Raw genomic sequence first — 144,179 nt, forward strand, 5'->3', positions numbered from 1 at the left:
GAAATCTTGTGATATGCTGGCCCCTGCCAGGTCGATTTGACTTGAGAGTTTGCATCCAGATAAGTGATGAAATTGTTATTGTAAAACTGTCACGTATGCCAATTTGATGTTTTCCAGATGTTTGGCTAAATGTGTATTCCTGGAAAAAGTAGAGAAAACAATGTTGTGGATGCCAAGATGTATTATGTAAATGACCCCAATACACACCAATGCTTTGTATCAGTATAAAAACCGTTCCGTAAAGACTGAAGTAGGGAGACTTCTGGAATTTTTGATGAAGATGATTCTGTGCGCTTTTTGAAATATAAAAGTTCCCTCCTGTGAGGGCTGTTTTGAGAGAGAATTTCTCTGAGTTCTGTTTTGATTATTTTAGCTCAGTGATCAGACCGCCCGCTCCTAAAATTCCATCCAACATCGCAGGCAGCTTTGGAATGCTTTGAACAGCCGCCCACGTTTTGCGAATCACTCGATAAGCCTGGTAACCACCAACTCCAAAAAGCAGAAATCCTGTTATCAAAAGTCCGCGACCGAAATCGTAGTCAGGCACACAATATTCCACTGTTGCCAAAAATTCATTGTGTATCCAGAGAAGAACATCTGTCTGGACAAGAGGGTTCTCCTTTATCCTAAATAAATTTGATCAATTACATTGAGAGACCAGCTGACCAAATCCATAATTCACAAGTTTGGAGGATATGCAAAGCGAGGCTCTAAGAAAAATACAGACAAAAAGCAGAAGCAGGGATCAGCAGGGAGGGAGAGAAAGTGCGTGTCTTCCACCGAGAACAATTTAGAAGCTGTCGGTGGAGCTTCTAAATTGGTCCACCCAGGGTCCGTGCGACCACTCCAGGACTGCAGGAAGGTCAAACTTGACACCCATACATGGGCTTTTTTGCAGTTGGGGGAGTATATTAATTTTTGGATTGCATTCTGTATGCTACCTCATATCAGGGCAAACACAATAGCTATGCATAGACTTACTATAGTCAGAGTTTGTTCATTTTAGTGTGTAAAGTGTTAATAAGCCTTCGAGATCCCTTTATTGAGTAAAGGAAATATCATAGGATGGATTTATTACACACATCTTTTTGTTTGCCTATTCTTTCTTTATTGAAAAATCTTGTAAGCTGTGAAACAGTCCTGCAAATGATAAACTAATGTAAAGTGATCTATAATTGTCCACCCCACCACTGTCTATACTTGCATATCCTTAAAAGGTCAGAGGGACGCTGGACAAGTCGTCAGCCCATCACAAGGGCAACAAGTAGGCACACAGAAAAAAAACAATAAAACATACTCTTTCACACACACACAGACACAGATGCCTAGGTCATGTTTAGTTACTGGTGAAACTAAAGAAATGAAAGAATTGAAGACAAATGTAATTTTGTAATTTTTAAATGTAGTTTGGTAGTTTTGGTGGTCTGTGTGAGGAACCCATAGGGAGAACAGGCAAACAGCAATCAGGAAAGCCTAAATTGAACAAATTAAAGTAATAATAAAAAGTTGAGAGGAATACTATTTTTCTTTTAAAAACAATTTTAGGTTATAACAAAGTTGCTTACAAATTATTAGTACTGTTTCATCACAGCAGAAACCTGTTTAATCATTCCTTCTGTTCACCTTGAGGAAACACGTCAGACAGGTTGAATAACAACAAAGCAGCCAAGACAGGGCAGGTCAGAGCGAGAGACTAAGAGAAAAGACGAATGAAGGAGACATTTCGTATTTCTCTACCAATAACTTTGGGGGAAAATGGAAGGTAAGTTATGAATTTTCTTAATTAATAAATACCTGGGATTTACTTTTTACATGTAGTATAAAAAACCCAACTGCATAAAAATAGGTTTTAATGACAAGCTGTTTCTGCAGCCTGATCCTTTTGGATTATGATTAAGCAATACATTTTAGACATTTGAAACATTAAGATTTGTTTATCAAGTTTTTACCAATTCTTTTTACTACTATGCCTGTCTTAAACAATTTTGACCATGCCACACCTAACAATTTAGTAGAAAAATAATATGTTACTGATTTTAAATAAAACGTTTTAAGTTTAGTTATTATTGGTCACTTTTATTATTGTGGAAATTAAATACATCTTCAGAGTGGTAAATGGCTAAAATCACCACCTTCTGTTTTAGCTAACTTTAGCAAATTACTTACCAATATGAGTCAGTGGGGAGTTTCAGTGCAATGTAAGCAAATACTAACAGTCTACAATTTCACAAACGTTCTCTGTTTAGTTTGGTGATGTTTTGTACAAATGGGCAACATCCATGTTTTTGGAGTTACATTGGTCGGTCAGTCCACTCCAGCCATGAATTCAGTAAACCTGTAGTTAATGCATCAAACTCTTGGTTGTCAAATTGATATATGGAGTATGCCTGACTAGCTTCTCAGCTTCCACCACTTTTATGGATGCATTACTTTCCAACAAGCTCACAGTGAAATGGCAGTTTTCTGCTACAGGAAGATAACCTGTCACCAATAACAACCTCACAAATCCTCGCTTGAAAAAATTCAGACCCCTACTTATCCTTTATGTAAGCGTGTTTTTGTGCAAGCAGGGAGAAGCTAGAATTGTTTTAATGATTTATTGTCCTTTTTTTTTTTTTCTTTATTGCCAGCCACATTCAGGATTGTCCTGCTGGGGGAAAATGGAAATGGGAAGAGCAGTCTGGCTAACACAATTTTTGGAGAAACCATGTTCAAAGTCAAAACTTTTAATGACGTGAAGTCTTTTGCTACTGAAGCGAAAACCAAACTTGTCTATGGAAGAAACTTTACTTTGGTTGATACTCCTGGTTTGTTTGACTCAGGCAGGTCTCTGGGGGCTGTGAACCCTGAGTTACTAAGATGTATCATAGAATGCGCTCCTGGGCCTCACATTTTTTTGATTATTCTGAAAGTGGAGAAATACACCGAGCAGGAGGAAGATGTCATCACTAAAATACGTCAGTATTTCTCTGATGATGCCCTGAAGTACGCCGCAGTGGTCTTCACTCATGGTGACCAGCTCCCTGAAGGAATGAAAATAGAGCAGTATGCTGCTCAAAGTGAGAGCCTGTGGGAACTGGTACAGAAATGTGGAGGTCGCTGCCATGTTTTTGATAACAGATACTGGAAGAACAACAAGGAGGAGGAATACAGAAGCAACACGTTCCAGTTGGCAGAGCTGCTGAACACCATTGACAAGATAATAATGGCAAACAGAGGAGGACACTACAGTAATACAGTACTTAAAAACATAGAGAGAGAAATACAAGAGGAGGTAAAGCTTTTAAAACTGTCATCAGAAAACATGTCAGAGGATGAGATCAGGCAGCAGGTAAAACGTATCGTCCTACAAAAGCAGTCTCAGAACAATTTTCAGTTTTGGTCACAACGAATCGTTCGCTGCGTGCACCCCGTGGGTTTTGCACCTCCTTGGAAACCTTGGAAAAAGGTTTCAGTTGGTGTTGGATTACTTGCTGTGTTGATCTTCTTTAGATTATACTGGAAATCAAATGCAGTGCAAGTACCCCTTCATACCATTGAATCAGTTGGGGAAGCAGGTGAAAATGCTTTACAACAGGCAGCTGAGCATGCAATACCAAACACTTTTGAGGCCATTTGTAACCATCTTAATGCATTATTTGAAAAAATATACAATCCTTTCTCCCCATTTGAATAATCATCAAGTGTAGTCACACATTTGAGAATCTTTCGCTCATTTTCATGGACCTTAAAAAACAAGAAAAAGTTTAACTCATTTGCCAGTTGCCACCTGTGTAACATATTAAGTTTAAATTCCTATAGACAATATTATCAACCTATATAACCGAAATTTGAGGTACTTTCCTTTCTGTTTGGCACACACATGAACTAAATATGTACAGATTAAACGTCGGCGGGATTCCCTTTGATGAGTGGGTATATCACGACAGCTGAACCTTTAAGCTGCATTCAGGGACAATTCATATACTGGATTGTCTATATATTAAAATAGCTTAAAAGGGATATAAACATTTTATATTCACAAATATCAGGGCAGTCTTATTAAAAAAATCCTTAAATAACAAACTTGATCTTTTTCAGTTGGTTTTATTAATGTATCCTTTATCCAGACATTGGCTATACATGATCATCCATAATTAATTGAAAAATTAATCAAAACAAATCTCTTGTCAGTTCTTTACTAGCCACACTTTAAATGTATAAAAAGTATTGTACATAACGAACAATAAACAATTGAACAAAATAGAAAAATACTTGTTTCTCTTGGTCAAAGTGTACAGAATGTACCAATTAAAACTGAGTCACGTAGGGTACTCAACAGTGATTTTAGTCTAGTTTACACCCCTATCATTAGATATTTGAAATTAAATTAAAGACTAATAAGATAAACTATTAAAACTGGTGTTCACATACTTGTATATTTGTTTGTATGCATTTGTATCCCAAAATAAATTTAATTGATGCTTTTCTGTTTTCTGTTTATGCTTTTAAATCATCTCAGTTCTCTGAAATATTTTTTCAGTTTGATTCTACTCTGTCTTGATAAGCAAATAGCCTTCCGATGCACAGCTTCATTACTGCCAAAATCAATGTCAAAAAATGTCAGTATATACCTTTGTCATATGAAGCGTAACATTGCTAATTAATCTTAATGCTTTCAAACATTCATTTCTTGTTTGAAGAACCTCAATGAGAACAGTTGTTTGAAATGATACAACAGTTGACAGCATATTTTTCAGTTTAATTCCAGTTTACTTCATCAAAAGTCTAATATTCTCTGTGTGTAGTTAGAGCAGAAACTTGTGCCATCAGAAATTGAATTGTTCAGACTGAATCTGTATGTGTGTAATTTGAAATTAAATGCAGTGATTTGAAAATAAATTTCACTTAGGTGAGAAAAGATTTTAATAGTTTGAAATGAACTCATTGTTTTGAATAAATATTTCTTGTATTGAGAATTCAATTTAAATGTTTTCCCTTTCAGTTTGTTGGGAGTATGATTATTGATTGGATAATCTTGATCAATAATTATAATTACAAATCATAATCTGACAAAATCAATTTCTTAACCATAAATCCTCATTTACGAATCAAGACCAGAGAGGTTTCTGGTGTTGTAATTGTGGCTAGACGCCTCTGACAATTACAACCGTTAAATACTCCGTAATAGTTAATAACTATTGCCGGAGATGTCACTGTTTAATTGACCGTTTCTGCCGAAACGTGTGGAACTTGAACCTTATTTTGACTGACACATCACTTTTTGCACACAATGAAACACCAAACGCTCTCTCTTTATCTATGTGAATATTTATTAATTTTCACCTACTCAACATGCAAAATTCTACAAACACAGGGGTAAACAACATCTAAATAAGCAAAATCAACAAACGGTAGTGGGTATGTATCGAGTCAACCAGCAGTTTATGGCACAACAGATGAAGGGAGAGGATATGAAGAGGGGGGTGTGGTGATGACTGGTGGGGGTTTGGAGCGCAGCTTAGAGTGTCTTTTATGATCTTCTGATCATAAAACTTCCCCCCTTTACTCCTGAAACAAAGGATTGATAACTTTTGGCGGCAAGCTAGCACAGTGAGATTGAAGACAAAGGTAAAATGGAGAATTTTACCATGAGGTCGTTTTAACAGTCCAGTTTTGCAACGCACCTGCGTTCAGATAGTAAACACAGACAGCTCTGGGGAACACGGCGGATCCCGATATTACATAACACATCAAAGTTTCAACAAGCAAGGTTACATGCACATATTATTCAGAACACATGAGATCCTAACCAGCGATTCTGATCGCTTCTACAACCTCTGACCCTGCCCAGGCCTCGTAATAAAGAAATAAAAAAAAGAAATGGGTTTTACTTGTGTCGTCTTCTTCCTGAGCGAGGGAATTCGAGCGAGGAAACGTGGGGTTGAGTTAATTGTGCGTCCACAATTAACTTCAGGGGAACGGTCAGTCTTTGTCCTTCGGTCTTCTTGACAAAAAGGAAAAATATGATCTGACCATCAAAGTCGACTTGAAAATGAAACACGGTAGCGGTTCGTCTCTCCGAAACTCCGTGTCTCCAGTTACGTGTTAACTCACGTCTTCGATCGGCAAAAGTGAAATCTCTGGCCTTCTTAGTCCAAAAACTTCAGTTATGAATAGTTCGTTGTCCAACGAGAGAGAATGAATGAAACTCTTCACAGAATTCTTCTCTTAAAGTGACGCGCTTCGATCACCAGATCTGATTTCCAGCGGAAGGCAGTTTTTCAAACATGAGCGCCTCCTATATAGCATCCTGTGACGTCAGACTGGGGACGCCCAGTCATATCAGTCGCAATGCTTGATGGGATATGTAGGAGCGGGCTGTCCTGGGTACAAAATGGCCGATGCCATTGGAGGGGCACAGTGACGTCCAACAACGGGCAGATAATCCAATACTCAGCAAACAAGTGGTCCAACATTCCCCCATAGGTTCAAAGGGTGAGATGAATCGCAGTCTTTGAAGCTACTGGGACCATTCTGTCCTTTGCTGAGCAATCAGTGATCCGTGGCGAAGCAGAACAAAACAAAATTGTCTCTGTGTTACTCAAAACCTACGACTGGGCAGGATAGAGGTTAGCCTGGGCAGGACTAACTCTGACTAAACTCATCCCTTTCTACATTGTTCAATGAGACAAATACAGGACAATACATTCACCTCATCATTACATTCTTTGGTCATCAGCTTTGGTAATCCTGAGACAAAGTGAAACAATAACAGATATCGTACATATATATGTATATATAAGAATAAAAGGAACAAACAAAATCATGGTTCATAGCTTATTCATCCAACTTCTATTAGGCACTGGACCCTGGCTGTGTCGTTGGCAAAGGCGGTGCTATGAACCATGAGGGAATGAATGTGAGGGCATCAATCCTGACCTGTAAACGCTTAACCTGCTAGTATGCGGTGTGTAATCTAAAACGAATGGTTAAAACAGGTTTAGGCTTAAACCATTGGCTCTTCCGGATGATGATGGGTTTTAATAGGACTCCTGTCTCTAAACTATCTAGATGTGGAAAGAGGGAGAAAAGAATAAACGAATTGCAGTATTTAGGCTATAAGCCAGGTGTGTTTGTGGAGGTTGCAAGGTGTCTCCTGTGGTGGACTTAGGATTTCTCTACTAAGTTCAGCAGAACTAGGCCAATGTGTATCTGTGCCTCGGTGGGACTGTCTATAGATGAACCAACCTCCTTTACCACGATTTTGCATGAAATCTCGGGCAGCATGGGTGTGTCCATTACATCATTCTTAAACACTTTTGTGAGGTCTGCTGTGCATACAGTGTTATGGAAAATTATCGTGTCAACTTACAGTTTAAGACTGTGTCCTAGAAGGTAGTTATATGTTTAACTGTTTCTGTTGAAGAAAGTTGTTAGTGATTAGTGCATGTTAGTGTGAGTTAATGAAACATGCACCTATTTAACTAGTCCTACGCACTGGCCTCTCCTTTCCCGGACATTGAGACAAGCTCTGTTCTTGGGGAGGAGAGTTCGATGTAGGACTTCATCTGGTTCAGCTAAAGAGCAGCAGCTGGGATGAAGGTGTCAACCTTTTCTGACAAGCATCCAACCCACTTGATGAAGCTGCATGTCGCAGTTAGAAGGAATTTGTTACCTCCTGTTAATTTTGGAGCTGGTTCGACCCAGTTGGTCTGAAGGTGGAACCAAGGTAATGTAACCCCCCTTCGCTGAAGCGGAGGTTTACTGGTTGGCTGGGATGGCTGAAACTGGCGGCAGGTTAAACATCCTTTGATGTAGACCTGGGTGTCGTGAGACCTTGGAGGCCAGTGCGCCATCTGCTGGAGGGTGTGGAGTGTGGCTTTGTAGCTCCTATGGCACCTAACAGGAGAGTAATGGGCGTCGGATAACGTGACCCCCCTTTGGTCTGTTGGAACAATATCCACAGCATGGGAGAGCTGTTTGATGCCAATCTGCACACTGGCTGTCTTGAGGAGAGGGCGGAGCCCGTCTACTAAAAGGAGTGTGTGGCTGTGTTGTGCCTCAGTTACAAAGGGGTCTTTTTGGCACAAATGGTCATACAGCTCTCTAATGGTTGATGGATGTCCCAGCCAGAATGCTAGTAGCACTTCTGGTGTGAACCTGGTTTCCAGGTGTACATCTTCCACCCCTTTGGGGTTGTAAGTGTCCACACCTGGGTTCTTTAAAGAGCCAAGCAATGCATGACCGCCTCTGGCAGGAGTTTCCTGGATGGCTGGGTGCAGCTGTGTCTCGGAGGTGCACATGACCGGCTCTGATGAGGGCCTGAGAGGTCCTTCGGGCTCCTCTAAGCTGCTGACCTGATTGGTCACAACGAATCGTTCGCTGCGTGCACCCCGTGGGTTTTGCACCTCCGCCTGGACCCAGAGTTGGTCCTGGTGGCCGTCAATGAGTGGGGCAAGCCTGTCCAGCAGGTCCTGGCCACCAAGACAAAGGTCTTTGTTTAATGTGCACCTATAGATGGGGTGCACCAGAGCCGTGTCTTCGGGTGTAATGTCCAGCTCCACCCAATTAGTGATGCATGATCGGTTTTGGGTGCAGCTGGTGATACTTACATCACGAAATTCAGCCTGAAGTGGTTTACTGAGGGAGAGCATGGCTCTACTCGCCTCCTCAAACGAGACCGAGAACCACAGGCTGATCTCTGATCCTGTTTTAAAATGGAACCTCAGTTTGACCTGTCCTCCTATACTAGTGAGATAGTGTAGGTAACCTATATGTTCATTATGGTTCAGTTTGCCTAAGAACCTTGGAGCAATGATTTGTGGTGTTTCTCCTGGAGAAGTCCCAAGGGGTTCTTGGAGTTTCCCAGGTTTGTCTCCCCATCCGATCAGGTAGACTCTGATGGCTGTGGAGACTGGGTCCACGCCTAGTCATGCTGACGGAAAGTTTGGGTCTGGTTTAACTAGGTCCGCTTCCTGTTTCAAGGGTTGTGGGGGCATGGTGGCCTGACGCACCGCTTCCATCACCATCTTACGCAAGGCCTCCTCCATCTCTTTCCCCATAATCCCTTCTGCGTGTGGGTTCCACCCTCTTCCATCAGGTTTACCTTTAGGCTTCACGTGATGGTCAGGTCGTCTGTTCGACCGGAAGTGGTCCGGCAATTTGACTGTGGTTGGTATTCAGTACCACCCCCCCAGTCCAGCTGACCAAACCTATGTTGTTCCCTGAACCTGTTCTTCGCATAGGTTCTGGTTGAAGGCCTTTCCTGACCTTCTAATGCATGGCTGGTTCTTTCAGTCTGGACCTGTAAAACCCTAGCCTCGCTCTCCGATCCCTTGGTCGGGCGAGCACGTGTTTCCCACGCCATCTGAGCATATTTGCGGATCTCTTGCATGCTCATGGCCTTGGTCCTGCAATACATAGTAACTTCGTATCGCACACTTTCATGAAGGTTGTGGAGGAACAGGGATTTAAAAGCATGTTCCTCCTCAATGCCTGGCGCATTGCGTCCTTGGAAGTAAACGGCTCTCAAGCGCCGGTAATACTCCCTGGGTGCTTCGCTTTTCTTTTGCTGGATCGCGAAAGCACCAAGTGTGGCTGAGGCCCGGTCCGTGTACACAGAATATTCCTCCCTTAAAGCTTCGCAAAGGGTTGAATAACGGTCTCGGACTGCGGGTGTCAGGCTCTCCATGAAAACATGGACGCTCCTGGACGTTGTCTTCCAGATGAGCTTCAGTTTCTCCCGTGCTGATGGGCAGTACAAATCTAGAAGACAGCGTTCCACTTCCCTAAGGTAATCATCAATGTTTGATTCTGCCTTATTAGGGTCGAAACGCTCTATGTCTTTAGCAAGGGACTCAAGCTGGCTGGTGCGCAATCCACTTTCAGGGACTGGTCCTGGCCCATCTGAGTCATCATCGGAGAGTTCACTCCGGTTGCACTCAGAGGGTATTGGTGCATCACGCCTCATCCTCGGAGGAGGCAGTGGAGGCTGCTCCTGGTATAACTGTGGGCCCTGTGCTTCCCGGACTCGGGTCCTGGGCAGCGGTTGAGGGCGGTAGGAGCTACCTGAATCCCAGGGGCGGCACTCCTGTCGCCGTGGCGGAGGTGAGGGATCGTAGAGGACCGTACTGCGAGTCACGTTTGACGGCTGCTCGCATCTGAACCGTGAACTATTTACACCTGCTGGGTCCCCAGCTAGGTACCGTTCATGGCTGCTGATTGCAGTGGGGCGGGGCACCGCACTACTGAACCTATTCTGACTACTTATCCCCGTTCTTATCTCGGTGGATGTCTAGGGAACCCCATGAGCCTGGAAAGGTAATCTCTGGAGAGCAGCTTCTACATCCTCCAGATCTGACCTGCAGGTTCTCTCAGGGTTTCGCAGGTGTGGCTCACCTCCAAAAGTTTCAACCTGTGAGGTGGGTTTCGGTTCGTCCCCCCATTCTTCCAGGGGGGGCGGGGTGGCATGGCTACCCTCTATTGCTTCTAATCTATTTCCCACTTCTGTTATTTCCCCTCAAAGGACATCCACCGTCTGCAACGTATCATTCAGCTCGAACTGCAGTTTAACGCGCTGGTCAACTTCCAACATTAACCTTCGCTGATACAACAGAGTGAGCTGTCCTAACACATCTGAGACCCGTCTGTCCTTCGGTGGGTTTCTAATGACTTGGAGCAACTCCTGAATCCTGGCTTCACATTGCTCAATGCCATAATCATTGAGGCCTTTACGCTCCTCGGGGGACAGCAGAATCAATGACCCTATCACCTCTTGTGCCTGCATTCCTATGGGGTCCTCCACCATACACACATCTCCAGCTGCAGTCTGGGATGTTCCCTCCATCTTTGGCCCAAAATGCACAATGCAAACACACAAACTGTTTATTTGTGAACCACCACTAAAGAAATTAGCAGCAATTCAACAGGCTAAGCTATTCAGTGATTAAGGATTGCTAAACTTAATTAGCTGCACACAACAGGCTAAGCTGTTCAGTGATTAGGGATTGCTAAACTTAATTAGCTGCACACAACAGGCTAAGCTGTTCAGTGATTAGGGATTGCTAAACTTAATTAGCTGCACACAACAGGCTAAGCTGTTCAGTGATTAAGGATTGCTAAACTTAATTAGCTGCACACAACAGGCTAAGCTGTTCAGTGATTAAGGATTGCTAAACTTAATTAGCTGCACACAACAGGCTAAGCTGTTCAGTGATTAAGGATTGCTAAACTTAATTAGCTGCACACAACAGGCTAAGCTATTCAGCTAGCTGTCTGATTCATACCTGTCTCTTCCAGGTGTATGGGTTTGCTTAAAATGGGCACACAGGTTTGACCGTTCAAACTGTGGCTTACCCAAGTCTATGCTTTAATGGGGTTAATCAAGCAAACATGCAAAAAAAAAAAGGAAAAAGGGAAATAATTTTTTTGAAATAACCCAGAAACCAAGTTCAAAATAAAATTTTAAAAATGGGAAACGAAACTAAACATTCAATGCTGTTCTTAGCTTCAAATAAATGTTAGTGTTCTCTAATATGAATCACCTACCTTCCTGTTAAACAACTAAGTTAGTTTTATGAGTCAGGTCAAAACATGCTTCACACACTAAAAAAACCCAGCAAGAATGCTTAAAATTTTTCAAAAGTGGTAATGAATGATCTGTAACTTCAACTTTCAACTTTAAGTTATGCCCTTTTGATCATAGGTGATGGAATAATCTGCCTGTGTTAATGAATTGAGTGATAAAAAAAAATAAAAAATATCAACGTAGGAAATGCAATTCGCACTAGTGACCACCAGATGGTACTGAGTGCAGGTCTGCGGTTTGGGAAATCCAGCTGCAATCTGTAATCTATTAAATGGCCACCAGATGTAGGTGTTGTTCTCTAACTGACTGGGAGAATGTTGGTCACAACTGTAATTACGCTCAGTGGACACTGGGGCAGGTCTGCTGCTTATCAGCGCTGGTTTTTACAGCTGCAGCAGCAGTCTGGCGACTGGAAATTAACTTTAACATTTCCACAAGTTAAACCAACTTTCACCTTGCATCCACAACAAACACCTCTGAAAGCTAATGTTATCCTTTGCGGTAGAACTGAGCACAACCTAATCGAAATCCCCTAATTCACAAACGTTCTGTGCGAAACTCAAGTCTCCCAATTACGTCTAGTTAACGGGGATCACAACTGTTCATTCTGTGCAACAGTGATTTGATGTCTGTCTTTTTAAGGCCCGTCAAAGGGACGCCATATGTTGGGAGTATGATTATTGATTGAATAATCTTGATCAATAATTATAATTACATATCATAATCTGACAAAATCAATTTCTTAACCATAAATCCTCATTTACGAATCGAGACCAGAGAGGTTTCTGGTGGTGTAATTGTGGCTCAACGCCTCTGACAATTACAACCGTTAAATACTCCGTAATAGTTAATAACTATTGCCGGAGATGTCACTGTTTAATTGACCGTTTCTGCCGAAACGTGTGGAACTTGAACCTTATTTTGACTGACACATCACTTTTTGCACACAATGAAACACCAAACGCTCTCTCTTTATCTATGTGAATATTTATTAATTTTCACCTACTCAACATGCAAAATTCTACATACACAGGGGTAAACACATCTAAATAAGCAAAATCAACAAACGGTAGTGGGTATGTATGGAGTCAACCAGCAGTTTATGGCACAACAGAGGAAAGGAGAAGATATGAAAAGGGGGGTGTGGTGATGACTGGTGGGGGGTTGGAGCGCAGCTTAGAGTGTCTTTTATGATCTTCTGATCATAAAACTTCCCCCCTTTACTCCTGAAACAAAGGATTGATAACTTTTGGCGGCAAGCTAGCACAGTGAGATTGAAGACAAAGGTAAAATGGAGAATTTTACCATGAGGTCGTTTTAACAGTCCAGTCTTGCAACGCACCTGCGTTCAGATAGTAAACACAAACAGCTCTGGGGGACACGGCGGATCCCGATATCAACATAACACATCAAAGTTTCAAACAAGCAAGGTTACATGCACATATTATTCAGAACACATGAGATCCTAACCAGCGATTCTGATCGCTTCTACAACCTCTGACCCTGCCCAGGCCTCGTAATAAAGAAATAAAAAAAAGAAATGGGTTTTACTTGTGTCGTCTTCTTCCTGAGCGAGGGAATTCGAGCGAGGAAACGTGGGGTTGAGTTAATTGTGCGTCCACAATTAACTTCAGGGGAACGGTCAGTCTTTGTCCTTCGGTCTTCTTGACAAAAAGGAAAAATATGATCTGACCATCAAAGTCGACTTGAAAATGAAACACGGTAGCGGTTCGTCTCTCCGAAACTCCGTGTCTCCAGTTACGTGTTAACTCACGTCTTCGATCGGCAAAAGTGAAATCTCTGGCCTTCCTAGTCCAAAAACTTCAGTTATGAATAGTTCGTTGTCCAACGAGAGAGAATGAATGAAACTCTTCACAGAATTCTTCTCTTAAAGTGACGCGCTTCGATCCCTGGATGTGTTTCCAGCGGAAGGCAGTTTTTCAAACATGAGCGCCTCCTATATAGCATCCTGTGACGTCAGACTGGGGACGCCCAGTCATATCAGTCGCAATGCTTGATGGGATATGTAGGAGCGGGCTGTCCTGGGTACAAAATGGCCGATGCCATTGGAGGGGCACAGTGACGTCCAACAACGGGCAGATAATCCAATACTCAGCAAACAAGTGGTCCAACAAGTTCTATAATTCAATTTCAAAATTCAGTTTTTTTGTGTCTTACAAATGTAAACAAATGATGGTCTAACTGTAACAACTATGCTACCTGTAGCTGTTAGCTAAAGATGCCAAATTAGTACAAATTAGTATATTGTGCGGTCGGTCTGCATGTCCCCTTCGATATGTGTGAATGTATATTCCACTGCTCCAGGTCCAAATGCTGTAAAGAAAGTTTTAAGCTGATGTGAAACGTAAATCAGTGAATCGGTGTTCAATTATTCTGTTGCTTTCTCAAGGACCCAGATGTGTGTCACAAAAAATTAGAATTTTGAAACTGAATTATAGAACTGACAGTGAAAGTAGCCAAACTGAGTTTTCAGTACATTTAATACATTTTCAAAACAAATGACTTCAGTTTCATTTTAGTGAAATTCATTTTCAAACCAATGCATTTCATTTCAAATTATGCAAATACATATTTATTCTGCGCAACTCATATTCAGTTTCTGATGGCACAATTTCCTGCCATATGTGTGTGAATGTTTGAATGAATGGTCATAAAAGTTCTTTAAAAATCCAGTAGTTTTAACTCCAGTCTTTTTAAACATTACTTTTAACCATACTTTTTGGATTCAGTTTCTGCTGTCCACAAATCATCATCCAGTAGCAGCCTCTATTAAATGTAACATAAAAAATATTGAATCTATACATTTTTTTAATTTATTGTAATTCACATCGTATTTTTTTATTTAGAAAAGACAATATTTGACATCAATGTCTCTTATCTTGAATTTACAAGTTGCATTAAAAATCATATTGTTCCTCTACTGACTGGTCTTTAGCAACTAGTTAAAACAGATTAGAAAGTTCAAATAGCCAAAGCACAGATTGCAGACTGATTGCAGACAGATTGCATGGGATTTAGCTCCCCATTAGGCTGTTAGAACACATCAGACAACCAGTATGCTAAACTGGTAAAACTTGTAATTGATGTTTTTTTAATAGAAGTGATTAAAAAAAAAGCAAAAATCAGGAAAAGAAAGCAGGAATCAGAGCAGCGTTACTTATACAATTGTTTTTTATTTTTGTTTTACATTTTCCGCTGGTTAAAAGAGGCCCTGAATGTTTTATCTTCAATTCAGGGCCAAGACAAAGATACATGAGACAGCCACTCATGTATACTCACTTTATCCAGGAAAACATGGGCAAACAGTCTCTACAAGACGCAGCACCACTGGGCAGCCCAGGTCATGTTGAAACTACCTGGTCAGTCACTCTGCGTTCAGATCATTCTTTACTTTTGTTTTGGACAATATGGTGTTTTCCAGGTCAGGACATAGTAAGTACTTCAAAAATCGAATCAGACCATCCCAGAACGCACTCTTCATGATCAGCTTTAATATTTGTTTTTGTTTGTAGACAAAGACTCTGGAAACACTGGCCACGGTCCTCAAATATTGTTCAAGGTTTTTCTGCAGACATACAGAATACAAGCAAAGCCCACTGAAGAACAAATATGAATTAAAAAGTAACTTAGAAAACAAAATAGTTAAACTTTGAGCACATTAGTTCCACTTAAGTCTTATCTGAAGACAAACACCTACTATGATGTCTCTGCGTCAGGTACACAGAACCAATTAGTTTGTTGTAAGGGTAAATTCTATCCCGTTAAATCATGATTTAAAACAAATAGCAAAATGAAATTGAACAACTGTTTTATAGGGGGTTGCATAAGTGTGATCTATCTTGACCAAGAGGAAGATTTTGATGGTCATTTTCATGACTGCATGACAGATTCTCGACCTTTTAAAGGACCTCTCTGTTTTACAAAAGATCTGATAGCCTGCCACTTTGAAGGCCCGTCCACAATTTTGAAAATGAAACCAACATGAGCTATCTTTAACTTGGTATTTGTTCACACCAAAGGCGTGGACACAAAAGTCTGTTTCTTTGTATAATTGCTCATCTTATTATCCTTGTCATCAACATGCCACTCAGGTTAAACTTTTCTCCACCATTAAAAGATATGGCCTAATTTTCTCACGTCACATATTCCTTTGTTAATTTGTCATCCGTTTGAACAAGATCCTGGGTTTTATCCTGAACCTTCAAGTTGCAGATAGAAGTTATTTTCACTTCAAAATCTTGAATTTGAAGCATGTTCAGAACATGCATCATCCAACAGCCATTGTATTGCTTATAAGAAGTATATCATTTACTAACAAAGTTACAAAAACATATCCTAATTTGAATTTTAGATTCCTGCAGCTCGGTATTTGGACACACCTTAAACTAATCCAGTCTGTAGTTTTGAGAAAATTGCTTCCCTTACAAAAAGTAAACATGCTACCAACAAAACAAATACATCTTTTCTAAATGTCCAACCCATTTCAAGTTGTTCTACCTTACACAAAGAAAATGCTTGCCACCCTTAAACTGCCTGAATGGGTGGAACTCTTATTCCCATATAATATATTCTTTTATGAAAATAAACATACTTGTTGTGTTTCTTTTATCATGGTGCTATGTTACAAGCACAAACTTCAGCGTATTTTATCAGGACTGTTTGATAGAGTAACATAAAGTAGCATTTAATTGTGAAGTGGAAGGAAAATGAAAATATTTAAAAATGTTTCTTGCAAATACAAATCTGAAAGTAAAGGGGGATGAATTTTTGTATTCAGTCCCCTTTACTCCAAACTCCATGAATAAAACTTAGTGTGAACGACTGCTTTCTGAAGTCATCTAAATGATAATTAGTGGTGTTGCATATCTTCCTCTGAATATAAACACAGCTTTTCTATAAAGGCTCCCAAAATGTCTGCCTTGCTATACTTAATTTTGGTGTGACTTAGCAAGAATCCAAACCTAATTCTGAGAGAGAATCTAGATGGAGCTCAAAATTAGACTTAAACTGGAAGATCACCACCAAAGATAAATTGTCAAAATACCAGTGGAAACATGCAAAAAGCTGGTCAGTTATTATAAGAAGGGTTTGATTGCTGTAATGCTCATTAAGAACAATATTTGACTGTATTTGAATTAAAACTTTTTTAAAGCTAAATTTCCTAGCCTTTTGAATATATATATATATATATATATATATATATATATATATATATATATATATATATATTCAATATATATATATATATATATATATATATATATCTATATTCAATATATATATATATATATACATATATTGAATTATTGATTATTGCTACATAATTGCATACGTGTTCATTCACTGTTTTGATGCCGACATTGAGAATCTACATACAGTGTAAATAGTCATAAGCATAAAGAAAACTATTGATTGAGAAAGGCGTTCGAAAACGTTTGACCAGTAGTGTATATATGAATTTGGTTGTACGGATTTATACAACCCCAAATCCAATGAAGTTGGGACGTTGTGTAAAACGTTAATAAAATCAGAATGCAATTATTTGACAATCCTGTTCCATGTTCCAGAAAACCTAGGACAAGGGCATATTTACCACTTTGCATCTTTCCTTTTAACAACACTCAATAGGCGTTTTGGAACTGAGGACAAAATTGTTGAAGCTTTGTTGGTGGAATTATTTCCCATTCCCGCTTTTTGTTACGACTGCAAAGAATTTGAAAATTAATCACAATATTTCACCGTCAGATTTCTAAGAAGGCAAATGAATAATAAAAGAGATTTCTGGTATTAAACCGCTCTTTAGTCCGTCCATGCAAATATAACCACAAAAAAAAAGTGTGAAGGGGGCATCATCATGTACACATTATGCTCCGGTATGTTTATAGTTGTTCTTGATAAGTATTTTATTTATGGAATTGTGGTAAACTGTGTAGTGCTTTGCAATCTCCAAATGTTTCATTTTAATCATATCAATAGTTCATTTATTTTGAAAAAGAGAATCTGTCGAACTTGACAGCATCAATCAGAGATGGTCATTGTCAGCTGTCACTGTGAAGACGCGGTCATTGTGTGACTCTGCTTACGCGGTCGTAAAAATTGAGCTTTCCGCAGACATGTCCGGAGGACGTCTTGAGTCCGCAGAGACAAGTACGCGCCACTATGTTTTATGCGTAAAGCCGTGGCCTCGTGGCAATGACAACGGATAAGAAAAAATATCGGTGCTGCATATTTGCAAAATGAAGAGGTGGAAGAAAGGCGGAACGAAATTTGATGGCGGTCCATTCTGGTGATGAGACAAGTTGGGCGCTGGAGAGGATGAGTAACCTGACAAATTATTTAATTACCCCTAAGCGGTGCGCCACTGTGGTGATCCTCTTCACTTTGTAACAACTTGGAAACTACCGGCTCTTCGATAATCTCACAGTGAGTCTTCTAACAGCTTGTAAGTTACAGAAAATGTTTAATTTCAAGACAGTACAGCTTTATAGATACATAATTTCATGTAGCCTACACATAAGGTGATAGAAATTTATATCAAAAGGAAATAAGTTTCCGTTTTTTTGCAAATAAATGTGGCCATTGAGTGATTGAAATATTATTAATAATTCAGAAATTCCTTTTAAACTGTGGCAAATAAGTCCTCGTTTAAAAGATTTAATCTTTCTTAGATTTAACCAAATTGCGCATCGAGCGTCTTGGTGATATTGGGCTATACGAATAAAATTGAAGACAGATTTCAAGCCCTTGTATTTTAAAATAAAAGATGAAAAGCGAATTTGCACAAAGAGATGCACGGATGGTTAAGCCTGTATACAGTAGCCAATAGAGCTAAGACAGGCCAATACCTGCTGACGCCCAGACTAACCAGTAGTGGTCGGGAATCACGCATGCGCCTCGTTAATATGCAGCGGGAGTATTGATTGTTTTAATCTTCATGTTTAGTGAGGGTAAAGCCCTCAGATAAACACCTTTATATTAAAAATGGTGGAAATTCATGAACAATTAAAATATCCGTTTTTTCTTCTTAGTGACCAAATTTCTCCCGCCCTGACCAAGAAAAAACACTTCAGAAGCAATATTCAGAAAAAACATGGGATCATGCGAGTCAATAAGTGAATCTTCTTCCCAGTTCCTTTCAGATGGTAAGTTGCTTTCATTTCTTCTTTCATTTTTTTTTAGTACATGTACCAAAAACCTATAAGGACAATGGGTTGTTATTTTTGTGAAAATAATAAAATAGACTGGCAGTCGTTTTCTATTTTCTTATATTTAACAGAAAGTTGTTTTTTTTTATTTTATTTTTTTGTCTTGTGGAGTCTTATTACCTTTATGCAGAAGCCAATGACACTTACTTTTTCTAAAGACCGGTTTTGTGAATCTGATTAAAACGTTCTTTTCTACTGGTCAGGTAAGTTGCTGGCAGGAGAAAAAACATGGTCTTTTGGTGAATCACTAAAGTGCAATGAAGTGTAGATCAGGTTTCTAAAAGGTAAGTTTAAGAAAGTAAATAACAAAACATCTTGCTGAATCCAGTGGCAGTACATCAGAGCTAATAATAAGCAATAATTGTAACATGTTGCTAAAAGAAAATTGATAAAAATGTGATTAAAGTCTAGTTAATTGCAAATAATTTGTTCCAAAGTGTATACTTCATCAGATTACTGTACATTTCTTATATGTAGAGAAATTAGCAGCTTCTCTTTATTTATTCATTTACTTCCAAGGAACTTTACAGTATTTCTCAGTGCAATGGGTGTTCAAATAATCAATTGAACTTTGAGTCCCAAAACATCAAGCCAGCAAACAATTATTTCTTTGCTCAACAACTAGAAAACCCTTATCTCATTTTACATAACAAAAATAACCAAAAAACCCACCAGTCTCTGCTTTCCTGGCCGTCCTGTAGTACATATTTACAGGTCTGCAAGCACATGGGTTTTATTCCCATTATTGAGACTCATACATGTACAGCTGCACCCCTTCATGTGTCCTGACAACAGTTGTACCTTTCGCTTCATCGCTTCCTGTCTATCTCAGTATACACTTGGGATATTCTGAATTACTACGGCTGTAATTCTCATTGCTCTCCTGATCCACGGAAACCATTATGCTGGGATGCGGATGTTTGGGCTAGCGTTTCTCACACTATGCTGCTGAGGCTAGTGTTCAGCTTTTTCCATATCCATGTTGTATTTTTGTTGCTTTCTTTTCTAAAATCTGTGCACTCTGTTCAACAATTGTTAAAAGTATTCTACTTCCAACAGTACACAATACATTGAAAAGAGGTGCATAGTGGTCAACTAAGAACTTGAATGTCAAATGTTGAGCAGCAAGCTGTGCTCAAGTCCTTCCCACCTGGCCATCATTCTGAAGCACATATAATCTTTAGATGAGCAAGTCATATCACAAGGACAGACAGGACAGACAGAAAGCTACAGCGACCAATAGGGTCGGAGTTTCACGGTGAACCTTGATGGACAGGGTTGAAAAACTTAACGAGGACTCAGAAATGTTAAACAGGATCAACATTTTCTATAAGATTCAGTACTGTGCAATGGTTTCCATGTACTTTGAATTCTGTACGCATTTTCCACATTGATAAAATTATAGGCTTGTACATCATGCAATGATCACAGAACATTCATTAAGTGACGACAGTTGCTATGCATATAATGCTCACTAGGTACCCATCTGTCCTTGACATAAACTTTAATGTTTTTCTCTGCAATGGGCTCAGACATAGATGAGCTTCAAGCTGCAGTTTCCCCTTTGACAATTATAAACAAAGGGGTAAAATGACAAGAATGAACCAGATGCACTTCTTTGGCAGTGTGAATGCACCAATGATACGGAGAAACTTGAAGAAAAATCCATCTTTAGATTTGTCTAACACACAACATACATCTGTGTTTTACTGAATAACTTACAGAATTGTTTTTTTTTTTCTCATAGAGTTCACAAGAAGAATTGTCATCTTGGGAAAAACTGGAGCTGGGAAGAGCAGCCTTGCAAACACTTTATTTGGTCAAAAAATGTGTGAAACAAATAATTCTCCTACTTCTGGAACAAGTCAATGTCAAGCAGAGTCAGGCACTGTTAATGGGAAAAGTATAAAACTCGTTGACACTCCTGGATTTTTTGATACTGGGAGGGATGAGAAGGAAATAAGGGCTGAAATAGTGAGGTGTATTAATGAATGTCCTCCTGGTCCTCATGTTTTCCTCATTGTGCTTAAAGTGGAGAAATACACAGAGCAGGAGGAAGAGATAATAAAGAAGATCACTGAGTATTTCACAAAAGGAGCTCTGGAATTTGCAACAGTGCTCTTCACACATGGTGACCAGCTGCATGAAAGATCAACAATTAAGGATTTTGTCAGTAAAAATAACAATTTGAGTGTTCTGGTCAAGAAGTGTGGCAATCACTGCAACGTGATTGATAATAAATACTGGAAAAATGACTTGGATATATACAGGAGCAACAAGTATCAGGTAAAAAAGTTGCTTACCACAATAGACAAGATCATTGAGGTAAACAATGGAGGTTACTATACCCAAGAGATGCTACCAAAAGTAAACAGACAAACCGAACTAAACAGGGAGAAGTTGATTAATGAAGTTTCAGGAGTCAGTACACGAGCCCTGTTCAGAACGCCACTGATTGAAGAACCAATGTTAGTGCTCGTAATAGAATTAACAAGAGCTCTGGCAGCTTTAGCAGCTGGTAGAGCAGGTTCACATGGAATATAAGAGGTAAAATAATCAACTCTATTTGCAAAACAAACAGTAATTTCAAGAAAAAAAATAATAATTTGGGTTTAAGATGATCACACCTGTCTCATGTATTACTTTAAATTCAGCTGTCCAACATAAAAAATTATTGCATTTATAAAATTACTGCAGCAAATAGAGCACAGATTACTGACGGACAGTTTGTATTCAAATGTTTCTGACTTAGGATTTTCTTCTAAAAGCTTGCTATATATGTGTTCAGACAAATTTCTCAGCCAGATTTCCTTTTTACATTACAATCTAGTAGCTTCTAATGAAATAATCTCTTACTGAATTGTATACATACATATGTAAAGTTTCTTTAATGGTAATACCCATTACATCTGTGAAGGGAGCCAAAGATTAGGGTGATGGCAAGGAGGCCTTCCAAGCACAAAGGTCAACATTTATAAGAAATGTTTGATTGCCAGGATGCCAATAAATGCTTGTAAATGTTTCAATATCTTTAATGAGTGCATGTGTTTGTTGAGATGAACTGTGTGTATTGTATTTGTTACAGTGCTATAACTGATTGTGCATTTTGCTTTAGCTTTCAAGAGATTTACCTTGAAAAATAAAAATTCTGTTGTCATGTCCATAATGATTTCAACAACAAGCATCTGATATAAATTAGGGTAGGAGCTCTCTTGGGTAAACCTATTGTAGATGTCATGTTTCTCAGGAACATGTTCACCCAAGTTGACATGCAACTTTATTTCCTTAATGTATGTTCTTAACTAATATAAGACTATGTGAAAACCCAATTCACTTCTCCAGCTGAGTTATCAGAATGTCACAATTAATTGTATCAAATTGTGTCCAACAGAAATAAAATAGGTAGATGACACAGCATCTTCTATAGAGCTGGCAGCTGTAGGACATTTGGATCACTCTGGGTTTAGGTCATAATTAAGCAGCATAATGTGACTTTTGAGAAAACCACAAAAAGCTTTGAGTCAACAGTGGTTTTCAAGTGCAAAAGGAGCACCGATTGTACAGTGTTCAGAAACCTAAAATAAGGCAGGTATGCTCACCATTAAGCACAATCTCAGTTCAACGAGCCTTGCATTGAGTGATCACAGATACATTTTAATGGTGACCACAGTGTAATATAAAACTTATCAGCAGAAAGAAAAAAATGTCAAAAGTAGTCAAAGCATAAAGCATTAGCAAAGCTTGACAGCACTGTGGTCATATAATCTTGATTCTGAGCATCCCTCTTACTGTTAACCTGGCAGTCATTAAATGATGAGAATCTGCGAGCACCTGTGCCTCTAGGTCACCTCCGCCCCAAGGAGAAAACAACTCACCAGAATAAGGAAATGCAGACAAACACAAGCTCATCCACCCTAAGAATATGATAGTACTGCCCCATACCAGATGCAAACAGGAGGCCCAATGACCCTATTAAGACAGGACTGCTAAAAGTAAAGCAAATATTACCCAAAAATCCTTCAGACATCTGTTAGAATGCTTCAGATGAAGAAGGATTTTTCAACACCACTATAAGTGCAAAGAAACAGCTAAATCAACTAAAGAATAAGTTCGAGTTTTTGAATGTTCCAGTCTGACTTTGTAATAAAATTTGGAAGAGAATCTGTAGTCACCTGGAGAGGGCTGTGGATGAGAGATGTCCTCACAATCCTAGAGATTTGTGGAACCTTTGCAAAGCAGTTTGGACAAACGTTGCCAAGTCAAGTAGTGGGATGCTCACAGACCACTAAGAAAGACTGAATGCTGAAATAGAAACACAGGGTGGTTCAACAAAATGTAAGTTTATAGCTGTACACACTTATTAAACCTGGCATCCTAAAATTGGAGTGTAGAGTTTTTATATCCACTGTGCTTCACACAACTGCTCATTATGTCATGATGATTACTTGTAGTTTAGGTTTAGGCTAAATTTAGAGTTTTTTGAGTTTCTCATGTGGCGTTTCCTGTTTTATTCTGGTTAGTGAGGCCCTTTCTGTCATGTGTGCCCCTTACTTGTTTTCAGGTGAATTGAGTAATGTGGGAGTAAATTAGTCATACCAGTGTAAACTAATAATAATAATATTGAACCACAGACCTTTTAAGGAGGTTCAAAGGCTCAGTGAGTAGAGCAGCGCAGATTAATTAGATCAGCAACATTCACAAAGAAACTGTGTTGCTCTAGGTAAAAGGTAGGTATGATTTGTATTCCAGTTCTGCATCAAGCACCTCCTTCAATATTGAGGTGGCCTTGCAAAATTTTGCTGCTGATTAGGCAAACAGTTAAGCTCAAAATTATTCATATTCCTGGCAGATTTAAATTGGAAGCAATATTTCAAATTTACCTGCATGTTGCTTCTGCCTGGTAGCAATATTAACCTTTTGAAGTGGCCCAAATCCCAACTTAATTTTGAGGGAAAGGTGTGACTGTTTTCCCTGGTAGATTTACTTATGTTATAAAGTTTGTTGAAAATGTTTGCCTCCATTGTAGACAATACCTTTTTATCGTAGTTGCACACCCTGCCTTAATTATTTCATGCACTTGCTGCAGAGAAACAAGTCCGACAGGTGGAAAACAAAAGCAAAAGGTAAGACAGAGCAAGAGGACAGACTCGCAGGCGAGACGTCTTGACGTTTTCTTCACATAATTCCCTTTGCGACAACATGGAAGGTAAGTTATAACTATTTATGCTAGCTCAGGTAAGAAATTCTTGATCAAGTTAAAGGAATTTATAATTAAATATATATATAAATATATATATAATATACATATAAATATATATATAAATAAAAGTTTCTGAGTCCAACAGATATTGTTTAAAATGTCTTTGCATTTCAAAGAGATTTCGCTCAGCTTACTTACAGCTTACTTGAATGCATGTCCTCTTGTCTATCCCATCTAGATAAGAATCTAAAAGAAATATGCCCATATGTAGCATCATATTTATACCCTAGGGTAGCAGGGATTAGAAAATAACAGTTCTCACATAGATCACAAAAATGCTTCAGCTAAATTTATTTTATATAGATTGTTTGGGATGCCAATAAGTTTGAAACTGGTGCCTTTTTTGTTTTGTTTTTTGACACACTGTCTTTCTACCACTGAATTGATGTACTCAAAGATTGTATTCTTAAATTTCTTTTTTGTGTGTGTCATTATAATTAGGATGAATTTATTTCAAGAAATTTTCATCAATAAAAGTCATATTTATTACAGAATTTTGATGATTGGATTTTTCAGAGAACACCTTTTTCCAAAACGGGAACCTTTACAAGTGAGAAGCAGTCACGTTTGTATAGAAAACTAATTGGTATTGATTTAAAGTTCTCTGTTACATTTAGCCAGTTTTCCTAACTGCTTGAATACAAACCCAACAGTTGTTTTGCTGAGAATATAACTGAAAAAGACAAACATATCCATGGGACATGTATACCAAGGTGTTTGTAAATACACTTATTAACTGTTGTGCTCATCTAGGTCCAGCCACATTCAGGATTGTCTTGCTGGGGAAAAGTGGAAATGGGAAGAGCAGCCTGGCCAACACCATTTTTGGAGAAACCATGTTCAAACTTAAAAATGCTAAGTTTGTTTCCGAGGCAAAAACCAAGTGTGTCAATGGAAAGAATCTCACTTTGATTGATACTCCTGGTTTGTTTGACACAGAGAGGTCTCTGGACACCATAAAGCCAGGGTGGGAGAGATGCATCATAGAGTGCGCTCCTGGACCTCATGTCTTTCTGATTGTTCTGAAAGTGGAAAAATACACAGAGCAGGAGAAGACTGTTGTCACTAAAATATGTGACTATTTCTCAGATGATGCCCTGAAATACACAGCAGTGGTCTTCACTCATGGTGACCAGCTCCCTGAAGGGATGAAAATAGAAGAGTATGTTGGTCAAAGTGATGGTCTGAGAGAACTGGTGGAGAAGTGTGGAGGTCGCTGCCATGTTTTTGATAACAGATACTGGAAGAACATCCAGGAAGAGAATTACAGAAGCAACAAGTTCCAGTTGGCAGAGATGCTCAACAACATTGACAAGATAATAATGACAAACAGAGGAGGACACTACAGTAATACTGAACTTAATGAGGCGGAGAGAAAAATACAAGAAGGGGCACAGCTTATCAGAATGTCTTCAGAAAACATGTCAGATGATGAGATCCGACAGCAGGCAAAAAGAAAAATATTTAATAAGGAAATGATTGGTACTGCCCAGTTTTGGATAAAAGGTTTCCTTACTTTAGCCTTCCCAATATTAATTACAGTGCCGGTTTTCCGATTTGGTAAGACATTGACTGAAATACCTCTTTCCTGCCCTGGAATATTAAGTCCATCTCATGATCCTTCATGGGTAGTTGCACCAATACTGGAAGCAGTTAAAGATGTAACTGAGAGAGCTGTAAGCTTTCCTTTGCCAGTCAGTGACATAGTGCAGGTAGTTGAGGAGGGAGGACCAGTTGCATTTGAGGAAATCTTTAATCGATTTTGTGCTCCGTTTGAAAGACTATATAACCCTTTCAGTCCATTCGAATAAACCCTGTAGAAGAATCATTCCACTGCCCTTCATCGCTCTTGTCGTTCTGGCTCGAGGCAGTTGCACTGTGTGAAAATGTAATGTTGATTCCCTTTATATGTAAACCGAACAGCAGATTATTTTTATTGATATTGTTGGGGAAAGGGGATGAAAGGCTGGAATGTTTCCTTGCCATAAATTTTTCTTGTAGATTTTAAGGAATTCAAAGGTAAATCCTTGTACATATGAGTTTCAACATGTGGAGATAGATTTTTAACAGTTAGCTGTATAATGCCCTCTGTGTCTCTGTTTTGTATACATATATTGTTTTGTAAATGTTATAGCTGAATAAAACACAGTGTTGATCATGGATCCTTTTCATTTACACATTTGAATCACACTTTATCCTCAGAAATAAACTCACAAATTGTATTTGTTCTATTACCAAAAATACATTTGTGTCACAATGTGTGCTAAATACAGAGTTAAAAAAAAGTCTAGTTTATTTTCTTTAAATTCAGTTAACATGCCATAAAATGATAAAATCTGGTATCTTTTTTTTCATTATACATAGCTAAAATAGGCTTATACAATTCTACAAATGTTTTTGAAGAAATCAACTAAATTAAAAATAGAAACGAAAAACATCTAAAATAATCAATAACTTTAGATGGACAGATATTTTGTAAGGTTTTGTCACGGAGTGACATTTTTGGACTCTGTTTGTGGCTTTGTGTTTGTTTACCTTTTGCTTAGATTTTTCTATTTTGGTTTTTGTATCATGTTTTCTGTTCTCCCGCTTCCGCCTCCTAGTGTTTACTTCTTAAGTTCTTTTATGGTTGTTTTCTTATTACATTGTTTGGTTTATTATTATTATTGTAATTATTATAGTTCTTGATCTTCCCTGGATTCTCTAGTTTTATTTCTCTTTAGTATCTTTGTGGTTAATTGTGTTTTATTATTTGTTCCTTTGCACTCTTCTTGTTTACTAGTTTATTTTCTGTTTCCTTTCCAGTTAATTCAGTCAGTGTGGTTAGGTTTCTTTACTTTTGTATTCAGGTTTTCTTTATGGGTTCTTTGTTTGTTCTCAGGTTGTTATTATTGTTCCTATGTTCCCTCTAGTTTCTCTGTTTACTTTAGTCATGATTATTCTCGTTTTCTTATTCCCCATTTGATTATTTATCTTTGTCTATAGGTTTGCTTGGTCTGTGTTTCTGTTTATTGTTTATTAGTTACTTTGCCCATCCTCAGCCTTTGTATTTGTTTCACATGTTCCTTCTGCCTCCCTGCCTCCTTGTCACACCTGTCCCCTGTTTTCTCTGATTACCTACCCTTTGTTATCCCTCAGTATATTAGTTGGTTTTTTGTCAGTGTTTGTTGCTGGTTCCTTGTGTTTGTCATACCCTGTTCTCAACCCATGTATTTGTGCTGAGTTGTTCCATGTTCCTGCAGAACCTCTTGTAAGTTTTTTTGGATGTGGACGTTTGTTTGTATCTGCAGTGCCTTGTTTGGTTTCTTTGAAAACCTCTGGAAATAAAGCAGAAAACCTTTTACAACATGTTGCTGCCCAGCTCTTGTCTGCACTTTGGTCCGCCCTCAAACCACAATATGACAGGTTTTTGCAGTCAGGATCTTAAGCCTGACCTTTTAGGCACCCTGACAGACTACAAGAAGACAAGCTTTAAAATTGACTCGATGCAATCTGCTGGGTTTCCTTGAATAGAAAAGCTTTTAACCAATTTGAATAATAAACTGAATCCGACTGCACTGCTTGATATTTAGGATTTTTAGAATGTATGTACCCTACTTGAAATCTGTATGATTCGATTGAATTGACTTTGTGCAATGCCTTGGGACCACATGTGTTGTGAATTGGCGCTATATAAATAAACCTGAATTGAACTGAATTGTTGTTACTTTTAGTCACGTCTCTTCATAGGCTTTTTTAAGTTTTCTTTAGCCGACTAGCAATATTTATATTAACCGTCATGTTTCAGACAGACTTGTGCTTATTAATTTCAACACTCTGTCCTAAGAAATAAATAATTGCAACTGCAACTCTCACTCAAACATCACAGTAAATTGTTTTATATGTATAAATATGTAGCCTTGTTGATATCGGCGTTGAAACAACACTTGACAGAGAATGAATCTATGGTTTAAGATTAGAGTTGGTTGGATGGACCAGTTTGACAATAATCTTGTGAGCCTCATTACTAGCTATTAAAGGTTTAGTAATTAAACACCATCCGGATTATTTTTTTTAAATAAATTACATGACAACTTGCTTCTCTAAAAACAGTGGTCCAATGATAATCAAACCTTTTAAAACAAATTAGTATGACCTCAATACTAAGTATTCCAGTTACCACTATTTATTTCTATAAATACAACAGAACACTGACTTTTTCAGTTAGTTGTATTATATAAAATATCTTAAGAATAAAACATTCTTATCAACCGGTACTGCTTGCATGGTTGAGGCATGCAATACAGTGATAGATTTCATTTTTACTCAAAAGTAGAAATGATTCTAACACTGGGATCGGTGTTATTCCCAGATCAGAGTTCTGACAACAGAGCTCAATTAAATATTGTGTCCCCTTATTGGTTCGCTGTCATCATTCAGTTTATACTTAAGGGCTTTTCCATACAGCAATTAGTGGTTTGTGTTTGAAGTAAAGATCAATAGAATTGAACATCTTTTTTTTGACGGTTCAATCTCATTAGTTTCAAAACATAGTTCATTTGTCTGCATTCGCATTGCAAATTTATAACTAATATTTCCTCTGAGTACCTCTTAAGGCGGCCAAAGTACCATCAGTGCACCTGCACCATGGTTTGAGAAGCTGTGGTACATGAAATGAATTAACACAAAGATTTTTTCAGTGAGCCATGTTTTCTGCAAACTAACTCTAACTCTTAATAGAACGTTAGCAGTTAAATCGACATTTCTCGGACTAACTTTGAGTCATCTTTGCTCCTGATAACCGTCTAAACGTCTACCAGTCGGTTGATTACAGGAAATGTTTTTGAACATTTGGCACATGGTAACGCCTTAATCACAATTGTTTCATAGTTTTAGTGTTTAACTCAATATGTACGTATTTGAAGCTGGGCCTCTCTGTTGTCAACATGGGCATATTTTTTGTCACACAGAGAACAGATGCCACCCTATAACGCTATAAAGGTGTGTCACTTTTGTCCTGCCCTTCTTACGCAAGACAAGAACATTAAGTGTTTTGTATGCTTCATAGTTTTCAATTCAATTCAGTTTATTTTGAGGTTTAACTTGTATAATTGCTTTATTGAAAGGATTTAAATCTTTTCATTGTAAATGATCTTTTCTAAAATAAAGAAAACAAACACCACCCTTACAAGGTATGCAAAGGTGTGGCTGTTGTCCTCCCATTCCATTCCACAGCCATATTTTTGTTAAATGTTTTATTGAATGGCTAATGCTACAGAAGAAAAAAATTCTGAACATTAAAAAACTATTAGATTACATTTTAATGAGTACATAGATCAATTGCAATTGGAACTCTTGTATTTATTAAACATACTGTACATACTTTCCAATAAAATCAATTAAATTAACTTAAAATAGTTCTCCCAATAACAAAATGTCACTTTCAGTTATTCAATTTGCTTTATTAGTTGGTTGCAGATCATAATTTAATATTTTAATATTTACGATTACAGCAAATCAACTTCTCCAATCTGTGCGCAGAGATGTCAGTTTGAGATGGTGGCGGTCTACAAAATAAAGTATTTCTATGTATGGCCAATGCACTTATTTAGTGTTTTTTGAATTTTCATTTAGATTTGTTCTCTAGTGGCTTTAAACTGCTAAGACATGTATTGAGAACAGTGTATAGGTTTCCAGATAACTTGGGGAAAAAGTAAATTCTATTGAACAAATCTGTGAAGGTTAACAGGATGGACCGAAAATTTCAGGTTGGATTTTTCAACTACCAACTATATATCCTGACGTTACTTGCAAAACTGAAACATGTCTGCAACGTCAAAGAATGACTGTTGATAGGTCCAGTTGAACCAGTTAGCCCCCACCAGTACTGGACATGAAACCTGATCCAAGGTACTCCCTCTATTATACCATAAAAAGTGAGTTTTTTATTTATTTATTTATTTTTTTGGTAAAAGCAGCACCTATCATGGGTTGTTGATCATTACTGTCAAATACAGGTCCTTCTCAAAATATTAGCATATTGTGATAAAGTTAATTATTTTCCATAATGTCATGATGAAAATTTAACATTCATATATTTTAGATTCATTGCACACTGACTGAAATATTTCAGGTCTTTTATTGTCTTAATACGGATGATTTTGGCATACAGCTCATGAAAACCCAAAATTCCTATCTCACAAAATTAGCATATCATTAAAAGGGTCTCTAAACGAGCTATGAACCTAATCATCTAAATCAACGAGTTAACTCTAAACACCTGCAAAAGATTCCTGGGGCCTTTAAAACTCCCATCCTGGTTCATCACTCAAAACCCCAATCATGGGTAAGACTGCCGACCTGACTGCTGTCCAGAAGGCCACTACTGACACCCTCAAGCAAGAGGGTAAGATACAGAAAGAAATTTCTGTACAAATAGGCTGTTCCCAGAGTGCTGTATCAAGGCACCTCAGTGGGAAGTCTGTGGGAAGGAAAAAGTGTGGCAGAAAACGCTGCACAACGAGAAGAGGTGACCGGACCCTGAGGAAGATTGTGGAGAAGGGCCGATTCCAGACCTTGGGGGACCTGCAGAAGCAGTGGACTGAGTCTGGAGTAGAAACATCCAGAGCCACCGTGCACAGGTGTGAGCAGGAAATGGGCTACAGGTGCCGCATTCCCCAGACCTGGGCTACAGAGAAGCAGCACTGGACTGTTGCTCAGTGGTCCAAAGTACTTTTTTCAGATGAAAGCAAATTCTGCATGTCATTCGGAAATCAAGGTGCCAGAGTCTGGAGGAAGACTGGGAAGAAGGAAATGCCAAAATGCCAGAAGTCCAGTGTCAAGTACCCACAGTCAGTGATGGTCTGGGGTGCCGTGTCAGCTGCTGGTGTTGGTCCACTGTGTTTTATCAAGGGCAGGGTCAATGCAGCTAGCTATCAGGAGATTTTGGAGCACTTCATGCTTCCATCTGCTGAAAAGCTTTATGGAGATGAAGATTTCATTTTTCAACACGACCTGGCACCTGCTCACAGTGCTAAATCCACTGGTAAATGGTTTACTGACCATGGTATCACTGTGCTCAATTGGCCTGCCAACTCTCCTGACCTGAACCCCATAGAGAATCTGTGGGATATTGTGAAGAGAACGTTGAGAGACTCAAGACCCAACACTCTGGATGAGCTAAAGGCCGCTATCGAAGCATCCTGGGCCTCCATAAGACCTCAGCAGTGCCACAGGCTGATTGCCTCCATGCCACGCCGCATTGAAGCAGTAATTTCTGCCAAAGGATTCCCGACCAAGTATTGAGTGCATAACTGTACATGATTATTTGATGGTTGACGTTTTTTGTATTAAAAACACTTTTCTTTTATTGGTCGGATAAAATATGCTAATTTTGTGAGATAGGAATTTTGGGTTTTCATGAGCTGTATGCCAAAATCATCCGTATTAAGACAATAAAATACCTGAAATATTTCAGTTAGTGTGCAATGAATCTAAAATATATGAATGTTAAATTTTCATCATGACATTATGGAAAATAATTAACTTTATCACAATATGCTAATATTTTGAGAAGGACCTGTAAAAGCTTGAGCCTCTTGCAGTTGCAGCGCTCCTTTTGACCAAGTTGTTTTTCTCAAGGAAAAACTCCATCAGGGTATCGATATGACATTAATGATAAAGGTTATTTTAATACTACTCAGTCAATTTGGTCATAAAATTGACCCCTGTGTCATAAGGGGGGTTTCTTAGACTCTGTTATACACAACCACGAGGACAAAGACAGCGTTTTAACAGTTTATTTAGAAACACGGATAAAGGTCAGACTGGAACCAGGGCTGCAGCTGGTGGACAAATGTGGGGTCTCTCTGAAGGAGAAAGACAGAAGCTGGTAAACATTCTGGGTAAAAACGGAGACCAGAAAGGTTCCACAACTTCCTTCAGCGAAGGATGATCACGCCAAGTGAGAAAACGAGCTGACGCCTCCCTAGGGGTTTCCACTCCATAAGTAGCCCAGCTGATTGCTCTCAGATGAGCAACACCTCTGCAGCAGCACCTGCCAGTCACGCCCTGCACAGAGAGAACACAGCACACAAACACAGCCTGCATGCATGCAGCCTGTACAGAAACCAACGTGGATATGACACCCTGGCAATCATTTTATATAGTGATGTCAAAATGAGGCTTTTTGAAGCAAATAATCATTTTTAAACATTGTGTCATAAAGTGGTTCACTACCCGAAGGTTCATTCAATTCCCTTGGGTGACATCTACTGGCAGTAGTGATTGTTGCACCAAATGAAGCCCTGCGACTATGATGCACCTCTTGTGTAAATAATAGCACTTATGTACAGGTCCTTCTCAAAATATTAGCATATTGTGATAAAGTTCATTATTTTCCATAATGTCATGATGAAAATTTAACATTCATATATTTTAGATTTATTGCACACTAACTGAAATATTTCAGGTCTTTTATTGTCTTAATACTGATGATTTTGGCATACAGCTCATGAAAACCCAAAATTCCTATCTCACAAAATTAGCATATCATTAAAAGGGTCTCTAAACGAGCTATGAACCTAATCATCTGAATCAACGAGTTAACTCTAAACACCTGCAAAAGATTCCTGAGGCCTTTAAAACTCCCAGCCTGGTTCATCACTCAAAACCCCAATCATGGGTAAGACTGCCGACCTGACTGCTGCCCAGAAGGCCACTATTGACGCCCTCAAGCAAGAGGGTAAGACACAGAAAGAAATTTCTGAACAAATAGGCTGTTCCCAGAGTGCTGTATCAAGGCACCTCAGTGGGAAGTCTGTGGGAAGGAAAAAGTGTGGCAGAAAACGCTGCACAACGAGAAGAGGTGACCGGACCCTGAGGAAGATTGTGGAGAAGGGCCGATTCCAGACCTTGGGGGACCTGCGGAAGCAGTGGACTGAGTCTGGAGTAGAAACATCCAGAGCCACCGTGTACAGGCGTGTGCAGGAAATGAGCTACAGGTGCCGCATTCCCCAGGTCAAGCCACTTTTGAACCAGAAACAGCGGCAGAAGCGCCTGACCTGGGCTACAGAGAAGCAGCACTGGACTGTTGCTCAGTGGTCCAAAGTACTTTTTTCGGATGAAAGCAAATTCTGCATGTCATTTGGAAATCAAGGTGCCAGAGACTGGAGGAAGACTGGGGAGAAGGAAATGCCAAAATGCCAGAAGTCCAGTGTCAAGTACCCACAGTCAGTGATGGTCTGGGGTGCCGTGTCAGCTGCTGGTGTTGGTCCACTGTGTTTTATCAAGGGCAGGGTCTATGCAGCTAGCTATCAGGAGATTTTGGAGCACTTCATGCTTCCATCTGCTGAAAAGCTTTATGGAGATGAAGATTTCATTTTTCAGCACGACCTGGCACCTGCTCACAGTGCCAAAACCACTGGTAAATGGTTTACTGACCATGGTATCACTGTGCTCAATTGGCCTGCCAACTCTCCTGACCTGAACCCCATAGAGAATCTGTGGGATATTGTGAAGAGAACGTTGAGAGACTCAAGATCCAACACTCTGGATGAGCTAAAGGCCGCTATCGAAACATACTGGGCCTCCATAAGACCTCAGCAGTGCCACAGGCTGATTCCCTCCATGCTACGCCACATTGAAGCAGTCATTTCTGCCAAAGGATTCCCGACCAAGTATTGAGTGCATAACTGTACATGATTATTTGAAGGTTGACGTTTTTTGTATTAAAAACAATTTTCTTTTATTGGTCGGATGAAATATGCTAATTTTGTGAGATAGAAATTTCGGGTTTTCATGAGTTGTATGCCAAAATCATCCATATTAAGACAATAAAAGACCTGGAATATTTCAGTTAGTGTGCAATGAATCTAAAATATATGACTGTTAAATTTTCATCATGACATTATGGAAAATAATGAACTTTATCACAATATGCTAATATTTTGAGAAGGACCTGTATGTATGTATATATGCGTGTTGTACATATGTGTTTTTAGTAACTCATTAAAGATTCTGAGTAATAAACTCGTTAAAAAACAATGTTAACTGTAGGGGATTACAGATTAAAAATAGCCATTAGGATAATTCTGGCTTCTTAAACTTGAATTGTCATTTCATTGTCAGGAAAAGAGCTGCAAAAATCTCTGCAGACCCCACACACCCTGCACATAAACTGTTTGTATTCAAGAGTTTTACCTTCAGGCCACCGCTACAGAGCGATGTTTACTAAAACCAGTCGCCATAGAGACAGTTTCTTCCCCCAGGCTGTTTCTCTGATTAACTTTTAATAGAGTACCCAAGTCACAATTCCACCTTTTATATGTGTATATTGTATATATGTATTTAAGGACATAAAGATATATGCAGAATATATCTTATAACACAAAATCAAACAAAAAAAAAGAAACCCAGAGAGCAAAGTGTATCGGAGTCAAATTCCTTGTTTGTTGTATGTACGAACTTGGCAATAAAGCTGATTCTGATATTTTCTCTGGGAGTGTGCTTGGTGTACTGAGTGTTTTTGGACATTGTGCTTGGTGTAATAAAGAGGGTACTTGTGTTACTTCAGGTGTTTTTATTCAAGAAAAGTAATTTCTGCACAGTAGAAGACCTCAAACGGTTTCTTTTTTTGAGACAATTTCTCCAGCTTTGGAAAATACTCTTTCACAGCGAACAGAGGAGGCTGGTGTGACAAGGAACTGTTTGGCTGGGTGGTTTAGGTTTGGATAAAGAGAAAGGCTGGGAGTCCTTCACTATGAAGTCCACAAGAGCTTCATCAAGTTCTTGCTTCCTGGATCCTACAAAAAATAAAGAAGAAAATAATAAAGACAAGTAACTTCATTTTAACTTACAAATATTTAACTGTCATTCTTTCTAATTCTGCATGTATATCTATGTTATGATGACCTTGATTGGTGGCACGAGGCTGAGTGTTCTGGTGTTTGGCTCTATAATGCCTCAGCATTGATGACGTATTATTATTATCATTATTATTATATGTCAGCAGCTGCGGGCAAAGCAAACACTGCACCTGTAAAACCAAGATTACCACACCTCTTGCATAACATGATACCATGACTATAACACTACTGCATAGTATAGGCTATAGGCTTTCTAATAAACACTTTGAATGTACATTACCTTATTAGGTGGCACCAAATCGAAATATTCCCACACTTGGGAACAGTTCCTAGATGGTTGCTCCATGACAGAATAATCCACCAAAACTCAGAATATCCAAAAACGAGAGCCTGTTCGTAACGTATAATACGTATAGAACAGGGATGTGAACCGGGGATTGAGCCATCTTAAATACACTGAATCGCGGCAAATGTTTCAATGTCTCAACCAGTCAACTCAAAGCAGTCAGCTGACTCGGTCTGAATGAAGCAGTGAAGTGGTTCACATGTGATCGGGGACGTCACATGAAGGAAGCTCCAGCTCACTGCTTCACCATAGCTACCCTGTCGAGTTTGAAGCCTCGGTGTTAGAGGTAACATCACTAATTTTATATGATTTGTTATTTTGTTTCTCAATACTTAACTAAAGTACTTAGCTAAAAATACTTAACTAAAAATATAACTAAAGTTATATTTTTGTTATATTTTTAGTGACCAATTTGGTCACATGCTGTGTGTCATAGACTTGTTGTAAAAAGGCCAACCAACCAGCCAAACCAGAAAAAAAGGCAGTCAATTAAGAGTATAATAGAACATCTACCAGCGAGGACAAGGCACAGTCGAGAATGAGAACAGCTAAGAACTCTTCAGTTGGCTTTTTCTGACATCTTTTTCTAACATGGACGGTCAGTTGAGCTTATTGTACTTCTCTAACAGCTCTGGACATCATAATTTACTTTTGTTTTATAAAGCATGTATCTGTTTGTTGGTTATGGGTCAACTTTCTTGGTCCTGTTCAATGATATTTGTCAGCATTTCTTATGATAATGTGCTAAACTTTAACATCTTGGTCTTTAAGGGTTTCATTAGGTCATTGTTTTCAAGCAAAAAAAAAACTTTACAGGCAATTATGTTTTAACTAACTCAATAATCAATTGGTTCACAAGTAAATATTGTAAACAGTAAATCAGTCCTTTTTGCAAATTAACATACGTGGGTACAAAAATGGGCAAAATTGGTCTTTTTTGGGATTTTGATTTTTTTACTTTTTTTTTAAAAAGGTTGTGGCATTTAAGGGGTTCAGAATATTGATGAATATTTTTAATGCATACTGAATCATGGACTGAAGTTGTCAATGCCATTTATGAAAAAAAAAAATGCTACACGGCAATCTTCAGGGGAGCATTACTTGAGGCCTAGAGGCCCGCATAGACCAATTTATTTATATGTGACTTTGCATAGAAAAAATTTTTTATCAGAATCAGTGTTGCTTCTAATTTTTGGCATTCGTATTTAACAAGTTTAAAAATAGTTAATAAATTCATAAATAATTTCTATGTTTGGTGGGTACATAAAATTGTACTAAGTAGTGACTTTTACCTTATACAACACCAAAATAAAATAATATTGATGCTAAATATTTCTACGGCATTCTTAAAATAACAATTTTCTTTGTACTGAAGGGACACAGGTGGAACACAATAAGAAGTTGCCCCCAACAGTTTTAGCATATTTTCTCCAGGATTGTTAGAAGAGAAATAACATTAACATTTGATGAAATAATATAAAAAGTGTGATAGGTATGTTGTTTTTGTTGTCATTACGTTCTTGTTCAATCAACTCACAGGATCACAAGTTTCTGCGTCTGAAACTGAGAGGTTTGCTGAGCAGTGAGTTAAAACAATTTAAATGTACTTCACTTGTACTAATCTTGTCTTCTAGAGCCTGACTCAAAGAGGATTGTCCTACTGGGGAAAACTGGATGTGGGAAAAGCAGCTTGGCTAATACCATATTTGGCGAGGAAGTCTTCAAGATAAGCCATTCACCTGTTTCTGAAACAAGTCTATCTCGGGGAGAAACCAGGCCTGTTGATGGCAGAAACCTCACTCTGATTGACAGCCACAGTGTTTTTGATACATGTGGCTCTGAAGTCATGCTTAAGAAAGAGGTAGTGAGATGCATCACAGAGTGCGCTCCTGGACCTCATGGGTTTCTTATTGTTCTTCAAGTTGAGAAATTCACAGAGCACGAAAAAGACATAATCAAACAAATATGTCAATGCTTCTCTGAAGATGCTCTGAAATTTGCTGCAATTATCTTCACCCATGGAGACCAGCTCCCAGATGGAAAGAGAATAGAGGACTTTGTTCTTCACAATGAAGAACTAAGCAACCTGGTGAAAAAGTGCGGAGGCAGGTGCCATGTTGTTGACAATAAATACTGGAACCGTAATGCAGAAGACCCTTACAGAAACAACCAGTTCCACGTGGGAGAGATACTGAGGACAATTGATATGATAGGTGAAGCAAATGATGGAATGTATTACACCAACGAGATGCTACAAGCAGTAAAAAACCACATACAGATAGAGGAGGAAAATATTAGGCAGTCAACTGATCAATCACCAGATGAAACCAGAGGCAGAGCTAAAAGTAATGTACTTAATAAGTTAATGTTGCTGGTAGTGGCGGCTGCAACGGGTGCCGTGTTAGGGGCCTTCCTTGGTGTGGCAGAACATGTTGAATCCATTGCTAGTAGTTTTGGGGTTCCACCACAACGTTCAGCAGACCAAAGCACGCCATCAGTTTCTACAGCCGCTCTAAGTGGGGGTCTGAAGGGAGGTTTGATGGGATACCGTGCTGCTGCAGGATCAAGAACTGTAGGGGATGCATTTCAGGAAGCCAAGAAAGCTGTTTGGGATAAGTTAACCATTTTGGGCTCAAGTATGAAGAGTGATAAAGAGAAGAAAGAGTCAAAGTAAAGGAAAACCAGGAACAAAGTGATTTTTGTCTGAACATTGACAGCACTGTTAATTACGCATGTTTACTATATTACTAAAAACAACAGGAATGTCTGGATTACGATGATATTTGCTTCTTGACAGCTTCTGTTTATCCACTATGAGGTCCACATTGGCAAACTGTTGTAACACAAAACTAGAATGCCTCTAGGGGGAGCTAACGCTTATCTTCGGTTAGTAATGAATAGCCTGGGTGTACAGAGAACTATCGAAGCTGTTGCGTTGTATTGTTTTTAAGTGTTTATGTGTTGCAGAAATAAAGCCACACTAAAGAAAATAATCTGTTTTGTATAAACATAAAAAAGCCAAACCTCTGAATATGATACTAAACTGGTATATTACTAGATATCTAAACAAAATCGTTTTTAAATAAAACTGGGTATATTGTGAGTTTTGGTGAATAATAGAAACAAATATTAAATGTTTACAGCTGCCCTTGGATATTTTTATTGAATTGTGTTGATACTGTAATTTCTCATGCAGAATTTCTATAATTTACTGTGATTTGCTTAAGATCTTACATTGATTTGACAAAAAGTATAGAATGTGTTTAGACAGTTATACTAAATTATTTTCCATAATATCTGAAATTGTTTTTCAAGGACTTTGAATGTTTTGTTTGAATTGTTGTTTTTTTGTGTGTTGTTTTGCTCAATAATAAAATATACACCTTAAACTCACAGTTTGTATCTTAAATTTTTGGCCTGCCAAAGAAAGTTCTCGAACAAGATGGAGAAGGTAATGAGCAGCAGAGATCTCACGAGAGTTGTGCGTAAGTAATATGGTGGTATACTGGTAAACAAATATGACAAAACTCAGGTAAATAAGCCAATAAATTCAAGCCAAAAACAAAAAATAAAATACTAACCACTGTCTCATATATTTTCAATAAAACAAACTGGATGAGGAAACCTCAGCAGGGCTGCGCTGAATTCGTGGCAGTGGCAGGCAGAATTGGCAGCTCCGATTGCAGCTCTAGATGCCACCAGAACCGCCACAGTATGCCGGAGCTGCCACAGCATTTTTGGAGGGTGCCAGGGGATTCCACGTTTTTGTGGAAGCTAATGCTGATTAAATGGGTTGTCAATATAGCTACAATTGTCTGTGGAGCTCTCACAAGAAGTAATGCCAAGGTGGCTGGTTTTGTGTAAACCAATGCTGATTATCGGCAAATGGGATGTCATTATTGTTATAGCCTGTTACTTTTAAATGATGATGTCTTTATTGGTTTTTATTTAATAAACAGCGTCAGACCCATAACTTCAGGTGGCTGTATTTACTTGAATTGGAAAATAAATAGCACTATGTGTATGATTGATGTGCTGAAAGGATGACGAAGGCTTGTTGCACAAACAGTCTGTTTATTATAGAGCAAGAGCGGCTATTCTGAAATGTGACTCACAGACAATTAATAAATAAATGCTTAAAACACACTGCCACTCTGTGGAAGTCCCTGGCCAAAAGGGTGCCACGAGGGTGCCAGAGGATGCCACGGATTGCCACGAGGGTCAATGTTGTACAACAGTGGCGGATGCTGGTCTTTCAAGGAGGGAAAGCTCAATTTCAAGATCGCTGATTCGCTGATTTGCTCATTTCGCTGTCAATCAAAAAGGGATTCAGCCTCAGACAGATCATCCAATCATAATGCAGAAGCTGAGCGTCCAGGCCAGCCGAGGCCAGCCCACTGCCCCATAGACCCCCAGAGATGTTGAGCGTCCGATGGGCAGGACAAAGCCCAGAATTTATCCAATGACTCGCCTCGTTTCGCTGCAGCCAAGGCTGCCCCAAAGCCTCCCAGAGACACTGAACGTCCGATGGGCGGGACAAAGCCCAGCATTTTAGCTTTGCTATTGAACTCACTGTTTAAAGCACTGTGAAACTGCGGGAATGAGTGAGAGGAAAGCCGCGTCGTTACCAGTAATAAGAAGTTGATTCTGAACAAATGTTGAGCGCGTTGTAGCACATATTTAGTCAATGACATGTACACACTACAGTATATATTTGTTCACTTATTTTTTGAACTTTTAGGGGAAGCCAAGCTTCCCTTCCAGTCTTAGAGCAATCGCCACTGCTATAGATACAGGGGTTGGACAATGAAACTGAAACACCTGGTTTTAGACCACAATAATTTATTAGTATGGTGTAGGGCCTCCTTTTGCGGCCAATACAGCATCAATTCGTCTTGGGAATGACATATACAAGTCCTGCACAGTGGTCAGAGGGATTTTAAGCCATTCTTCTTGCAGGATAGTGGCCAGGTCACTACGTGATACTGGTGGAGGAAAACATTTCCTGACTCACTCCTCCAAAACACCCCAAAGTGGCTCAATAATATTTAGATCTAGTGACTGTCCAGGCCATGGGAGATGTTCAACTTCACTTTCATATTCATCAAACCAATCTTTCACCGGTCTTGCTGTGTGTATTGGTGCATTGTCATCCTGATACACGGCACCGCCTTCAGGATACAATGTTTGAACCATTGGATGCACATGGTCCTCAAGAATGGTTCGGTAGTCCTTGGCAGTTCATCACCAGGCAATCCGTCTGGCCCTTTTCTGGGCCTCACAGAGGAAACAAGTGAGACACCGCCTCAATGAAACTGTAATTTGCTCATTATGTGCAACAAAGACTATGTACGTCAGTTAGAATCGGCTCTAATCTAATGAAGCTCCTCACATCGTCTCACCGTCAGCCAGACTATCTGACAGCTTGCTGACTTTATCATCACATGGTGCTCTTTACTTTATCAGTGTTATACTGAATTCCTTTGCATAATTTAGTTTTTTTCCACATGGAAATACAGTGATTATACAGTCCTGGGTTTTTTTTCTGGAATAGTGTCACCCCTGTTTAATTCTATAACAAATTATATTTTATTTTTGTTAAAATATAAACAATTACTATATTTGCCCTTGTTGTTTCATAACTGACCCTAACCCTTCACTCTTTGTGTTCATAGAAGCCTGCAACAGATACTTCGACACCATCAAAGACATCTTAGTAGACGGAAGACACCATAATGATGAGGATCAGAGAACCCAAGGTCTCAACACTAAATGGGATAGGGTGAGATAACTAACTTCCGGATTATTGGCATTATTTTTTTTTTTAAGATTCTTAGAATGCCAAACAATCTTTGATTTCCTTCCGTGTCATGTTTTCTGTTTAGCTTTTAATTGCTCCATTTTGACTGATGTGGAGTAACGATACCTTCAACGGGTGCCTGCATGCCTGATGAGCAAGGAAGAGACCGACACTGAACGCAGGGAAACATGGAAAGTTTATCCACCTGAATGGAGGGCAACTAAACTTTGACAGTTTAGATAGGTGCTAGCACAAACTTGTGGGGCTACAAATCATCAAAAAATCTTGGTGTGTTTTTATGTTTAATATTTCATTCATATGTGCAGTAATGCAGATGCAATATATCTGATGTACAACAAAAGTTTATAAACTGTTCATTTCATAATACTGATATTTCAGAAATACCCATAGAAATGGTAATTTTGGTAATGTGTTCATTAGCCCAGCTAGTGAATTGTCCAACATGACAATGGTACAGAAAAGTGATGTAGAAAGCTGACTGGGTGATCTTGAAATGTCTGATAATGTAAGATCTTAAAGACACTTAAGATGGTTAATACTTTCACATGAGGATCTACCTGCCAACTTTGGTTAAATAAAAATAATTTTAATTTTAAAAATCCATAAATATCCGGCGGGCATCCATCATGTGAGGTCGTGAATCTGTGAACATAATACGCCAAAGATGCGGAGTTCTAAAGTTGAAACTGTCGCGGATCAAATGCACGTATTTTCTGTATACCTCTCAGATGGGTTTCCAGGTATGCAGATAGACAGCGGACATCTGTCACGTATGGTTAAGAATCCTTGAACATGATACGCCGAAGATGCAGAGATATCTAAAGTAGGAACTGTGGGGATACCAGTCAGATGGGTATCCGCAAGTTAGGATATTTTAGTGGTCCGTATCAAAGAGTATCCCAAAAACAGAATCCCTGACGTATGCATTTGGATCTTCCTGTATATTATCCGTATATATTCCATATACGGACATATCGCCAGCTCGGATAGTATCGTATCTTAATGCTTTTTGTGCAGTGTCATCCCTTTCAATTTTGTCCTAATACCACCGCCTTATTGGGCTGGTATTCACAGGACAGCCCTTAACAGACTGAAATATTATTTAATAAAATGTTAAAGTATTAATATTGAATATTAAATAATACATTCATATTAATAATTACAACACTGTTCCTGATACAGGTCCTGGTTCTGTCTGGGGAAGGGGGTCAGAGGGGTCTGCATGTTTTGGGCGGGCTGGCTGGCCGGGGTTGATCTTGGGATGGACTGGTCTGAGCTTCTGGGTGGGTTTTGGTTTTGGCTCTGTGGGCTCTCTACCTTTTGTGCGTGTTAGAGTTAGAAAGCTGATAAATACAGACAAGTGTAAAAATAAGACACAAGTGAACTAAGTAAGTTTGACTTGCAAGGGTGAGACTGTCCTCTGCCAAACAGCGACTTCCTTCTCACAAAGAGAAAATCCTTGCACCAGCCTTTTATTTACAACTCACATTCCAACAAGCAAAAAGCGGGAATTGGTTCAGCCAATTCTTACAGAGCTTTCAACATAAAAGTAGTCATTCCCATATATGGTATGAGCATGTCATGTCCAGAGAGTGATCCACTCCAGACCGCATTCCTTAACTTTCCACAAACCCTTTTACACAATAAAACCAACCACAGGAATCCTCTTAACTAGAGTAGAACCTCAAACACAAACATGGTTAAACTAAGCAATGATAACTTATATACATTTTTCTAACAATTCCCTCCTATTTATTATTGATTAGTTTAAGAACACATCCATGTATACACTTCCAAAAGGCTTTATGCATACACTTCATTAAACATTAAACTATTAAGTTTAGTGACTTCCCCTCCATAGCGTCATCAAAGTCCTGGTCCACGTCCAGTAGTTGGTAATCCTGGGACAACATTGTATCAACAATTCCTCCAACCATACTTAATATCATTGCTCTGATAAAGGGAACAACACAGAGTAAAAAGGCAAACAACAATAACACAGCGATGACAGGGGTCATGATTTTCAAAAACAATTGCCACCACGGTCCAGAAGTAAGCCACGAAGAAAGGCTTCCTCGGCTGGGATGAACATCCTGCTTCATACCCCTTTTAATTTCATTTAATTGGCGTATAGCATCGCTCACTCTATGTCCATCTCCCCCGTCGGTCTCATCAGAGATGTAGGTGCAGCAGGTCTTGTTCAGGAGAGCGCAAACTCCCCCAACTGAAGCCGTCAGCAGGTCCAACACCATCCTGTTCTGCAACACCACGGTTCGAAGAGCTGTGACTTCTGTGGAGTCTCAGTCGATAATCTATGGTTTCTAATCTTTTAACTTTGTTCTCTCTCTTTTCTCTTCCTATAAGCTACACCTGGCCTGGCACTGTGTCTACCTGTGACACCTTTCTGGAGAGGGGAATTGTCCGAGCTTCTGCTGGCAACAACTTAATGCTCAACCTCTACCGATGATCCACATGGCCCTGTCTTTCAGTGTTTAACCCTTTCTCTCTCCTAGACATCGCAATTGACTGAGCTTTTACTGTGACTAACTCTATGTGCTTTCTTTCAGACTCTAACCTTGAAAACTGGCTCAAAGTTTATCTGTTCTTTCTTTCTAGATGAAACAACTAAAGGAGCTACATCCATTAACATTTATTTTTCCTTCCCATAGAAAGGACTCCTGGATCAGTGCTTCTGTGTTCTTTGTGCATCTCTGCTCTGTTCTCTCAAACCCCCAGTCGGTCGTGCCAGATGGCCGCTCACACTGAGCCTGGTTCTGCTGGAGGTTTCTTCCTGTTAAAAGGGAGTTTTTCCTCTCCACTGTCGCTACATGCATGCTCAGTATGAGGGATTGCTGCAAAGTCAACACCAGTGACTGTCCACTGTCTCTACATGCTCATCCAGGAGGAAGGAATGATACAAGTCACTGACTGGATGCAATCTGCTGGGTTTCCTTAGACAGAAAAACATTTTATCCAATTTGAATAAATAACTGAATCTGACTGTACTGTTCAATGGTTAGGATTAATTGGAATGTATGTACCTGACTTTTGTGAAGTGCCTTGAGATGACATGTGTTGTGAATTTGCGCTATATAAATAAACTGAATTGAATTGAATTAATCTAAGCATGTTCTTTCCTACTCCCAACCATGGGAATAATCTTAGCAAAATCTTATTTCCTGTTGATCTATGCTTGAATTCCTCAGGAACATCTGATCCCCACACACTGTCATGTGGCTTCACACGGATGAGTTCCCTCTGTAGGAAAGGTTGAACTGAAATGACATAAGTGTGATCAGTGACATAAATAGGTGTATAAATACCACTCCAACTTGGAGGCAACTGCAAATAAATGGCAGTTCCACACATCCAGTGAAATCCATCTATTGCATAAGTGCCCTTTAGATTATGGACCTTTCCCTCTGGTCCAGCTTGTTGGGAAGGATAATAGTAAGTTGTATTACACATGCGCATTGGAATAGTCCCCACTGGGATGGAACCGGTGCCCACGATACAATGAGAAAATGGGAATCTACAAGTATCTCCACATAGTTGGACACAGGAGTTGTAACATTAAACTGTTTAAACTCTGTAACATCACAGTTGTAAAATGTTACATTACCCATTACCACGTGGAAACTGGTACTGACACCAGAAACACTATTTCTGATAAAACACTCATCTCTTGGCGCTGGTACTGGTCTTGCTGTCAACGTGAGCTGGCTGGAAGAGATAGGAAGGTCAGTGCCTACATAACAACCACAAATGTTTGTGAACTTGATTAAAATTTTTGTATATTGGTACCAGCTGTTTGTCTCAAACAAGTAATTTATATCTTGTAAAACATTCCATGGAAATCTTCATGTATCCACCTCTTTAATTCTGGAAATTATGAGATTGTGGAAATGTCTGGCATATTATTAACACAATCAGGACACACATGATAAATAAAACTAAATGTTTCAACAACATCTTTCCTTTAGATTTACCTGTCAGTCTCTCTCTCATCCCTAAAGGCTTAGGAAAGATCATTGGTTTCTTCACTGACATTGAGACGAAGTAGTCAGGTTTTATCCTTTCCTAGTCTGTGGATGGAATGACAAACAGGCTCACCTGTTTGCAGTGGGCTTTGTGTATGGTAGATAGGTCTCTCTTGAATTTTCACAGCAGTAGGAGTTGTCAATAACACTTGGAATGGATCCTCATCAATTTAGAAGGCTTAATAAAATTGATGAACACAAAAATGAAGAGCATGTTATGTCTTATAATCTTAGTTTGTCTTACCCAGTTTTATAAACCCACCTGTACAGTTTCATTCATCTCTTCCCTTTTTAATTACACTTTGTATTTATTTCAAGTAACTTATGTTTATTTCAATTAACTCAAGTTTTCTCCATTTCAGTCCAGTCCAGTAATTCTGTTAAGGTACCTTTCATCTTCTGTTAAATTTTAAATCTAATTTGATCATTCTAAACCTGACTGGAAAAAGTCCAAACATCTGTTAAAATCCTTTTGTTTCACCATAAAGAACCAGCCCAATATTATTACGACACTGTTGAGGACCAGACTTGCTCTTGTAGTCTTCAACCATTATCATGTACATATGCCCTCATTTTTACATAACATAAAAAAGACATTTCACATAAACAAACAGACAAAATGGACAGACATTAGCCACAAAAAATGTAATTACTCTGTTTGTAAAAGAATTCTGAAAAATTGACAGATCTATAGCTTTCTTATGTTTATCAGTATTTCAGAACAGGAAGAACCTTTGCTATCTTTATATGATTTTTTGGAAAAACTCTGGAAACCTTATAGAGGTAAAGGTTTGGCAATGATCATTAGAACATCAGACCTTTATTAGCGCTTTTAAAGTCCCTCAAAGACGCTCTTTAATTAAATCAATCATTCCCATTCACACACATGCACACACTGACAACTTTTCCCCCATGGCTGTCATGAATATCTGCTTAATGGTATTTTAGGATTATGTGTTTTTATAATGTAAAGCACTTTGAATTGCCCTGCCTGCAATGTGCTGTACAAATATACAAATACATTTTACTTAGTTATTTCTCTATCAGAGCAATTTCATTTACAAACATTCCAATATAACTTCCTTTTTATATTTTTAAAATGCACATTGTTTTCTCATAACTCCTTTTGTTTCCACTAGGTCTGTTTTGAATGCTTCAATTCTTTTTTATCCACCAAAGGATCAATAAGGTGGGGTTTGTGGGGTCCACCTTGAAGGTGTTGTCTGTTGGGTCCGTCCAGTCTGGAGAAGTGTCAGCTTATCATTGTCAGGTCAGCGAGGTTCATAAGTCAGTCAGTTGGTCTTGGGTCGTTTGGTCATTTGGTCTGTACACATAATGTCTCATGGATCCAACCAATGATTAGTCAACAAAACTTCCAAACATTGTGATGTTATTTCTCCAGCTTCCACCTATTGAAGAAAAATTTATTGTTAATAAATGGACTGCATTTCTCAGGAACACTGCATTCCTCCTGGATGAGCATCACCTGTTGAAAAACTTTATTATTGTGTTAGTCAGTTGTTTCACATATTCAATCAGATCATTAAACATTCCAGTAGGTGAAGTTATTAGTATCTCATGTAGACTGACATATACTGTTGCACTTGGAGAGGATCTCAGATTATCCATGTATGCTGCTGCAATGCCTATCATTTCTTCATCTCATCAACTTCCCACTTTTCCTTCTTTAACAACATTCTGTTCTCCCTCATCCAGTCATTGTTGATTGGGGTGCCCATTTGGACAGTTTCTAGCCCAATGACCATGTCGTCCACAAACCCAGCATACATAATCTCTTCTATCATCTCTCCCTCTTACTTGCCTCTGTAAATTCCTCTGATTCTACGCCTCCCCCTACTTACTGGTCCTGCATAAAATATTTCATCTTCTGCATAGAAGTTATCAGTAGGGGGTTGATTTTTCTTTCCACTGACCTGCCAACTGGTAACCGAGCAGGTGGGTAGATCAATATTATGTTTTGTGACCAAGTTACAAATCTCAGGTAAAGCATTTGCCTGGAGGGCATTTTTGAACTGCATTATCATTGAGGCCATCCAGTTTAATTGCCTGTTTTCTCCACCTAGTATTTCTGCTACTGGGTAGCTGGTTATTAAATTAGGGGATCTCTCTCTCATAGCTTGTGAACTCGAAAAAAACTGGTGTTGAATAGGGTGATGCCTCTTCAGTTATTTGTCCCACTGGCGCTGAGGGATCAGGACCTCTCACAGCTGCAGCAGCAGGCTGGGGCTGTGGCTGCCTGCCCTTCCCCCTTACTACACAAGTGTCATTATCTTCTTCTCTGGCAACTGCTATATAAACCTCCTTGCTCTTTTTATTGTTCCCTGCCTTTCTTTTATAAGCTTCAGCAAGCCAATTTTTTGCCCTTATTAATTCTTGGCAGGGTTTTTTCCTTTTTCTAAGTTTGTTTTTCTGTTGCAATCTCTGTACCAAATGGGTACACGCAGGAACTGAAAGATGTCCTTTAAATTATAATCTTTCTGCCATTTAGCGAAATTTTTTTACCGTATCTGAATCTTTTGAGTGCATAAACTTTACATCTCCTTCTAACGGAGGCTGCTTCCGGACGCAGTTCCCCATTTTAAGAGTTTTTTTTTAAAATCTATTAAAAACTATTGTTAAGAACTGAGTTCTACTTCTATTAATTTATATTAGCGCTATTTATTTGATTCTCTTTGCTTTATTATATATGTTTTTATCCTATTTACTCTAGTTTATTATTATTCAGACTCCACTCTTTTTTTTATATATATATATATAACAGAGGTGCATTTATTATACATATCTTGTACCATCAAATCAAACAGAATTCCTCAACTGGCCCCCAACATCTCCCGGAAAACAGGCTTCTAGATCAAACACTTAGTTTTGATCTGGTTTTCCGCTTTGAGTCCTACTCTCGGAGAGTGCAGGGGTTTTAGACTGAGATTTGATGGCACCTAATATCCAAATTAGAATTCCTTACAACACCTCTCAGCTGTCAACATCTTTATGTTAACACCAGCAAGGTTTCGGGTTGTCTCACTGAGAGTACCGTATGATTCTGCAGACACACACACACATGCACCAACACACAATCACTTATAGGCCTAAATCACCTAGACTAGGTTTTCCATTTTTTTATGCACTATTTCTTTTTAAACTCAGGATTTTTCCATGGAGTCGGTTGCTTTTGAATCTCCTTAGGGGAGGCGGCAGATTTCTAGCGATCGAGCTCGAAGGAACAGAAAATGTTAGTTAGAAAGCAAAGGGGTTGCTTGAAGCGGGGCTGTGTGTGGAGTGTTGCTGTGTGGGTGTGGCTTTGTCGGCTTTTGGGATGAAGCTCACCTGTGGGGGTGTGCCCCTGTGCTGTGGGGAGGGGATTCATGGTGTTGAGGTTCGGGGGCATGTGTTTGATATCTGTGTCCTGGTTGGGGGTTGCCCTGTGGGGAAATTTATGTTGGGGTTCATTGGTGGTGGGGGGCTCATGGGGTTGGGATCGGATTCATCAGGGGATTGAGACTGTTTAATCCTGCGGCGGCTCTGTTTGGCCGGGGCCAGGGTTGCTCGGGTTCAGGCACCAGCCCGGGTTCAGGTACTTTGGCGGTCTGCCTGTCTCCACCCCCGGAGGGAAGGGGACCACCTCCTGGTTCCGGGGGCTGGTTGCCCCATGGGGTATCGGCACCTGGACCTAGGAGCATAGACTATGTATGGGGAACGTGAATGAGTGTACTATTGTTGTTTGTCTTTATGTTGGGTGTGTGGGTGTAAGTGTTTTTATATGTACGCACGAGGGTGAGATTGTGACTGTGTGTGCCTTTTTTTGTGTCAGGTTGGGTTTTGGACTGCTCCCCTCCTGTATCAGTTCAGGCCCCCCATCATACGTAGTACTGGCGATGGTCCTCCTGGGGTTCCTGTGTTCTGGGGGGCCTTTGGATGTCAATGGCTCGGATCTCCTCCGTATCTGTTCAAGGTCCAGGGGGACAGGTCTGTGGCTCCTCACACTCGCAATTACATATTTTTAATGGAGAAACCTTGTATACACAAGCACGCTCACACTCAGACCCACAGGTGTTTAGATTCAGGTGTTAACAGATACACAAACAACAACTCTGAGCGCTACTCCGCCAGACAGAACACGGTAAAAAAAAAAAAAAAAAAGAATCTCTGGCTTATCTAATGTCCTACTTGTTTTACAGCCTTTTAATATCCAAGATCTAACATAATAATAATAATTCGGCTGGGAGTTTATTGCAACCTCTAGGAGCTGCCACCGAAAAGGCTCAGTCAGCCCAGTGCTTATATTAAGACCTGTGCTCTTCAAACAGGTGCTGATTTAAGGCCTTCAAGACTCGGTCATGCACACCAACAGTTAAAAGATCACACAAATACGATGGAGCTAAACTATTTAGAACTTTAAAAACAAGCATTCAAACTTTAAAATCAATCCTAAACCTAATGGGGAGCCAGTGAAGGGATTTAAGTATTGATGTGATGTGATCCTGTTTCCTAGTGCTTGTTGTAAGCTGGGCAGCAGCATTCTAGATGGTTTGGAGGGGACTCAATAAAAATGGATTTATGCCAAAATACAAGGAGCTACAGTAGCCCAGACGCGAAGATATAAAAGCGTGGACAACCTCTTCAATGATATTACAATTTAAAAACTCCTTGGCTTTGGCTAGGTGCCATAAGAAAAAAGTTTATCCTAACCACATTGTTTGTTTGTCGAGTTTGAAGTCGGTGTCAAAGACCACACCAAGATTTCTAACAGTAGGAGTGTAGCGGAGAGAAAAATCGAGGCCAGCTGCTGTTCTGTTTCCGAATACATTTGTTTTTTTCCTCATTTAAATGTAAAAAAAATTGAGCCAGCCACTGCTTAATATCTGACATACAGACAGACAGTGAAGTAGTTGCTTCATCTCTGTCAGAATGTACGGGCAGATATATTTGTATGTCATCAGCATAGCACTGAAAGGACAGGTTGCGTTTGGCAATTATTGATCCAAGTGGTAGCATGTAAAGAGAAAAAGACAATAGACCAAGGATGAATCAATGTGGGACACCACAAGAGGGGGAGTAGAAGACATGTCACCAATTATTACAGAGAAAGATCTCTGTTAACTATGAAGCAAACCATTTAAGTGCTGTACCTTGAATTCCAACATTTTGACTTAAACATGACAAAAGGACTGATTGATCCACTGTATCAAACGCTGTCGTGAGGTTAAGGAGCACAAAGATAGTTGGTCATCCCGCATCAACAGATTGTGCAAAATTGTTGTGGACTTCTAAGAGTACAGTTTCAGAGCTGTGATGGGATATAAAACCAGACTGAAACTTTTAAAAAATAAAATTTGTTTCTAAAAAGAGAAAGGGGAGGTGAGATACAGGTCTACAATTTGAGAGTGCAGAAGGGTCCAAACCCGGCTTTTTGAGTAGAGGTCTGACCACCGCATGTTTAAAAGCAGCAGGGACAGCTCCTAAAGAAAGACACCTATTAATAAAAAAGAGAAGAGTTGTCCCAACTGTGTTAAAAACAGATTTAAGCACTCTGGACAGTTGGTAGGTTTTAAAGATCCCACAATTTTGCACAAATCTGCTCATGACGGCAGTTTAAACTAATCGAACAGAACAAATGTAGCTGAGTTGATCATCCAGTCATTACCTCTAAACACATTCATTCTTTTGCTAGTGACTTGCCTTACAGCGAGCACTTCACCTACAAAACACTAAGAAAATGATCAGTCCTTGCTCAAGTGCATGGATTTAATGGAGGGGTAATTGTCTCGAATAAAACCCTGGGAGCAATAACAGTAGAGAGCTGCTCAGATTTTGCCTCTTCAACAGCTCTCTGATAATCCTTGCGGCAATTTCTCAACAATTCCAGTGACACGAGTAGTTTGTCCTTCTTCCATTTGAGTTCAGCTTGCCTGCAACTTTGCCTGTAGGTGCATGTGGTCACATTCACCCATGGCTCCAAGTTTGGAGGATTTCTACAACAAAGGGGCAATACTGTTCAGGATCCTAGAGCAGATTGAGTGGAAGGATGAAAGAATAAAATCAGGACATTGAGGAGAAACCAAGTCCTTTAACACATAAAATTCAGAGTTCCAAAAAGCAGCAGAAAATTTATAAGCAGTGGATGAAGTGATGATGCGAAGTTTGCAAGATTGAGCAAGAGTTTTTTCTGAGATATGGGGGGCTTGAAATTTAAAAATAACAGGGTGATGGTCTGAGATGGAAGTCTCCTTGACAAAGTCTTTCTACTTTAAAGGCAATGAATGACTGCACATAAACCTTTGGATTTCTGCCTTCCAGACAACAAGTTAGGGAGGCAGCAAAGAGGAACCATCTTATTTATTTTGTGTTTAAAAAATGTTTTAATGTTTTTCTTTCTATTCTTTGTGGACAAACATATAAATAATAAAAAAGGATGGCTTTTTCTGTTGACATTTTCTCAACAGAAACCGGAGATGAAAAACAATAAATAAGTTATTTGATTTATAATTTTCTTTTTTTTGTTTTTGGTTTACAAATACCGGATGAGGAAAATTTGACATTTGGGTTAATTTTTGTTTCACATTTAATAAAAAAATACATTATTTTCATATTTTAGACAGACTCCTATAGGTATAAGCATTATATATTCTGACTCTGCACACCTTGACCTCTCTCAAACAGGAAATGCCAGATGAATAGAGCCGGTTTGTTTAAATAGGTTAAATGCAGAGAAGCGTTTGTCAGTTCGCTTTTTCCAGAACACAAATCAGACAGGCAGCTACTACAGGCTGTAGAGAAAACAACTTTTGGAACATGTTTATCACTATTAGCACACACTCATTCACACCAAAATATATACATACAGGCTATATTAAACCTCAGTAATATTTTATTTGACCCTCTTGTGCCTCTGTAGTTTACAAAATCCTTCACTTTTGAGTTTGCTCATTTCTTTAGATAACAGCAGATAGAATAAATCAAAGGGGTTTATTTTTATTCCCTCTTGTTTCGTCAGTGCTGAATGTGTTAATGCAAATCATATGAAAACAGTTTGTTTTGAACATTACTTTTATTTTACTTTAGGTTACAGTCAAGTCCTAATTTACAGAATGAAAAAATGCAGTGATTTTGCATGGAAATGGTTTCAGTTTCAGAGGAAGGTTATAACTAAGATGACAGTTGAGAGTTAAAGTGAGATGTTTAATTAGATATTCAATATTCCTTTGGGATTAAAAAAGATTTAAAATGTTTGAATTTTTTTTCTATTTATTTATTTAATTTTCAATTTACTGTGTTAATATTGTTCAGGAAATTAACATAATGTGCACATAACTATTCTGTTCACACAGTGTTATATTCTGAAGGATCTGTATTTCTGGACATAATGCACTGATGTTCTGCGTCTTACATTTACCCTTTTAACACAAACTAAAGGTTTACACAATCTGTACATCCCTTTAAAAGGGGAAAGCCAAGATGTACGGATACACAGCGCCTCCTAGAGTCTCAATATATGATGGTCACAGAATTAGGGGCCTGCTTATAGATTGAAAAAGGTTCGAAAGAAACATAAATATCAAAATGAGAGATATTTCCTTTACACTGTTGCACAAAAATTATTCTACTAATCAATACATGATGAAATATATGAAAACAATAGACCCCGACTGTAAATTTTGCAAAGAGCATCCAAAAACAATCACTCATTAATTTTGGAATTGTCATATAACAAGGACATTGTGAAAGGAATGTTACAACTTTGTAATTTGTAATATTGATACTAAATTTTCACTAAGGTATGAGCATATTATTTTAGCTTTCATGGAAAGAATACAATTGTAAACAGAAGACTGACAATTAATCTAATTATAATATTTGACAAATTTCATATTCACAGATGTAAATTTTCATCATCTTGACATTTTTTTCCAGTTTTGGTTGAAGAAATCAAACGATATGTATCTACTATTTCTAATAGTACAAACAAAAAAAGCTGTAAATACAAATGAATGACATATGTCATTGAATATATCTATTTTATCATAATGTCCTTCATTGTTTTTTCTTTGTACTAAATGTATTTATTGTAGAAGCCTATCCCATGGCATACTTTGTAACACATTCTGTGTCCTGTTCTTTATATTTAACAAAATATTTTTCAATAAAAAAAAGATTGATAAAGCTATTTTCTTCAGCCAAAAATTGTTTATAAAAATTAAACCAAATGTTAAATTATCCTACTTCATTTTTCCCCAAAAAAAGAAATACGGGTTGTATTTGTAGTTTGCATTTTATATTTTAAAAAGATAAAATCAAATAACTACTTGTTTGTTTTTTAAGAGAAAAGTAAAATTACCATTTTTTTTCACATTCTTAGACAGACAACTAATTCCGTGACCGTCATACAGTATTATTGTGACGGTGAGCAGCAATGTTTCTTGTATACAATATTGTGTATTCAATATTTAATAAATTTCTTTAACTGTATTTACTGCTAATTCCCTGTGTTCTTCCAATTGTCTTTACCCATGACTCCATTTATGGATTAATTTGTTTTGATTTCTTTTTCTGTGTGAATTACTTTGGCTGTTACCAACATCTGATTTAGATTTCATGCCAATAGCCCGATCAGAAATTTTGAAACTGAGAAAAACATTGACCTGCACAATATATATTTTATCTGCTGTATAAAAATGCCTTGTTGGTGGCAGAGGAGAATGGGTGGACTGGTTTAAGATATAAGGAAGGCAACAATAGCTCAGATAACCATTTGTTACAGGCAAGGTATGCAGAATATCATGCAGAACGACTAAAGTAAAAGCAAATGGGTGACAGCGTTGGAAGACCACAACGCTGCTCAATACCGCTCAAAACCTACTTACACATTATGGGTTTCCAAAGTACATCAAATACACTAAATAGTGCAACTGTTCTTCTAAAAAGTATTCAATAATTGAGTTTAATAATAAATAAAAAATATGTTGACGAATTCCCTAGTGAAGCATCACCGACTTGGGATGTTTCAGAACACTTGGTACCAACTAAGCAAAAGTTAAATTATAATGTTGTTGAGGATGTCCATCACCTTAGGACTACAGTTCCATCTATGTTCTAATGGCTACCTCCAGCAGAATAAAGCAACATGTCACAAAGCATCAAATCATCTCAAACTGGTTTCTTCAACATGACAATGAGTTCCTCAGTTAACCCAAAAGAAAACTTGTGGGATGTGATGGAACAGGAGATTTGATTCATGGATGTGCAATAGACAAATCTGCTGCAACTGTATGATGCAGTCATTTTAATATGGACCAAAATAGTTTCTGATACCTTGTTGAATTTACGACACATAGAATAGAGGCCGTTGTAAAGACTTAAGGGGGTCTAACTTCGCGCTAGCAAGGTATACTTGATAAGGTGTTTCATGTATAAAGGAAATTTTATAAATCCCAGATACTAAAACTAAATAAACACTGTACTTCAAACAAAGAATATATGGTCAAACTGTAGAGTGAGATATTCTTATAGTTTTCTGTAAAGGCTTTGGATCACTATTTTTTGGTGCTGGTGATTATCTCCAGAGGCAGGGTACATGCTGGACAATTTGCCAGTATATCACAGCAACAGAGAGACACACAGGATGAATAGCAATGCACACACACACTCATACCTAAGTGCAATTTGAAGTAACTAGTTTGTCTAACAATCATGTCTTAGGACTGTAGTAGGAAGTCGGAGAACCCTGAGAGACCCCACAGATACACAGGGAGAACTTGCAGACTCCATGCAGAAAGACTCTAGGCCGGGATTGGAACCCAGGATCTTTTTAACTGCACAACAACATTGCTAGCAACTGCACAACTGTGCACCCCACAAAACAATTTAATGTTATAAATTACTTTTTGGGGAAAAAACAAATCATCAGGAGGCCAAAAGTCGGACTGAAAAAGCCAATCTTTTTTCTCACATATTTTTTTAGATTATTAAAATAAAGTAATAGTCTTTGGGGTACAACAGTAAGGTGCATTGTTATACACGTGGGTGCAATTCCCTGCCACACAGTTTCACTTCAAAGTTGATTTGCTTATTTGCTTTATCGACACTAGGGGGCACAACTTTGGAACTTAATAATTGAGAGTTTGCTGATACCCTTATATGGCTTGCAAATTGTTGAGAATAAATACTGGACCTCTAATGGGATAGAACACCACAGTAGCAATCAGCTCCAAATGGCAGAGCAACTGAAGATAGTTAATAAGTGAGGCCAGTAATGGAGGTGCAACGCCAATGCTACATTTTGTGAAACATGACATACAGATGGAGTAAAATGGAAGATCTTACCTAATATGCATACATTTATGGGTAAATCAACAGATGCATTGGTGGGAGCTTCTTCAATGTTGCAGGGCTTGTTAAATGACATATTACAGTATGTGCTGTCCTCACAACACGTGATTATGTGAAGCTAGACAGACAGCGAACAAACTGAAAGGTTTCTACACAAGGCTTGCTTTCCTTGATTTGACTGAAGATCCTTGAATGTTTTCCTTTTTTGTAACTGAAATATAGAGCATGAGAAACTAAATTACTGACTGATACCAATGCATTAATGACACTTAAACAAACCATATTTAAATGACTAGCATAGCTTAAACACGAGTACACCACATTAGCACCACATTTTCTCTTCTTCACTCAAAATTATTATAATTGATACTCAAGTGTTCTCTGAACAAAATAGTCACAAAGACGAATATTTCCCATGGCGGACGTGCGTAGGGCGTATTTAATTGCAACCAGAAATGCTATTCAATCAAACAAAAACAAATTTCAACCAACAAAAAGATTCTTCAATCAAAGAAAAAAATATTTCCACCCAAAAAATGCTATTCAATCAAACAAAAAATAATTTAAATAAAAAAAAATATGGGATCAAAACTTTTAAAAATGCAATGCAATTATTTATTTTTTTAAAGTTTTCTCTGCAAAATATGTCAGAAATCTTTGGTTAAAAGTCTTACATTTATGTTTTGGAAACTCCTTTTTTTTGGTTGAGGGTCCCATTTTTTGGTTGAACTCAACAAATTTTGAGTGCTGAGAACATGAGCATCTGGGACAGGGCCTAAAGAGGACAATGTAAGATGTCTCCCTATTGGTTGGTGCTGACTGAAGCAACAGCGTTTGATTGGACTGCAGGTCAAGGCTTCAGTGAGTATAGATACCAGAAAAGACCAGGCTATAAATACAGTGAGTGCTAAGTAATCTGTACAAAATCACAGTGTTCAACAGCTAAAGTGTCTTTCATTTTTTAAAGAAGAATATCCTTATACAACTCATGAGGACAGAGTTGTTATTTGCTTCTCTGAAGCTGTTAATATATGTTGTACACCACGGTCCTGCCGGTTAGCATAGCGTGCTGACTAAAGTTAGCATCAGGTAGAGTACATAAAGTAGACTTGTGTGTAATGTTTGTCTGACTTTATGTTTATTCTATTAATTAGCTGCAATGAGCATGTCAGAATGCTGAATTTAGCTGGAGGCAACATGTTATAAGTTCCGTGATGCATCCATGTCTGCTAACTAGCTAGCAGCGATGCTAAAGCTGGAAAACACTGCATTGCTGTGTGTCATTGGGACCACGTTAATAAAACCAAAAGTGGCAGATTACGGGCTGAGGTAGGATTTTGACACGATCATTGTTTATGTGTCTTGTATTTAGCTTTGTTATTTCAGTGCTTTTTGCTGTGTGATCATATAGCAATGGTGTATAACTAAACATACTGTGAACAAATCATTGTTTTGAATAAATTTCAATGATGTACTCATAAAGTATGCTTAGAATTATGTGTATTTGAAACTGCTATAACTTGACCTACTTTCATGTCAACACATTTTTTTATTGCAGGAATCCATGGGGCAACATGCCCTGGTTTGTTTTTGGCTGTTCTGTTTCCGGGGTTTGAAGAGAGGCCTTTTGCAGGTCCTGGTATCTGGCTTGATTGCTGCCTGCTTATTAAGAACTGCCAAACATGCATGTGTGGCAGTTCTTAATAAGCAGGCAGCTTATTAGGAACTGCCACAGCAGGCAATACGTTTTTGTTTGAACGAATATATTTTTGGTTGGAACTACTTCTTATTTGATTGAATAGCATTGTTTGATGGAATAATAAAAAGACAAATTTCCCTCCATACTCTTGTCCTCAGTCAGGGCTGGATTCAAATTGCAGAAGTCCCTTGGGACAGTGTTGAAAGAGATCCCCCCATCATCATAACTGGAACGACGTTGGAAATAGTGTCCACAATACCGAAATTAACCAATTTTATTGTAAAAACTGCATTTCTCATCCAGCAGAATATGTTTAGACACTAAACATTGTGGAGTACCTCACTGGCCTATGTAGGTAGATGGCAGCTTCACCTCACCTGCCTCAGAGCACATCTACAATTCAGATTCCTCCACAGATTGTTGAGATGTCAGAAGGTGGGGTAGAGGCGAGGCAAGTTACTATGGTTTATATAACTGCACCTTACCAATAATATAAACCTGTTAAGGTGGAAAAAAACGTAAATCATATCAGCTGGCGTCTTATTGGTTACCCCTGTCATAACCCTACATTTTAATTCCGAAGCTGCTCACAGATTATGCCCAGAATGCCTATTGGGACAGGATCAAATAATTTATCAATTTATTTTGGCTATACTGCCAGGAAGCACGAGAACCACTCTTGCGACTTCCCGTTTTTCTTTTTTTCTTTTTTTTTAAGAAAAACGAAACTTAATGTTCGCGCGCTTTTCTCTGTAACTCTGCGCAGGTGAAGTCCTTTCAACATGGCAGAGAAGCCGCCACTGCGTGCAGTGGACTTAGACCACAATCAGTTATGCTGTTCGGTGTGTTTGAGCCTATTCAGAGAGCCTGTCACCGTCCCTTGCGGACACAGCTACTGCAGGAGCTGCATTGAGGTCTGCTGGCAGCAGGAAGAGGCGGCGAAGGGTCGGTACAGCTGCCCGCAGTGCAGGGAGGTCTTCCAGTCTCGTCCTATTCTAGGGAAGAACAACATTCTGGCTGAGGTGATGCATTTACACTCATTACAGTTGTTATTTTATGTGACATAAAACAGTTAGTTGCTACGGTTTATTCAGAGCTCAGGTATGTAACGCTAGACCGTCACGTGGCTAAACAGCTGAAACGCGTTTTTACTTGACCATGCCGCCCTAATCAATACGGAGCCCGCGAGGGGACATGGGGGAATTGGTTTTCTTTTGCGTCCCCACGCAATATTTTTGCGTTTGCTCGCAAAAGTTAATTACCTTGAAAAAGCTGTGCATTTTGGAGCAGCAGCAGCACACATGACAAACTGCTCACAAAACAAACAGCACTGATATGGCACTGGTATGGTTTATTTGTCATATGCAGGTTAACATGCAGTCAACAATGCGATTAAATGCTTAGGATAAGAAGAACCGTTCAAATCACTATAAAAGCAAAAGCACGAATGGCGTGCAAAACAAAGTTCTAATTCAGCAGCAATAAGCAAATGAAGTGTCACAAATGTGGTTTAGTCCAGCATTATTGTCCAGAGTTCAGTAGTTTGACACCTTGTGAATAATAACTGTCTTTAAGTCTGATTGAAGATCATTTTATTTAATGCCTATTTCAAAATAAATCTCAAAAACGGGTGTAGTGCTTGTTCCAGTTTTTACAGTTATCTGGTTTGGAAACTATCCCACAAAGTATTGCGAGATAACGCAAAGACTCTTGCGTGAAAACGCATAAGTATTACGAGCGAACGCAAAAGTATTGCGTGGGGACGCAAAAGAAAAAAACAAAAACGTCCCCCATGTCTCTTCGCGGACTCCGTAGTAAATCAGGGCTTGCAGTGAGGAACTATTGTCCACTGCTGAGACCTCCTAAAAAGAAAAGAAAAGAAAAACATAATATTGATGGTAGGTTTATTTAACCTTACTGTAAACATCAATATAAAAAGAAAATAGTTCATTTAACATGTTTGTAATGTCCCCCTACATGTTTATATTAACATAGATTATGTTTGGGTAATTTTGATTCCAATCCAAAAAATTGGAGGTTAAAGTGATTAGATGTGTCAAATAATTGTTTCTTTGCAACTGAGAGAATGATTTGTGGATGAAGGAGCCCCAGAGAGGAGTCAGGGTATGAGAGTTGTCCTTTATATTTAATCAGAATATGAATAGGTACTAATTTTCCCCCTATGAAAAAAATAAATAAAATCCTTCTCATGTATTTTTCTTTATTTTGTTCGTTGGTTTTTTTCTAATGGGTATTCAAAGTTTACTTTAAAACATAATTTTGTTAAAATATAAGCAGTGCAATTTAATTGTTGCCATGATCTTTGTGAGAAAAAAAAACAACCCACAATTGGCTTTGTTTGGGTAATGCTTGTAGTGCACATAAACAAATTGATGTACGTTTCACAAACAACTGTCACTTCACTCAAAATCACAAAGAAACTGGTCATGTCTAAATAAAAAAAAACGTACATAAAAGCAAAACATTTGGTCTTGCTTTTTTCTGTATACTTTAAGAACCTACAATATTTTGTCTATCGATTGTATTTTCGGCGTTGTTACATGTCCTGTTTCTATAAAACCAAATTCAGTTTTGACTGAATGAGAAAACACATTAAAAACGTGAAGTAAGATGAATTCAATGTTGTATTAGTTTTGTTTGCTTTTGGATGAAACGGATACAGTTAAAACAGCTATTAGTAAAAAGTGAATTTTTGTTTTTAGTTTTGTGGGGTTTCTTTTTTTTTCTCCCAATATTGATATAGGTTGTGGAGAAGCTGAAGGGGACAAGCACCAAGCAGACCTCTCTCTCTGCTGGTCTAAACAGTGCTGGTCCAGAAGACGTTGCTTGTGATTTCTGCTGTGGGACTGAAAGAAACAAGGCCTCCATGTCATGTCTAACGTGCTTGGCATCATACTGCGATTCTCACCTGGTGCCTCATTATAGAGTTCCTGTGCTAAAGACGCACCAATTGGTCTCGGTCACAGTCTCACTGAAGACAAAAATGTGCAAGGCACACAACAAGCTGATGGAGGTCTACTGTCAGACTGACAAGAGCTGTATCTGCTATCTGTGCGGTATAGATGAACACCGGGGACACCATATTGTTTCAGCTATAGCAGAAAGAGCCACAGAGCAGGTAGGAACAGAAACACTGCAGTGTGCATGAAATATGAAGCTGTAAACTGTTTACAAAGGTACAAAGAAGCCTAAATCTTTACATAGGCCAATGTTGCTTAATTTTAAACTGAATTTTAACTTTCATTGTTTAGAAACAACTGATTGAGAATCAAACCATAAACCAGAAAAGACTCCATGATAGCGAACATGAGCTGAAGCAGTTGGGGAAAGCACTCAAGGATTTTAAGGTATGAAAATCAAGACAATTTGAACAATTAAGTGTTGTCAAATTTGTGTTATAGTTAATGCAGTAACCATATTGACCTGCAATAATCATTAAAACTTGCTTTTACCAGAAAATTGATAACAAATAGCAGCAAGGCCAAGATACTGAAATAATAAAAAAAATATACGGTGTATATATAAGCATGTCTATTTTTTTCTTTACATTTAATTTCTTAGGTTGTCATAGTGAACAATCTTTACAAAAAATGTATATAAAAAATCTTTTTACTCCCATCTCATTACCAGGAGTTGCAATCCCAGTATCAACGCACGTAAAACCACAATGTACGATACATGCTGTTTCTGGAAAATCTAACGTCCTTTAGACTGATCGGCCATTCACAATCTAAAAGTACAACCTTTTTGCCAATCGGTGAATTCATCATGCAGAAGTGCTAAGTAGTCGAGCTAACAACAACTCTCTTTTGAGTGACATTTGTTAACTAAGAAAGAAGAATCAAAATCATATATATTTAGTGTCATTGAGGTGTGTAAAAATGAAGCCAGAGGAAGCACTTTATCTGCAATAAGCTTCTATAAAGCAAACTCAATATTTTTGGAGATTTGTCAATCATTCATTCAGGTGGCCACTCTAACAGGGGTTTAGACTTCAGTAGCTAACAGGCTGAAACTCTTGCTGAAAGATTTCCCTGTTTTATCATTTTAGGATGCCAAATTACCAAATTCACCTGGGTAATTATTGCATGTTAATTTAGAAATAATAAAGAAATCATGTTTTAACTGCAGAACTGTATGACAGTCTCAAACATTGTGACTTTTCCTCTGTGTTCAAAACCTGGGAGACAACAGATACAGTACAGACCAAAAGTTTGGACACACCTTCTCATTCAAAGAGTTTTCTTTATTTTCATGACTATGAATATTGTAGCTTCACACTGAAGGCATCAAAACTATGAATTAAAACATGTGGAATTATATACTGAACAAAAAAATGTGAAACAACTGAAAATATGTCTTATATTCTAGGTTCTTCAAAGTAGCCACCTTTTGCTTTGATTCCTGCTCCGCACACTCTTGGTATTCTGTTGATGAGCTTCAAGAGGTCGTCACCTGAAATGGTTTTCCAACAGTTTTGAAGGAGTTCCCAGAGATGCTTAGCACTTGTTGGCCCTTTTGCCTTCACTCTGCGGTCCAGCTCACCCCAAACCATCTCGATTGAGTTCAGGTCCGGTGACTGTGGAGGCCAGGTCATCTGGCGCAGCACCCCATCACTCTCCTTCTTGGTCAAATAGCCCTTACACAGCCTGGAGGTGTGTTTGGGGTCATTGTCCTGTTGAAAAATAAATGATGGTCCAACTAAACGCAAACCGGATGGAAAAGCATGCCGCTGCAAGATGCTGTGGTAGCCATGCTGGTTCAGTATGCCTTCAATTTTGAATAAATCCCCAACAGTGTCACCAGCAAAGCACCCCCACACCATCACACCTCCTCCTCCATGCTTCACGGTGGGAACCAGGCATGTAGAGTCCATCTGTTCACCTCTTCTGCGCTGCACAAAGACACGGTGGTTGGAACCAAAGATCTCAAACTTGGACTCATCAGACCAAAGCACAGATTTCCACTGGTCTAATGTCCATTCCTTGTGTTCTTTAGCACAAACAAGTCTCTTCTGCTTGTTGCCTGTCCTCAGCAGTGGTTTCCTAGCAGCTATTTTACCATGAAGGCCTGATTCACACAGTTTCCTCTGAAAAGTTGTTCTAGAGATGTGTCTGCTGCTAGAACTCTGTGTAGCATTGACCTGTTCTCTAATATGAGCTGCTGTTAACCTGCGATTTCTGAGGCTGGTGACTCGGATGAACTTATCGTCCGCAGCAGAGGTGAGTCTTGGTCTTCCTTTCCTGGGGCAGTCCTCATGTGAGCCAGTTTCTTTGTAGCGCTTGATGGTTTTTGCGACTGCACTTGGGGACACTTTCAAAGTTTTCGGACTGACTGACCTTCATTTCTTAAAGTAATGATGGCCACTCATTTTTCTTTACTTAGATGCTTTCTTCTTGCCATAATACAAATTCTAACAGTCTATTCAGTAGGACTATCATCTGTGTACTGTATCCACCTCCTGCACAACACAACTGATGGTCCCAACCCCATTTATAAGGCTTGAAATCCCACTTATTAAACCTGACAGGGCACACCTGTGAAGTGAAAACCATTTCAGGTGACTACCTCTTGAAGCTCATCAACAGAATACCAAGAGTGTGCGGAGCAGTAATCAAAACAAAAGGTGGCTACTTTGAAGAACCTAGAATATAAGACATATTTTCAGTTGTTTCACACTTTTTTTGTTCAGTATATAATTCAACGTGTGTTAATTCATAGTTTTGATGCCTTCAGTGTGAAGCTACAATATATGGAAGCAAATCGTTACCATATTTCAAATGAAAAAGCATTTTCAGAAATGCTTTTTCATTTTAAGAATGTGGCTACATTGTTTGACTCATAAATGAAATTAGTTATCAATAATCCTATTTGCATTTGCATTTTCTTCTTCAAGACTGCTCATTCTTTCACTTAATTAAAATGAAAAAGAAAAAGACATTTGAGATTTATTTTTCAAAATGTACCCCAGCAAATAGATACCAAAATTCAATTTGAAATGTAAAATTTGAAAATGAAAAAGCATTTCCAGAAATGCTTTTTCCTTTTAAGAATGCGGCTGCGTTATTTGACCCATAAATAAAATTAGTAATCAATCATCCTATTTGCATTTGCATTTTCTTCTTCAAGACTGCACATTTTATGCCATAATCAAAAAGAAAACAAAGCAAACATTGCTTTTTCGTTTTCGTGGTCTGCCCGCAAAGTACTGCCCAGAACTCGAAAACGAAAAAGCGTTCCGAGTGGCGGGCGCAGCAGAGTGACGTCAGCAGCCGCTCTTCCTCAGCTCCCTGCTGACCGAGCTACCCATCTTGTTCGGTAGGGAGCGCTGTGCATGTCTGCAGTGCATTACATTGCAAACGTGCCGAGAAATTGATTGAATTGGAGCAGGACCGAGCTCAATTTGTGTGCCACCAGAACTACCACAGCCTGCCACCAGAACTGCCACAGCCTGCCGCAGGGTGGCACGGGATTCCACGAGGATGCCAGAAGGTGCCAGACCGGCCGTAAAAACTTGCCAATGCGGTTGCCGTTGTTTTTGTGGAAGCTGATGCTGATTATCGGCAAATGGGATGTCGTTGTTGTTATAGCCTGTTACCTTTTAAATAATGATTTCATTATTGATTATTATTTAATAAACAGCTTTAGACCCATAACATAAGGTGATTGTATTTACTTGACATGGAAAATAAATAGCACTATGTGTTTGTGTGACGTGTTGAAAGGATGACGAAGATTTATTGCACAAACAGCCGCTTTATTATAGAGCAAGAGCAGCTATTCTGAAATGTCACTCACAGAAAATTATAAATAAATGCTTAAAAACACGCTGGATGTCCCAGGCCATGAGGATGCCACAGTCTGCCACCGGAACTACCAGTTCTGCCTGCCACTGCCACAAATTGAGCTCGGCTCTGCTGCAATTCAATCAATTTCTCGGCACGTTTGCAATGTAATGCAATGCAGACGTGCACAGCGCCCCCTACCAAACAAGATGGGTAGCTCGGTCAGCAGGGAGTTGAGGAAGAGCGGCTGCTGACGTCACTCTTCTGCGCCCGCAGCTCGGAATGCTTTTTCGTTTTCGAGTTTTGGGCAGTACTTTGCGGGCAGACCACGAAAATTAAAAAGCAATGTCTGCTTTCTTTTCTTTTTGATTATGGCATAAAATGTGCAGTCATGAAGAAGAAAATGCAAATAGGATGATTGATTACTAATTTCATTTATGAGTCAAACAATGCAGCCACATTCTTAAAATGAAAAAGCATTTCTGAAAATGCTTTTTCATTTGAAATATGGTAACGATTTGCTTCCATAACAATATTCATAGTCATAAAAATAAAGAAAACTCTTTGAATGAGAAGGTGTGTCCAAACGTTTGGTCTGTACTGTATGATAATAAAAAATTGTACATATAACAAGTTTGGTCCTACTGTGTGTGGTGTACAGCGACACAGCAACACACCACACAAACAGATTTCACTCCCAAACATTCCCATGTCAGACGGAAAAAATCGTAAACCCTCTCTGGGTGAAACGTGAGTTCAGAGTAATTACCCTCTGTTTTTTGCCGCACCTCGCATTCTGATTGGCTACATTACATGTTCAAGAGACTGCATGCTCGTTTGTCTTTGGGGAACACCCCACACGGTAGGATATGGGGTCAAGACAATCCAACATGTTGTATATCCCTGATTTGAGGTCGGAGCGGTCCTGACATCCTTCAGGACAGCTAGATCACTCTTAAAACACCACTCATGGCAGGATTATCTGATAAGATTATCTTACGAGCCATCATGGTAATCGGGGCATGTCGTAAGAGGAAGATCAGGTCAAAAATCAGCATAAAAATCCTGTCGTATGAACCAGGCGTAATATAATACAGGGGAACCTCGAAATAAAAAAAACTTTGAATGATTCAACTGTACAAGACCATCCGAAACAGGCATTTTTTTTTTCTTCACACTAATGTGCTGGAGGGCTGTGTCTTATGTGTGATTTCTGCTGCACGGTTCTGGCAACCCTGGCATTGTTTTGCCAGTTGGCTGCAGGTGTTGCTGCTAAATGCAACCTGTATCTCTTCAGTTGTTTTTTTTAACCTCCCCAACAGATTCTGTCAGAATCAAATCGGGACTTTGACTGGGCCAGTTCAAAAGGTTAATATTAAATTTAGTCAAACTAATCATTTTAAAAGATTACTTTAACCGGGGTATGAATAATTTTGCACTTCAGTGCATGGATTTATTTTAGTTTTTTCTCATTTGTTCCGCGGAGGGAATAAATACATATGCAAACACTTTTAAGCTGTTCCTTCTTTGCTCATATCATGTTATTACCAATCTTAAAAATAAACTTCATGCTCACCTTTGTATAAACAGAGTTGTAGCCAGACTGCAGTGGAGGGCGTTGACAACATCGTCGATATGTTGATTTCCTCCATACAAAAAAAACACCATTTGGCAAAGCAGATGATCACCATGAGAGAGAAACAAGCCGTTGCTGAGGCTGAAGAGCTGCAGCTCCAGCTAAAGGAGGAGATCACCAAACTGAGGAAACGAAAGGATGACCTTCAGAAGCTTTCTCTTACCAGCGACCATGTTCATTTCATCCAGGTACCTTCATTTTTAATGTGCTGTACAGTGCCATGTTTAAGCATTGAAACCCATTGAATTTTTACACATCTTGTTAAATTAGAACCACGTTTTAATGGGACTTTCTATTACTGCCCAACAAAAAGTAGGATACATAGTTTCCAATGATATGCTTTCTCGTCCACTACAAACATTTTAAAAATAAAAGATCTGAAAGGAATGCGATGCATTTTAATCAATCTCCCTGAGTAAATAAAACCACCTGCACGTACAACTGCAAGTCTTGGAGCTGCAAGTCTGACTGGATGGATAGGATCAGGGATCTAAAGGAGTGTTGGTTACAACTTGCCGCTTTCAGTGTTGCTCTCTTTGTCTTGCTCCTTATGCAGGATGTTCAAATGCTTTTCTTGCTTTATATAGGCATATAACAATATGAACATTTTGTATCACAATATCTATCAATATTGTCACGGTTTTGTTAGACTGGATTAAATATTTGCAAAAAGTGTTTCCGTATTTGGGCAAATGAGTCGGCGTGTCTAAAATATCCATTAATGGACAGCTCGGAATTTCCTAATGTAGACAAAACGGAAGTCACTGTTTTTGGTTCCCAAAAGGCAAGGTTTTGTAAAGCTACTTTACGTTTGTCAGTGACTTTTATTCATTAACCGTTTTTTCATTTTAAGCTATTTATGTTTCATGTTCTTATATTCAAATGAGGGGGCGGAGTTTTATCCGTGCGGTGGCGCTGGGACAGCAGGGCCGAGCTCAATTTGTGGCTGAGGCAGGCAGATTTGGCTGGAGATGCCACCGGAACTGCCTCAGCATGCCTGAGGGAGCCAGGGGATTCGGCGAGGATGCCAGAAGGTGCCAGAGTGGCCGTAAAAGCCCGCCACGGCGGTTGCTGTTGTTTTTGTGGAAGCTCATGCTGATTATTGGCACATGGGTTGTCATTATAGTTACTAATCTAATCAGCATTGGCTTTCAAAAAACACATACTTGTATAGTATTTATCAATATTTTCATTATTATATTTATTATTATTATTAGCCAAGTAATGACATTGTCTTTAAATGCATCACATTAGGAAACAATGTGTGTACTGTTATACTCATAAATGAGTGAGATTCTAATCCCGCTTTCTTTTCTAATGTATGACACAAAATTAGAGCTACCCAAAGTACAACAAGCTTTTAATGTAAGAAAAGAACATGGCAGACATGTTAATATTGGTCATTGTGGGCTGAATGGGTGCCTCTGGATTGGGGGGATGGTTGGGACTTTCCTTGGTGTGCCTTGCTCTGGAGCCGACAGTTTCAAGTGGTTAAAAAGTAAATCATAATTTCATAAAATGGAGTTTTGACGAAAATTCAACTTGGAAGACTCGCCTCCACTTCCATCTCCGTCTAATTACTCCACCACATTCTCCGCTCCAACCAATGAGCTCCTGATCTACATTCCTCTTCAGCCAATCATCCCTCCAGGCTTTGCTTTAAAAGATCTTCTTACGCAGAATCTCCTGATCTTCAGCTGAGCTTCGACCCTCCTCTACTCCATCTCCACCATCAGGCTTCAAGCTCCTTCCGACTCCCTTATCTTCTCTGGCCTCCACTCCATCCCCGGGGGAAGACTTCTCTAATTCTAACCCTAAGATGTTTATTCTAGCTCATGTCATTATCAGCATCCATGTCTTCCACCGGGGTCCGAGCGCCAAAAGAAATCAAACATCAGCTAATAAATTCCTCTAATTGCCATCTCTGTGTTTCTCTCATTTGTGAGTCTTTCCAGGTTAAAATAGCCCTTCCCCATTTACTTATGTTTATTTACCATTTGATTGATTTACTTTCTCATTTCTTTTTGCCACTGCTTCCTTGTCATAACACAAATTGTTTTAATATATTCCTGCATTTGAGGATGCTTTCTGTATTTGTTATAATTTTTTTCTGGACAATCAGAATACTTTATTTACCATTTAAATAAACACACATTGCATTGTGCATAGATAATGGACTCTTTTTAATTTAATATTTCTGCACATTTTGGTTGCTTTTTTGTCTGTTTACCTATTTTTACCATCTTTGTTTGTCTAAAAATCTAATAATATGAAACTTCCCCAAACCTCTTGCAGAACAGCTTTATTTAGACTGAGGTTAAAGTACACACGCATTTCTGATTTCTGCTGACCAATATGCACAGTTCACAGACTTGTCTTTTTAAAAAAGAAATTAAAAATATGCCAAATTCTAGTTGACTATCTTTTCGTCTTTTATTAATGACCATGGGATTTCCTTCCTCCAGACTTTCCCAGCTCTTTCCACTTCATGCGAATCTCCAGACCTGCCACCAGGTGCTGTTGTTCGACCTCGTGAGTCAATGGAGACTGCCTCTCAGTTTATGGGTAAACTGAAAGATGACATAGAGCACCTCCTTGAGGACTTCTTGCCCAAATTTTCTGCCAAAGGTACATGAGATGTGCAAGATTCTTAATTTATGTAAAGATTGCTTCCTTAGGGGTGTGTGGGATTCAGGATTTCATTTTTGTTGTCAGTGTCTGCAGTAAATGTGCTGCTGCCACCTGTGCCAAAGTCCAGAGAACAATTTTTACTCTGTAAGTAAAGTATTTAACACTCTGCCTCCTAATAATGCATTAAATTATGAATTGAACACCTGGTTACTGATCACAATAGGAATCTAAATTCATGTTTGGTTTTTCCAGATAGCCGTATCCTAACACTCGATGTCAACACTGTCAACAGCTATTTGGCCATCTCTGAAGAGCAACGGCGGGTGACTTATCAAACCAACTGCGTGTACTATTCTAGTCACTCAGACAGGTTTGGGAGTATGCAGGTGTTGTGCAGAGAGGCTCTGTCAGAGCGATGCTACTGGGAGGTCCATTGGAAAGGTTCCTTTTGTGCAATAGCTGTGGCGTACAAAGACATCTGCAGATCATCGAATGGGTCAGAGTTTGGATTTAATGACAAATCATGGAGCTTGGAGTTCTCCAAAGATACCTATACTTTCCGACACCGTTATAAAACAAAAACGCTGTCAGGCCCTCTGTCTTCCTGCATCGGCGTGTACCTGGATTACAAGGCAGGCACTCTGGCTTTTTACAGCATCTCTGAAAAGATGACCCTGCTCCACAAAGAGCAGACCACGTTCTCTCAGCCCCTTTATCCTGGGTTCGGGTTAAAGTGCCCTGCTTATTACACACAAGGTTATGTAGAGCTGGTGAAGTTGTGGTGATGAAGCTGACGTGTAACTGAGCAGTTATTTACCAAGATGCAAAACAACTAAACTTGTTCAACTTTTTTGTAGAGTTCTGGTTATCAGCTTAAGTTTTCGATCTAGTATTTACACTTTTACTCAGGACACTGTCTGTTATATTGAGGCGAATGGCATAATTGTTCTTCTGATAAATGTTTTGTCTGCTGTATTTGGTAGTTTTATTTGTAATATGATTTTTCTAAATCATATTACTTGCCAAAGCCTAATATCCGTGTGTTTAGTCTTCTGTTACTTTCTCATTTTGAAGCTTCGTTTAAACAACTATTCCAAGTTTATTTATACTGTCAAATATGTTTGAATAAAGTGTCTAAGATATAATTAAAAACCAACCATAAGTCCTTTTTTTTTTCTTGACATTTGGCAAAACAATCTGAGGAATCGATCTTGAAGGGTTGTGACTGAAACTTGTCAGGACGGCTTCAGGTTGAACTTTGTTTCCAATATTTAATATACTTTATAAGGAAGCTTTCTTAATCCTACATAGTAAAATATGATCAGCATTTTGTATCGTATTGGAGCCACACATGTCGAACTAATGCCTCGAACTCGGTGTCACACCCTAATAAGCCTTTTAACTCAAAATGCCTGCAAAGGTTTCTAGAGCCTCTAAATGTTCTGTCACAATCATGTGGACAGTCATCGACACCCTCGCAAGGAGGGAAAGCCACAAAACGTCATTGCTAAAGAAGCTGGTTGTCCAGGGTGGTGTATCCAAGTGTATATTCGTAGAAATCTGTGCACCAGCAACAGGGATACCTTTGACCTCGAGGGGATTGTCAAGCAATATTCATTCAAGAATTTGGGGGAGCATCACAATGAATGGACTGAGGCTGGAGTCAGCACATCAAGAGCCACAACGCGCAGACAAATCCTCCATGTTGGCTGTAAGCATCTTACTTTGGCCAAGAAGAAAGGAACCAGTCTGTTGCTCAGTCGTCCAAAGACCTCATATGAAAGTAAAGTTTTTATTAGACTTTAGCTTAGATTCAGTGCTTTTACTGGACCATTTAGATCACAATCTCAGATATTATAAAAGTGCAATGATGGAAATTACCTAATATTTCTGAGTTGGTATCTTGGGAATTTGAAATCAAATTTTGACTTGAACTACACAACAGTGTAATGTATGGAATATATATATATATATATATATATATATATATATAGTTTGTATATATGTGTGTGTGTATATATATATATATATAAATATATATATATATTCCATACATTACACTGTTGTGTAGTTCAAGTCACTGTTGATTTCAAATTCCCAGGAGGATACCAACTCGGAAATATTAGGTAATTTATATATATATATATATATATAATATATGTGTGAATTGACGTGACAGCTTTGACTCCTCCCTGCCAAGAGTCACTTCAGTTGTTTTTCTTGTTGGCACTAGGGGGCGCAGCTCCCAGTATTAATACTCTGGACGTCCTGAAGTTTGGATTAGAAACGACAAGAATGGGGGAAAATTACCAGTACCCTATTTTCTTCGAGTGTAACAAGCTTCATGGGGAGCAGAAGAATAAATTACAGGCATATTTTCGTGTCCGCCGACGGTCCGGTGGAGGAGACTGCGGCCCATTGACAAGAGTGGCCCAGGACGTCTACAGGATAGCGTTCAAAAATCAGACGGGTACAGTAAAATACAGTCAATTATCTGGTATAGTTTTATTCTGCGGCTTCATGACATGGACACCTTGTTTAAAGGACGTAGGCGAACCTTTTTAAAATGTCCTTCAAAACATGAACGACTATAAAACAAGTATGCTAGTAATTATTATGACTTCTACTACTGTTATTACAGCCTGTATGTAATGGAATTGGACCAATGGGAACGGGAAGTTTCACGGGAAACAGAAACCTATTTCAAGCTACGTAACACCGTAAAGAGCAGCTGAAAAACGGACAGGGTGGGAAACAAAGACCAACTCACAGCAATCATTTATTAAACCGGCGCAGATATTAAAACATATTGACGGTCTGTGTCATATTAGTTCATCAGAATTACACCTTTGAAAATGTTTCGTCTACTTTAACGGAGGTTCTGTAAAACTAAAAGTTAGAAATTTAGCAAGTGTCAACATAGTTTGGTTTAAGTGCGTCACCACCACAGAGGTGGAACAACAGGGTCAGTTGTCCTGGGCCCGGGGGGACAGAGCTGGGCCCTCCAACCATTATGGTCAAGAATATTTCTTTTCAAATTAGTCTTGTTTGTAGATAAACCTAATATTTAAGTTACATAACACATTTTAAATCAATTCCTCCGTGCTACGTGTCCTTGTAGTTGTGGTCAAAAACCCTTCCCATCCATGACACAAAAATATTTTGGCCGCCAACAAAACTCCTGACTTCAGTTCATTAAGCCGCTTCAGCAAAATATAAAATGCTTGGTGTGTTTCAGGTAGGAAGGAAAAATACACAACTTCCCCATCACTGATTTAACCATGTTTGATTCACGTTTCCCCAATTCAATTATTTCATTTGGTAATAAATGAAGACCTGTGAAATGTATTAAAAAGAATATTTACATATTTATCATATATATATAATTCATGTCACATATAACAAGGTTTTTTAATAACTTTGTGTCACTGTTGGCTTTCTACGACAGTAATATTATTTAGAGCCTGTTCTAAAGAGGAATAGAATGGAGCAGATGGGAGAGGGGAGAAGAAGACAAATGGAGAAGATCAATCATGTCTTTAAATGGCAAATAATCATTAATTGTCAACTAGTTACAGAAGGACCCGGGTAGCGGGTAAGATTATCTTGACCCTGGTCAACACTAAACACAGCCAGTGGTTTGAAATGAAGGTACAATGCTTAGATTTTCACTGTACTATAAAATGCTTTGCAATTTAAAACATTGTGCAGCATTAGTTCAATATTTATTAAAATGATGCTGTCTAACTAAAAATAGACAAAGTAAAACCAAAAACTTTGTTGTCAAACTTGTTTACTGTAATGAAGCTGGGCAATCACTTAGCAATACTAACTCAAGCACAGAGGTAATCTTGGATTCACTTTCCACTCATTATCTTTAAAGGGACAGTCACAGTTTTTTTAGGTGGAGCTCAGGGGGAAGGTAAAAGCTCTTCTTTTTGCAGCCGCCACCATCTACTCTGCTCTAATGGTGCAAACAGGTTCACTGACTCACCAGTTTCTGTCAGAGACCTGCTGTGTATGTATAATAGTGGGAGTTATAATTAGAACAGGTCCCATAGGCTGGTAAATGTTTATAGCTGCGCTGCTTAGTAACCTGCTCTAGAATGACGTCACTACTAGGCGAGTCCTCACCGCTGCTCACAGGATCTAGGGTGGAGGTGAGCGGACGTGGATGGTGGTGATTTACTTCTGTAAAACTCTTCTATATAAAATCTGCCAAAGGAGGTTTAGGCCCATGGCATTTAGAGATCAGATGTAAGCATGTCACACAAGCGGAAGCTTAAAATATTAACGCATAGGACCGCAGCAGTATGGAAAGCCACAAGTGCCACAATTCAATGAATTAAAAAGTCCCATAAGTGATATTTATACATGAGAAATTATTTTTATGTAAAATTGTGGATGCAAGTGTCAGATAAGTTTAATCTATCTTTATCTCAAATAAATAAATATTAATATTTTTTTTATTTGAATCTCCAGTGATTGTTTCCTCCTGGTCATGTGCTGCAGAACATCAGTAATTTATTTTCTCTCTCCACTTTACAAATTAAAGTCACTCAGTGGGGTTAAAGCTACTATAAAATGTTTGGTCTGCAGTCGCTGTGCAGGTTAACCAATCAGCTGTTAGGGTTTTCCTTTACTGAGACATAGCAGCAGTTTAATGATGCAAAAAGTAATTTTTACACTATGTATGATTTTACCTTGTGTTTGAGTCACATTTTGATTAGCTTTCCCAATTAATTACAACAATATTGAATTATTTATCAGATATATTTCCAATGTTATATCTGTTAACAGCTCTTCTTTTTGCATAAATAAAGATTAGTTGTTCCAGGAGGCTGAGTCTAGTTAGAGCTGGTCCTAAACTTAATCAGATTTCATCCGTAAAACAACTCCAGTCTCATAGACAAACACCGCTGCCGTATTTGCATTGGATGGTTCTTTAGATAACATCTGAGGTTATTTAAACAGGAGTTTGAGCTAGTCCGTGGTCCACAATATTGGTCAGAAAGTCTTATATGCATAGTAAAATAATTTCTAATATTTCTTTAAAAAATCTGAAATGAAAAGAAAACAGGATAAAGCCTTATTGTGTTGCAACAATTATTTAGGTCATTGACTATTTGGTTTTTATTACTCATGTTTGTTGTTTTTTTAGGGTCACTTGACCAATTCATGCCCTCATCTCATATTCATTTTATATTTCATAGCTACATGTTGCCATTTCATCCCATCTGCTTCTATCCATCTGCTTAAACCAATGATTATCACTGTATTGTTTATTATATTTATGTATTCCTATAAATAATGGTCATAAAACCTTTTAAATTGTCACGTAAAAATGACATTTAATTGTATGTTTTCTGAAAACCTTATATAGTTGATGAGTAGAATAAATGAAAAAACTTTTAAATTGTTGGTTGTCAAAGCTGTTGGAACGTTCCCCCTGATGGATATAAATGAACATATAAGTTGGTTTAAAATATCCAGTGACAGGTGGCTTCATTTGGTGCCAGAACAAGTCGGGTATGAAACCCTCCTAAGTAAATATATTTCTAAAGGTGCAATTGATATGAAATACTCCTCAGATGTCGGTAACAACCCATCCAGTCCTCGCAATCAAAGATATCCATAGACGCTAAAGAATCTGAAGTCGTGTAAAATAAAATGGAATGACGCAGGAAAAAAGGGTTGAGCACGGAGGTGGGGAAAGCCTAGAAAAGTCATGACAGCAGTTGAACCCCTTTAGTAATTAGAAAATAATCCCGCCACTTGGTGCAAATTATCATCAGCTGGTTTAGTCCCAACAGATGGCCTCACTTTCAGTCACAAAAAATGCAAAATAATGTCCAGGGTGATGAACGGTTCTATGCAAAAGTATCCATTCACGTTTTCTTCCACATGTAATGACATTACAACTAGAACCTTCTGGTAGAAGTCATTCCTGCCCACATATGCTCCGCATCCAGTTTGACCGAGCACAAAAAAAAATCTCTTGCTGTGTAAAGCTGGTAGAGAGATACAGCAAAACACTCGTTGCTGCAAATGCAGTGAAAGCTGGTTCCACAATGCGTTGACATTGGGCCGGCAGAATACAAAAGCACAGCACGCTTTTCAGATTCTTCTTTGTAAAACTTTGTGGAAAAATGTGTATCATTTCCTTCCACTACTTTCTGACAATCCATCACATCATTTCAAATAAAATATTAACACTAACACAGCTCATGCTGTTGTGTTTCCCCCTGCACAGGGTTGGAAGTAAGCTGTGTATGTAAAGCTCTGAATAATCTATGTGATATATTCTGCTGTAGATCAACAGGAAGTACTGAGGAGATCCGAGCATGCAGTTAACTTCAGTGATGGTCGTCTGGTGTTCAGTGTCAGGGGCAGCCTGTCACCTCCGACCTCTCCTCAAGACACCACCCCTGCAGCGCCAGCAGAGGTCAGCACAACATTTCTTTTACTTGCTTTGTCAAGGTTTTCTAATTTGACAACACAAACGTGGATGTAAAATAATCTATGAAATTTACGAGCCACTGCTCAATTCCTTATATTCTGCTTCCAGGGGGTGTTGAAAGATGATCAGCTCAGTAATGTTAAAAGATACAGTTTCTTCACAATTAGATTGTTGGATATTTTTCATTTCCAAAGTGATACCCAAAAAGGAAATATAGTTTGAACTTTGAGCACAATAAATAGTTGAACTGAAGTCAAGGCAAGTTCATTTCTATTGCACTTTACAGAAAAAATTGAGGCGTTTAGAAAAAACAAATTGTATTAAATAACAAACATAATGGTGATTGTAAAATTGCATATCAAGGACGAAAGGGTGAAATGAAAACAAACACCTAACTAATACATGATGGAGATAACCTGATAAAGTTGACCAAAAAATGACCTTTCACATTTACAGTACAGCTGCAGTAAACTGTATTATTTACCAAACGATTAGAGGACGGTGTAAAAGCCTGGGTGGAGAACTCGGGGGTGTTCTGTTAGGGTTTTTCTGTATTTTTACCATCTGTGGCACTATGCCAATAGAAAAGTAAAGTGGAGTTAAAACTGACAAAGAAAGCAGTTAATGATCAAAGAAATGCAAAGACTAAAAATACCACAATAGCACTTTAAATATTACTAGAAAATCTGTTTCCCTGAAAGCAAAATCTGAAGCAATGAGGGAGCAGCTAAGATTTATACTCAGTGCACTGTATATGTTTACTTTGTAAAATGTGTTTATTGACGTCCTTTTAACAGACCCAACAGTCCATTCCTGACTCAACTGCCACACTGAGTGGTAAGGAAGTTGAAGAAAAACTAGAAGAACTGGAGCTTTCTACCCTGAAGGACTCTCCTGATTCAGAGGAACCGCTCAGCTCTGGTTATTACTCTGCAGAGCATTACCAAGTGAAGGAAGAGACCTTAGTGAGGAGATTATCTCAAACTGAACCTGTGGGTGGAGTCAGTGACCAGAGGGGAGAGAAGGGCCGACAGTCTGATGGTACTCTGAGCCAATATGGTAAAAATCTACATGAGGATGAAGCACCTACAGAAAACCTACAGTGTTTAGATGTAGAAGATGAGCCACATTTAAGTGAGCGTTTTGGAACTTTGAGTTTCTCTGAAACAACCACACCAGTAGCCACCTACACCCTTACTGATGGTATTCAGTTGGTGGTGTATCAGGGGGACATCACCACGTTTGAAGCTGACGCCCTGGTGAACTCTGCCAATGAGGATCTGAATCATTGCGAAGGCGTCGCTGCTGCCCTGAGTCAGGCTGGGGGTCCTGAAGTACAGAGTGAAAGCGATAATCTAAAGAAATATAAAGGAAAAATCCCTACAGGGGAAGTGGTAGTGACCAGTGGGGGTAAACTACGCTGCAAAAGACTGCTGCATGCTGTTGGTCCTGTGGGTGGGAAAGCAAATGGGAAGGAGAGGATGTTACTGGAAAGAACTGTTCGCCGTGCTCTGAGTTTAGCAGAAATGATTAAATTTAAATCCATCGCCATTCCCTGTATTGGCTCAGGAGTGTTTGGCGTTCCCATCATAGTTTGCTCCGAGGCCATTGTGTCTGCTATCAAGGAGTTCTGTAGTCAGGGTGAGCTAAGTCTTAAAACAATTGCACTGATAGATGACAGAGGGGAGGTGGTGAGGGCCATGCAGGAAGCATGTGACAGGCTTCTTCTGGGGCACCGGGCTGCATTCCCTACAGAAAGCGAAGGTCCGCTAGGAGTGGAAGTTCAGTTTGATTCTGCATGTCAAAGCGTAGCCAGAAGAGCCACTGCTGGTGCTCAGAAGGGCCTTGTCCATGTGGAGATTGTTCTGGGGACCATTGAGAGCCAGCAGGTGAGCATTTATTTCTCTAAAAAAGGTTGATTTACCAAACTGTAAAGTGGTTTGATCAATGCAGTGTGACAGCACTCAGCAAAGTCACTAGTTTGCACAGATAAGTTGGTAATCTGTGATTTTGAACTTATTTCAGACAGATGCAGTGGTATCTCCTATGGTCAACCACGATCCTCTGTCTACCCGAGTTGGAAATATTCTCAGCAAAAAAATTGGTCTTAAGCGAACTAAAAAGGTTGAACAGGAATCACGAGAGGAATCGATGCCTGGCGACATCATACTAGTGGAAGAATTGACTGGAGTTCCTTTTGGTGCCGTGTTTTTCCTCAGCCTTCTTCCATGGGATGAAGAAGACAATGGAATTGCCGTCGAGGTGAGATAATTAATCATTTTTACTACATTTAGACTGTCCGGATCAGTTTAAAATAATTTTTAGTTTTTTTCTGATACTGATTTGTTGAAGGTTCTCCGACTGGGCATCAACAAAATCCTGACTTCCTGTGAGAACAGAGGGTTTGGATCTGTGGCCCTACCTGCACTCGGGGCTGGCATTGCCCTTCGTTTTCCGGACGCTCTGATCGCCAAGGTTTTACAGGAGGAGATCTGTAAATTTGAACAGGAGAGAACCACCAGCACACCAGTCCGGGTCTGCATTGTTCTACAAGATGAAGAGGCTATTGAGGTAATGTGCACACACAGACTGCTTACAGATGAAACATTTTGTCTTTAGGGATCAGTTTACGACAGAAGGGTTTTTAACTAATCATAATGGAAGTGTTAAATTAAAGTGGAGGAGTTGTAATATTTTAGCTATGTTGAGCTTCTAGCCAGCAACTAATACCTAACTGTTAGTTAAAGTACACAATATCTAATAAGCACTAAGGTACCCATGACAAGACAAAATGCATACTTTGAAGCTGTATTGCTTGAGAGGACGTCTGCATGGGAAGTTTCATTGCATCTGTGTAGTCATCATCACCACAATTGATTTTTTTTAATAGCCATGATATACATGGGAAGCTGAAGACAGTAGTCATATGTGGCTCTAAAACATGCGTCCTGCGATTGAGCCAGTCCTGCATACGCAGATCCCAACTCCCTCGTTTACACGAGCAAAGTACAGCTTGGTAATAAATATAGTTTTAGTTACCGTATTTTCCCGACTGTAAGTCACACTTTTTTCCATAGTTTGGCTGGTCCTGCGACTTATAGTCAGAGAGGCTCGTCAACGGTGCAGTTTCATCTCCATGCCCTGGTAGTTGCCAAGGAGATGAATATAAATGACTTTGTAGACGAGCCTGTTGTTCTGTGTGCTTTTGTGTAGTTAAATAACTTGCCTTTTCAGATTAAATGTCTGTTCTTGGACTTGGATTTTGTGAAATACATTTCTAAATCAATGCACCTTATAGTCCAGTACGACTTATATATGTTTTTCTCCTCTTCATGATGCATTTTTTGACTGATGCATCTTAAACTCCAGAGCGACATAAAGTCCGGAAAATACAGTAGTTAATAAGTGCTATGCGTTCATGCTCTGTACTTCAGTAATATATTCTGTGAAGCTTTTTCTTTAGAGCTTCAGAAAGTATTTGTTGGGAGGATTCAGATATTTTGCAAAAGGTATTGAGAAACGGTATTACCATCTAAATAGGTTGTTTCATTTCCAAATTTAGAATAGAAATGATTAATATTTTTCAGTATTTGCTGTGACAAAAAACCAGTCTGGGGTCTATATTTGCAAATATAAGAAGCAGAAAGACAGTAACACTGTCCTGCTAAAGGTGACTTTGTGTTATGTTAAAGGAAACTTCCAGATTATTATGAATTCAATCAGATGTTGAAATATTCATGAGTTACACCCCAGTAAGAAATAAATGCCCCAATGTGGTGATTTAGTTATGTGCAACACAGGGTGTGGAAGCTGCAGTTTCCAGAGGACTTTACCCAGAGCTGTAGTTCAAGGCAATAAATCCCATCTGAGGTTGCACATTATTTTGAAGTTGGTTGGAGGAACTTATGAGAATACTATAGGAGTGGGATGAACAATAATAAAGAAAATAGGAATGACACTTTTACCTTTATTAAATGCATCAGTTACATTTATTTTGATTTCTATGGGGGACATTTTTGCTTACAACCTGTTGGGTCAACATGAAATCACCTTATTGTATGGCTTTCTTTTTTTTTAAATACAGCCACACATTCTAGATGGAAGCAAAACCCTTAGGATTATATAATATAATAAAGTCAAGTTTATTTATATAGCGCTTTTCAGCAACAAGGCACCCAAAGCGCTGTACATGAGGAAAAACATTACAATGATACAGAAAAACAAATCAAATGACACTAATAAATAATCCTTGGGAGTTTACTGGTAAGAGCTGGTTCTAATCCAGTCTTTCTAATAGAGGTAATTAGCTCATTAAGTCCTCTGTGGTAAAGAATTACCACAGAGTAAACATACACCACATTGCAAAAGTATTGGGACAAATCATTGAATTCAAATGTTCCAATCACTTCCATGACCACAGGTGTACAAAAATCCAGCACCTCAGCACGCGGACTGGTTCTGCAAACTTTTGTAAAAGAATGGTTCACTCTCAGGAGCTAAGTGAGATGACAGGAACAACAACTCAGCAATAAAGCAATGTATTAGGTTTCTAAAGAATCAAAAGCTTCGGACCTCAGAGCAGCTTTATCTTAAGCCTTAAGATAACAACTGGAATGCAAAACGTGTGTGTCTGTTTCTCTAGGCTGAGCCCCTTAGTTCGAGTGAATGGAGCTTTTAATGCTAAAGCATACACATAATATTAGATAATGTTATGCTCTTGACTCTGTAGGAACTTTTTAGGATAGGGCTCCTTTAGGATAAATTCAAGAATTTGGTGAGCCATGAATTCTCGTCCAAGATCGGTGTCTGATGTCACAAATGCTCTAATGTAAGAAAGGTCAAAAATCCCCATAACCACACCAATGCAGCCTTTGTAACACAAATGGGATGTCATCAGGTTTAGGTGTGTATAAATGCTAGTGACTCGATATGTTTGGCAATATGGTGTATTAAGTTGTATTAAACTCTTATATATTGAATATCTTGTCTCTACAGGCCTTCATGCATGTCCAAGAAGATATGAACTACAAAAGATTCACTGGAAATGATGTGGAGAGTGACCAAAATCTGGGTGGGTGTAGATAATATACGAACTCTAAGATTTAAGTTTAATTTTGTTTTCAGCCGGGGTTATTGTATTATTTTAATATTATATTCCACAGTGACTAATGGTGGATTTCCTTCAGCAAAAGTATGATAAAACAATTATTAGAGAGCAAGAGAAAAGTACTTAACAGCACTAAAATGTTCAAGATTGAACTGTATTTCATTTTCTCCAGAATCCAGTACAAAGAGGATTGTTCTGCTGGGGAAAACCGGATCTGGGAAAAGCCACCTAGGTAACACCATTCTGGGAGAGGACGTTTTTCCTTTATATCATTCTCCTAACTCAGGAACATATGCATGTCAGTCAGAGACAAGAACGGTCCGTGGGAGACGCCTTACTTTGATCGACACACCTGGTTTCTTCGACACTGCCAGGAGTGAAGAGGAGTTGATGCCTGAGATAATGGGTTGCCTCACTGAGTGTGCGCCTGGACCACACGTCTTTCTCATTGTGCTCAAAGTGGACAAATTCACAAAGCACGAGCAACAGCTTATCACCAAAATATGCAAGCATTTCTCAGAGGATGCTTTAAATTATGCTGTAATCGTGTTCACTCATGGTGGCCAGCTCCAAGAAAGGATGACAATCGAAGAGTTTGTCAGTCAGAATACGGATCTGAGTAATCTGGTGAGGAAGTGTGGAAGTCGGTGCCATGTCTTTGATAATAAACACTGGAACGGAGAAGACCAAGACGATTACAGGAGCAACCAGGTCCAGTTGGAGGCGTTCCTTCAAACACTAGACAAGATGATGGTGCAAACAAAGGGATCTTACTACACCAATGATGTTCTGCAGCACGTAGAAGAAAAGATCCAGAAGCAAGAAAAGCAGATTAGAGAGGTCTCAGTAGATTTACCCCCACAGGAGGTCAGAAAACAGGCTAAAGCCCTCGTGTCCAATGAATTTTTGACAAAGCTAGCAGGTACTGCCACCGGCGCTGTATTGGGGGCATTTTTTGGAGTGAGAGCTTTAATGGAAATAGTTCTGAAGCTTGTGAACAATCCAGCCCAACTGATGAATCACGTGAGAACCCTGAAGAAGATGGCACTACCTGCAGCGGGTGTAGCAGGAAGTGAGGTGGCCATTGCAGCCGTTGGAGTGGTCGCAGGTGTTACTGCAGTAACTGCGGCTGCTGCAGGAGGAATACGAGGTGGTGCCATTGGATATAAAGTATCTACGGAAGCAAAAACTCCAATAGAGGCCATAGAGAAGACTTATGAGGCTGTCATGGAGAACAGAAATGCGTTAAGGATGCTTCCACCAAATTAGTATTTGGCATTGGCAGTTGTAAAAACATGGAGTTTGATGAATATTCTTATTCTCTGCAAAGTTATCTTAAATGTATTTTTTTGTGCAATCACTCGCCCCATTGAGCAGAATCATTTCAGTGCCTTTAACCGTGGAAGTTTCAGCATCAACTAGTTAAACTAGTTTGCCTCTTTATTTGAAGGAATGTCTATGATTAAACTGCACCTGCAAGCTATAATCAGTAGGGGGAACCATTTATCTTTTTTTCTCTCTGTTTTTTACAGTTTTTATTCCTGCTTTTGTAAAGGTACTGAATGACATAATTGTCATACTGGGTCATTGTTCCACAAACATACACTGATAAGGCACAACATTATGACCAGCATGGGTATGACTGGTCTTCAGAGGGTTCAGCACTGTTTGTGATCAACAGAGAAACACTGTGGATTCTGATAGCTTTCCTTTTAGTGTGTTGAGACCAATCATACAGAATTACTTGTCTAAGATATTGATTTGTAGTTTTTGTCTATTTCTAAACAGTTTTTTGTGCTCATTTATGTACTTTCAGTGGTGTACTTGTGTTAACAGTTAAGTTTACAGATTTTTACATTTTTACCTTGTCTTAGGCGTATGGGTTTGTTATTTAACTCTCTAAACCTTTAAATTCTTCGTGTTCATTCTTTCACATAATTTATCAATGTGTGCTCCAAGCTTTTTTGTCTGTTTTCAAATCAGATTATGCCTTTGAAAATTAAACATTTTTGTTAGTCTAGGCAAAACTTTGTGTTATAACTTTATTTGAAAGATAATAAAAAGAAACACAGGCATAAACACTGAATTTCTGTCTTGAAGGGAGCCCCTATTAAATATGAGATCTTTTTTTTTTCTTTAACGTGTCCTGTATGGCTGAGTAGTACTCAGAATTGTGGTCTGATTGCCCAAAAGACACCAAACAGATCTACTTTCACACGGTTATTGCTATAATGCTGCGCTTTATATTAATAGAAAACCTTATTAGAAATTGGTTTGGGATTATTTCAATTGCAATAAACACAGAGATGGAAACTAATGGGACAGAAAGAAGGGGAGAGAGAGAGGTGGGGCAAAAAATTAAAAGGAGGTAAGAATAGAGGAGAGATAATATCCGACTACTTCTACACCTGCAGAGAGAAAATCCCTGGTGCAAACAACACATATATCACAACATTACTGACAAGTACACAGTACAAAATAATATAAGATGTATTATCTGTAAACACCTGTGGCTGTATGTGTGAGCGCGCTTGAGCCACAGACCCAACCAACAGGACCCAAGGAAGATATCCAATGACCCCCCAGAGCATGGGAGCCCGGGGAAGACCACAGCCGGGTCTACCGCTCACCCTAAACCCCCATAGAAGTGCAGAGCAGCCACAGTGAAGAAGCATCTGGCCTCGTCAACTGTGCCAGAGCAGATCCAGTCATTGACCCAGAGACCCAAGAGCGACCTCCCTGCCTTGGACACTGAGAACCACCAACACACTGGCGGGCAGAGACACCAGCCACCGACCTGGAGAGTGACGGCGTGGACATAGGCCCCCACATAGGGGCAATAAGATGGTCCAGGAAACGGGGCAGCCCAAGACCCAACCTGACAGAAAAATGTCTTGTTTTTATGTAAATTGTAATAAATGAACTGTAATAATAGGTGTTACTGAAAACCTCCTGGTATAAGAACATGTATGGTAATCATAGTCTATGTGCTGGAGATAATAATCAAAAAAGTATTTTTATTGAGTTTCAACTAAATTATTAATATAGTCTTAATTTTACATGATATAAATGGTCTTTTGCAAATTTATTCAACATTTGTTGACTGAACAAAATTACATTTGATAACAAAACGTTTAAAAGACTTTCATAATGTCCAGCGTTTAACATCTGATTTCTTACTTTTTTAATGAGAACAGATGTTTTGTTTGATCAAATTTGCCAATTTGAACAAGTTAAATTACCAAGTGTCCACCTTAAAATTATGGAAGCAAATGTGTCCCAATATTCAAATTAAAATGGAAAGTCAAATTGATTTATGGAGCACTTATGACAAAGCAAAGCATTTTCCTCTTAGTTTTCTCATTAGTTGTGTTACACAATGAAAAGCCTTGAAGAAGAAAATTAAAACGCAGTTCGAAAGATCTATTATCAATTTTATTTATGAGTCAAAAAATGCAGCTATGACGTTAACACATTTTAATTTTCAAATTTGTCATTTCAAAATGAATTTTGGTCACTTTTAGCTGGGACATGTTTTGAAAATAGAATGTTAAATGTTATTTTATTTATCATTTTAATTAATTAACAGAAGTAGCAGTCTTAAAGAAGAAAATGAAAGTGCAGTTTGGATGATCTATTAGTCATTTATTTATAAGTTAAAAAATGCAGCTTCATTTTGAACATGAAAAAGCATTTATTAATCCATTTTAATTTAAACATTGGGACACATTTGCTTCCATATAAATTGAGTTATTTCCTGAACACTTAATTTGATATTGTTATTTTGCAACCTTAATATACAGTTAAGCCCAAAATTATGCACATCCGTAAAATATATAAATTTGAAACCATTTTCATTCAAAAGCAATAAAAGATAATTAAACTGCAAAGAGAGTTTTCAGGTACACATTTTATTTTGCGATAAAAAGAAAAGAAAATCATGAATATTTGTTTCTTAATATGCATAACTAACCATGACAAAAACCTGACATCAAAAGTTTCCAAAAGGCTCAGGATCAATGAAATGTTGAAATCCCGGTTAACAATGGCTGTAAATTGTTAATGATACAAAATCTAGAAATTTTGTGCAAAGTCTGATTCTCTAAGTGTAACATATTAGCTGTATCCTTTGTTTTCCTTATTCAGTGCTGATATGAAATTTTCAGATGTGAAGTTCTTTGGCAAGTGAAATCAAAAGTAATTTAATGATCTTCAAAGCAGTGATCTAAACAGTTACCTGGAATTCCTCCAGGTAACTGTTTAGATCACTGCTCTAAGCAGTTGACAAGAGGAATATTTTATGGGGCTGTCAGAGCAGACGGAGGCAGGCCAGGTTAATGGGGACACTCCCATCCTCTGTTAATACGTGTTGCAGCTAGCAGGACAAACCTATGGCATGAGACAGAGAGAGAAAGGGACGGAGGATGTGGGTGGGGAAGAAGACGTGGACAAAAGCATAGTAAAAAAAGTAAAAAGAAGAGGAGGAAAATAAACCATCTGAAACGCTCTCAGTCGTCTTTTCCTTTACTCATGGATTCAACTTCCTTGGTGAGTCTCTTTTTCTAAGTCTTTATGGATCAACATGTGGTAGGAATCTAAGATATACTCAGACTTTTTTAGCTCACATTAACACTTTCTATATTTTTCTATGGATTGTAAATGTCTGTCTTTTGTCCTGCAACAGTTCTGTATCTGATACTTTTTTTAAAACAGATATAGATCCAAACAACCCCAGTCCAACTAAATCTGTGCACTTATGTCCACGTGTGGTGTAGTTTCTGTTAAGTGAGGTTTTCTTCATAGGTGCAGCAGGTGTAATTCTGAAGGCATGCTTTTGTGTCACAGTGTACTCAAAAACACACCTTCTGAGTCATTCAGATCAGTCTTTGGAGGGATTTGTTTGTACAAATGATACCAGGGAAACGATAAGCAGCAAGTGTGCTTAAGGTGACAGGAATAGAAGCATGATGGATACAATGATGACAGATCCAGAGCCCAGTTGGGTATAATTTCATCAACATGCTACGTGATAAATGTTGAAAGTGAAAAAATTGATCTCTGTCTGATGTGTTTACATCTCTGATCACATTTAACTTGCACTCGTCTATAATTAAAACCAATTACACAGGGATATACCCCCATAATGATGGATCAGCCGGAAAATCATATAAACTTTGTCAGAAGCCTACACGGAATTTTGGCACGTTCTGCCAGAAGCTGATGTTCTACATATAGCAACAATCTCAAGAATGGGGTTTGCAAGACAGAATAATTTGATCCCAAATAAAACATCCAGTCCTGGATAAAATCTCCCAAAGTTAAGTGAGAGATTGCATTGTGGTCAAATGACACCAAACTTAAACTTTTGGGATATAATTCCAGAAGAAATGTTCATCATGCTTGGAGTTACTTCTCTTCAGAGTGGGTGTGTGGGAGTGAGAGTTTGTCACCTGGAAATTTACATTTGTAAGTGTGGCAAGGATTGTAGAAGGCCTGAAATCCACAGCGGCTAAGAGCTGCAAAGGGCAGGTAGACCCATTTCTGGAAGGCCACAGAAGTCCCAGGCAGCCAGATATAGAGCATCACCCCAGGGAAGCCATATTCTCTGCTTAGAAATGGGTCGCCAGCAAGCCACAGGAGCAGCAGCTCCCAGGTCAAAGATGCACAGAATTAGATACAGGACACTGAGCTCCTTCCAACCCATCCACACCACAACTCCCAGCCATGCAGGCCAAGCCCAGGACCCAGTCCGCCAGAGGGACTGGTTACATCAAGTTAAAACTCAGCTACATTTTCTCTGCGCATGTATTTCTGCCTGTTATGGCTGTTTGGTTTTGCAAATCACTGTTTTGAGGATTTTTTTCTGAAAATTTACATTGAATCGCTGTTGGGTCAGTTCCTTCAGACTGACTTGACACAGTTAATGGGTTAAATAAACTGTAATAATAGGTGTTACTGAAAACCTCCTGGTATAAGAACATGTATGGTAATCATAGTCTATGTGCTGGAGATAATAATCAAAAAAGTATTTTTATTGAGTTTCAACTAAATTATTAATATAGTCTTAATTTTACATAATATAAATGGTATTTTGCAAATTTATTCAACATTTGTTGACTGTGAACAAAATTACATTTGATAACAAAACGTTTAAAAGACTTTCATAATGTCCAGCGTTTAACATCTGATTTCTTACTTTTTTAATGAGAACAGATGTTTTGTTTGATCAAATTTGCCAATTTGAACAAGTTAAATTACCAAGTGTCCACCTTAAAATTATGGAAGCAAATGTGTCCCAATATTCAAATTAAAATGGAAAGTCAAATTGATTTATGGAGCACTTATGACAAAGCAAAGCATTTTCCTCTTAGTTTTCTCATTAGTTGTGTTACACAATGAAAAGCCTTGAAGAAGAAAATTAAAACGCAGTTCGAAAGATCTATTATCAATTTTATTTATGAGTCAAAAAATGCAGCTATGACGTTAACACATTTTAATTTTCAAATTTGTCATTTCAAAATGAATTTTGGTCACTTTTAGCTGGGACATGTTTTGAAAATAGAATGTTAAATGTTATTTTATTTATCATTTTAATTAATTAACAGAAGTAGCAGTCTTAAAGAAGAAAATGAAAGTGCAGTTTGGATGATCTATTAGTCATTTATTTATAAGTTAAAAAATGCAGCTTCATTTTGAACATGAAAAAGCATTTATTAATCCATTTTAATTTAAACATTGGGACACATTTGCTTCCATATAAATTGAGTTATTTCCTGAACACTTAATTTGATATTGTTATTTTGCAACCTTAATATACAGTTACGCCCAAAATTATGCACATCCGTAAAATATATAAATTTGAAACCATTTTCATTCAAAAGCAATAAAAGATAATTAAACTGCAAAGAGAGTTTTCAGGTATATATATATATATATATATATATATATATATATAATTTATAGATATATATACAGGGGTTGGACAATGAAACTGAAACACCTGTCATTTTATTGTGGGAGGTTTCATGGCTAAATTGGACCAGCCTGGTAGCCAGTCTGCATTGATTGCACATTGCACCAGTAAGAGCAGAGTGTGAAGGTTCAATTAGCAGGGTAAGAGCACAGTTTTGCTCAAAATATTGAAATGCACACAACATGATGGGTGACATACCAGAGTTCAAAAGAGGACAGATTGTTGGTGCACGTCTTGCTGGCGCATCTGTGACCAAGACAGCAAGTCTTTGTGATGTATCAAGAGCCACGGTAACCAGGGTAATGTCAGTATACCACCAAGAAGGACGAACCACATCCAACAGGATTAACTGTGGATGCAAGAGGAAGCTGTCTGAAAGGGATGTTCGGGTGCTAACCCGGATTGTATCCAAAAAACATAAAACCACGGCTGCCCAAATCACGACAGAATTAAATGTGCACCTCAACTCTCCTGTTTCCACCAGAACTGTCCGTCGGGAGCTCCACAGGGTCAATATACACGGCCGGGCTGCTATAGCCAAACCTTTGGTCACTCATACCAATGCCAAACGTCGGTTTCAATGGTGCAAGGAGCGCAAATCTTGGGACGTGGACAATGTGAAACATATATTGTTCTCTGATGAGTCCACCTTTACTGTTTTCCAAACATCCAGGAGAGTTACGGTGTGGAGAAGCCCCAAAGAAGCGTAACCACCCAGACTGTTGCATGCCCAGAGTGAAGCATGGGGGTGGATCAGTGATGGTTTGGGCTGCCATAAGGCGGTGCTGTGTATCAGGATGACAATACACCAATACACACAGCAAGACAGGTGAAAGATTGGTTTGATGAACATGAAAGTGAAGTTGAACATCTCCCATGGCCTGCACAGTCACCAGATCTAAATATTATTGAACCACTTTGGGGTGTTTTGGAGGAGCGAGTCAGGAAACGTTTTCCTCCACCAGTATCACGTAGTGACCTGGTCACTATCCTGCAAGAAGAATGGCTCAAAATCCCTCTGACCACTGTGCAGGACTTGTATATGTCATTCCCAAGACGAATTGACGCTGTATTGGCCGCAAAAAGAGGCCCTACACCATACTAATAAATTATTGTGGTCTAAAACCAGGTGTTTCAGTTTCATTGTCCCACCCCTGTGTATATATATATATATATATATATATATATATATATACAGAGAGAGAGAGAGACATTTGTTTCAAATCCCCAATGTTTGAATAGGAATTTTATTCTATAACATTTACGGCTGTAAACCAAAGGTGACTCAAGTATGTCACCGTAAGTCACAATCCTTATAGTAAAGCATGGCAGTGGTAGCATCATGGTGTGGCTTTGTTGCAGGGAGGACTTGGATACTACTCATGGTATGATGAATCGGGCCAAAAACAGAAATGTTTTGAGAATTCAGACTGGGTCGGAGCTTCAGAATGGTCCTTAGAATCTCTTGGAATAAAGATAAACCCCAGCTCTCTTTCTGCGTGTATTCTTACAAAGTGTGTGAGAGATTAGCTTTACAGTAGCAGACCACATCCACAATAGTAGAGTTGCTTTGCTTTAATGAACCAAGCTTTGTAAGGTATACCCCAAAAGGGGCTCATCAACTCACGTCGAGTCCAACGTGACATGTAAAATCATTTATATCGGGTTGTTTTAATGCAAAACAACAGAGGAGTCATTCAGTAAATCTGCTTTTCCTTTACAACTGGACCAACTGAAACTAACCTGCAGGTTTTCGTCGGCTTCTGTTTTTCCTGTTGAAAATAGTATATATTGGGCCAAAACTAATTGCATCATAATCTTGGAATGCTGTCAAACAATCTGGCATGCACATTACAGAATTACAAATCAACTAGTTGCTCATAAAATGTTACAGAAATGCATTTTAGAATGTGTTTAGTCATGCAGGATCAGGAAATCACGAACAAATATGACAAGAGACCCTACTATGCTGTATTTGTCCCACTTTGAGATATCTCCCCAGAAGTCATTTACAATCAGCATCATATCAGATTGGTTAAGCAATCAATTGCAATGCCTCTGTCAGCTGAGCTCATTTTATCAGTGCATGCAATAACCATGTGATTATGGCAGAGGGTGGACATTGAAACTTCTCTGCTAGGGACAACGTGTTCATTTTATTTTCCCAGCAATTCGAAACGTAAAACTATTCCAGCATTCAGTTCTGTGTTGCCAGCTGTTACCTAAATGGCTGGTAAGGAGGAACAACTGCAGGAGAATCAATACGGAGTCAATCTAGACCGTGAGCAGTTCTGCTGCTCAGTTTGTCTGGATCTGCTGAAGGAGCCCGTCACCATCCACTGCGGACACAGTTACTGCAGAAGCTGCATCGAGAACTGCTGGGATGAGGAGGATGAGAAGGGGGAATACAGCTGCCCTCAGTGCAGGGAGACCTTCCATCTGAGGCCTGTTCTGAAGAGAAACAACATGCTGGCTGAGGTGAGGGGAGAGTTGGCATAAAAGCTGATCAGTTTAAACCGTTATGGACCTGCAAAGTCTAAAAGGGTCGTTCTGTCAGGAGCTGATGTTCTACACATTTTAGATGTTTCCCCAATTAAACCCAATTGATATAAACATTCTGACAGAACTTGCGGAGGTTTGCATTAGGCTTGCAAACACAAGCCTAATCCACAGGCCGTACCGTCTAAAGCAGGGGTGTCCAAAGTGTGGCCCGAGGGCCTTTTGCAGCCCCTGCAGTGGTTGTGTTCAAGCCCTGACTAAAATTCAGGGATGACAGAAATTTGGGCTGCCAGCACAGAGAAAAGATGCTGATAGAAACTTTTTAATTAGGGCAAAATTATAACAGAAAATTTTGAATTCTTCTTACAAGAGAAAACGTTAGATACAGCATAAAGTATTCATCTTTTAATAACCACACTTTTCCATTCTCTTTAATACTAAATAGGAACACATCTACTCAGTTACTTTTACTCTAAAGCAGACTTTAATGCAACCAAATCTGCTTTTAACCAATACTTAGGACATTCTTTTACTTTGTTTTAAGAGTCACCATCTGTCATTTGATACAGTTGAACTCCAGATTATTGATATCTCTGGCAGATTTAGGTTTAAAGTAACCTTTTAATTTGACCATCATGTATTTCTGACTGGATGCACTAGGATATTGGTATGGCCCAACCAGAGTCTCGACTTAAATCTGATAGAGAATCTGTGGAGGCTAAAGTTTAGGGTGATGTTGGAGGTCCTCTCCAAAGACAAATCCTCAAAATACCAGTGAAAAAATGCAAAAGGCTTGTCAGCAGATTTTCCATTGGTTGCTAGGAAGGAAGGAAATAATTTAGACATTTTATAAATTGTAGATTTCTTTTTTTTTTTACAAAAGTTATACTTCTTCTACACTGTATACATTTTAACACACCCGTGTCTCCACACCCATCAGAAACAATTTTTATAGTTTATAGTTTATGATTTTACATAAAAATTTCCCAGGGAAATAAATAGTATGCAACAGTAAAACCTGAAAAAATGCACTACTCTTAAATTACGTTTTTGGAGATTTCAAAATTTTTGAAAACAGACCTAAATAGTGTTTTCAAAGAAACAGTAACCCAAATTCTGTTCTTAATGCTGAGAACAGACCGGATGTTTTTCTATTATTTTTCAATTAAGCCCAAAAGAATTTGCAAGCTGGATGCCTCTCAATGCCTTTTCATAAGGAAAATGAGGAGAACCCTTTTTTCTAATTTTAATCTACAATTATTTACAGGATCCTTTTCAAATCTGTTTACCCTATTTGTTGAATTTAATTATTACATGCTTAGTTTATTGTTGTGCAGGAAAAAAATATATAATTTCTTTGTAACCTTAATTTACAAAAAACTATATTTCATTGGAATTTTGGGCACCGCTATTCTAAATTAATCTTACAACGTCTCTTAAGCATCAAATTTAATTACTGGCCTTAACTTCATTACCTTCCTTATTCTTTAGGTTGTAAAGAAGCTGAAGATGAGATATCCCCAACAACTACCTCCTCCACTGACCCCTGACGCCCCGCTAGACATTGCCTGTGACTTTTGCGGGCTCGGACAAAACAAAGCCATAAAGTCTTGCTTGACATGCTTGGCATCTTACTGCGACAAACACGTTGAGCCTCACTACACTATCCCCGTGTTGCAGAAGCATGAACTGATCTCAGCTACTATCCCAATAGGGAAAAAAGTGTGCGCCCTGCATAGAAAGTTGATGGATCTCTACTGTCAGACGGACGAGGAGCTCATCTGCACCGAGTGCACAGTCGACAAACATAAACATCACAAATTTGTGTCAATTTTGGAACTAGAGGAGACAACAAAGGTAAAAACAGATGGTGTGATTGAAGTACGTTTAATTAAAGTTATCCCAATTCAAAATTAATTCAACTTCATGGTTTCTTCCAGAAACGTCTGGAGACAGTTCGAAGGCAAGTGCAAAAGAAAGTGCAGCAAAGAGAAGAAGAGCTGGAGATGCTCATACAAGCTGAGAAGAATGTTAAGGTATGGGCAACAAAATGAAAAACAATACGTAAATTAGACTTTTAGTTTCAGCCTGTGTAAATGGTACAGCTGAAGGTGCTGTTAAAGAACTGTAACAACAAACAGAGGTCGGTTAGGAAATGTAAGCTTTGAAGATCTAAGCAGGAAGTACGGCTCTCCATAAGGAACAGCATGTTCAGGAATGATTCAGTGATTAATTGCTGTAAAATTTCAGCAGCTAGAACATAGTGTGGTATTGGGTGCGTTTAATATGATGCCAGAGCTTCATCTGGGTCTTACCATTAATAACTTCTCCCTTCAACCACTTCAACCAGCAGAGACAAATCACACATTAGAAAAGTCTTACACTTTGGAAGCGGAGCCTCTGGATATGTAACTTTGTAGCTTGTTAATGTGGTATGCACTAAGAGTTGATAAAACCTCTTGCTAATGTGAGTTTAGGAAATTGCAACATTATGCAAACTTAATATATATATCCGAGGCATGAAAAGGTCTGATAAAAGCTCAGAACTAAACAGAAGCGGCAATAGTATTTCCTGTAAAATGAAACCTAAGAAGCCCTTTTTTTAATCCTTATATTATTATATTTAAAAAATGTGTAAATTAAACTTAGGGAGGAATTCCTTATAAACAGCAATGCACTACGGTTCTGATTCTGTCTCTGAAGAGAATCCAGTTTTGCCTTTAAAAATTGGGGTAGATCTGCTCTGCACGGTGTAATCACATTTTACAATGAGCTGCCTTTGTTCCAACAGGGCGGTGCTCAGACTGCAAAGACTGACTGTGCCAAGATCTTCTCCGAGTTGATTTCCTCCATGCAGAACAGATGCGGTAAAGTGGAGCAGCTGATAGAAGCCCAGGAGAAAAGTGCCGTCGCTCAGGCCGGGGAGCTGAAGCAGCAGCTGGAGAAGGACCTCGCTGAGCTGAGGGGGAGGGACACCCAACTGTTGCAGCTTTCCTGTGCTGACGACATTGTTTACCTGATGCAGGTACAGACAATGTTCAGCCTTGTGAGCACTTGTTATTTTTTTCTTTATAACTTGCATAAAACAGGGTTACCAACACACTTACCACACACTGTGTTCAACTTGCTTTCTGTATACTCTATAGTTTATTGTGTTATTTTCTAATGCCATTTCAGAATTATTACCAATTTGTGCTAGTAAAAGGCATTCAGAGTTAAGTTATTTTCTACAACAATGGGACCTGAAACACAAACTGCCAGTTTGTAGAAATAGGTATTTTCTTAACTTTAGTAACATGATTATTCTGACTTGGAGTGATATTAATGTTTTGGATTTGCTAAACCAGAGTCCTGACTGAAATCTGGTAAAGAATCTATTGATGGAGCTAAAGATTAGGGTGTTGGCAAGGAGGCCTTCACACCTCAGTGACCCGGAGCTTATCACTGAAGATAAATCTAACTAAAGATTAACTAACGCCAATAAAGATTTTTTCATTAATTATTTAGAAGCGTGTATAGCATTTTTACATTCTATTTTTTAATTAAAATGTAAATACAAATGATACCTTTATGATGACACTCTCATTCACAATGAGTGTTCAATTCAATTCAGTTTTATTTGTAAAGCGCCAATTCACAGCACATGTTGTCTCAAGGCACTTCACAACAGTCAGGTACATACATTCCAATTAATCCTAACCATTGAACAGTGCAGTCAGATTCAGTTATTTATTCAAATTGGATAAAACGTTTTTCTATCTAAGGAAACCCAGCAGATTGCATCCAGTCAGTGACTTGCAGCATTCACTCCTCCTGGATGAGCATGTAGAGACAGTGGACAGTCACTGGCGTTGACTTTGCAGCAATCCCTCATACTGAGCATGCATGTAGCGACAGTGGAGAGGAAAAACTCCCTTTTAACAGGAAGAAACCTCCAGCAGAACCAGGCTCAGTGTGAGCGGCCATCTGCCACGACCGACTGGAGGTTTGAGAGAACAGAGCAGAGACACAAAGAGAACAAAGAAGCACTGATCCAGGAGTACTTTCTATGGGAAGGAAAAGTAAATGTTAATGGATGTAGCTCCTTTAGTCGTTTCACCTAGAAAGAAAGAACAGATAAACTGAGCCAGTTTTCAAGGTTAGAGTCTGAAAGAGAGCACATATAATTAGTTACAGTTAAGCTCAGTCAATCGCCATGTCTAGGAGAGAGAAAGGGTTAAACACTAAAAGACAGGGCCATGTGGATCATTGGTAGAGGGTGAGCATTAAGTTGTTGCCAGCAGAAGCTCGGACGATTCCCCTCTCCAGAAAGATGTCACAGGTAGACACAGAGCCAGGCCAGGTGTAGCTTCTAGGAAGAGAAAAGAGAGAACAAAGTTATAAACTGAAATAACAGCAAATAATGCAAGAGTGTTGAAAGAGTATATGAAAGAGTACCGGTATTAAGTAATGTCTCTTCATATTTTTCAGTTTCACTCCATTTCGGAAACGTTTCAAGACTTTGAACCGGGCGCTGGTCCTCCACGCTCATTCACAGATGTGACTGCCTGTGTGATTGAGCTAAAAGACAAAGCAGAAATTTTGCTGAAGGAGACATGGCCCAAGATCTCAACTACAGGTAATACATATTTGAGTAGGAGTCAAAAGATTTTATTTATTTCAGGGTTAAAAACCAGTGCTATCTCTTCTCACAGTCTCTTATGTGGATTTCTCCCTACCACCACCACCCAACAGCAGAGAGGAGTTTTTAAGTTGTAAGAAATCTATATAAATACATTTGTGTTTATTAGCAATAATTACTATCAGAAAGCAAGCTTGTGATGATGATATTTCTGTTTTGTTTGTAGATTGGCATCCCCTTAACCTTGATGACACATCAAATTACCCTAACCTGAACGTGATGGACAACAACCGTAAAATAAGGCCTTCACCTGTCCCATATTCTCCTCATCCAAACAGATTTATCAGGTTCCCACAAGTGCTTTGCAAAGAGGCTTTAACGGAACGATGTTACTGGGAGGTGGAGTGGCACGCTCGCACCCTGTCTGCGGCTGTAGTTTACAAAGACGCCGACCGAAAATCGGATGAGTCGGAGTTTGGGAAAAATGACAAGTCTTGGACTTTAGAGTGCTCAGAAAATACTCTGAAGTTTTGTCACAATAATGTTGAGATGAAATTACCTGGTTCTTGCTCCCAAAAGATTGGAGTGTTCTTGGATTACAAAGCAGGAATTTTGAGTTTCTATAAAGTCTCTGACCCAATGCTTCTAATCTTTGAAGTTCGGACCACATTCACTCAGCCTCTTCTTCCTGGTATTGGGCTGAACTATGAATGGTATGATACTGGAGTATTTGCACAGCTGGCTAAATTGAATTAGTAAAGGGGTAGCAGGTGGGTGTGGCAGAAATGATTCTTTGTAATGGAAATCCTGAATAATAACTAAGCTCTGTTCTGAATGATTCCACAGGGAGAATCCAAGGAAACATTCTTTCACTTGGTTTAATGTATTTTGAATCAACCAATATTCCCTCAAGATTTTCCCCTTAATTATTTAATTTTTTTCTTGCAAAATAAACCTTCAAAAACTTCTCAATGACTTTCTGACCAACTCACAAGAGATGAATCAGCCACTCTTCTGCATTTGAAGTCACTGAAAAATATTTGCTAAATCTCCCTTTTATTCTTTTATGTGGAAATGTCACTTGGTCTATGGTGCAATGAACACAATCACCATCAGAGAAATGTATCTCCCAGATGTTCTGGAAGTTGTTTTCTACTTTTATTGGTTTAAACTGAAATTGACAAGAAAAAGTCAAGTTTCTGAGCCTGTTCAACCAATTTGAAAATTATCACATAATCTTTAATGGTTTTTTGGTGAAACCTTTTTCGTTGAGATATACAGCTTTTTCTATTAATCCTACTGAACCTATGACACAATGGCATAATGACAGAAACCATTATTGACTGAAATATGCTGTTAAAAATTATTTTGGAGTTTAATGTATCTCAAGTTCCCACACTCGGTGTTTCATGAATCACAGTTGGGTTTTTCTTTTCTTTGGATGTCTGGGCTAAAGCACCCAAAGCAAAAACAATAAATTAAATTAAACCTTCTTGGCAAGAGTTTCTTTGTGTCCAGAATCTTTTTGTCTTTTGCTTATTGGATTTGGTTTCATGAGTTATCTTAACGTCTAACAGGATTTTGCTTTCCTAGTAAGATATTGCTACTGGCAGAGGCAAGAGATGGGGGGTCTATCTATCTATTTATTTATTTGCAACTAACCCATGTTAAATGTAGGCCAGTGGGAAAATAATACATTTGTGCTTGGAAATCTAAATTTCTCTACTCCAAGTCAGAAAAATAAAATATAGAAAGCCGAGTTAAAAAGTCACAATTCTGACTTAGAAAGTCAGAGGTCCCGGCCAATCCTAAGTTAAGATTCAAGATGCCTGTCGTAGTGAAAGTTAATGGATTATACCATCTATTTGTTCTTAACATTAATACAGTAGACTGCAGTCTGATTCTTTATAAAGTCATATCTGCCTGCATTATTAAATCAGCTTAAATCTAATCAGTTTTCTTGTAAGACTAAATAAACAAAGGTATTTAATGGAACTTGGTATCCAGGACAAATAGCTACTCAACCTGTATGACAAAACTTTCCCCTAACCTACAAATACAGGATTTGTGCACTAAAATAATAAAGCATTGCATAAGCTCCCCTTTTAGAATCCTGTGGTGTAACTTGAGAGTCAGTAGATGTAGTGTCTGCACCTTCTTTTAGCTGCAGCTACAGAAGAGGAATCTTAAGTCAGAACTCCTTGGTTTTAAAGTGTTCCCCCTTTTCCTCTCCTTAAAGATTTGAGCGAGGACTTTAGTTTTAGTCTAATTTATATGTTTGTGCTTCTAATGTTCTCCATACGTTCTGATTCAATCTAGTTTATATCTGAAAAACGTAGTTAATTAACGTTAAATGCATTGATTACACAAAGAAAAATCAAATAAACTAAAAAGACTAGAAATAAAATCTTGCACTTAGCCTTCTTTCATTGTTGGGGTAATCCTGTGCAGAAACACATTTTATTTTGCGATAAAAAGAAAAAACAATCATGAATATTTGTTTCTTAATATGCATAACTAACCATGACAAAAACCTGACATCAAAAGTTTCCAAAAGGCTCAGGATCAATGAAATGTTGAAATCCTGGTTAACAATGGCTGTAAATTGTTAATGATACAAAATCTAGAAATTTTGTGCAAAGTCTGATTCTCTAAGTGTAACATATTAGCTGTATCCTTTGTTTTCCATATATGTTAGTCCTTATTCAGTGCTGACATGAAATTTTCAGATGTGAAGTTCTTTGGCAAGTGAAATGCAGTCAGAGCAGACGGAGGCAGGCCAGGTTAATGGGGACACTCCCATCCTCTGTTAATACGTGTTGCAGCTAGCAGGACAAACCTATGGCATGAGACAGAGAGAGAAAGGGACGGAGGATGTGGGTGGGGAAGAAGACGTGGACAAAAGCATAGTAAAAAAAGTAAAAAGAAGAGGAGGAAAATAAACCATCTGAAACGCTCTCAGTCGTCTTTTCCTTTACTCATGGATTCAACTTCCTTGGTGAGTCTCTTTTTCTAAGTCTTTATGGATCAACATGTGGTAGGAATCTAAGATATACTCAGACTTTTTTAGCTCACATTAACACTTTCTATATTTTTCTATGGATTGTAAATGTCTGTCTTTTGTCCTGCAACAGTTCTGTATCTGATACTTTTTTTAAAACAGATATAGATCCAAACAACCCCAGTCCAACTAAATCTGTGCACTTATGTACTCCATGTGTGGTGTAGTTTCTGTTAAGTGAGATTTTCTTCATAGGTGCAGCAGGTGTAATTCTGAAGGCATGCTTTTGTGTCACAGTGTACTCAAAAACACACCTTCTGAGTCATTCAGATCAGTCTTTGGAGGGATTTGTTTGTACAAATGATACCAGGGAAACGATAAGCAGCAAGTGTGCTTAAGGTGACAGGAATAGAAGCATGATGGATTCAATGATGACAGATCCAGAGCCCAGTTGGGTATGATTTCATCAACATGCTACGTGATAAATGTTGAAAGTGAAAAAATTGATCTCTGTCTGATGTGTTTACATCTCTGATCACATTTAACTTGCACTCGTCTATAATTAAAACCAATTACACAGGGATATACCCCCATAATGATGGATCAGCCGGAAAATCATATAAACTTTGTCAGAAGCCTACACGGAATTTTGGCACATTCTGCCAGAAGCTGATGTTCTACATATAGCAACAATCTCAAGAATGGGGTTTGCAAGACAGAATAATTTGATCCCAAATAAAACATCCAGTCCTGGATAAAATCTCCCAAAGTTAAGTGAGAGATTGCATTGTGGTCAAATGACACCAAACTTAAACTTTTGGGATATAATTTCAGAAGAAATGTTCATCATGCTTGGAGTTACTTCTCTTCAGAGTGGGTGTGTGGGAGTGAGAGTTTGTCACCTGGAAATTTACATTTGTAAGTGTGGCAAGGATTGTAGAAGGCCTGAAATCCACAGCGGCTAAGAGCTGCAAAGGGCAGGTAGACCCATTTCTGGAAGGCCACAGAAGTCCCAGGCAGCCAGATATAGAGCATCACCCCAGGGAAGCCATATTCTCTGCTTAGAAATGGGTCGCCAGCAAGCCACAGGAGCAGCAGCTCCCAGGTCAAAGATGCACAGAGTTAGATACAGGACACTGAGCTCCTTCCGACCCATCCACACCACAACTCCCAGCCATGCAGGCCAAGCCCAGGACCCAGTCCGCCAGAGGGACTGGTTACATCAAGTTAAAACTCAGCTACATTTTCTCTGCGCATGTATTTCTGCCTGTTATGGCTGTTTGGTTTTGCAAATCTCTGTTTTGAGGATTTTTTTCTGAAAATTCACATTGAATCGCTGTTGGGTCAGTTCCTTCAGACTGACTTGACACAGTTAATGGGTTATTGTAACACTAACTAATATTTTGAATTTCAAATGCGGTTGATGTACGTGTAACCATTAAGTGCCTAGTGCTTAACAAATGCAGGTGTGTCTGATTAAGAAACTGTGGCTCCTGAGTCACTGAACAACAACAAAAGTGGAATACTTGTCACTTAACATGAAATCTAAAATCTGAATAGTAAAAGTTGAAATTAAAAGGGTGCAATTGGGTCTGGCTCCTTGAAAAGAAAAACTATGTTACTGATGGAACTGATTGTTTTGCAAAGAACCCCTTAGGTATCTGCAAGATATCTTTATTTTATAGGAAGCTGCGCTTAAATCGTAGATGGTAAATGCATGCTGTCTGCTCAAATCTTAACCCTAACTTACCTAATCTTTAAGATGTCTGACTGAATTACTGTTTATTTTCAAACCACAGGTTTTATCTGCTCAGATGACAGCTGTCACCACTCTGGGAGAGTTTTCTACTTGCTTTTGATGCTTGATTATCTGATTTCAATCACTTATGGGAAATTAATATTTGATGTACAAACTGATCCTCTTGTACAAAAAAAAAAAAAAAGATTATTTAGGGCTTTACAAAGTTGCAGTTGTTCAATAGTATTCATTTACCTATTTTGCATGTAGCTTTATATATCATGTTTTACATCTCAATCACATGAAAGGAGCAAAATCTGTTTGTCAAAAATGTAAAGATGTAAAAGTTCCACTGAACACATGGAAGTATATGTGCACAGGTTTCTGCTGAGGTGCAGTTTTCCCTTTTTGCAGGATGTTATGTTATCATTATCTGGAATCATGTTTATTTTTTATTTCATTTGTTAAATTGTTAAATGCAAGCATTGCTATGTTCTTATGTTGGTGCAGAAAGTTTTGCTCCATCAGGCATGTAAATAAGAAACTTGCTGTAAATCATTGCTCAGATCCTGTAAGCAGCTGTTATTGTTGCACTCTGCTCATGTCTGGTCTCGCTGTTCAGGAATTAAGAGTCCCAGTTTAAACCTGTTATACTTGTGCTGCTCTCTCACACGTTAATGCAAAAAAATTCCTACTTGTTGAACTCACACCCACACCAGGAAAAACATGGCATTGAGGTCCTTTCTCTCGACCATCTCTAAAGGTAGAATGCTGCTAAAGAAAAAAGAGCTTTTACTTTGTGGTTACAAATGTGTGGTCCTTTGATAAGGAAATCAATAAATTAAACCTTAAAACCTCTTAAGCCCCAAGGGATTTTTGTAAAGTTTGTGCTAGAAATAACACGCCCTAATCTATCTGAGTTTTTCTGAGAAATTACAAACTTTGTTTAAATAATCATTATTTTAATAATAATCTTAGGTAGATAGTGACAAAACATATATTTTTGGAGTTCATGGAAATAGTTTATTTACAAAGCTTATAGCCAAGATTCTAACATTTCAGTGCATGCCACACATGTCTATGTTTGACTAAGTGAACTTACAGAAATGAAAGTAGAAAGAAAAGTTGAATTCTTCATGCAGTACTAGGGGTTGAGGCTTAAGAGGTCAATGCAAACCATTCATCAATTCTTCCTCTTTGCCAGGTAACAAAGATGCCCCACAGTAACTGCTCCTCTACTAGCTTTAATGAGACTATTGTTAGTAGTCCAGCAGCCACCAGCTTGGGTGCCCTCATCCTCACTGTTGTGTTTCTGCTTGGATTCCCTGGAAATCTCTTCATCATCTGGAGCATCCTGGCACGGGCCCGAAAGCAGAATGTCACTACCCTCCTCATCCTCAACCTAGCTATCGCTGACGGCTCCCTGATGGCTCTTACCCCATTCTTCATTGCCTACCTGGTTATGATGGATTGGACAATGGGGAATGTGATGTGTAAGATCCTCTTCTATCTCTGTTTGGCCAACATGTATGCCTCCATTTACCTGATCATGCTGATGAGCATTTACAGACTGCTGTCGGTGGTGTGGCCAAACCGCATCAGCGTGATCACTGGCAAGAGGACTATCACGCGAGTGCTGGCAGTGGTGTGGCTGCTCGTTATGGTCGCCTCTATTCCTGCATTGATCTATCGAGAAGTAAAGTGTAAAGGGAATGCTCCAGGCTCAGTGTGTGATTCATTCCATGACAAGGACAGTGAAGTAAGTTTGGAAGATCATTCCTATCCCATTAACTCTATGAACGTACATGAACTAAGATAAAGTTTCTCTTGTTCATTCCTATTTTTACCCCCATCCCCCCTCATATACACGCTAACACACAGGTGGTTCTGCAGTACACACTGGAGCTCGTTTTGGGCTTTCTGATACCTTACACGATCATTTTAGTCAGCTACATTTGCATCTTAAGACAGATCCAGCAAACCAAATTCCGCCGTCGCATCCGCAGTGAAAAGCTCATTCTGGCCATCGTGCTGACCTTCTGCCTGTTTTGGTTGCCCTACCATGTTGTAAACATGGTGCAAGTATGTCACATTCTTCTAAGCATAATGTGTGTGATTGTATGGTGTTTATTCTCAAAAACATTCATATTAATGTTTGTAAATTGTTAAAAATCATATTTTTGCATTCCAACCAGGTTGCATGGGCTTTGTTTCCAGAAGGTTCAGAAAAACGAATATTGTAAGTGATTCCACCACAGCAAATGCATGCATCTTGTTTTTTTTAAAACTCAAACTGACAATGTGTTGTCATCCTTCAGGGTTAACTTTTAAAACAAAAGCTCCAGGTGCAAATGTTTTAGAACAAAACTGAACTGATTCGCTTTATGGGAATTTTACTTTGTTCACTACTTCTTGATAGCAATAAATGGACTAAAGGCAGATCCAGAAGCTGATTGGCTCAGCTGTTTCATGAACATAGTCAGTTCTCCAAATAACTGAACAAACCATTTTGCTCTACAAGTGACCAGCTAATTCTCACAGTAAGTTCGACACATTTAGGTTTGGTCCTCTAATGAGCTAGCCAGGCTAAAACTGAAAATCAATCAAACTAATTTAAAATAACAGTTCACCCTCTAAAAAATAATACGGTCCATACAGTTTATATGTTTATTATAATGTTAATTATAATTTAAGATTAAACCTTACTACTAACAAACATCTGCATTCAGAGCATGTGACTGACACATCATAGCAGGGTTGGTCTCCACTATATGCACCATTGCTAAGTATAGCTTATGTGCTAAAAATATAACTTTATGGGTTTTTATCAGTTTCTAATTTACATTTGTTCTTTAGAGAGGTTTCCTTGTATCTCAATGTCTGCAGAAAATAAAAAAACATGAACCATATGTTGAGAACCCTGCTAGGTTTCTGCATAATTTGGCCACAAAATCTAATTGAAGCAGATTAGAATGGACTAAAACAGACAGAATCTATTTTTCAGTACCATCTATTTAACTGTCTGAGACCTGCAAAACAGACGCATCATCAAACCACAACTGACAAGAATGACCGCAGACGGACTGTCAAAAGGTCCAGTGGAATCAATGAGCTTCAACATGACTCTATATGATTTAAGTTATGTTATAATTATGACTTCAAGAATAACGTGTGTTTTGGTGACTGAATGAACAGACAATTAAAATGCAGGACCTGATTCACTCATTAACAAGTCCTCCATTTTAGTTATGTACTTTGTAGAGTGTTTATTGTGTACAATGGTATTTCAGTATGTATGGCTGGTTTGCTGGCATGTCACACAATCAAAGCGACAACAGCAGAATAGCACAATTGCCAATCTTCGTACCAGTTTAGGTACTGAATACGGTCATCAGCTTTCTCCGTGCTTGCTTCTGCTTCATCATCCTCTCCAGCATCTGTCATGGATCATTAGCATCTTAGCTCAGCCATGTACAAACGACGTGCTTGTAGCTGGACATGACTGTATTCCTCAGGAAAACGTCTGTCAGACTGGATGAAAATGATTCAGATTTCCAAACAGAATCTGTTCAAAGTCACTCACCCAGCATAGTGTTTACTAAAGCCAACAATTCATCAAGGGCTGACACATCTTTGTGTTAATCCTCCTTGAGTACAAGTGTTCTTGCCATCTATGGTCAGCCCTCCTGTGACATTGGATGACCTGACTGTTCACTTTGCAGAAACACTTGATTTTTGAAGTGCGTGTTTTAACTTTGTTTATTAGTAACAATGTCAAAAAGGAATTTTTTTTTTTTTACAATTGAACAGTGGTTAAAATGGAAACGCTCCTCTTTTCATTCACTTTAAATGATTCGTTTAACTTTTTTGAAGAGAGGTTAATACTAATAATAGTTTTCAAACTAAATTACTAAGATCTCATCGTGAATTGGTTGGAAAATATAGTAAATACTCCAAAATGTTGGAAGGCTACTAGGCTAGTCAGATGTACCCTTAGGAATAATTGTACAGGTAATGTGGAGTCAATATCTTTCAGAAATTTTAAATTGGGCCCCACAAATGCTGCTTTATAAATCTGGTTTGCATTAAATGTATGCTGATGCAGAAGTCAAAGGCAATTTGAATGGAAGCCTGTATTTGTCCATGGACCATAAAAATGACATTTTTCTTAAGACAATATATTGCAAACATCTTAAACGTAATGCATAATAAAAAATTCTCTCCCTCTCTCTAAGTATATATATATATTATATGTATATGTATATGTATATGTATATATATATATATATATATATATATATATATATATATATATATACATATATATATATATATATATATATATATATACATATATATATATATATATATATATACATATACATATATACACTACTGGTCAAAGGTTTTAGATAAAGATCCTGACTAAATGGGTCTCTTTATTTTCGTGACTATTTACATTGTAGATTCTCACTGAAGGCAACACAGTTGGGAATGAACACACATGGAATTATATAGTAAACAAAAAGTGTGACATAACTCTAAACATATTTATATTTTAAATTCTTCCAAATAGCCACCCTTTGCTCTGATTACCTCTTTGCTCTCTTGAAAGAGTCTTGAAATAAATTCCCTGACGTTCATTGAGAGACGGCCAAAGGTTAACATTTCAGTCATCACAGCAAAGGATGGCTACTTTAAGGAATCTAAAATATAAAACATAAGTAACGTTCTTCTACCATTTTATGTTTGCTACATAATTCCATATGTGTTTTTCACAGTTTTGATGCTTTCAGCGAGAATCTACGTACAGTGTAAATTGTCATAAACATGAAGAAACCAGTAAAAAAATCTTTAAAAAGATGTTTTGAAACTTTTCACCAGTAGTATGTGTGTATATATATATATATATAAATATATATATATATATATATATATATGTGTGTGTGTGTGTGTGTGTGTGTGTATCAATCAAAAATAAAGAGTTTTTTATTTGTTTTGACATGTCAAATGCTTTTCTCAAATCTTCTCACTCCTCTATTTATGTTTTCTCTTACAAGGTTGGGTAAAATATGGAAAAGGAGTCGTGCTGTTACCTCCACCATTGCCTTTATCAGCAGCTGTGCCAACCCGGTGCTCTACTTCTTCGCAGGAAAGTCCTACATCAGACGAGAGGGGCTGGCATTCATGGCTCGCTTGTTCGAAGCCACAGGTTTGGACTCCGGCAGAAAGAGCCGGATGAACAGCCAGAACAGCCGAGACAAAGACAAAGAGGCAGAAGTTGTGCTGAAAGACAAAGATGCAGACACTTCCACGACGTAAAACTTTGATGTCAAATCAGCAAAAAATAGAAAAATAGAAGGGAGCACCCTCTGGTCTTTGTATCTTCCTTCCGTCCAGTCATAATTAAAACGTACCTTTACAAAGACATAATGCTCAACAACATTTACTGATGTTCAGCTGACTGCTGAAACACTCAAAAACACATCTACTTGATGGTCTTGGATACATTTCAAGATCCACACCTCAAACTTTGCCCATTCTTATTGATAATAATAATTATAATTATCAATAGTATAGAGAGAGAGAGAGAGCTACACTACTGTTTCCCATTAAATGAGAAAGTGTTTCTAAAACTTTTCACCAGCAGTGTATATATATATATATATGTACATATTTATATTATATATATATATATATATATATATATAAATATATATATATATATATATATATATATATATGTAAATGTATATATATGTATTTTTTTTTTTTTTCAGAAAAATACCTACTTTTGTCAAATATTGTCATGGAGATAAAGAGTTGAGCAGCTATGGATGTATGCATGCATGTTTTTGCATATAATACACACAATGAAATTTCTTGCTAACATTTATTCTCTGTGATTTACTTTTTGTCTGCTGTCCTTTTTGCACAATAGCATTTTTCATTGAAATAGCTGTGTCACAAATAGTCAGTCATTTTCTATATCGCTTCTTCCATAGTGGGTCGCGGGGAAGCTGGTGCCTATCTCCAGCAGTCTATGGGCAGGTGGCAGGGTACACCCTGGACAGGTCGCCAGTCTATCGAAACACACAAACAACCATGCACACACACTCATTCACACACCTAAGGGAAACTTAGAGAGACCAATTAACCTAACAGGTCATGTTTTTGGACTGTGGGAGGGAGCCGGAATACCAGGAGAGAACCCACGCATGCACAGGGAGAACATGCAAACTCCATGCAGAAAGACCCGGCTGTGAGTTGAAGCCAGGACCTTCTTGCTGCAAGGCAACAGTGCTACCAACTGCGCCACAATATTTTGAATTTTGTAATGTTTTTATTTGCATCAGTATCAAAATCTATACACCACAGACCAGACGCTGTATTAATTTCTGCCGTTGTGGTGGCCGTAGGGGTGTTCAGTTGCCTTTGACTTTAATTCAGGCACACTTACTCAATTTTGTCACAGGGTAATGTTGGTGCATACTTAATTGGCATTTTTAGAGTCTTGAAACAGTGATGGATTTACCGCTTGTAGACGTTGTAAGACTTTGCAGACATGGTTCTTGTGAGACTACAGATCCTTAGAGAATATTAGGATGTGGTCAAGGAAGACGAAGACAAACACATTAATGAAGTCCCTGAGGACGTCATAACGAGGGCCTAAAAAACTGCTGGAGCGTTGGTCAGGTCTAAAGGCATGACCAAATATTCAAAATGGCCCACCGGAGGTGGTCTTCCGCTCATCCCCTTCTCAAATGCGGACCAAGTGGTAGGCGTTAGGAAGGTCAAGCTTGGTGAATATGGTGGCTCCTCGGACAGTTTCAGAAGCGGAGTGTAGGAGAGGAAGTGGGTACTTATTTTAATAGTTATTTGGTTAATTCCTCCACAGTCGATGCAGGGCCTCAAGGTTTTATCTTTTTTTTCAACAAAAAAACCCAATCACTGACGGTAGAGGAGGATGGACGAATGATTCCTGATGTGATGGAATCATTGATGTATTGTTCCAGGGAGTCTTGTTCAGCATTGTGAAGGTTGAAATGGCGTCACGAAGGTAACGGGGTACCTGGAAGCAGATCAATGCTGCAGTTGTAAGGGCTGTGTAGCGGTAGGGACAAAGCCTGATCCTTGTTGAACACGTTCTCAAAGTCCCGGTGTTCAATGAGGACATGAGAAAGATCAGGTTCATCTTCGTTGTCGTCAGGAGGAGCGAAACGGGTAATCCAGGACAGGATCTCACTGACAGCAACCTTTGGAAAGGAAACGCAGCCAGAAAGGAATCAAACTATTTTGAGCAGAGGTAGACACAGCATTGTTTATCGACTGCTTACAACTCTAGGTGAGCAAACAATCTGAAGCCTCCACCAAGGTTCCAGCAACTTATGAAGCTTTCCCTGATTGCTCCTGATAAGGAACAGCTGTGCAGCAGCACAGTATGGCCTGACACAAGGGAAATATAAAACAATAAATATACATAATAAATGATACAGATGTAGTATAAATAAAGGGATAAGTAGGGATGAATAATGTGTACATTTGGGATGCATATTTAACACAGTTATTAACCGAGGAAAAAATTCAACATGGAAGACTCACCATCACCTCCAGCTTCGTCTAATTACTCCGCCATGCGACTCTGCTCCACCAATCAGCGTCAAGTCTGCATTTCTACCCGGCCAATCATCCTTCAAGGCTCCACTTTAAAAGATCTTCATCCATGGAACCTTCCGTTCTGCATCTAAACTTTGACCCTCCTCCACCCCATCTCCACCATTTGGCTTCCAAACTCTTTCAAAATATCCTCAGGCCTCCACTCCACCACCAGGATCGGATCCCAGGGGGAAGACATCTTTAAATCTAACCCTAAGATGTTCATTCAAGCTCATGTCATTCTCAGCCTTCACATCTTCCACTGGGGTCCGAGCGCCAAAGAAATAAACATTCACTAATAAACTTTTCTAACTGCATCCCTGTCTTCTCTTTGTGAGTCTTTCCACGTTGAAATTCCAAATAAACTGGTAAACTGCTATTTAGCCTTTGTAATTGTGTGTCCCCACTCAGAGTGGGTAAAAGCCAACATTATGACATAGTTTCTGTTTTTAAATAACCTGCTTACAGTGTTCTGTTCTGGCAAGCAGATACTTCTTCTTCTTCTTTGCTCAAAGTGTAGATTTCCTTTAACAGCCTACACATTTAGTTTGTTCCTGCTGACTCCTTTCCTGTAGGGGTTTTCCTTTTAATCAGCCAGGTGCAAAAAATCAAGGCCGGCAGAACTCTTTTGCAGTAAGTGTTGATTTTGCATGGTTCAGCAGGTATACTCTCAGAAATTGCAATAATATTTTATAGAGTGGCTTCATGTTTTTCCTAAGCTTTATTTACCTATTATGCTTAATTACCATATTGTTGAGACATATACATACAGAGGTTGGACAATGAAACTGAAACACCTGGTTTTAGACCACAGTAATTTATTAGTATGGTGTAGGGCCTCCTTTTGCGGCCAGTACAGCATCAATTCGTCTTGGGAATGAAATATACAAGTCCTGCACAGTGGTCAGAGGGATTTTAAGCCATTCTTGCAGGATAGTGGCCAGGTCACTACGTGATACTGGTGGAGGAAAATGTTTCCTGACTTGCCCAAGATTTGCGCTCCTTGCACCATTGAAACCGACATTTGGCATTGGCATGAGTGACCAAAGGATTGGCTATAGCAACCCGGCCGTGTATATTGACCCTGTGGAGCTCCCGACGGACAGTTCTGGTGGAAACAGGAGAGTTGAGGTGCACATTTAATTCTGCCGTGATTTGGGCAGCCGTGGTTTTATGTTTTTTGGATACTATCCGGGTTAGCACCCGACTATCCCTTTCAGACAGCTTCCTCTTGCGTCCACAGTTAATCCTGTTGGATGTGGTTAATCCTTCTTGGTGGTATGCTGACATTACCCTGGATACCGTGGCTCTTGATACATCACAAAGACTTGCTGTCTTGGTCACAGATGCGCCAGCAAGACGTGCACCAACAATTTGTTCTCTTTTGAACTCTGGTATGTCACCTATAATGTTGTGTGCATTTCAATATTTTGAGCAAAACTGTGCTCTTACCCTGCTAATTGAACCTTCACACTGCTCTTACTGGTGCAATGTGCAATCAATGAAGACTGGCTACCAGGCTGGTCCAATTTAGCCATGAAACCTCCCACACTAAAATGACAGGTGTTTCAGTTTCATTGTAGCATTGAGCAGAGTGTGAAGGTTCAATTAGCAGGGTAAGAGCACAGTTTTGCTCAAAATATTGAAATGCACACAACATTATGGGTGACATACCAGAGTTCAAAAGAGGACAAATTGTTGGTGCACGTCTTGCTGGCGCATCTGTGACCAAGACAGCAAGTCTTTGTGATGTATCAAGAGCCACGGTATCCAGGGTAATGTCAGCATACCACTAAGAAGGACAAACCACACCAACAGGATTAACTGTGGACGCAAGAGGAAGCTGTCTGAAAGGGATGTTCGGGTGCTAACCCGGATTGTATCCAAAAAACATAAAACCACGGCTGCCCAAATCACGGCAGAATTAAATGTGCACCTCAACTCTCCTGTTTCCACCAGAACTGTCCGTCGGGAGCTCCACAGGGTCAATATACACGGCCGGGTTGCTATAGCCAATCCTTTGGTCACTCATGCCAATGCCAAATGTCGGTTTCAATGGTGCAAGGAGCGCAAATCTTGGGCTGTGGACAATGCTAAACATGTATTGTTCTCTGATGAGTCCACCTTTACTGTTTTCCCCACATCCGGGAGAGTTACGGTGTGGAGAAGCCCCAAAGAAGCGTAGCACCCAGACTGTTGCATGCCCAGAGTGAAGCATGGGGGTGGATCAGTGATGGTTTGGGCTGCCATATCATGGCATTCCTTTGGCCCAATACTTGTGCTAGATGGGCACATCACTGCCAAGGACTACCGAACCATTTTTGAGGACCATGTGCATCCAATGGTTCAAACATTGTATCCTGAAGGCGGTGCCGTGTATCAGGATGACAATGCACCAATACACACAGCAAGACTGGTGAAAGATTGGTGTGATGAACATGAAAGTGAAGTTGAACATCTCCCATGGCCTGCACAGTCAACAGATCTAAATATTATTGAGCCACTTTGGGGTGTTTTGGAGGAGCGAGTCAGGAAATGTTTTCCTCCACCAGTATCACGTAGTGACCTGGCCACTATCCTGCAAGAAGAATGGCTTAAAATCCCTCTGACCACTGTGCAGGACTTGTATATGTGATTCCCAAGACGAATTGACGCTGTATTGGCCGCAAAAGGAGGCCCTACACCATACTAATAAATTATTGTGGTCTAAAACCAGGTGTTTCAGTTTCATTGTCCAACCCCTGTATAGTTCAAAGCCCTTTGAAGTGGCATTCTTAAGATGTTAGAAATTCTTATTTTACCAGCAGTGGATAACTAACTTATACCCATTTCACAATATTGTGTATCAGCCATTTGTGTCAATGGTCTTGGAATATGTAATGTCATTAGAAAATAATCGCTGCACTAACCCATTAACCAAGTCAATCTTGCCCTGAGCTGTGCAGATGCTTAATGCACTTAAGGATATGAAATGGTTGAAAGTGAGGAAAAACCTATGGTACTGGTTACCTAGTATTGTTGATTAATAATGATTACCTAAACACTTGTAAGGGGGGGGTGGAGGTACTCATTGAGTGCTGAAATGTCATTCCAGAGGGTTGGATGATTTAATATTAAGAAGAAATAAAATGAGACGGTAGGATGTATAAGTAAAATTCCAGGTCATGTAACAGAACTCTGTGAATTCAACATCACTGATCTGAGTATACACAAACTTTTCAGATCTGGAGCTCATTAAAAAATGTGGGAGCCAAGGTAAATAAGTTTATATATAGTGTTTATTTTGCTGTTAAACCTTATTTTGTCTAAATAGTAATTTAATAATAAATTTAGGGTTAAAATTTAAGCAGAATACCTTTATTACATTCATGTTTATATGTTGGGGTGTTGTTGTGAACAGGTTTGGAGAAAAGCCTGGTTTCAAGTTTTGAGCTTGAGACTTTGTGATTTTAGGGGTAGGAGGGGCGGTGCAAGGGAATTTAGATGGTATTGCAGAAGTAGGCGCTGCAGCTTGGTACAGAGCCACACGGCTTTTCTACCGTAGTTCGTTTATTCTGAAGGAAAATGGGGCCGGGATGCCTTTGTATACTCTTGTAAGAAGATGTTGTGAAACTGTGGAATAAACTGTTCTTTTATTTTCTTTTACATCGGAGTACTATGAAAGTTTTTTCCTCCTCGAACGAACGGACACAAGTGAATCTGGAGACAGTAACCTTGTGGCATTATAAAAAATGACACACATGCTTTAAAGACAGGACTTGATGTTTCCGAGAAACCCCTTCATTTGCATTTAGGCCATGTTTTTCAAAACCCCAACATACATTGTAAGATGGGAAACAGTGTGACAAATGCTTTATCATCTTTATGCTGATGAAACAGAAGCCAGTTTTATATCTAACAGATATTCAGAGCTGGGCCACGAAGTCAGTTTTCTACAATGTCAAGGCAACTGTATTGGTAAAAATCATTTGATTTTTGGGAAGTCTATGGTGGGTTGAATGACAAAAGTAATTTTGTTTTTATTATAGATATTTATTTTTTATAACAATGAACGAGTTACTGGCTTCAAATACTTAAACATTCTGTTTCACAGTATGTCTCTTTTCTTGAGTTTTGATTTAGGAGCAGTTGTGTTCTTTGGCCCAGTAACCTAGAAATAAATAAAGAGAGAAGGGGGAAGACATGCAGTAAATCATCTGGGGCAGGAAGTCAACTAGGTCAAGGACTGACAGCCTCTTTTTATGATGAGCCTGCACTACCTTATTTTTTTGTTTAAATAACCATTTTGGTAAATGGCATTTTAAAGCAACAGTGATGTCACTGTAGAGGATTGTGAAATCGGGCCTACATTTTTGGGCTACGGTTGTTACAACACAGCAGAAAACCCCTTTATTCTTGGGCCAACTTAGACAAGGCATTGGTTCTAAAATACAAGTGAAAATGTCAGTATATGTACCTACAACAAGGAAGATATTGACTCCCTATAATATTTAAAAAACAAAAACAGTACATAACACAAGATATTTTAGATTACATTTTTCTGTCAGAGGACATGTAAATGTTTTAGTCAGATTCTCAGGTGTGCAAATTTCAAGGACTAATGCCATTTAAGCTGCACTGAGATGATCTTTACTTAATTAAATATTAAAATTCTTACCAAAGTAGGAAAAATTATTTTGTATTGTTGTGATTATGAATATGAATATATTATTTAATATTTAATACTCATACTTCAATATATTATTAAATAATATTGTGGTCAGTTAGGGGTTGTCCTGTGAATTCCAGCCTAATAAGGCAGTGACATTAGGACAAAATTGAAAGGGATGAGCCAAGCTCTGACATTGCTGAACAGCAAAACTCTGCACAGATATGGAATGAATTCACACAATTTCTTAAAATACAAGAATTTATTAACAAAAATAAGTCAACTCAAAGTCAAACATATTTCAATCAACAAACTCTTTACTATGCTAAAACAATCCAACTAAACTACCAAGCAGAATAAAAGAATAAGGAACACTAATGGGCTATGTACAGTATAAACAAGTTGATCAAAGAAGGTTGAAAACCATGTCCGAAAGAGTGATGCAGCATTACCGTGCAATGTTATTTACGTTTGAGAACCAAGGATTATCTTGAAGAATCTGGAAGTGAAGTTAAGCTAGTTTTGGAACTAACTTAGGCAATAATTGGTATACCTTTAGACAACCATTCACAATGGAAGATCAGATAAAATTTTAAAGAATGATTTGCTGAATAAAACCAACCTTCTGGATGACCAATTCTGAACGGTGTTTAGTTAGCTGCCTTTATTTATTAAAATAATATTTAAAGAAATATAATTTTGAATAAGAACATAATCTTTGAGAAATGGGCTTCATTGTGTTACTTAGTTATCAGGTTTAGTAAAATAATATTTAGGGAAATATTATTTTACTAAATTGAAAACTAACAACCTTTTTTGGGTAAATGATCTTTAGCGGGCAAGCATGTGTTCTTAGCTGTTAGCGGTTAAAGCTAACAAAATAAGCTTATAGCTTATCATCAGAATCAAACACATACCTTTAAAATACCATTAATAAAAGGGTTCAAATGCATAAGCGTGGACGGTGCGTTTCGCCAATCTTCTGTGTTTAAAATCACCCTTTAAATAAAGTCTTTCTTAACTTAAAAAAAAAAACGAGCACACAGAATACACAAACTGAGCACATGTGCTGAACAGATAATCTGCTGGCTCTAAGATGGCTGAGTTTCAACACAAATAAAACAAAACGTCATAAAACAAACATTTTTTAGATAATTTCACTCTAAACTACTTCTCTGCCCAAAGCACAACCTCTTGCATGAACAGTGCTGAGGAAGAGTTGTCCAGGAAGACAAAGCTGAAGAAAGCATCTACAGTGAACAAAGGGTTAGATTGCAGCTAACCTCTGTAGCTGTACCCCCGTTCATGAATGAATACCAGATACACAAACAGCAATTCATTCCTACTTAACTTAGGGGATATGATCGCATGACACTCTTGGATCCAGTTTGAAGAGTTATGTCTGTTTTCCAGCAAAGAGACATTAGTGCGCTGTGTCCCTCCGTCCAGTTCCTCTGGGGACCTGCGTGGAAGAGGTCAGTTTGTTGCAAAAGCGAGGTTTTTATTCGGACAGTGATGTCACGGGAAGTCCGCTGTTACCCCCTTTCTGGCTGTGCTGGAAGTAGGTTAATGCGATATATTTTGAAAGTTCCAGAAAAGTTCTTATCATGTTGTACCCATGGCTGTGGTCCCAAAAGTAGGAAGGTAAGCTGAGTTATGCATTAACAGTGCATAAATCTTTAATCTGTTAAAATGCCTCTAAGTCTGGTTTTGAGAGCCGCAACTGAGAAGTTTCCAGTACAAAGTAGATCATGATGCAAACCATGACAACCTGACACATCTCCCTTGTTTATGAAACTTAATACATCCTGTCCATCTGCTTGACACAGATTTAGAAAGAACGTATTTTACTAGGCATGTTGCAACAGTAAAACAGTGTATGAGTTTGTGCTTTGAACTGAACTCATGTATGAACAAGATTCAGTCAGTTTACAGGAATATTCACTTCCTCCCTTATTTACCCTCATGATGAAATCTCAAGTTGTTCATTCTTGTTCTTCCATTGAAAAACAGCATTAGTTTTTAAACATGCTAAAACATTATTTTTTCTTCCACTGACTGAGGACATTTTTATTGAGCCTTCCGTGTCATAAACTTTCTTTGCGTCATATTGCGTTTTCTGGAAGATTGATGAGTAAACACTGCTACACAGAGACCAACAGTTTTTGAATGACAATTGTCTGCTGTACCTGTATATTAAATTAATGATTCTACAATATCAAAATACAACATCAAAAGAAATTAGTAGAAGGAACAAGGAATACCTTGCAATCCAGTTAGTTCATGCTGGCTTCCTGTGGTCAATGGTTTTCCTCCCCCATGACCGTTCTTACGCAATACACTTAGTTACTCATCACACAGTCTTCAGAGAAAGCAACAGAGTCAAGGAGGAGAGTAAAAGAACATTTTTAAGAATGGTTTAATGGTGGCAAATTAAATAAAAGAGATAATTTTAAGGTAAGTTTCTTACTTTTCATAATATCTAAATTTCACATTGAGATGAAGTTTTAAAGAAATTTAAGAAGTATAACCTTCTTTCCAAAATAACCTGTTTCACTCTGGAAGATATAAAAAAAAGATTAGAATTATTTGGCTATAAAACGTTGTTATTGTTATAGACATATTGGATTCATTTAACACATACATTACAGAGGTATTTACTGAGAGGCTCACAGTAGTTTTGCCAACCTGTGCTATTGTGGTGGTGAATTGGAATAATGTCATTGTTTATTTAATAAATTTACCAATTTTATTGCTCTAAAAAGTTAAATGATTTCTTCTGCTGTGACTAAAAAACACATTCCACAACTATTGCAGCATTTACTGGCATTCTTGCTTTAACAGTCTTAACACAACATATCATGTTTCCTCCCTTTCCTCCTATTCTATCAGGTTTGGCAGCTTCCTGGTTGTTGAAGCCAAACTTACATTCTTAGAAGGAATTTGTCTTTGGGATCCACTATGAACACCACCACCACTATCCTCTTCCAGCAGCCCTCCTCCCCTGGCTCCACATCCCTGCCTATAAGCATCTCAGCTCGCATTGGCATCGCCATCCTGACCCTGGCTTTTGTGCTGGGCTTCCCTGGGAACATATTTGTTATTTGGTCGGTGCTCTGCCGGGTGAAAAAGCGCTCAGTGACGTGTTTGTTGGTGCTGAATCTGGCTGCAGCTGATGCCTTCGTGCTGCTCAGTGCCCCTCTGTTCCTTCGGTACCTGGCAGGAGGACGGGGCTGGGAGTTTGGCTCGGCAGCGTGCAAACTGGTGCATTACCTGTCTAGTGTGAATATGTATGTGTCCATTTACCTCATCTGTCTGATGAGCATGGACCGCTGGTTGGCTGTCACAAGACCTTTTGTGTCTCAGAGAATGAGAACCAAGCGCTCCATGCTGTTTCTTCTGCTTGGTGTCTGGATGTTGGCTTTTATCCTGTCACTGCCAATGCCTTTCTACCGTAGGTAAGACTAACATGTATAAAGGTTTCAATAAAAACAAGGAATGTTTGATTATGCAACAATATAATTTACTGAAAGACAAGTCTATTGATCAATTTTTTATCATGCATGTTTGTTTGAGTGGATCTAAGAAAGTCTCTCTAGAAATATCTTCAGAGTTTAGGCCTTTTATCGACCTTCCTTGGGCAGCTAATGTTTACATGCTCCATCATATGACAAAGAAGAGACTTCTAGACACTACTAGAGTTATAAGCTAGAGTTATAAGCTTCGACAAGACAATACAATGCATAGTCACATACTTACGGTTTAATTTGACCTTTGTTTGATGTTTTGGAGTACTTCAATACAATTCAATAAGATTTGATGTACAGTTAAGCCTAAAATTATCATCCCTGGCAGATTTAGGATTAATGTTTTAATTTCACCAACATCCACCTCCTAACTGGAGGTAATATTAATCTTTTGGAGTCTTGACTTCAGACTGATAAAGAATCTATGGAGGGAGCTAAAGATGAGGGTAAAAGCAAATAGGCCAAATTCCAACCTCAAAGAGTTAACTGATCATCAAAGATAAACCATCATGTTTCATGTGGAAACATGATCAGCGATTAGAAGAAGGGTTTAATATCTGTAATGCTAATAACGATTTTTACACTGATCATTGACATAATTTTTGACATTCCATATATAAAAACAGTTTTTTTATTCAAAGGTTATCCTCCTTTTACATTGTTTTATTATCTACTGAGAGATTTCTGTCTCAATTTGCGATCAGAACCAAGGCTAGATCTAAATCTGCCAGGGTAATTTTGGGGTTAACTGTAGTTCACTTTTGTTAAATAAATAAATTGTTTTTTAATTGTGTAGAGCTACTTTGAAATTTTATATAGATTTACCAATTATATTAGGAAATAATTTTTTTACTTTGTAGAACAGAAAATACTTCTTTATGTTTATTTACAACAGTGACAATGGTTGGAGAAACATTAATTATTGGTTTCAACAGACTCAAAATTTTGCAATACACCAACTTCCCAAAACCAACATGCTCCCTATCTTCTACTACATTTGTCTTTGCTCAGTCCTGACAGATATTCAAATCCTGATAATTGATCTTTTTCTTTTGTGGAGTTAAGACCTTGTGTTCACCTTTAATAGGGTATTTCCCATTCAGTGAAAAAATACAAACTTTCATTTATATTTGTGAATGTTGACTAAAGTTCGTTTTTAGGAAAAACTGTAGATGTCATGATACTTCCACAAGCTTGGATGAGCTTCTTAAAATTAGCCAGGACAGTTTTTTTCTGGTTTTTAATGGTTTAGCTAGAGAGTACTTGTTTAGCTTGAGACATGTTTCCACTTAAGGAACCTTTACTAGGAAGCAGGGTAGTTCCATGGGGACTTTATTAACCCCTTACCATTCCCACTGCATCTACCAGTGTAAAAACAAATTACCTGGGTAAAACATTACCCCAAAAACTGGCTGTGGTAGAGAGTGAGCACGTTTGAGAACTTTCTGAAGGGAGGGTGCTATGCTTTTCTGATTGGTTGATTATTCCCACTCGTGTGTTCCAGCCGTCTGTCTTTAAACTAGCTTTTTATAGAGAAGGGAGGGAACAACATCATATTAATTAGAATATATGTTGTGATAAGGTTTGTTTGTCAGATTAAAAGTAGCGTTTGAAAATAACCTATAAGCAGGTGTAAAACATTATTCTCACTAAGCTCACCTTTCTGTATTAAAAATGTTTTTCTATTGGTCTGATGTAATGATCTAATCTTAAATGTCAGACTTTCATTACCTGTGACAGAAAAATCATTCTAAGCAGAAGAAAAGACTTGAAAACATCTGTGTGTCTGTAAATAATCTTTATATTTATGTTAGTTAATTAATTAAAATAATTTTACTTTTCAATAGTATTGTAATATGATGAATATGACTGTATATCCCCATTGTGTTTATATTTCGGGGCATTAGTAAAAGTAACCACAACCACCCATTAGCGTTCTTGATTAACAAATGTATCGATGGCTCATTTTTTGTGTGTTATTGTTTCTGCTGCCTCTCCAACAGTGATATAAAGATCATGAAAAACAACTTCAGTGTGCAGCTTTGCATGCCATACCACTGGGGGAGTGTAGGTCACCGAATCTTCCAGTACCTGTTTGAGACCACCATTGGCTGCTTGGTTCCCTTCTCACTCATCAGCACCTGTTACTCCTCCGTTATATGCAGACTGCAAAGTGCCAAGTTCCAGCGTAGAGGACAAAGCAGTCGTCTAATCCTGCTCATCATCGTTGCCTTTGCCATATTCTGGCTGCCCTATCACATTGTCAACATCATTGAGGTGATTGCGTAGACTTCCATGACACATAAACTTTTATTGATTGAACTAACTGTGCTTGTAGTCAGAAATGATGTAATGTGAAAATGTGCCTGTCATTAACCAAATATTAGGGGTATTTTTCCTAAGTTGAGTGGAGAGTTTATAAACAGAGAGTATATTACCTGGAGCAAATAACTGACCTTATTCAAATTGTATATTGGAAAAGAATACTTTGTTTAATTGTAGTGATGTGTCGTTCACGAAAGAAACGGGACTTAGAGATAGCTCTTGGGTGGGGATAGGCATGGTTTGGGTCTTGGCAACCCTGGTCCGGATTTTGTTTCCTTCCGATTCTGTCTGGAGGAGGGGTCGGAGGGCTCTGCGTGGTTTGAGTGGGCGGGTTTGACGCAGTTGTTGTCTGGGTGGAGTGGTCTTGGGTTCTCGGTGGGTTTTGGTTTTGGCTCCGTGGGCTCTTTGCCTTCTGTGAGCTACAGTATAGGTTTTCTCGCGTGGCTGCTTCTGGCTAGTGCATGGGTGTCACGCATGTGTTCTTGGGTTTAGATGTTGTGGGTCTTCTTTTCATGGTGGTGCACTTTCACGTGAGAGCTTTATTTTTACGTTGGGTTCTCTTTACTGCGTTTTGTCCTCCTCTATATGGTGTGTTGCGGTGGTGGGGTAGTGGTCCTGTGCAGTGCGGCTTTGGCCGCCATGTGTGGGTGCTGCGGGATGGGCATCACTGGGCTTAGTGGTTGCATTGGGCTTCTCGGCTTGGTACTGGGGTGGAGTTTGCTTGTCTGCTGGGTGGTTCCTGTTGGGTGGTGTGTACTTGGGGTTGGTGGTTTTCACCATGTCCCAATGGACATATGGAAGGATGTGTGGTGTCACTGTTGCTGTGGTGTTGGCTCTGGGGGAGCTACGGCTTGGCTCTATCGTTTTTGGTTGGCTAGCCTGGTTGTTGGTGATCCTGCCTCTCACGGGGGTGCATGTTAACTTTCCGTGTTGCCCTTTGGCTTGCTGGGCCTGCGTCTGTCCCTTGGGCATGGCGGTGGGTGGGGTGGTGTGTTGCGGGTTCTGCTTGGCTGCCTGGCTGGCAATTTCAGTTCATTTGTCTATGTGCCAAGCTGGCTTGGGGTTTGCATTTGGATGGCCCTGCTGTTTAGGTGTGGCCTATCGGCCCACTTGATATTGGTGTGGGGTGTGTTGTGTTGCTCCGCTGGCCTGGTTGTGGCTACGATCCGGTGCCGGGCTGGGGGGCATCTGGGACTGGGCGCTCTGTTGACTCTGCATTGTGGGCTCAGAGCTGGTTAGGCATGTTGGCCATGTGCCCTCCTTTGTTTGGCGTATTCTTGTTGCACTGGGCCGGCTGGTCTGCTCTTTTTTTTTGGAGTGGGGCCATGTTCTTGGTCGTTGCTGCGAGTTTCTGGCTGGATCCCCGGGAGAGCATTTTGCTCCCCAGTCCTCCCTAGTATTAGCCTCACCTCTAGTGCCTGCGCCCACCTCTAAGGGTTAAGTTACAGTGGGGGTGTGTGGCACACCCTCTCCCCCACCTGTTTTCCATTTTAAATGCACTCTACAACAACATGCATCAACACCACATTTGAGCTGGCAGATGTAGGTTTGGGGTCTTTCCACACCCCCGTTCGTTGTTTGCCATCTGGGTTGAAGGCTGGGAGAAGGAGCGGGCCTTCTGTTCGGGGTCTGGGCTGGGAGTCAGATCCTGTGGGTCGATTGGTCTTTCGGCTTTCTCAGGATTGTTTGAATTTTTTGGTGCCTACTCCATTGCTTGGGCTACCAGGTTCCGGCGGGGGGCTCTCGGCTGGTCAGTGTGCGGCAGTGATTGGGGTGTTGGGGCGCCTCCGTGGCTAGGGTGTGGGTTTGGTGGGATGCCCGGTCTTTGGTACGCTGTGGTGGCCTTCCTCTGATGCTTCCTCCTGAGGCTCTGGCCCTGGCCTGGCGCCGGGCTGCGGTCGTAGTGTGGTGGGTGGGCTGGTGGAGCGCGTCTTGAACCTGCACCCGGTGGCTGCTTGCCAGGGTCTGCGCCCCCTGGCTCTGTTGGATGTATGTGGCTCAGATCTCCTCCGTGTCTGTCTTGGGTCCACGGGGGCAGGTCTGTGAGTCCTCACCCTAGCTATTGCATAATTTCGTGGAGAAACCTTATATACACACGTGCGCTCACACTTACACACACAGGTGTCTGGATTTAGGTGTTAACAGACACAGATATTCTATACTTCTAATTACCACTAAATACATTAGTACTGTGTACTTTTTGGTAACACTGCTGTTGTTATACATGCAGGTGTAGAACCATTCTTCTAGGGTGTTTTCTTGTATTCTCTCATCCTTCTTTCTCTTCTCTCTTTTTTTGCCTATGTCTCCGTTTTTCCTTCATGGCCAACCTCTGTCTCTTTCTTTCCTTTTTATTTCCGTCTCCTTGTCCATTACAATTGAAATAATCCCAAAGCAGTTTCTAATAAAGTTTATTTTTATAAATATCAAGTGGAGCACTATAGCATCATCATGCTCCACTTGTGAAAATAAATCTATTGAGCTTCTTCCTGGCACTCAGACAACAATTCTGAATGCTACTCTGCCGGACAGGCCACGTAAAAAAAAAAAAAAAGACATCTCTAAGACCCTTTTTTCCCTAATTCTGGGCTGTTTAATTCCTGCTTTTCTTTCCCTCTCTTTTTTTGTCTCTTCAAACCGCATGTGTTTGGTTATTATGTGTGTCTTCTCTGTCTGCACTGGCAAGAGGTGGAAGGTCAGCAGTTATATACATTGGCAGACTATTTTGCAATGGGTGTCGCCAACTCTAAAACATCAAGAGTGAAGCTGCTGTTACAATTAATGGGATCTGCCAATGTTAATGTATATTTTAACTGATGGTTGCACTGTTAATAAATCAGTGGATTCATACTTAAAATGAAACTTTCTGTCTCCTAGGGTCTCCATCTTGCTGCATTTTAAATTAGTAATTCATTTTGCGAGTATTTTGATACTTTGTTATAGATTGTTACTGAGGGCAATAAATGAGTTCAAGGAACAAAACTCCGTTTGGAAGTCAAAAGAGCTGGCTCTTTTAAGTGAGCTAAGCCAAAATAACCAATTCTCTAAAAGGAGCTGTAGTTCCAACCACTAGCCAGTTGACTCCTACGAACTATGGCAGACTATGATTTCCAGTGTTGTGCACAAAGAACTTTGAACTAAACAATAATTTTAAGGTGTGGAACGTCAAGTGCACTATCTTGACGCCATTTAATTGCATTTTTTGGGGGGCCAACAAAATATTTGCAATGTGTTTTTATAGGCAATCTTTGTATAATACATGGAGAAAAAACCACTGCATTTTCCCTCAAAGTGCATGCTAAGGGCTCCCACAGAGTTAGGCATATACTGTGAATCACACATTCTGTGTGCACTGTCCGCGAATGTTTTAGGTTTCATAGTTGAGCATAACAATTTCCTGCATTTCTGGTGGCAAATTCCTAGATTTCCCACACTGCCATGGCATCATCGGACGCAAAAGAAGAGCTAATTTACTTTGTGCTAAACAAAAAGAAAAGAAGGTTGTATATAGGCCGTTCAACCAAACTAGAGAGAAAGAAGGGTAATACATCTGTCAGTGCGGTGCACTAAGTGACAGTGACGCTCGGTGTCCTCACGAGTGGTTGCTCAGAGCAGTAAGTCATATATAAAACAGTTTGAATTGTAGACTTTTCCCCGTCAAAGCAGTTTATTATGTGACATCACAGACTTAAAAATTAAGCTTTGCACTGATGTGGCCAACGGACGTCCGCTTTGAGTCAGCATTGAGTACGCACTGAACTCTGAGGAGTACGTTCGACTCTGCAGTTCAGCTTTGTGAGCTCCTACATAGGTAATTTAGAACTGTCTGTCTCCCTTTGCTCTAAATTTGACAATGGCACCTTTGCTCTCTACATAAGGATTTTAACTGAATGCTCAAGGTCCTACACTCAAACTTATTAGGTTACACTAAAGGATTTTTTGCTGCTGTATGTTTTTTTTAACTTTATTTCAGACAAATTATGATAAATGAACAAGAATTAGTTTAAATTGGAGCTATGAACGTAGAATATTTAGGTGGTTAACTTTGAATATGAATTAATTTATTTAAACCTGGCTGAACTGTTTTAAGAACTAGTTGTTAAGGTTGAACTAGCACAATTCTGAGGACTTCGAAAGAAAGCAAAATAACTTTAAGTGACATTTCTCTGGTAGATGTCAGAGCCTTATAATCATGTTTCCTCATGGCAGAGTATGAGTGAAATATGGAAACTTTCTTTAAATCAGTGATTTTCAAAGTGGGTAAAAAAAACTTCTCCAGGTGGTTATGAACTGATGGTTGGTATGAAACATTTTGTCATTAATAGGACTATTTCATACCTGGAAAAAGTCGAGTGTGAAATGACTAAAACAGGAATAATACAAAATGGCAATTGGGTGACTTGACTTTAAGGCCCTTTCCACATCATGCTATATGTTTGGTTAAAGCAGAGATTTTTTTGCTGCATTCACACCTTCAACCTAATTTAATTTAACAGAGTACTCCACACCTGAAAGAAAATTTCATTATAGTAGATTATTATCTGACAATGCTGTAACAACCTTTAAATAATCTGTTCCACTTTTAATGTCCTCATTATCACAGAAAAACACAGTGGAGGGCAATAATTTTGTTTCTTCCCTTCACAAATTGATTCTCTTGTTCATAGTGTTACTTCATTACTGTGCGGTGCATTTGACAATGCAGCCCCCTTGAAAAAGAAGGTAATTATTCATAGGAGACTGGCTCCCTGGTAAATAGTTGCTAATCAAATGTGTGAGCATTTACACAGCAATGACCTGTTTGAAGAGTTTCAGTAAGGCTTCAGAGCTCATCATAGCACGGAAACAGCTCTGCTGAAAGTCACTAATGATATTTTCCTATCCTCAGATAATGGACTTGTGTCTGTTCTGGTTCAGTTAGATCTCAGTGCTGCATTTGATACAGTCGATCACAATATTCTCTTAAAAAAGCTGGAATATGCTGTAGTGTTCAGGGGAACAGCACTAGGCTGGTTTAAATCTTATTTGTCTGACAGATTCCAGTTTGTTTATGTAAATGAATAATCATCTTTAAACTCCAGGATTAATTGTGGAGTACCACAGAGTATAGTACTTGGGCCAATTCTCTTCACTATATATATATATATATATATGCTTCCAATAGGTAAAATTATCAGGCAGCATAGGATAAATTTGCACTGTTACGCTGATGATACTCAGCTTTACGTATCCATAAATCCTGTTGAGCCCAACCAGTTAGATAGACTACAAGCATGTCTTGAAGACATTAAAAACTTGGATGACTTTAAATTTTCTGCTTCTAAATTCAGACAAGACAGAAGTTGTCGTCTTTGGACCGGAGTCTTTGAAAAAGAAACTGCTTAGTCAATCACTTAACCCGGATGGCATTAAATTGACCTCCGGCAATTAAGTATAAAACCTTGGTGTTATTTTTGACCAGGACATTTAATTTAAATCCCATATTAAACAAGTTTCTAGGATATCTTTCTTTCACCTCTGGAACATTGCCAAAATTAGAAATATCCTATCCAGGAGTGACGCTTAAAAACTAGTCCATGCATTTGTTTCTTCAAGGCTGGACTATTGTAATTCTTTACTATCAGGATGTCCACAAAATGCAGTTAAAAGCCTTCAGCTGATTCAAATTGCTGAAGCAAGAGTTCTGATGAAAATTAAAAAGAGAGATAATATTTCTCCTATTTTAGCTTCCCTTCACTGGCTCCCTGTTAGATCCAGAATAGAATTTAAAATTCACCTCCTCTCATATAAAGCCCTTAATGATCTAGCTCCATCATACATCAGAGATCTGATTGTTCCATATGTTCCTAACAGAGCACTTCGTTCTCAGACTGCAGATTTACTGGTGGTTCCTAGAGTCTCTAGAAGTACAATGGGAGGCAGATCCTTCAGTTATCAGGCTCCTCTCCTGTGGAACCAGCTCCCAGTTTTAGTCCGTGAGGCAGACACCCTGTCTACGTTTAAGGCTAGGCTTAAAACTTTCCTTTTTGATAAAGATTATAGTTAGAGTGGCTTAGGTTATCCTGAGCTATCTCTGTAGTGATGCTGCTATAGGCTTAGGCTGCTGCATGATATAATGACCACTTTCACTCTCTTCGCTACATTCTAACACTACTCTCCAATTTCGCATTATTTGCTGTTATTTCAGTTGTTAACTTTATGTTCTCTCTCTTTTCTCTTCCTAGAAGCTACACCTGGCCTGACTCTGTGTCTACCTGTGACACCGTCCTGGAGGGGGACAAGCTTCTTCTGGCAACAACTTAATGCTCACCCTCTACCAATGATCCACTTGCCCCTGTCTTTCAGTGTTTAACCCTGTCTCTCTTCTAGACATAGCTACTGACTGAGCTTTTACTGTAACTAACTATATGTGCTCTCTTTCAGACTCTAATCTTAAAAGCTGGAGTTTATCTGTTCTTTCTTCTAGATGAAACGACTAAAGGAGCTACATCCATTAAAATTTACTTTTCCTTCCCATAGAAAGCACTCCTCGATCAGTGCTTCTTTGTTCTTTTTGTGTCTCTGCTCTGCTCTCTCAAATCCCCAGTCGGTCGTGGCAGATGGCCGCTCACACTGAGCCTGGTTCTGCTGGAGGTTACTTCCTGTTAAAAGGGAGTTTTTCCTCTCCACTGTCGCTACATGCATGCTCAGAATGAGGGAATGCTGCAAAGTCAACGCCAGTGACTGTCCACTGTCGCTACATGCTCATCCAGGAGGAGTGACTGCTACAAGTCTGGGACTCGATGCAATCTGCTGGGTTTCCTTAGATAGAAAAACTTTTTATCCAATTTGAATAAATAACTGAATCTGACTGCACTGTTCAATGGTTAGGATTAACTGGAATGTATATACCTGACTTTGTGAAGTGCCTTGAGACGACATGTGTTGTGAATTGGCGCTATATAAATTGAAACTGAAAACTGAATTGAATTGAATTGGACCTGCACACAGGTTTTTGGTGAGAGAAACTCACCTAAAGATTTTTAAGAACAGTTTTCAAAGTGCATAATTTGAAAAACTCCACCACAACAGTGAAACACTATCCTGTCCTTATCCGTTTTAGTTTGTCTCTAGCCTAAGTTAGCCTAGCATCCCGTAGCCATGCTCAGGACCTTCTTCTTTGGAATTGTGATGGAGATAATGTTTACTTCAATGCCATCTGCTGGTGCGGTGTAGATACTACAGCGCCTTTGATTGAATTCCCAAATTAATACTGTATTTTCCCAAATATGGAAGAAAAACTATCCGAAGTACTGTAGCTGAGACTGAAGACACAATTTGCTCATACCTTGCTTACAGAACCCCCAAATAAAAACCATCCTGTTGCTATTAATTATTTGAAACATGACTCTCTTTTCATGTCTCTTCTCACTTCCTTAGGTGGCGTGTTTATTAAAGAACAGTGAGTCAGTAACCAACTGTGTTCCCAGAGCCCGCCCCAACGTTACAGCCTTTGCCTACTTTAGCAGTGCGGTCAATCCCCTCCTCTATGTGTTCGCTGGGAGCTCCCACATCCGCCAGGCTGGACTCAGCTTCATGGGCAGGTTATTCGAGGCCACCAACTCTGAGAGCAGGAGCTCCACCTTCACCCGCAGCGGCCGCAGCGGCTCTTCACCGGACGAGAGCTCTGTCCTGCACACGCTGTCAATTAAAATCGGAAGGCCTTTCAAAGGACAGGGCAAGGAAAGAAGCAGTAGTGTACCGGGCAAAGAAGCCAACGAGCCAGAGCTCAAAACACTTGCCACTGTTGAACAGTTAGAGTAGTATGCATTATGTATTTGTACGTATTATAAAGAGAAAAGTAGCTTTTTATTTAATTTAACATTTACTTCTACTGAGTCTCATTGTTTTAGGTTAAAATTGATCAATGTTGCATTATCCTGGCCTAAAACACCTTAAATTTTATCTGCATCTACTGAAATTCAATGAGAAATAGTAATACTGTAAAGGCCTTTTTTGTGCTTTAAAACGGGACCTTATGTGAAACTCAAACAGTGATAACAAAATATTGTAACTTTATATAGAATTGATTTCATTAGAATTGTGAACATAAAGGTAAAATTACTTGTATTATTTAAACCTGTTTTAATAGTAGCTATCATCCCAAACCTTTCATGTATTTATTGATAAATGTTCTCATTTGAAGTTTTTACATTTTCTTTTGCATATTCATCTTATATTTGAGTTGCTCTAATGTTGTTTATATAAACCTGGAAAAAGATGAAAAATCGCATGCATTATTGGTTTTTATCACATTTTAATAACAACAATAAACCTTTCTCAAGATCTTTGGGGATATGTTCTGGATTTTTTTAAATTTATTTTTGTATTTAAAGATTTAAGAGTCCTGTTCATTGATACGTACATGATGTTCTATTGTTAGTAACAAATTGTTCTCAGGCACTAACAGAACATTGCACATAAAACATTTCAACAAACGTCCTTCCTCTTACAGTTTCAGGCATTGCTCTTCCCTCCGTTTCTTAACACATCTCTGAAATGTTCATTTGCAGATACCCTGTGGTTAAATTCTCTTGAGGTTTAGAGCTACTGTCAAATTCTGCTAACTCGTTGATATAAACAGAAAAAAAGAGAGCATCATAACAGGAAACACAAGACACATTTATGAATCAGTGTAGGTAGTCACTTAGAAACACAACCGCCATTCAAAAGTGAAGGAAAAAATGGCTATCATAGCCCCTCATCAGTCATGCTTGTCGATGAGTAAGAAAGAGAGGTAAACTTTGCTTCTGGGTGGACCTGTTAAGACGTACGCCATACCAGCTGACAACTTAAAACTATTTCTAACAAAAGACTAGTTTATTACATATCTGTTGTTCTTAAAGGCCTTTTGTTGCTTTTTTATTTTGTTGCAAGCATTTGTTTCTTTTCCATATTTTTTATTGCCATGTTTTTTGATGAGGTCAGTTGTTTTCACAAATTGGCCACAAACCTTAAATGTACTGTATTTTTAGACGTGTGTGACAGACAAATGCAAATTATTGCATAAATGTAAAATTGAAGTAAAATAATGCATGTTTTTTTTTTAAACAAAAAATCTGAAAGGTGCAGTAGGCATTTGCATTTAGCCTAACTCATTACTTTGTAATTTTTCGCTGCTATTACTGTTGCATATCTGAGGTACAGGTGAATAGTCCAAGCTCAGTCAGATTGGATGGAGAGCATTTGAGGATTGATCATGTCATCTAATATATTCCATTGTTTCTATGGTCATACGTTAAGAGTTGTTGTCCTGCCGGAAAATGGAAATCTGTCCCAGTCTCAAGTCTTTTGTGGAATCTAACAGGTTTTCTTAAAGGACTGCACTGTATTAACCTCCCTCCATCTCCCCATCAGCTCTGACCAGCTATCCCAGTGAAGAAAACCCCAGTTTTACAGTTTGATCTATTTTTTGTTTTGCTCCATACATGACTATTATTATTCTTAAACCACATGCTTTTGTTGTCGTTGAAGGTACCTCTGTACTATAGATGGTTCACTATTTGGTTTATCTCCCAAAACGTGGGAATGCAAATCTAAAATTGTTACATAACTTGGATATGTCCACCAGGAGTGCCAACCCTTCTGAACAAAAGAGGTTCGAAGAGCATCACTTGGTCCTGCGCTTTTGGCTATAGATGGTGTGGGATATTTTTTATGGCCATCTTATGCGTCCAATGTGGGTTGCCCTTTAGACTCCAGCATTTCACTTATACTTGCATCAGCTGACTGGCCACAACATATGGTGACAAATGGTGTTGAGATAATGCTTATTAAAATTCCCGTTAGAGCCTGGCAGCTAAAATTGCACAAGTACATTTGTACATGAACATTCAGTCTTCTATAGCTAAATAAATCAAGTGCACCTAATTCCCAAAACTCCCTTAATTGGTAAATAGAGTTCACCTCTGTGATATTTTATCTCAGTATACAGATATATAGAGGTTAGGGATGCAATTGAGGAGAAGGTTATAATAAAACAATTCCCAAGCTTTGAATGTCTCACATAGAACCGGTCAAGACATTATCCAAAATTAGAAAGAGTATGGCACACCTGCAAACTAACCAAAACATCTACCCAACGCGCCACCCACCTAAGCTGACAAGAAGAGCATTAATCTGAGAAGCAGCCAACATGCCCATAGCAACCTTGGAGGAACTACAGAGATAGTTGTAGTATTGCCTCAGGGGTGCTGAATACAATTGTATGCCCTAATTTTCAGATTTATATTTGTAAACCATTTTGAAACACATGCATCACTTCTATGGAAGTAAAATAGTCTCATTAGAATCAGACATTTTTTAGACATTGAATTTATAACACTGAATTTTTATCCTGTGCAATAATATATGTGATTTTTTTTTGTACTTAAAATTTGACAGCAAAAATTCACCTGCAGAAATTCACCTGCAAGAACTTGCCTGAAAAAATTCACCTGCAGCTGATTTGTGACGTTTCAGAAGAAAAGAGAACATGGCTTGGAAAGGAGAAAACAGGTCATTGAGGCGAGCTATGGAAATTAAACATGGACCTTTACCTTTCATGTGTTTGAAGTAAAGTTTGAAATAGACTGGATAGAATTTGAAGTCTGAAAAGGCTGAATCTCTAGATGGCACGAATGAATTAGAAGGAGAAATAAATTCGCTTAGTCTAAGAAAGTCGAATAAGGCGAGGAGGAAGGCGCTGGAGAGAAGAGATTTGAAATAAGTTGAAAAAGAAGGGTCATATGGAGATCAGTGATGAGATTCAAATGGGTGTTAATTACCTGGCGTTTTGTAATAATATATTTTTGGCAGAAAAATCTCATCACTGATCTTCATTAAGCCACTATCCAGCAAACTGTTAAGAGACTCGCCTCTGCCCAAGGCAATGGTGTGTCACGAGATCAAATAAGCAGAATCTGATTGGCTAAAAGACGCTCGCCTCGATCGAATGCTGATTGCTTTGGTTTGAGTCACCAGAAGGTCAATAAATTTGCAGGCGAATTTTTGCAGGCGAATTTCTGCAGCTGAATTTTCGCAGGCAAATTTTAAGTAAAAAAAAAAATTCACATACATAATTGCACAGGATAAAAATTCAGTGTTATAAATTCAATGTCTAAAAAATATCTGATTCTAATGAGACTATTTTACTTCCATACACTTCCCTTACATTTCATAATCCATGAAGTTCATGAAAAGTAAGTCATTTGTCACAAACAGTTGCAAGACACTTTAGTTCCTTGTTCTCCTTTGTGGTGTTACCTAATGAAATAACTGAAATCACTTCAGTTCAATTCAGTTGTTATATGTACTGTAGGGTTCTTAATGCAACTTCCGTTGGTAAATTAAAAAAAAACCTTTTATATCACAATGTTATAGTTGTAAATACAGTCAAGGCATGAAAAAAAGAAAGTACACTCCTGTTAATGATTAGTCTTTACCTAACCCTAAAATATTTCACTTTAAGCTCATGTACAAAACCTCACACCACATATTCCACCATGTTGTAAGGCAAGACAAAATGCATGAAAATTGAGTACATCCACAAGACATTAAATACGTACAAAACATTTTCAACCCCTAAAATTTCATATTTCTGGTGGTTTAAAGAGAATTAGCAAACACAATTATTGAATGAGATACTTTCTTTTTTTTCCACATTTTACTAAGCAATTTTCCACAAATTTATAAGGTTTGTTAGGCCGGTGATGTGAGTTTAAAGGAATGAGACATCGTGCATTCTTCATCTGATCATTTGTACTCTGACAGTATACTCCCAGAAATAATGACATTAAGCCAATTAAAACTTGTATCGCAGTATTTAAAATACTTGATTTTCTTTAAACGAATGAGGAAATTACTTTTTGACCCAGAAATAAGAAACAAATCTGGCCCAAGTGCTGATCAGTTTCTGTTTGACATGTTTCGAAAAGAAAAGACAAAGACAAAAGATGAGCAGCAAGTGAGTTACCAGAAAATAAAACCAGAAAAAAATTTCAGTCAATCTAGCAAACATCCATCACTGTTTATGATTGTTCACAATAAATAGGCCAAAGCTCTTGTGCAATGCACATAAAAAGCAAACCAAAAAAGACGTTGTGGTTTGCTTGTTCTCATTTAGTATCATTCACAGGAAGTGGTTGACTGAACCTTTACAGAGAATAACAAAATAAAGTTATAATGCTCTTAGAATTTCCGTAAGTTTTTATACAAATGTATTTTATACTACACTGCTTGGCTCATGTTCCCATGATTGAACCTTTTAGATTTTAACTTTTGCACTAGGTGCCCCAGTCCGCTTTTGGCTAAAGCACGTAACTGTAGTGATGGCGAGATGACGCCTCTTGAAGCACTGAGGCTTTCCATCCAGTTGCTCGACTCATGAGCTGAGGCATCAACATGCTTCATTTGCTCCACTGCGCCATCAAGTGGACAATAAATGTAAAATAGGCAGAATGATTGTAACATCGTGAATTTCTTGAGAAAAGCTTTAAATTGACTAAATAAATGAATGGTGTTTGTGATGCCAATAAATTCTGAATATAGTGTCAATATGATCTTAATCTGTCTTTTTGATACAATGGCTGAATCATAAGCAAAAGTGGAAACAAATATGAGAGACAGTTGTGATGTGAATTTGCTTATGTTCCTTATACCTATAATGCTTATAATAACAGTCTTCATTTAACCAGGTGAATCCTCCTTGATTAAAATCTTTTTCCAAGATAGATTTGTAAAAATATGTTCTCTAACTGAGAATCAAGCCCAGATAACATAGGTGCAAGAGCCAACTCTTAACCACTAGACTACCAACGTGATCCTGATGAGCAATTTCACAAACCTCAATTTCAAGTTGTGATAAATATATTTTTATTTGTTCCAATATTCTGATCTTTCTCGCTGATTCCAAAGGACAAAAAGACACTGAAACAGATTGTTAATGCACACGCCATATGATCCCAAGACAACTAAATGTGACAAAGAATCTGCTGCGTTGTGCTGTCCCTTACACTTTGAATCATGCGTAAACTCCTGAATCAGTCACGTGGTCCGGCCGGCTCTCGAGGCCTCAGACGTTATCACATACATCATTGACACAAGCCTCGATATGCACTTCACAAAAAGTCTGCCTGGATTACTCGATACACGCTCCGAAGCATCGGCACACTGGACACATCACTAATGTGCTTTTCCCACTGAGAGCCTCCTCCAGCTTCCTGAAACCTGGCAACTCAAAGAAAGAACTCACCGCTTCTCCTGGCCTCCAGCCAGTCATAATACAGCCCAGATACCTTTCTGAAGGGATAGCACCAGCAGTGATTTTAGGGTATCTCACAAATTTGTGAGATAGCCATTGATTACCACCTTAGCCTTACCAAAATTGATTAAACCAATAAAATATAGTTCATTGTAGCATTCTCATCCTTTCTGATTTGTTGTCCGAAATCTACCCTGAATGCATAAAGGTTTGGTGCGAACAAACACACCATTTATTTGTTTTTTCTTTTGCAGCTATGCTATCTCTCTTGTGTGTCCCCATTGTAAGCAGTTCTCTGGGGTGAGAGTGGGTCTTTTCAGTTTTTCAATTCAATTCAGTTTTATTTATATAGAGCCAATTCACAGCACATGTTGTCTCAAGTCTCTTCACAAAAGTCAGGTACATACAATCCAATTAGTCCTAACCACTGAACAGTGCAGTCAGAGTCAGTTATTTATTCAAATTGGATAAAAAGTTTTTCTATCTAAGGAAACCCAGCAGATTGCATCCAGTCAGTGACTTGCAGCATTCCCTCCTCCTGGATGAGCATGTAGAGACAGTGGACAGTGACTGGCGTTGACTTTGCAGCAATCCCTCATACTGAGCATGCATGTAGCGACAGTGGAGAGGAAAAACTCCCTTTTAACAGGAAGAAACCTCCAGCAGAACCAGGCTCAGTGAGCGGCCATCTGCCACGACCGACTGGGGGTTTGAGAGAACAGAGCAGAGATACACAAAGAGAACACAGAAGCACTGATCCAGCAGTACTTTCTATGGGAAGGAAAAGTAAATGTTAATGGATGTAGCTGCTTTAGTCGTTTCACCTAGAAAGAAAGAACAGATAAACTCTGAGCCTTGGGACAATCAGATCTCTGATGTATGATGGAGCTAAATCATTAAGGGCTTTATATGTGAGGAGGAGAATTTTAAATTCTATTCTGGATTTAACAGGGAACCAATGAAGGGAAGATAAACTATGGGAAAAATTATCTCTCTTTTTTGCATCCCTTTAATGACATGCAGGTCCACAAAATGGATGGATTGTCACCAGATGTTGCTTTTGAAATATGCACCACCAGAGTCATCCTCACTAATATATTAAAGTGCTAATAAACACATCAGACATATCTATGAAGATTTTTGGGCACCTCCAGGTGTTCTCCTCTGGACTGTAATATTCCACATCATCCAGGTATTGGCTGTTGTCGTAGTTACCACCAAGAACGACAACCTTTGCATCCAGACACACAGCTGCAAAGTAGTCCTTTGGGCAGAGCATGTCAGGTAGTTGTTCCGATTTAATCTGTGTCAGGTCTAACCTGATTAAGCGAATGATATTCAATAGAAGACAGCGAGTATGATACACCATGACGGACTGTCACATTCAAAAAACCCAAAAATATTTTTAATACTGTTGGTTTTTTAACAAGTTTTAAAAATGCTAAAAATTCATACAACATATTAAGAACCCAAATCTCAATTTCTGTTTTTTTTTTATCAGCATTATTTGGAGGGTTCTTTGAAGGGTTTCTAATCTTCCCCTTGTCTTTGGGCTTCTGTAAAGTAACTTGCACCTCAGAGCTTCCTGGAGCAAAGAAGAAGTGAGGAGTGGGAGGCGAACATGGCATAACAGGCTGGACAGAAATGGGAGTCGTTCTTAAGGCTCTTCTCCCCGGTTCATCACTGCCCTGAACACCCCGATCTAACAAGATAAGACACAAAATGTTTTTAGACTTTAGAAGTCTTTTATGTTCTTATTACACTATGATGGCATAAAAAAAAAATAACTTGCCGTCAAGTACAACTCAATCTTCGCCCCTTAAATCTGATAAGTTACATTTTTTTTATTTTTTAAAACAAATTAGGTTTAGCATTTGAGGCCTGTTACATGTATTCAGGTATGTTTTGTCTCAGTTCGAATTTCACATGAACAAAAAAAGCCACACACAATCACATTGGATGAAGACTAAACAGTGAATGACTTGTCATAGAAAAAAAAAAAAAAGAGCTACCTCTGCCTACACACAATGAATCCTTGTCGAGCAGTCGGTGCAACAGAACAAATAAAACATCCTTGAACCTCTCCTCAGCAGAGATGTGCTGGAAGTGGGCAAGGACATACTCCTCTGCAGCCTGTCCCAGCCGGACAAGCCCATTATGTCTTAGACAGGTGCTTTCATCTATTCTGTCCTGCAGGAAGTCAGTGCAGAGGGGGATTGCCCCTTTCAGCTTGAACTTGTGCAGTGCATTTGTCAGCTCCCATATGTGAGCCCAACTCAGCCTGAGCTGACCTGTGTAGAAGAAACCAACCATGGCTTCATTACCCAGGAGACACCTTATTACAGACCTCATAAGCACACTGTATCCTTTCTGGACTCCCTTAGGCCTCCGTACAGCAGGCTCCAGACATAGTCTCCATCAGCTGCCAACACTAGATAGTGTGCTGAAAATAAAACACACACACAAAGAATAAGTGTTTTCCACTGTGGCTGAGGTTGGAAGAGAGTGGGGAACTGAGTGGTGAGATTCTTTAGTTCCTGCTGTGTGTTTCTTGGGTAGCACCGCTGTGTTCGGGTAGGCAGTGTTGGAGGGTGGTCAGGCAGGTGGGTGAGAGTCAGGTGTTCCCACGAGGAGGTTCTTGTGCAACTGGGCTGGACGTTGGAGTGGAATGGAGACTGTGGAGCTGGATTGATGGGGCTTGGATTCAGATGCTCATAGGAGCATGACACGAAGAAAACAGGAACTCAGGAATCCAAAACTGTCTCCACAGTAGTGAAGTTACCCCTAACACGAGGCTTCAAAGCACGCTTCAAACTCGACAGGGTAGCTATGGTGAAGCAGTGAGCTGGAGCTTCCTTCATGTGACGCCCCCGATGACTTGTGAACCACTTCACTGCTTCATTCAGACCGAGTCAGCTGACTGCTTTGAGTTGACTAATTGAGTTTCAAACATTTGCCGTGATTCAGTGTATTTAAGATGGCTCAAGCCCCGGTTCACATCCCCGTTCTACACGTATTATACGTTACGAACAGATCTCGTTTTTGGATATTCTGAGTTTTGGTGGATTATTCTGTCATGGAGCAACCATCTAGAAACTGTTCCCAAGTGTGGGAATATTTCGATTTGGTGCCACCTAATAAGGTAATGTACATTTAAAGTGTTTATTAGAAAGCCTATAGCCTATACTATGCAGTAGTGTTATAGTCATGGTATCACGTTATGCAAGAGGTGTGGTAATCTTGGTTTTACAGGTGCAGTGTTTGCTTTGCCCGCAGCTGCTGACATATAATAATAATGATAATAATAATACGTCATCAATGCTGAGGCATTATAGAGCCAAACACCAGAACACTCAGCCTCGTGCCACCAATCAAGGTCATCATAACATAGATATACATGCAGAATTAGAAAGAATGACAGTTAAATGTTTGTAAGTTAAAATGAAGTTACTTGTATTTATTATTTTCTTTCTTTCTTTTTTTTAGGATCCAGGAAGCAAGAGCTTGATGAAGCTCTTGTGGACTAGTGAAGGACTCCCAGCCTTTCACTGTGGTGGATGATCCTGGATTCAGGGCATTTGTGGCAAAACTAGATCCTACACACACCATTCCAAGTAGGAATACAGTTAAGGTCATGGTGGAGAAGAGGTATGTGGGGGAAAAGGAGAAGACAAAGGCTGAGTTGCTGACCACCGACAGCGTCAGCCTCACAGCAGATATGTGGACATCCATTAACATGGATGCATATCTGGCTGTTACCTTCCATTTTGTTGGTGCTGATGAGCAGTTAGCTACAACTTTGCTGGGAGTTCATCCTTTCCCCAGTAGCCACACAGCTGAAAATATTGCAGCTGTTGTGCAGGAGCTGATGGAGGAGTGGGGAATTGGTGGAAAGGTGAGATGCTTGGTGACAGATGCTGCCCAAAACATGAGAGCCACTTCCAGAATACTGAAAGTTAGGCATGATATCTGCATAGCCCATGCACTCAACCTGATAGTGAAAAATCCATTGATGCGACTCCTGGGCTCGATGACATCCACTCAAGAGTGCGGAAGATTATCGTGTATTTTAAAAGCAGCACCACAGCCAAGAAGCGCCTTCAGCAGGAGCAAGTGCAAATGGGCCGCCCTGTAATGAAATTGATGTAGGAAGTGGAAACTTGGTGGAATGGCACTTTTGAAATGCTACAGCGCATATATGATCAGAGAGAGGCAGTGGCAGCAGCTCTGGCTACTCTGGCTACAGATTTGACTCCTTTAACAGCCAATGAATATGAGGCAACGGCTCAGTGCATCACTAGGTTGTCACCATTTCAGGCAGCAACTGTGGAGCTCTCCTAAGAGTGAAAGTATCAGGCTCCAAAGTAGTTCCACTAATATGTATGTTGAAGCACACACTGGATCAATTGCTAAGTTGAGCTACAATTGATATGGCGAAACAACTGGGACAAAATTTTAAAAGAATAATGACTGAGAAGCTATCTGGTGTAGAGATGACAAGTCTCAACTCCATGGCATAGTCCCAACAACTGTGACACTGCGATGAAACGCCTAAAAGGGGAATGTGTGGCCTTGATGAAAGAAACAGCACCAGAACCATCTACATCAGCAGCACCACAGCCAGCACCTGCAAAAGCTTCCATAAGTAAGACACAATGTCATGCCACATTGATGTCATTGAAAATATAATATGTAATGTGCATTTTCCCTTCCCCCCACCCCAACGAGGTATTAACTTGTGGCAGCTTCTGGACAATGATGCAAGGAAATGGAAAAACACAACAGCAGATGCTATAGTGGAGGTGCAGCAATACTTACCTGCTCCTCCTCTGGACTGAGCACAGGATCCACTGAAATATTGGGCACAGCAAAAAACTCTGTATCCAAACCTATACCACCTAGCCAAACAGTTCCTTGTCACACCAGCCTCCTCTGTTCCCTATGGAAGAGTATTTTCCAAAGCTGGAGAAATTGTCTCTAAAAAAAGAAACCATTTGACCCCTTCTACTGTGCAAAAATTACTTTTCTTGAATAAAAAACACCTGAAGTAACACAAGCACCCTCTTTATTACACCAAGCAAAATGTCCAAAAACACACAGTACACTAAGCACACTCCCAAAGAAATCAATTCATTTATTTATTTTTTGTTATTTATTTAAAATGGGATGGTGGAATTTCATAAAACATATGACAATTCAAGTTAAATAAGCCAGAATTAGCCTAATGGCTATTTTTCATCTGTAATCCCCTACAGTTCACATTGTTTTTAAATTATTTTTTTCATGGGTTAATTACTCAGAATCTTTAATGAGTTACCAAAAACACATATGTACAACACGCATATATACATACATAAGTGCTATTATTTACACAAGAGGTGCATCACATTCGCAGGGCTTCATTTGGTGCAACAATCATTACTACCAGTAGATGTCACCCAAGGGAATTGAACGAAGCTTCAGGTAGTGAACCACTTTATGACACAATGGTTCAAAATTATTCTATACTTCAGAAAGCCTCATTTTTACATCACTACTCCACAGAATCAGATCTGCAAAGCAGGTGAAAAACAAGGCTATCAGAAAAGTTTCAGGAGAACTACAGAGTGGCAGATCAGGTCAGTTTCCCACGCTGGTTGAGACGACCAGCTGACACATCCTCCCAGGTTCCAGCTCCTTATGAAGCCCAGCTGATTACGTTCAGATGAGGAACACCTGTGCGGCAGTACCTGCCATCCACACCGTGAGCAGAGGGAAAAACACAGCACACACACAAAAACTGCACACAGCTACTATAGATCTTACAATAAAAAAATAAAATGAATGAATGAATGAATGAAATCATTAGGAACAACAAATCAGACATTTATGTACTTCATAAAATATTTCTTTTTTTAAACATGGTAGGTTTTTCACCACCATTTGAATCAGAACTCCATTAGCTAAAATAAAATGTTGCCTCTTGAAGTGCCTGCACAAAAAAACTGTACACTGACCACATTCTCCATTATAGGGAAACACTTTAAAACAAAATCCAACTTCACTCAGTTTCAGGAAATAAGACTGAAGACACCTCTTCTCATTCGTCCACAATATACTAAATCCACCAAACATTTATTTGATCAAATTTGTACTTTTCTGTTAATTGGAATTCCCAAATGTTATTTTAGACAATAACGGTTGTAAAGATCAATCAGCAATTTACACAAATCCCTTCTTATTCCCTGCCTTACTGATTTTTAACTTGTCTATATCAGTTAATTATGAGTCCCTTCTGTTAATCTAATACTTTATTAAGAAATCTAAGCCATTTGTAAAAGCATGTTTACCCTCTTTGTTGTTGCATAGAACCCATATGTTGCATTCCTAATTCATCTCTGGTGATGATTCCAATTAGGTTTAGATACTTTTTCTAACACAATTTTGTTTTCAAATCATGATAAAAATATTGATACAGGAATGGTTAAGTGTAATAACAGCACTCTCATTTTAGCTGATTCTGGAATACTGTAAGTTCTTATTTTACTTGATTTACAGATTAGTTACCATTGATAATAGCAAGCACAACCCTGAACTGGTTTGAAATATATATCTGTCTCCACGTGCAACTCATTCAAATCTGGTCATTCAAGGGTCAGCCATTTTCAGTTATTTCCAGTAACTGAAAGTGGCTTTATCCAAGGCTCAATCCTGGTGTCCTTCTTGTTTTTTTTGTTTTGTTTTTTTAATCAATTTATTGTAATGTAGATGACAGTTAAACTTTTCCACCAAACCACTTTCTCTACTTTGTCCACTCTTCCCCTTGTGATTGCAAATATGAAATAAAATGTGTTCCTCCAAGACTTTCTGATATCTTGAACACTGCTACACCCACTTTTACACTCTTTGGCTGTCATCCCTGATTCGTCTTCTTATTCCCCTTGGTCTGCTTGATCACCATGGTGGCCAGAGCTTTCAGCAACTCTTTCTTTACATCTGGAATTCTCCTTACCTGACATGAATAAAAAATTCTTAACTTTTTAAATGTTGTTTGAAAACCTGTTCTAACTGACTGATCCATCTGAAGAAGTCCTGTTTTGATTTTACATAGCAAAAATGTTTTAAGGTAGTTTGTGTTGACATATTATGCATGCCCTATTGCTGTTATAGTTTCATCCTATATTGATTTCAGTTCTGTGTTTAAGGTGACCTTGGGTGATTTAAAGATGGCTCTAAATGAACAATATTTTCTTGCTGTTCTTAACCCAGAAATTGATCTATAATTTACAAAACATGACTTAGAGCAAATGATGAATTTGCCTTGTCTCCAGTATGCCCTTTTATTGATTTCGCTCTTTGCCAAAAACGTACTTTCTCAAAGTATTTGTTGCCGAATTTACAAACTGGTTTCAAAGTTTAAACAGCTTATACATAAAATATTTTTACACCAATTTACAGAAAACTTTAGAAAGCTCAGAAAATGGTTGTACAAGAAAACCAAGAAAAACATAGTAATGTCAACTAATTATGGAACTTTGCAGGCTAAATTAAAATAGATGATAGGTGGCTAAACCGTCTTGCACAGTATTGTATACCCATACCCTCTTGCATGTGGATATATAAACATTTTCCCCTGTCCGGAAGCCTATTTTTAAAAAATTTTTTAAAGTACAGCAGATGATTCACCATCAATATTGTTGACATGCTATTAAGTAATGTTTTCACAGAACAGCACAGAGAAATGATGGTAGATAGGTTTCATCCAAAGGCACCACATTCCTGTATAACGAGTAAGTAAAACTGACACGTCATTTGTGGAAAATGGAAAATGCCAGAAATAACTTAGCTATGTGTTGATATCTGTGACACTACTTTCGTCTTCAACCAGCATGGAGTACAGCTGATGTCAACAAATGTACTAAGCATTCTGGGAAAGGGATACTGGGAAAAATCTCAGATGAAAGTACATAAAGTACAAGTGGTAGTTGTTGCATCTTACCTGAAAATCTCTCTCCAGTGTCTGCTTGTGTTATAATATCACAGACCATTCCTTTGTCCCACATGTCCTTGATCATTGCCAAGCTCTTGTCTCTCTCATTGGAAGCAAAGGTGGTAACGCTTTGTGTGAAGCTCATCCTCAGCCTCTCCCGCTCGAAAGCATTTACGACTTCCAGTGCTGCTCCTTCCCTGACATGATCCAAAGCCACGTATCCATAAAACTCCAGAACTGCCCCTAGCCTAAGTGGAGTCAAGTGGTGGGGAATTCCTTTTATTCCAAGTCCAGAGTTTGGTTTCAGATTAAAAAATAAATGTGGGCATTCACTGGCACCTGCAAGCACTAGCATGAGAACGAAAAGTGTTTCTTTGACTGCAAAAACTGAAGTTCAGAAGAAGCTATCCCTACCTAAGGGTTTGTAAGTACGTAAAGAGGATGTCAGAGTAAGATGGAAGGATGTAGAGGAAATCTAATTGTTTGGGTAGAGCTGAAGAATGATGGGGCAGAAGGTGATGGGCCATATAGTCTTGGGCATGCTTTGATTCTTCAACATGCCTTTTGTTTTGAGGAAAACGTTTGGGTACTCCTTTTCTTTGGACATCCCCCATTGCTCCTTCTCTTACCCCACTTCTTTGCATTAGCAGTTGCAGAGCCCACCATAGTCTGGGGCACCAACTTTTTACAATGAAGATGGACAGATGTTTAATGAGAAACTACACATAGAAATAAAAGGGAAAGTTGGAGAGTCATAATGAGAAGAGCATTCTTGGAAATGTCACATACACAGTCACCACACATATTTACTGTGACACCATACACGCATCAATTGGACTCGTGACCCCTGAGGTGTCTTTTACGCTTTGTAAATACAGACATAACTATAGAAAAAATGGTCAACAATGCCAAAAATGTTTCTCACGCTGAGGTTTACAAGAGTTCAAATGTAAATCTGATTCAGCAAAGTTTCCCATTGTATGTAGACACACATCAAACCCTTAAATCAGCTTTTGAACTGTGCCATCAATCTAGAAAGGGTTATAAATCCAATTCCAAAATACTTGAGCTCTTTTAAATGTTGTCCATTAGGAAGTCCATGTTGACATACCGATAACTTCACCCTAAGGTCAGACTGTGCAGTTCTTACAGAGATAGCAAAAAATTTAACAATTACATCTTAAACTTGACCGGCCTCAGCATATTAAATGTTAATGTTCATGAAAGTGCAGTTTGGAAAGGTTGCCAAGAGAAACCCTCTTCTGACTGAAAAGAAAACAGAAGTACTGCTAAAGTTTGTAAAAGGGCATTTTCCTCCAAACTGGTTCCAGTGCCTAAATGGTGCTAATGCTCACTAAGCACCAGAAAATACCCTGGCACTAGCACAGAAAACCGAAGCTATTTCAGCCACAGTTAGCTGCTGGGCCAGAAGACAGAACTGCTTTCCATAGGAGGTAGTGGTGGGCTCCTGGGGAACAGCAGCCAATCAAACTGTCAGGGTTGCAATGTTCAAAACTCCAGAGTTTATTTTTAGTTATTTTTAAATACATAAATTAAAATACTGCACTTCAAAGTGAATAAAATGTCAGATTAGACAATAAAATAAGCTGAATGTCTTTTATCTTCCTGCCATTTATTTTGAAATCACCCACCACATATTTAAGATAGATAAAATGCAGTGCTCTCGGCTGATAATTTTTCCCTGAATCAAGTAACGTTATTTCTGACCCAGTTCCATAACATTTTTGATCTTACAATCAGCGGTGTTTGTTAATGCTTCACAATCCTGATCCGCTGATCTCTCATCCACATCAGCAGTGCTGGAAAACAAGAGTTAAACACAGCTTTTGACCAAGATATATTTACACCATCTAGTAATATTAAAACAGGGTTAATAAATTAAAATAGCACCTATTTGCACCACAATCCTTCACAAAATCACAGAATAAAAAAGGGTGAAGGTCAAACAATAATAGAATGACATTTGTAATGCTGGACTGATGTGGCGCTAAACTGTCTTTCTGGTGGTGGAAAAAGGAACTGGTTATTTAATAGAACCCGTTTAGAACAAGCTGTAGCACCAGCCTCAGTTTAAGAACTGGAACATGTTTTTTGTAGAAACGTTTAGCTATATTGCACAGCATATAATCTTACCGCAAACACCTCATAGAAGCTGTCAAAGATGGACATTAGACATGATTAGGACTTGTTTTAGGACCTTGGCAACTTGCACCCTTTGAGTTGACCATGAATTCCCTCATATACCCAAATACTCTAGTCAAATGTTAGGCTGTCCAACCACTGAAGCCAAATTAGGTCATGCTGCAAGACAATAATTGGAAAACATAGTACAAAATTTGCAAAAGAATGGCTCAGACAAAGACCAAGTCAAAGTCAAGATCTAAAGCTACTTTAAAGGGTGAGTTCAGAAGGAGTACTGTGACGTTATTATTGTAAGAGTTCACTTGCCTATAGCAGAAAGATGCTATATCAACAAGTAATTATTGAATATTAAATTAATATTGGAGTGGTGGAAGGTTTAACAGGGTAATCAGATGTACACCATCAATTTGACCCAACTTTAGTTATTTAGAAGAATGCAAAATAAAACTTATAAACAGTGGGATATACCGCGATGTTAGCATATACAGGTCCTTCTCAAAATATTAGCATATTGTGATAAAGTTCATTATTTTTCATAATGTCATGATGAAAATTTAACATTCATATATTTTAGATTCATTGCACACTAACTGAAATATTTCAGGTCTTTTATTGTCTTAATACGGATGATTTTGGCATACAGCTCATGAAAACCCGAAATTCCTATCTCACAAAATTAGCATATCATTAAAAGGGTCTCTAAACGAGCTATGAACCTAATCATCTGAATCAACGAGTTAACTCTAAACACCTGTAAAAGATTCCTGAGGCCTTTAAAACTCCCAGCCAGGTTCATCACTCAAAACCCCAATCATGGGTAAGACTGCCGACCTGACTGCTGTCCAGAAGGCCACTATTGACACCCTCAAGCAAGAGGGTAAGACAGAGAAAGAAATTTCTGAACGAATAGGCTGTTCTCTGAGTGCTGTATCAAGGCACCTCAGTGGGAAGTCTGTGGGAAGGAAAAAGTGTGGCAGAAAATGCTGCACAACGAGAAGATGTGACCGGATCCTGAGGAAGATTGTGGAGAAGGGCCGATTCCAGACCTTGGGGGACCTGCGGAAGCAGTGGACTGAGTGTGGAGTAGAAACATCCAGAGCCACCGTGCACAGGCGTGTGCAGGAAATGGGTTACAGGTGCCGCATTCCCCAGGTCAAGCCACTTTTGAACCAGAAACAGCGGCAGAAGCGCCTGACCTGGGCTACAGAGAAGCAGCACTGGACTGTTGCTCAGTGGTCCAAAGTACTTTTTTCAGATGAAAGCAAATTCTGCATGTCATTCGGAAATCAAGGTGCCAGAGTCTGGAGGAAGACTGGGGAGAAGGAAATGCCAAAATGCCAGAAGTCCAGTGTCAAGTACCCACAGTCAGTGATGGTCTGGGGTGCTGTGTCAGCTGCTGGTGTTGGTCCACTGTGTTTTATCAAGGGCAGGGCCAATGCAGCTAGCTATCAGGAGATTTTGGAGCACTTCATGCTTCCATCTGCTGAAAAGCTTTATGGAGATGACGATTTCATTTTTCAGCACGATCTGGCACCTGCTCACAGTGCCAAAATCACTGGTAAATGGTTTACTGACCATGGTATCACTGTGCTCAATTGGCCTGCCAGCTCTCCTGACCTGAACCCCATAGAGAATCTGTGGGATATTGTGAAGAGAACGTTGAGAGACTCAAGACCCAACACTCTGGATGAGCTAAAGGCCGCTATCGGAGCATCCTGGGCCTCCATAAGACCTCAGCAGTGCCACGCCGCATTGAAGCAGTCATTTCTGCAAAAGGATTCCAGACCAAGTATTGAGTGCATAACTGTACATGATTATTTGAAGGTTGACGTTTTTTGTATTAAAAACACTTTTCTTTTATTGGTCGGATGAAATATGCTAATTTTGTGAGATAGGGATTTGGGGTTTTCATGAGCTGTATGCCAAAATCATCCGTATTAAGACAATAAAAGACCTGAAATATTTCAGTTAGTGTGCAATGAATCTAAAATATATGAATGTTAAATTTTCATCATGACATTATGGAAAATAATGAACTTTATCACAATATGCTAATATTTTGAGAAGGACCTGTACGACCCCAATTCTAATGAAGTTGGGATGCTGTGTATAATGTAAATAAAAACAATACAATGATTTGCAAATCCTGTTCAACCTATATGCAGTCAAATACACAACCAAGACAACATCCTTATTGTTCAAACTGAGAAACTTTTTGTTTAAACCAATTATTCACTCCTTTTAAATTTGATGCTTGCAACACGTTCTAAAAAAAGCTGGGACAGGGACATGTCACCTTTGTTTATAACAACTCTCAATAAGCGTTTGGGACCTTCATAATGCACCACACATTTTCAGTGGGAGACAGGTCTGGACTGCAGGTAGGCCAGTCTAGTTCCTGCACTCTACTATGAAACTGCGCTTATATAACACGGCCAAAATTTGACTTGGGCATTGTCTTGCTGAAATAAGCACGAATGTCCCTGAAAAAGACATTGCTTGGATGGCAGCATATGTTGCTCCAAAACCTGTATGTACCTTTCAGCATTAATGATGCCTTCACAGATGTGCAATGTAATACAAACCCATACCTTCACAGATGCTGGTTCTTTAACATTGTGCTGATAACAATCTGGATAGTCATTTTCCTCTTTGACACAGAGTACGCGATGTTCATGATTGCCAAAAATAATTTGAAATGTGGACAGCACATTTTTTCAGTTTGTGTCAGTCCATCTCAGATGAGCTCCAGCCCAGAGAAGCTGGCATTGTTTCTGGGTGTGGTTGATATATGGCTTTTGCCTTACATGGTAGAGTTTTAACTTGCACAAATAGATGTAGCGACGAAATGTGTTAATTATGGTAATACTGGTAATATCCAGTAGAGAATGATTTTGGCTTTTAATACAATGACTTCTGAGGCATCAAAGGTCATGGACATTCAGTGTTGTTTTTCCACCGTGCCGCTTATGTGCAGAGGTTTCTCCAGATTCTCTGAATCTTTTGATGATATTCTGAACTGTAGATGATGAAATCCCTGAATTCCTTGCAATGGTGCATTGAGAAACATTGTTTTTAAACTATCAGAGTATTTGCTCACACAGATGTTCACAAAGTGGTGAACCTCGCTCCATCCTTACTAGTGAACAACTGAGCCTTTCATCGATGCTCCTTTTATACCCAATCATAACACTCATCTATTTCCAATTAACTTGTTCACCTGTGGAATGTTCGAAATAGGTGTTTTGAGTGCCTTGTTGCTGAAAAGCACTATATAAATAAACTTGACTTTACTTGACTTGACTTGAGTTGAGTTGACTTGACTTTGTGAGCATTTCTTAGCTTTCCCAGTCTTTTGTTGTTCTTGTCCCAGTTTTTTCGAACATGTTGCAAGCATCAAATTCAAAATGAGTGAATGTTTGCCAAAGAGATTATCTGTTTGAGCATTAAATAGTGTATTCAACTGCATAAAGTATGACTTGCAAATCTTTGTATTCTGTTTTTATTTATGTTGGTTTTTTTTTAACTGTGTCCTGTCCGGCAGAGTAGCGCTCAGAATTGTTGTCCGAGTGCCAAGAAAAAGCCAAACAGATTTACTTTCACAAGTGGAGCATTACAGCTAATGCTTTAAAACTCTCTTGATATTTATGAAAGGAAACTTCATTAGAAACTGCTTTCGGATTATTTTAATTGTTACGGACACGGAGACAGAAATGAAAAGGGAAAAAAAAGAAGCACAAAAGAGAGAAACGTGGGGCAAAAAGTTAAAGGGGAGAGAAGAACAAAAGAATAGAGGAAAGAAAGAAGGATGAAGATAATACAAGATAACACCCTGCTTGCTTCAGCATCTGCAGAAATGTTCATATTACCAGCCTTTTTACCAAAAAGTGTACGGTACTTATGAATGCAAGATGTATTTAGTGGTAAATGTGGCTCAATATAGAATATTTGTGTATCTGTTAACACCTGAATCTAAACACTTGTGGGTCTA

At 38.9% G+C, this 144,179-nt stretch overlaps 9 protein-coding genes across 11 annotated transcripts; all 9 read left to right on the top strand.

Moving 5' to 3' along the window:
* Window positions 1–1,755: 1,755 nt before the first annotated feature.
* LOC124880338 (GTPase IMAP family member 7-like) lies at window positions 1,756–3,540 on the top strand. Its single transcript, XM_047385382.1, has 3 exons — window positions 1,756–1,762; window positions 2,631–3,331; window positions 3,493–3,540. Exons 1-3 carry the CDS (start codon window positions 1,756–1,758, stop codon window positions 3,538–3,540), a joined length of 756 nt encoding a protein of 251 aa, XP_047241338.1.
* Window positions 3,541–18,629: 15,089 nt separating this feature from the next.
* On the top strand, window positions 18,630–21,339 carry LOC124880339 (GTPase IMAP family member 7-like). Its single transcript, XM_047385383.1, has 2 exons — window positions 18,630–18,732; window positions 20,543–21,339. Exons 1-2 carry the CDS (start codon window positions 18,681–18,683, stop codon window positions 21,337–21,339), a joined length of 849 nt encoding a protein of 282 aa, XP_047241339.1. The 5' UTR covers window positions 18,630–18,680.
* Window positions 21,340–23,994: 2,655 nt separating this feature from the next.
* On the top strand, window positions 23,995–31,929 carry LOC124880340 (GTPase IMAP family member 7-like). The gene is made up of 3 exons (XM_047385384.1): window positions 23,995–24,001; window positions 24,809–25,503; window positions 31,774–31,929. The coding sequence occupies exons 1-3, from the start codon at window positions 23,995–23,997 to the stop codon at window positions 31,927–31,929; spliced, it is 858 nt and encodes a 285-aa protein (XP_047241340.1).
* A 3,907-nt stretch (window positions 31,930–35,836) lies between these two features.
* On the top strand, window positions 35,837–37,919 carry LOC124880341 (GTPase IMAP family member 7-like). The gene is made up of 2 exons (XM_047385385.1): window positions 35,837–35,843; window positions 36,880–37,919. Exons 1-2 carry the CDS (start codon window positions 35,837–35,839, stop codon window positions 37,917–37,919), a joined length of 1,047 nt encoding a protein of 348 aa, XP_047241341.1.
* Window positions 37,920–57,844: 19,925 nt separating this feature from the next.
* LOC124880103 (tripartite motif-containing protein 16-like) lies at window positions 57,845–69,374 on the top strand. The gene is made up of 7 exons (XM_047385024.1): window positions 57,845–58,171; window positions 59,914–60,288; window positions 60,422–60,517; window positions 65,546–65,779; window positions 68,057–68,219; window positions 68,307–68,366; window positions 68,475–69,374. Exons 1-7 carry the CDS (start codon window positions 57,932–57,934, stop codon window positions 69,005–69,007), a joined length of 1,701 nt encoding a protein of 566 aa, XP_047240980.1. The 5' UTR covers window positions 57,845–57,931; the 3' UTR covers window positions 69,008–69,374.
* Window positions 69,375–70,462: 1,088 nt separating this feature from the next.
* LOC124880098 lies at window positions 70,463–81,875 on the top strand. The gene is made up of 7 exons (XM_047385015.1): window positions 70,463–70,692; window positions 74,537–74,667; window positions 75,480–76,571; window positions 76,708–76,944; window positions 77,035–77,253; window positions 79,678–79,753; window positions 79,962–81,875. Exons 1-7 carry the CDS (start codon window positions 70,518–70,520, stop codon window positions 81,056–81,058), a joined length of 3,027 nt encoding a protein of 1,008 aa, XP_047240971.1. The 5' UTR covers window positions 70,463–70,517; the 3' UTR covers window positions 81,059–81,875.
* Window positions 81,876–84,114: 2,239 nt separating this feature from the next.
* LOC124880104 (E3 ubiquitin/ISG15 ligase TRIM25-like) lies at window positions 84,115–95,384 on the top strand. Of its 3 annotated transcripts, none has more exons than XM_047385029.1 (8): window positions 84,115–84,337; window positions 88,978–89,240; window positions 90,753–91,118; window positions 91,202–91,297; window positions 92,053–92,286; window positions 93,732–93,879; window positions 93,956–94,015; window positions 94,109–95,384. In XM_047385029.1, the coding sequence occupies exons 2-8, from the start codon at window positions 88,989–88,991 to the stop codon at window positions 94,636–94,638; spliced, it is 1,686 nt and encodes a 561-aa protein (XP_047240985.1). In that variant the 5' UTR covers window positions 84,115–84,337; window positions 88,978–88,988; the 3' UTR covers window positions 94,639–95,384. The 3 variants fall into 3 exon arrangements, with proteins under 3 accessions (XP_047240985.1, XP_047240981.1, XP_047240984.1); XM_047385025.1 differs by having other exon boundaries at window positions 84,116–84,337; window positions 88,931–89,240; XM_047385028.1 differs by lacking the exon at window positions 84,115–84,337 and having other exon boundaries at window positions 88,022–89,240.
* A 1,365-nt stretch (window positions 95,385–96,749) lies between these two features.
* On the top strand, window positions 96,750–104,292 carry LOC124880109 (leukotriene B4 receptor 1-like). The gene is made up of 5 exons (XM_047385039.1): window positions 96,750–96,880; window positions 99,826–100,380; window positions 100,503–100,703; window positions 100,817–100,860; window positions 103,682–104,292. Exons 1-5 carry the CDS (start codon window positions 96,863–96,865, stop codon window positions 103,941–103,943), a joined length of 1,080 nt encoding a protein of 359 aa, XP_047240995.1. The 5' UTR covers window positions 96,750–96,862; the 3' UTR covers window positions 103,944–104,292.
* Window positions 104,293–113,250: 8,958 nt separating this feature from the next.
* ltb4r (leukotriene B4 receptor) lies at window positions 113,251–125,104 on the top strand. The gene is made up of 4 exons (XM_047385035.1): window positions 113,251–113,382; window positions 113,818–114,383; window positions 116,456–116,729; window positions 124,197–125,104. Exons 2-4 carry the CDS (start codon window positions 113,887–113,889, stop codon window positions 124,578–124,580), a joined length of 1,155 nt encoding a protein of 384 aa, XP_047240991.1. The 5' UTR covers window positions 113,251–113,382; window positions 113,818–113,886; the 3' UTR covers window positions 124,581–125,104.
* The last annotated feature ends 19,075 nt before the right edge of the window (window positions 125,105–144,179 follow it).

Source organism: Girardinichthys multiradiatus, chromosome 14 (genome assembly GCF_021462225.1).
Source record: "Girardinichthys multiradiatus isolate DD_20200921_A chromosome 14, DD_fGirMul_XY1, whole genome shotgun sequence".
Lineage (NCBI taxonomy): Eukaryota > Metazoa > Chordata > Actinopteri > Cyprinodontiformes > Goodeidae > Girardinichthys > Girardinichthys multiradiatus.

Excerpts from the sequence above, each read along its gene's own strand:
- ltb4r (XM_047385035.1), top strand. The coding sequence starts at position 113,887 with ATGAACACCACCACCACTATCCTCTTCCAGCAGCCCTCCTCCCCTGGC. Across the intron at positions 114,384-116,455 it reads CCAATGCCTTTCTACCGTAG|TGATATAAAGATCATGAAAA; the intron begins GTAAGACTAACA and ends CCTCTCCAACAG. Across the intron at positions 116,730-124,196 it reads ACATTGTCAACATCATTGAG|GTGGCGTGTTTATTAAAGAA; the intron begins GTGATTGCGTAG and ends TCACTTCCTTAG.
- LOC124880098 (XM_047385015.1), top strand. The coding sequence starts at position 70,518 with ATGGGGGAAAATTACCAGTACCCTATTTTCTTCGAGTGTAACAAGCTT. Across the intron at positions 70,693-74,536 it reads AGCGTTCAAAAATCAGACGG|ATCAACAGGAAGTACTGAGG; the intron begins GTACAGTAAAAT and ends ATTCTGCTGTAG. Across the intron at positions 79,754-79,961 it reads GGAGAGTGACCAAAATCTGG|AATCCAGTACAAAGAGGATT; the intron begins GTGGGTGTAGAT and ends CATTTTCTCCAG.
- LOC124880104 (XM_047385029.1), top strand. The coding sequence starts at position 88,989 with ATGGCTGGTAAGGAGGAACAACTGCAGGAGAATCAATACGGAGTCAAT. Across the intron at positions 91,298-92,052 it reads AAGCTGAGAAGAATGTTAAG|GGCGGTGCTCAGACTGCAAA; the intron begins GTATGGGCAACA and ends TTGTTCCAACAG. Across the intron at positions 92,287-93,731 it reads ACATTGTTTACCTGATGCAG|TTTCACTCCATTTCGGAAAC; the intron begins GTACAGACAATG and ends CATATTTTTCAG.
- LOC124880340 (XM_047385384.1), top strand. Across the intron at positions 25,504-31,773 it reads ATGATGAGATCCGACAGCAG|GGGGGTTTCTTAGACTCTGT; the intron begins GCAAAAAGAAAA and ends CTGTGTCATAAG.
- LOC124880339 (XM_047385383.1), top strand. The coding sequence starts at position 18,681 with ATGGGATCATGCGAGTCAATAAGTGAATCTTCTTCCCAGTTCCTTTCA. Across the intron at positions 18,733-20,542 it reads TTCCCAGTTCCTTTCAGATG|AGTTCACAAGAAGAATTGTC; the intron begins GTAAGTTGCTTT and ends TTTTTCTCATAG.
- LOC124880109 (XM_047385039.1), top strand. Across the intron at positions 100,381-100,502 it reads TCCATGACAAGGACAGTGAA|GTGGTTCTGCAGTACACACT; the intron begins GTAAGTTTGGAA and ends GCTAACACACAG. Across the intron at positions 100,861-103,681 it reads GGTTCAGAAAAACGAATATT|GTTGGGTAAAATATGGAAAA; the intron begins GTAAGTGATTCC and ends TTCTCTTACAAG.
- LOC124880103 (XM_047385024.1), top strand. The coding sequence starts at position 57,932 with ATGGCAGAGAAGCCGCCACTGCGTGCAGTGGACTTAGACCACAATCAG. Across the intron at positions 68,220-68,306 it reads GCCCAAATTTTCTGCCAAAG|TGTCTGCAGTAAATGTGCTG; the intron begins GTACATGAGATG and ends TTTTGTTGTCAG. Across the intron at positions 68,367-68,474 it reads CAGAGAACAATTTTTACTCT|ATAGCCGTATCCTAACACTC; the intron begins GTAAGTAAAGTA and ends TGGTTTTTCCAG.
- LOC124880338 (XM_047385382.1), top strand. Across the intron at positions 3,332-3,492 it reads AGGATGAGATCAGGCAGCAG|ATTATACTGGAAATCAAATG; the intron begins GTAAAACGTATC and ends GATCTTCTTTAG.